This window comes from Pagrus pagrus, assembly GCF_965226575.1.
Source record: "Pagrus pagrus genome assembly, chromosome: 12".
In the NCBI taxonomy this organism is placed as follows: Eukaryota; Metazoa; Chordata; class Actinopteri; order Spariformes; family Sparidae; genus Pagrus; species Pagrus pagrus.
Window position 1 is genome coordinate 19106105 of NC_140196.1, and position 142529 is coordinate 19248633.

Genomic DNA, 142529 nt, shown 5'->3' on the forward strand with positions numbered 1-142529 from the left:
ACAAGCTGTTCTCAGAGGAAAATAAGGTCCCCGTTACAATTTGTGAAAAGGTGAGGATCCAAACGCAGAAACACACGGGAGGCAGGCAGGATAAGGAACTAAGAGTGAGCTTTATTAAACAAAAAGCTGACAATCCCAAAATGAAGAATCCAAAACCGAGAATAGCAAACACCAAAAAAACAGTTAGCAACATAAAAGCTAGAAACAAAGTACAACCAAAAGCAAAGTTCAGATCAGGAAAAACAGGAGGCAACGAAGCGAGAAAACACAAAACCAAAAACATCCCACGTGGAGACACTTGAAGACACTGGAGGGAACAGGCTCGAGGGAACAGGCTCAGGTGAAGCACACAGGTGGGTAACGTCAGGAACAAACCTGACAAAGACAAGAGGGAGCACAAAGACTATATACACACACAACTAACAAGGGGATGAGGTGCAGGTGGAGTGAGGTGGAGCAACACAGGTGAGGGAAATAAACAGAAAAACACTAGAAACAGGGAAGGGGGTGATGGACTGGAAAAGCTGAAGGCACAGGAAGGAGGGAATGAAAAGCAACACATGACACAAGAGTGGGCAAAACTTCAAAATAAAACAGGAAATCACAGAAACACAACCAGAATCATGACAGACCCCAGAACACTGTTTGAGGCTAGAAAGGTGGCAGGGTCCGCCACAAATAAACGAAGTAAAACAGTATGAATTGTGTTGTCCTTTAAGGTCAGTTTGTTTATTCAGTCATGAAAACAAAGAGAGTTTGTTTATTTAGTTTGTTTAGGCATAAAAAAAAATCAGTCAATGGAGATCTTTCTGTTCTGATATAATTCCCCCCCAAAACAACATGGTGCACCTTTAAGTAACAGAAGTACAAGTAAAAGTATATTATAAATACAGTACGTATATACTGTATACTGTGGGTCGACTGATCATTGGCCTGTCATATTGTTGACATATTGATGTTTTGATGATAAAACAAACTCATTTAAAAATATTCCACTGGCTCTGATGCAGCATGTAATCTACAAAGTAACTAGTAACTAAAGTTATTGAATAAATGTAGTGAAGTATAAAGTAAAATTGTTGCGTCCAAAATGTAGTGGAGTGAAGTATAAAGCAGCGGAAAATAGAAATACACAAATAAATACAAGTACCTCAAAACTAGTACTTGACTAAATGTACTCAAATACATTTGATCACTGGAAGCATCAATAAAACAACACAACAAAAATGTATTTACATCTTTATTTGAAGAGTTTTGTCACTAGCTGTTCAAACAAGATTTATTTTTGAGTTGAATGTATTTTAAATTTAAACATGTCATATAATTGAACGTTGACAAACTGATGATAAAAAATGATGCAGGCGTAGTGTACAGTAGGTGTAACAGAATATACAGACATTAACACGAGACACCAGACAGATGTTTTTAAAATGATACAGATGTTTTGTTTTCCTCAGTGGGAGTATTGTACTTGTTTGTGTGCATGCATTACAATGTGTTGTCTGAGTATCAATACGCACGCCTTCATAGATAAACAGCAGCTTGCTTCATATTCATGTGTAGATTTTTTTTGTACTCTGGGTTTTTAAAGATGTAGTCTAGACACCAAAAAGAGAAGTAAAATATGTTGTCACGTGTGAAGTTTGTGGCAACAACCAGCCTCTTGGAGAAGAATCTTCAGTTAATCAAGCCTTCATATTTTCTGTGCTCTTCACACAAACATCAATCTTTTTTTTCCTGCATTATTTCCATCTCTAACCAGTGTATCCAAATTAATCCAAATTACTTTATGTTGCAGATCACTATCAATGTGTATTCAGTGTGTTATCGCCCTTCTATCTTTTCTGATCAACAAACAAGATATAACTCAAGACTGGAGTTATAACCAGCCTCTTACAAGGAAGTGATTTTAAGTAAATCCAGATGACAAGGAAAGTGGTTCTACCTTACTGTTGCTGCTGTATTTATGATTCATTTGTTTAGTTTTAGATGAAGAAACTGAGAAAAACATATTTTGTCCTTCAGCGGGAGTCTGGAGCCACAAAAACAGAAATGTCTATGTGTCCTTTTGTCATTCTCTCCATGAGATCCAGTGCAGGTCGTCTTCATGTGGTCCCTGCTCATTAGTGGACGCAGTCAGGCATGAAAGTCAGCTCTTTCTCTTTCTACTGCTCTATTTTAACAGTCATCCGTGTACCTTCTTACTGCGTGTCTCTGATCCTGACCTCACTAACTTGTTTTATTTCATTACAAGGCTGAAAGGTAAAAGAAAGACATCTAACAGGCCAGAAACTTCAGATTTGGGGATGTTTTTAATTCTGTGAACTGAACATAAATGAAGCCAACTCTGGTGGAAAGATACTTCAAAATCACTGGTGTTTATCTTTGATTCATGACAGTTTGGCGAAGGCACTGTTTCTTATTTCATGGGTTAAATCACAAACATTGTCATAACTGCTTGAACAAGGTGGGAAGAAATTAAACAACCAACCAAAACGATCAAATAATATCACTGCCTTCTTATTCTCACTCTCAAACATATGGCCTTTCTGCAAAACAAAGCATTGGCTCTCATATACTGCTTGGAGACATCAATGTCGCTAAGTTATCCACTCCCTCTGACTTTAAATAAAGCTGCACTACGCTCATTAAAGTCTGTACTGAGGCTTCAGGGCCATCAGAGGGAGCCATGGAGCTATATGTCTGTGTTAACCCCATAGATGGCTGATTATCTTGTGCTCTGCCCAGTGCATTCTAGGAATGGTGCAGTCCCTTGCTGATTAATAATGAAGTGAAGAGAACTGCAAACAAATAAGTAGGTGAATAAATACATGAAAGAATTAATGATGGAAGGAAATGTCAAAGCAATATGTAAGTAACTCTACTAAACTGCTGGAGACAATATACCAACGTCTATGAGCTGTGAGCAACTGGTCTACAGTTCTTAGATTTTTACATTTAAATGAGGGCGGGAGATTTACAATGATAGAAGAAAAAGCAAAGTGAGGAACCTTTATAATCACCATCATTAACAAAATGGCAACGTTGTAGCCCTAACCCACTTTCATGAATACTTATTTCACAGTTAACAAACAATGTAATGCATTATAAACTATTTATTAAGCATTGTGACAACATCTGTTGCAAGGTTATAATAAACAATTGTTCAATAAATGGTTTATAAAGCATTTCATCTTTTCATCTTGAGCTGTTCTCGGAGGAAAATAAGATCCCCAGAAAACTGTTTGAAGCTAGAAAGGTGGCAGGGTCCGCCACATATAAACAAAGTAAAACAGTATAAAATTGTGTTGTCCTTTAAGGTCATTTTATTCATTCAGTTTATTCAGTCAAAGTTTGTTCATTTAGTTTGTTTAAGCATACAATCAATCAATGAAGATTTGCAATAGTGAATAGTGCAATGTGCTGTAATTTCCACCTTAAACTGACTTCACGAGAATCATGTCTGTCTGCTCTCCTGTATATGATGAAATTCACTCCTCTTATGCAGAAACTTCTGCTTGTCATGATGACAAGACAAGTTGGGGCTTTGTTGTTTTTCTCTCCCCGCTATCTCACGCAACTGCAAGAGATGAAACGCAAAGGGGAAATAACCAGAAGAGAAGAGAGTGAGATTCTTACATGACAGTTTAAAAACCAGTGTCAGTTTTCATGAGTCACTTTACACCTTTCACACACTTTCAACCTGCAAAGTAGGCTCACCTGGCAAAGCACATGATTGTTTCATCACCTCGGTGACTCACTGCTCAGAGATTCACACACTCCACACTGTCAAAGAAAGAAGCCACATCTCTGAAACTTTCTGGTCTTTGGACACTGTCTTCTTCACATGTTCAAAAATAGGACAATGTTCATGATGCTGTGATATCATGTTGCAACCTTTTTGACTGGTACTGGCTTCTTCCAACCCCACGTCACAGATTTTATAAGACTATGAGCTACAAGCTACCAATACATACTTCACAGTGGAAGAAGCCGAGGTACAGCACACCTACCCTTTGGGGTGAAATCTGGGTTGGTTAAATGAGCTAAAACAGCTCACTCGTTCCTTCATATGTGTTCTTAGCTTTATGTGTTTAATGAAGCCCAGTTGTTAGAATAAAATGTTGGCATCTAACTTTCCTTCAAATCACGGATACGTTCAAATTTGTACGTACATTCCTACAATACCCGTCATATGACATTCACATGATATGTGTATGAGCTGACTTTCATGGCGGCAGCGTTACAGCAAAGTTAGACAGCTCACAAGCAAGAGACCACTGTTCACGACTGTGTTTCAACTTCTACAAATGTGAAAAAATCCACCTGAATAACCTGCCACCCCCCTATCTGCATCCCCTAGTAAGAGAAAGAGTGCAGGGTTGAATATTTAGTCCAGTCTGCCTGACACATTGATCCGTCATCTGACTGAGGTTTGTGCAAGTTAGAATAGATCCGACCCTGGCTCTGAAACCAAAAGAACCAAAAGGGTCAGTACTCCAGTCACAAGTGCATCCTCCTGTTAAAAATGAACAAATATTCCACTGAGTAAGGCCACGGTGGTTCATGCACAGGCTGAGAGGAGGTTTATCCATAATGACGCCATCGCTGTGTGTGCACTGAGCAACACCCGCCCTTTTGAACATGCACTTCATAAAAGTCAAGTGTGTGGTGGCTGCCTGATGGAGGTATTGCCCGGGCATGTCTTCACAGCGGTCAGGATGAAAGAAAGTTGGGTTGGGCTGGTCAAAGGAGATAAGAACTTAAAAAATAATCCCTTTTTTTATATGGCCCCAAACTGTTTGTAGTGTCTGCAGTTAACTACAAACAATGGCAAATAAGTAATTAAACTACTTAAATCTCTATGCAAATATGAACATCGCTAAACTAGCAAGCTACGGCAAAATGTAGTTGAACTATTAGTTGAAACACATGTAGTTCATTCTTTCCATCACTGTCTCTGAGCTGAGAGAAAATCAACCAAAGAGTGATGTTCAGTTTGCTTGGTTTATTAGTTGTTAGCCCGAAAGAGGAAGTCAAACATACAGAGACACAATTTTAGACACGTCAGTTAAAATAACCATAATTTTGTACAGCAGAAATGTTTGTTTCCCTTTTCTTATTTTAGTTAGCCATCCGGCAAACCCTCACATTTATCCTGAAACCCCTCCCCCACAAATTATCAGCTTGGAATTTTATCTAACATGTCAGTCAAACTTAATTAGCAATCACATAGTTAGATTTATGGTTTTGTGAGGCTTGTTTTTATTGTTTTATTATTTTATCATATGATAATGTAAATGAGGCTTTAACATCATTTTATTAACCCTCTTATGACTCAACAGTTTTACTATCTGGTTGCTCAAAGGTAGTGGTTTACTGTCAAGCTCACAATTTGGCACAAATAGCCATAAATGCACTTTTATGGACATTTCCCATAATTGGAAATCCTTATCTGTCAGGTCAGGATTGCCCTCAGGTGGACTGAATGGGGTCAATGTCACAGACAGCCACGTCCACAGTGCAGACGCAGTAGTCGCCTGTCTGCTCGTCTGTCCCATAGATTCATGGTCTGTTCCAGCGCGTACCACTGAAGGAGAAGGGATGCTACTCTTTCATATATCCTAGGGGACGGATCAGATCAATTTTTATTTTAATCATCATAGAGAGAGATAGCACTTTCACAGAGCGCTCCGTCTGATCGTCTGATCTTTGTCGAGCCCCTTACATCAGCTGTGTGACAATGTGGTACGGTAAAAATAGACTGAGATAACTGGCAGAAGAGATAACTTCTTTGTTTGTTTATCTTTTTTTAACCTTGAGGAATTTCCCCTCTCAGGCTGCGGTAAAGAGGGGGGGGAGGGGGGGGATGGGTGGCACACAGATCATCAACTCTCTCCACCGTCTTCTGTCTTTGTTCATTGTATTTGTCACTAAAAGCTGTTTGAATATACACAATAAAGCTGAATTGTTCATATAGTGGTATGCAGCCTGTAACATTTGGAGACGGGGCTCTCCAGGCGTCAGCACCTTGTCTGCGAGTGAACGTGCCTCTTTGGTCTGTATCCGATCCTGACCTATGACCATCCTTGGCAGAGTTTCAAGGGAATAGAGAGGCACAGTCTTATTGGGATCAATACACTATCACATTATCATTATCAACCCTGGAGGAGCTAATGTAATTGCCCCTACCCCTCTCCTAAGCAGTGGACACTGTAAGACATATGGTCGTTATTTGAATGTGACATAATGATCCTGGTGACGTAGCATGCTGAGTCGTACACCATGTGCTCATGACGCAATCAACCAAATGTCATCCAGAAATCCTTTAATTTAACATCTCTCCTATCTCTGTTGTCACTGTGTTTGTTGTCTGCTAATAAAACTAAAAAAAAGCTGTAAATGTCTAAATTAATTTCACAGATTTTTTAATATCATTGGTCACGTGCTGTTAACACAATGCTGTTAAATGTTGCTACTGAGCTGAGCCCATCACAGGCTCACCTGACCAACCAGGGGTGTGGCAACACACAAGCTCTATAAATAAAAGCATGTGAAGAATTTCATTCATGACATGGACAAAGCTCATCCACTGAGCTCCAGCACTCTCAGAGCAAACCTACCTGGCAGGCTCACCATGCTCGGATCACTCTCACTCCACCGGCTCGTCTCGTGCACCCTGCTGCTTCTCGTCCTCAGCTCAGGGGACAGCCGGCCTCACAAAGACGCACCTGATGTGGACGGCCAGAGGGTCCTGCTCATGGAGGCGGTGAAGTCGGGGATCCTCAGCTCGTTGGGGATGGACAGGGAGCCCAGGCCGACCCAAAAAGCCTCGGAGGAAGAGCTGAGGAAGATGCATCAACTCTACAGGGAGAAACTGAGGGAGATGAGAGGAAACACCAGCCAGACGACAGAGGAAACCTGGCAATCCAACATGTCTACTGTGCTCTTTCCAGCTACAGGTGAGATGATTGTTAGACAGGAAGACACTTGGGCCTCAATTAGCTCTTTCCTAACTTGAATGACTGACATGAAAAGCCAATTTGGAAAGTTTGAGTGGGAGCAGAAAAGAACGCATATAACTAGTTCATAAAATCTTGCAGTGACAGGTTACGTCTGCAGACAAAAGCTATTGTGCCACTGCGGTTGCCCTATAAATAACTTCTCTCTCAACTTTATCTGTGCAGAGCTTTAAACATCTCCCCGTGGTTGTACATATAACCTGTAGCAAAACAAAGCAAACACATTCCTGCAAGCTTTTAGAAATCATGAGCGTGACAGGCACACCTTGTGTTTGATGTTATACTTTAAACACATGGTTCTAAAAATTGTCATCAACAAGAGAGGATTCACATTCAGAATAAGAGTTTATGAGTCATAAATGTAGCTTGTCAAATCATTACAGGATGTTGGTTCTGATGAATCTTTATCTCGTTTTGTCTTTTCAGTGGAGCCAGTGAAAACGCAGTCAGGTCATCGCTGGCAGTGGTACAGAGCTGTTTTCCATAAGAACCCCAATATCCAGGATGAGCTGACACTCACTCGGGCTGAGCTGAAGATTTCCAGGCAGGTTTTAGACAAACCCACTTCAGTTCAGCCTGAGGTGAGACGAGAGATTAAAGTTAAAGTCAATAGGATGAAGCCGATGAACTCACCAGTTCGTGCCAATGTGTCAGACGCTCAAGAAGCGATGCTGGACATCAGCCCTGAGGTGGAGAACTGGATGGGGACTGAAGGTGTCCAGGCACTGATTGTGGACGTTGGCGTAGTTGTGGTTGGAGAAGACGCCCTCAAGTCAAATCCAACTATCTTTCTGGAATTGGGCCTCATAAAGCCCGAACCAGCCCGCAGGTCGAAGCGCTCCAACAAGGAGGACATATGTGACGAAGAAGGATGGTGCTGCCGGAAGTCCATCATTGTGTCCTTCAAAGACATCGGCTGGATGGACTGGGTGGTGGCCCCGGCTGAGTACACCATGCATTTCTGCGATGGCACCTGCCCACACAACTACAAGCCTGCGAGCATGCACACGCAGGTGAAGTCTCGGCTGCACCAGATCACCAAAGGAGGCACGCCTCGGCCCTGCTGCGTGCCGGCTGCCTACGAGCCCATGGTCCTCATGCACTACGACAGCAGGGGAAAGTTGAAGCTGACGCCTTTCGATGACCTGATTGTCAGCAAATGTAACTGTGCCTGAGAGAAAAAAAGTCTGTACTTTAAACCCTGACCTTTGGGAGAACATTACCATGAGAACAATTAGTTACATGCTGAAAAAGAACTTGAAGTGTTCCTTAATTTATATTTTGGAACAACTGCAGTGTTTCTCACTGTCGAACCAAAGTTAAAATGATCCACTAGTACTTTATTTTGAAGTCGAAGAGACGTGTTACAGCTGCACAGAGCAACTGACTTGTTTGGCATTGTGGATCAGGCAGTAGATCTGTTTATTCACGTTATTTATTTTAAGTTATGGTCTTAAATGTATTACTCACTTGTGTTTTGTGTGTTGTTATATGTTACAGCATGTTTTAGTACAACTTACTATTTAATTTGACTGCCATTTGTTATTTAAAGTACTGTTTTGTTTTATGAGGCGTATGGTTTAGATATTCTGTTTGTTGTCTTATACATTTCATTAATAAATGTACTGATGTATTTGTTGCATTGAATGTATCAACTGGCACATTTCATAATAAACACATGAGCAAGATCTTTTCTCTCATATTTGTCATTTATACACAGAGATATTATCAGCCACTGGAGATTATGAGGGTCAGGGTGTACCAAAGATATGATAACATTTATCTCCCATTAATAACCTTGGTGCTGTGTTCACTGCATCCTTGACCGCCTCATTAAAGAACAAAACGAACCAGAACATTCGTTTGATTTGACAGGGAAAATGGGAATTTATAAAAAGCGGATAAAAGCTGTCTGCTGTGAACACTGTAAAGTCTGACAAAGTGACATTACTTTAAAAAAACTTAAAGAGTAAAGTAAAAGAGTAAAGTAGACTAATAATTTAAAATACAACCGTATTTTAATTTAAAGTACAACTTTGATTTAATTGGCTTCTTTACTTGATAATTCTGACTTTTTTAAGGTAAAGTCAACTTTTAAAGTTTACAGTGTAAACTCCAGACCGCTCAGATTACATATCTATAATGATAAATGCTTTTATTATTCCAGATTATCACAGTTTGTGTCTGTGATATTTGCCTAAAGTTATTAGAAAAAGAGCAAATAATAATGTGAGATATCCTAAGATAAGTACACTGTACATTTTAAAAGTTGACTTTACTTTAAAAAAGTCGGGAAAGCGACTACCTCAGAATTACCAAGTAAAGAAGCCAATTAAATTCAAGTTGTATGAGCTAAAAAGTTTTAACAACTTAAAATTATTAGTCTACTTTACTTGGTAATTTTGAGTAAAGTCACTTTGTCAGATCTTACAGTGTGTTATCAGATTTAAGACGAGAAAAACATAATGCAAAATGCAGCCCAGGGTTTTGGAGTTTAAAAGTACTGAACAGAGAATCATGATGAGCGTCATATAAGTGAGTGACTTGGACTGAAATCAGTAGCAAGCTCCTCTTAAGTGTTTAATTACTCCAAGACGTGTCACCACCACCCCTAATGTGTAATTAATTGTCTTTATCTTTATGGTTAAAGGTCACGTATATATGACCACGTGTTGTTTTGCAATTAATAAAGTTGTGTATTAAAAGGTGGGGCACGTTGAGTGACCCTGGTTGACTGAATAAATAGCCAGATTAATAAATAAGTGATTAATCAGACCTGCAGACACAAACGCTGACCGTAATTAAATTTTTCTAATGGTAACCTCAGCTCTGTGCCCAGAAACTGCTCCCTCACTTCTTTGTTTTTATCCTGTTCCCCTTTGTTTCAGGGATGACATCCTCTTCTTACACAACCGTGGGCGGATGTAAAGGTCTTCAATCTTAGATTCTGAAAGGTCCTGAGCTGCAGTACCACCCAAAGTATACAAGTACAAAGACTTAGGGACAGGATTCATCAAGCCCTTCTGTGTGTAATCTAAGATAGACAGTGTGAACTCATTAACCTCTTGCTATTTGGCCTGGTTTGAATCATCACATAGCCTTTCCTGGAAAATGATTTCTGAAATTAATTCTGGGATTACAGGAAACAAAATCCAAAATAAAAGCATCATCTCCTCCGTCCAGGGGAGCAGAAATTAAACATTTTATTCTGTAACTTTTGGGCAAAGCTGTGCCTTTTTCTGTCTCTCTGAGTAAGTCGTAAGTAAATCTGGACTTCATCTACGGTCAGAAAGATTTTCACATCCTCTTTGTGTGATTCTTCTCAAACACAGATGAACCACAAAGCACATAAAGTGGTGCTGACCTTTGCATGTTTTAGAAGTTGTTCTTTGTGCATAAAAAAAACATTTTGCAGTAGTTTTTGGCACAAAAAAGAAAAGTTGGATTTATGCAGTATTTTGTGGATAGTGTTTGTACTTGTTACTTCATATTTTACTGTTCTTTGGTCAGCTTAAACTGTATTTAAATGTGCTCTATAAAAAACTTGACTTGGCCTAACTTGAAGTAAATTAGTTGTTTCTATTCTCACATTTTTCTTAAACACTGTAAAATCTGACAAAGTGACTTTACTTAAAAAATTCAAGGAAAAGTATAGTAGACTGATAATTTTAAAACCTTTTAGCTCGTACAACTTGAATTTAATTGTCTACTTTACTTGGTAATTCTGAGATAATCGGTTTCCTGACTTCTTTAAAGTAAACTTTTAAATTTTACAGTGAATCAAATAAAATACACAGAAAAGGTGGTTAAATCTTTTTAAGGGAACATAATTGTTCAAATCAAAATGCAATCGCAAATTATTTTGTAGACACTTTATATTGTTCAAATCTTGCTTAATAATGTGTTCTTTCGGGTTTCATCTTCATAAACTTAATTCAATAAAATCATTGTAAATATTCAATGGCAAAAGTTTATTTTATTGTTTACCACATAAAAAGGAAGACAGCTTTAGAACGATTACTACTTCTATAAAACAGTAATCAGTACAAAGTAAAAAGTACACACATCCACCTACATTGGCATGTGCATAAACATGGAGCATATTTTGTCAGGCCTGGACTTACAAGGAGGACTCAGATGCAGAGTTAACGAACAACCAAGCTTTTATTTTGAAGGATCGTCTTCTTTGCTCTTTAGACAGCGTGACAAATCAATAGGCTATGAAAACCTTCAATGACTATACTAATACAAACAAGCAAAACACAGAAAATAAAAACAAACCAAGGCTACACAAAAACGTGATCGAAGTTACTTGACGAGGCTGTGGACGTGGGGCTTGAGGCGCAATGACAAACGACACTCTGGCACAAGACAAAGGGAGACGCAGACTATAAGACACATGAGGTTGATGGGGAACAGGTTTTTTTTTTGATGGGGAACAGGTGGAAACAATCAGGGATCAGGGGAGACGTCAGACCGGTGACACAAGAGGAAGGGCAAGTGACCTGAAACGAGAGGAGAGTTACTTTTCAAAATAAAACATGAAATTCACAAGACAAAAAACCCATGACAAGACATCCCTCACCGCGGTGTGACATATTTATATATTCACATACACCTTTTTGGTCTTTCAGTGTATTAAAAAAAGCATTGTAAAATGTTATTTGTGGATTTATTTGAAACCTGTTTGTGAACTATATGAAGAAATTAACAAAACTTAAAGGTTTCTTTTTTATGCTGCTGCTATGTTTCTGAATCTAACCGATGAGAAGCAATGCAATATGACTAATACTAAAAAGGGACATGCATGACCTGACCACACAAGAGTGAACATGTCACTTCTCTAAAGGTCAAAATGGAAAGTGATTCATCGGTCATAAACAGACGCATCAAGATAAAAAACATAAAACGATCAGATCTTATCAGCTAATTGAATACCTTGGATTGTTGTCATATATGTGGTCATTTGTACAGAGTGTCCAGTGTAATCTTAAATGACCTGTGGCAAAAACAGCAAGTCCTCATGTGTAAACACAGCAAGATATACCGTCATGCTGCATTTATTCTTCCCCAAAATCTCTAATTAATAGAACACATAATACAACTTTTACTCCCTAACTTTACAGATAATGTACACTGGTAAAGAATATAACTCTATGTATACACTCGTTTTGTTTACAGGTCAGCTGGTTCAAAAAGCAGCAGCTTTGCAAAAATTTACATTTATGACACGAGAGACAAAGCAAATGAAGTACGCATGAAAAGTTTTGTGTCCGATCATGTATCTGGCATAATATACACGTCTTCGTCCTGGGAGTCTGGGAGGATGGAGAGGTTGCACGCTGGAGTGTTGCTGTATATTGCGTCATCTGGTATATCACACTGCAAATACAAATCCTCTTCCGTTTCACTGGGCAACCTGCGGAGAAACAATAAGAGAAGCAGATCATTTTCCCATCACCTCTACTGATGAAAAAACCATTGTGAAACAAGACAAACATTACGTAAACTGTGTGGATTTCCTTTTCCCAGATTCTATTCCTGCTCAGAGAAATACTTCAGCACTGAGTCATCAGTTGGATTCATAGACTTTGAATTGTTTGAAACAAAAGAAGAAGAGGTCACCTTCAGACAACAGACATCTGCATATCATACACAAGAATTGTGCAAAATGGGGAAATTCACACCGCAGTGTTTCTTCATCTGCTTCCGTTCTGGTCTCTTCTTGGACCGCGTTGCACTTTCATAAATGCCTTTTTCTGTCTCCACATTTCCTCTAAACAAGACCTTCACTAAAAGACTGAAAATACTTAAAGAAGGACTTACCTGCACTGCTGTACTGTAGACGTGTTGTATCTAGTAGTGGACAGGTTTTCATAAATAGGAGCCTGTGCTGTTGACTGTTCTCTGTTCAGATCGGTGTACTCATGGGAATCAGCTTCAGGTGTCTCTGTGTAGTCCTCCTTCTTCTGGCTTCTTCTATGTCTGAATGGCAAAATGTTCATGATTCGCCTGTGGTATCTGTACACAAGTACACCAGATACGATCACAAGCAGCAGGAAGAAGAGGGTCAAGCCCACAGCCGGACCTGCATTAAAGTTGGGCTCGTTCATCTGACATGTGCCATTTTCCTGACAGGTGTTATTCATGATCTGCAACAAAAGTAATAGAATTAAACTGACTGTATGCCATTGCTCAGTTTGTGACAATTCGCATTTCTTGACTAGTTATTCAAAGGTTTAGAGATTACTCTTAGTCACTTATTGTTGCTTATTCTTCTTCAGAAGGCCTCAATAAAATATATTGTCCATTTCATGATAACAGTTATACATTTCTAATAAAGTCTTGCTACTTAAAAATAGATGAAAAAAAAGAGTAATTCAATAAAAAAATGTTTAAAATTTCAACACATTCCAGTAAATTCTGTAAAAAACAAACAAAACCTACTCTTGTGAGCCAAGTCAAACAGTTTACTGTCAAAGCGTAGGTCAATAAAAACAGTGATCTTACCAGACAAGCCTCCGACGCTGTGGGTCAAGGTCTGAGTCGTGAGTCAAGTCATGCAGTTTGTCTTTAACGCCGTGCACTCGCAACAGTGAAGTTCCCTTTTTGCTGAAATCATGGAACTGGGCAATGAAAGCGCAGAAACTAGTAGATTTCCTGTAAAAGTTACTCTCTGAAAATAGACAGCTGCTGACAGGAGCCGAATGAATGTTATATTAAACTTTATGATTCACTGGTCAACTTTCCAATCTGACCTCAGAAATTGTTTGCATGGGCTTGACTGGACATTGTTTGTAATTCAATAAATGATGGTAAAGCGTAGGAAAGAGAACAGGTTAAATTAGTAGCTTTTCTTTTCTCTCACATTCGAGCATCATATAAGTGTCTCTGCTCAGTAGATGACCATGAGGTACATTATTATTGTGTTAAGCCTCTATTACACACCGTCAAGAAGGATGTGCATGTTGTTGTTTTCTTTGCTTTGTTATATTGTACATAGGGAATGTATTGTAAATTTGCAATCAATGTTCAAAAAGTACTAAAAACGTTGAAAAAATATGATTGTGTAATTATACTTATCTTCATGTGTTTAAAAGTTTCTTACTGATAGAGTGAAAGTGTGTAGACGTGGGGATTGGAGGTTGATAACACATATAAACACACACTAGTTAAAGTTCATCCAAGTTAACCTAGTCTTATCTCTGATCTGCACTTCTTTCAGCCCACATTAATAAATGATATGAGATACTGTCATGACACTGTTAAAGCGAAACTGTGCTACCAACACACTCCCACACAGACATGAACTGGAGTTCAGCAGGACCTTTACCTCCCCCTGCTGTTACAGAATACACTGAGCTTAACTGTTGCGTTACCTTTGGACAATAACTCCCACCATTTCTGTTCTGCAGAACTGAAAGAAAAGGGGACCGATAAACTATAAACCAGCCATATCATGCTACTTCTGTATATACAGCATGTGGTGGCCAATCCCTAGGGAGAGATCCCTACTCTATTGCTACAGCTGTGGTTTAGCACATTTATTTATGTCTTACTGCCAGAAATGTAGACTCGAGTCACTGTTTGATGGCTTACAACCTGACCTGACAGAATATAAATGTCTTGAGACCTGGTCTTTGAAGTTGAGGACTCGTGACTTGGCTTGACTCGAATGATTTGTCTGTGTTCACCTCATGTTGTATGTTTTTAAAAGAAATTAAAGAAATAAATAAGCTTTTGTAAAGTTATTAGCTTCTTTGTTTCATTTAATGTATGTCATTGAATAGCAATGATTATAATACACATTTAATTTGCCTACAATATCATTATTAGACAGTTACTAATACCATGTCTTTTCTCTTTTCTCTATAAAGACCAGATACAGGTGAGACTGCAGTATCTTGGATGGGGGAAGTGACGTGACTTTCTTTAACTTAAGACTCGACTTGACACTTGGACCATACGACATGAATCACGTGTATGTTCACTGCTAACATTTTCTACTACTATTATTATTATTATTATTATTATTATTATGATTTTAATATTTTTCCTTAATGAAGTTTGTATGTATTCTGAGTCCACATATCAAAAGCTTTAACTGAGGACTTGCATTCTGCCTTTTTGTCGTGCACATGCATTCACATCCAACATGCATTTATTGTTGCAACAACCTCCTGTACACCTCAAAAAATACATGTGGAAATCAATAGTGATTGAAAATTGTGGTTTAGCGGTGCAAAAACAAAATACCAAAGGGGGCTTTTCCATACTTTCGGGTTAAACTGAAAACAGTGAAGTGAAACTTTCCTTCTCTAACGCTTTCTACCACAAGCTTCTGTGATGTTAGTGCAGCGTGTTTGCATGTAACATAAACATTAAAAATATCTGACTGAGGACAGCTGCACACAGGAATCCTCCACAACATGTGGTTTTTCTAATTTTTTACAAACAGGCTCACTTTCAAGGCTTTCCCTCCGCTTGGCTTATTCAGCAATAACAGAATAATCCTGCACACAGACTCCTTCCCTCCACCTGCCCTGGAGTCACTTCTTTTTCTACGTTACCATGGTTACTTCACAACCAAATTACACTCCCCTCAATGGCAGGTGAAACAGCTCAGCCTTCAGAGCCTGTAAAAACAAAACAAGAATTGTAGGTGTGGCATTTGGACTCAGAGCAAAACAAATGTTTGATACGATTTATGGTTCTGTGGTGTTTCTACCGAGCCTCATATATATCATCAAACATAAAGCTCTGAGGCCTCTTGGTGTTGTGCATGCAGCTGTTTTTGTAGCTGGCAGCCTGCTGCAGCTGCATTAGCTGTGAAAGTGAAACTCCCACTGCAGTCAAGAGACAAGAATGGACACGCAAAGGTCTTTCTTCTATTTCTTCTGACTGATGCATTCATCATATAAGTCATAGGGGAAAAGGCTTAACAAAAATGTCACAGAAATACCAGCCCTTTCTCTCCTGCCTGAGAGCTCATTTGTCTCCACATGAGTAAGTCTCTAACAGGCGTGTGCGGTCCATTCACCTTTTGAATCTGCTCAGCTGGAAAGCAGAGGGAGACACTGTTGTGACAGTATTTATCCTCAGTCAGCAGGGGTGCACATACAACTCCAGAGGAGGCCGACACTGCCACTTTCTGGCCTCATGTCAGAAACCTTGAGGTTATCCAGACAAGGAGGCTAAATTATTTTGCACAAATACAAAAATAAGCTAAAATCTAAGTTGTTTTTTGTCTCAAACACATCTTTGATTGCTTCATAACCCCCGGTGTATAAAAGGTTGACACAATCCACCATCTGGTGATTCTAACATGCTGTAACACTCACAGCAGGTGAGAGAATCACCTTTAGTGCCTAAAATGTCTTGTATTGAAATAAAACTGCTACTATTACTAATAAAATAATAACAATAACAACAACAATAATAATAATAATAATAATAATAATAATAATAATAATAATAATAATAATAATAACAATGACTATGTTCTGGCGTCATTGCTTATGTTAAAGAGACGACACTCGCGTTTTCCTTAAAAAAAGATTTCAATTTGCGGTAGCACCGCAGTCCAGATGTGCGGTGCGCCTCCACTACACGCCCGCGCAGCGACGTGAGCACGCAAAATCTCACAGAGCCAGCTGCGTCAAGTCAGCCACAAACAGCCGCGTGTATACCGGAAACCAAGCGATTTGGACTTCAAAATAAAAGTATACTTTGCCGCAACAAGCGCCAACTGTAGTTTTATTTAGTCTGAAAAACTGGCTGACTAAAAATAACAATCAACAGACATAGGATCAACTGCATTGTTGTTAGGCCAATATATTTCAATATTTATACACACCTCCATTTGCAGGATACAACTTCACACATGTCAAGGGTTGCTTTGCCCTTTTCATTTAATTGTGAATTGGTGACTTTTAATGTTTAATTAGGCATTTGTAAGACTTCAGTCATGTTTGTTAACTAACAACTTGTGAAAGGTGTGTCATAGTGAGTATGTGCAATGTGTAAGGCCTTTTGTACCTGATTCTAAATAGAATTAAGTATTATTTGATTGAGTAAAACATTAAATAGAAGTAAACTAAATTTTTTTTTCACTGTTTGCAAAAAATGAACTGCTTTAGAAAGGTTTATAAACATCAGCTGTAATGTTACAATTAGCAACTGCTTATTAAATGGTTTATAAAACATGTCATAGTTTGTTAGCAGTGAAATAACTATTAACTAAATTTGAATTAACAATATATTTACCATTTATTAGTTCTGGTTATTGTAAAATGTTACCAAAAATTTAATATCCACTTATTTTGGTCTACGGAGCCCCAAAAGTCATGTAAGGTGATATGTTTTGATCTCGTGTGCACAACTGAATATCCATCGCAACCAAACTATCTTGTTTACATACATTTAAAAAATGTTTTTGTTGTTTTGGACTTACATTAAATTGACAAATGCCGATACTGATCCACCACCGATATGTCTGTGGAAGGCCAGAATCAGCCAGTAATGTGGCCTGATAGATATATCGGTCAGGCCCTAACCTGTATAAAACTGATTCAGTCATTTTCAACAAACATGTTCAGGTGAATTAAGATAACTGTCTGTTTAAACATTAACCAAGCCATTTGTCAGGAGTCACAGAAGACCTAAACTGAGCTTAAAGGTTTTAATAAACACAAATCCAATATAGAGGAACTAGATAACAGAATCAAAGATGGCGCCCATTGAAACAAATGACAGCGGTCTGTCTGCTGAATGTAGGAGCAAAGCTAACTGTTAGCTAACAAGTCAGCCATAGCAACCTCATTATCTGCTGTTTTATCAACACAGTGATTCTTTGAGCCCCTTCTTGCCCCACACTAGTCTTCAACCATTAATTTAAAGTTACCACAACTTCAAACATCACTTACTGAGGTGTTTTACTCGTGTCGGCCCCTCTAACCGGAAGTCGTGTGTCCTCACTCGCCGCCGCTTGACTCTGGCCACTGAAGGAAAAACGGAGCAGAAGAGCGAAACATGGCGACTTCGAACAATCCGCGGAAATTCAGCGAGAAAATCGCTTTACATAACCAGAAGCAGGCAGAGGAGACGGCGGCGTTTGAAGAAGTGATGAAGGACCTGAGCATCACCCGGGCAGCGAGGGTAACTAACCCGCTTCTTCTTCGTTTATTTCCAACGAGCTGTCAGATATGCACGCAGCCAGGGCAGAATAGGTAAACAATAACAAACGACGCTTCCTGCCAGCTGGAGCCTTTTTCTCCCTCACGAATGACAACGAGCGGGAGCTGGCCGGAGGTAACAGCCCCTGTAATGTAGATATTAGTGGCGGGGACCCTCGTCCGAAAAAGTTATTACAATTTTTGTCCCACGCAAGTGAAAGCAGAGGGGCGTGCATGCGTATTTGACAGCGCGCGTCCAACTGCAGCGATGATCCTCTCGCTCGTCTCGTGTACTCAGAGGAGGCGATTAGGTAAAACGATGATATCCACCACGACAGAGACACACACACATGTTCACACACTGGATTATTGGTGGTGTGTGTGGTATGTATGGCGGGGATAGATGGCGAGGTGTGTTCGCACCGTGGCTTTGTAAACTTGTCTGACAGGTCCTCAGGCCTGTGTGCTCTGCAAACGTGAGTGACATTTTATACCAAAGATGAGTGCGAGCAGATTATGTGGAATTTAAGCCACATTCAATACAGGCCTCCAAAATAAATCCCACTGAGGCAGGGCTTCAGTGGTGACTGCTGATCTGTGGAGGCATGATGGGCAGATAGATGCAGGCTGGGACTGCACAGCCAACATGGAGCCACTGCAATGCTTGTTGGACTGTCAATGCACGTGTGGAAACACATCAGATGATGTCCTGTGACACTGAGCTGTTACAGGATATTTTCTTTTAAAAGTGTAGATTCAGTCTGAACAACAGGGACCAAAAACAAACTCTTCTTGTGTGTCTTTTCGTCAGAGGACATTTTGATTTGTCACCAAAGAAAAAGCACGGGGTTAAATGATAAAATCAACTAAGGCTGGATTCCATTTAGCTGCTTCAGTTTCAAGGTCCTGGTATAGAGAGGTGAATTCCTGCTCCTTCCAGTGGACCACCATCAGGCCTTCTATCAGAAAACATATGTATGGTAGTGAACGGCGAGAGACAAATACATTTTTCATCCAGTTTGTATTGTGCAATGAATGCACGTATGTTTTGGTTAATTTAAAAGATCATTTGACGAGTCAAGAAAGTGGCAGTTTGTAGTAGTAGTAACATTACAATACCGGCAAACTACACTGTCTCGCTCGATGCATCTCCGGCACCAACATGGCCGTCACCTCGGCAAAGAAAAAGTATTAGAAAAGGTAAAAATCACAACAAGTCTGGTCGTATTGACAGCTGCTGTTATTTGAAAGAAAAGATAGTCGGTTCTGTGAGTTAGCTAATATGCAGGACCGGCTCGACGAGGTTCTGGTGAGAAACAAGTTGATGTGACTTATGTGACTGTCGGGTGTGTAATTTCTCTAATTGAGAATGTTCACAGTCTTAAACTGAATTAGTTTCATGACAAACTGCGACTTTCTCGAGTTGAAAAATTATCTTTTATATTGACAAACATCATATGTATAACTCGTGGCACAATTGAAACAGGATCAAAAATGTATTTGTTAGCGTCCCCCTGGCTTCCTCAGCAAAAAGTAAACAGGATTTTTCAATTGTCTTTTTGATTATTGCAGAAAATAAACTTCGCAAATGAACAACATGATTATGATTATTGAAGCCTAAATGCGATCGCTAGAAGAATAAAAGCTAAAGTTAGGCTATAAACAGACTACATCATGGTCGCATGACTTCAACGTCACCACCACTAACCCTCCTACTACACTATGCAATACACACTTTACTGTAAACTGATCAATCTACACATTGGAAAGATTGAGTCAGAGTAGTTAGCAGCTATAGTTTGCCTGTAAAGACGGAGTAGTGAGCAGATGAGTCTCAATGTTCGGCGTGACGACGTCAAATGTCCCTTCTGTAGTCTCATTTAGACACTTGGTGGCAACTGCGTTTTTAAAGACATGTAAATGTTTTAAGACTCACCAGTTGGGTATTTAATGACATATTTTATGTCGTAGAACAAAACAAAAAAAATCTCTTAAGCTTGTGTCGACCACAGACCTTATTTCAGGCATCTAATCGAAAACCCACCGACCTTGAGACGAGGGAATAGGAAGTGCAAAACTTCAATCTGGGTGCTAGGACTCATTCCACTGTCACACTGTGTCAGGATTTACTGGGGCTGAACAGATTGTTAATGTCATTAGTAACATCTGTGCTCTACCTGCTGTGAAAAGGCCTGTTTATGAAGCCTCGGCAGATGTTTGTCATCGATAAAACGATTTTTCAAGAAAAGAAAACATGAATCAGTTGTGTCTGAACCGCTGTGTTATTATAAATGTGTATTTTAGGATGCGTGTCTAGACAGGTTAGTCAGAGAGCCCGTGTGTCATCTTGAACGGAGGCCCGTGGATTCATTTTTATGAAACTGGCCTTTATTTTCATTAACACATAGACGAATGGTAGGAGGCTCTCATCTGAGCCAAAGTTAGACCTGTGGGAAGTAGGCCTCAGGTTTAGGGTTTCATCCCTTTGACCCCGTCACCGTCCCTCCCCTCTTCAGGCTTCCTCTGCTGTCTCTCATCTCTGTGTACCTCTCTGTGGGTGAAAAGATTAGGATTGGCCTCGTCCTGATCCGAATATGTTGCCATATGTAATCCTTTGTCAACACAGTAGGTATGAATGTGGCTAAAGAAATAAACTCTGAGGTCAGAGGCTTATCAAAACACACCAGTGATATAGGCGTAGTAATTGTTATTATTAGATTCTCTGCTCTGCTGACAGTGGGCTTGCATGAGAAAATTTAATTGACCGGTTATGGGCTCTCTAATGGGAAATGGAACTGGAGGTCATTTTAGAATAAACACGGCTGTGAGGCGAGTTCACCCAAATTATCTCCCAAGTGCTTTACTTCCACCCTAAAGCCTCTTACCGTCTCTTCACATGTTAAAAAGTTATTAAATTCACATTGCTGGGATGACTGCAAATGTAGCAGCCGGCATCAAACATTGCCAAAAGACATCTAGGGTTCATCTCAGTTAAATTCATGTGGTCTCCTCATTTAGTTTTGCTAACGTCAGCAGATTTCTGTCTTCGTTCTGGCACTAGGGGAGGTGTGAAAACTTCAATGAGCATGTGGTCGGCCTGTCAAGATCAATACTCTGAGTTGGACGATATATGATTCCAGAAATAATTATGATAAAATATATTATTGTCATTTAAGAATATAGTGATAATACAATAGCATAATATGCCCGTACACACTCTCCAAGAACAATGAACTTTCTACTTCTTAATTTTTAGACATTAGAATTGGGATATAAAAGATGTTTAAATGTCCTACATAGATAAAATAAAACCACATACCCAAAACAATAAGTAAAATGTGAAGAAAAGCTTAGATGCTGCGCCTGCTTCTTATAATGGGAGGGAAAACCCTGTGCATCATTCTGATGTCATGTTAAGAACCAGACCGATATATTGTTCAGCTGATATTATCAGCCAATGTGACCTATCACAGATATATTTGTATCTGTGTAGCTACGACAAGACATGCAGGGTAAGATATGAAGATAAGTCAATAACATAATTATCATGACAGGCCTGTTCAGTGGGGCAGTCATTAGGACACACACACATGACTATCAGTGGGATGGGAATGGGATTAATGTTGGATTAGTATAAAGGTGTATAAATATCCCCTTTGTTCTATCTTGCTGAAGTGTTCCTGTAGCGAGTGAACATCGAGCTGTCGTTATTTAAAATATCATTGATGGCGGCCTGTGGTGTGCTTGTAGCCAGGTTATTGTTTTGCTGTCACTGCAGCATGAACTTGCTGTGACTAAGAAAAATCGATATCTGTTTCTTTTTGTCTCACCTGGTGCTGTTCTGCTTCCAGTTACAGTTGCAGAAAACCCAGTACTTGCAGCTGGGACCGAACCGCGGGCAGTACTACGGAGGATCTTTGCCAAACGTCAATCAGATTGGAAATGGCGCTGTCGATGTGACTTTTCAGGTGAGGGATTTTATTTTTTATTGTTTTGCATCTTTTCAGTAACATAAAAATACTGTATGGCTGAAGACTTGTGTTGAACGTTGGCGAATGAATTATTAATGACCCCTCTGATAAAAAGTTTACATTGGCTTTTTTAAACACTGTAAGATTCTTGTTTGCTGGGTTAAATGCTCTGCTACACATTAAGTGACATACGTACTGTTTGTGTGAGCAACAAGAGCACTTTGTTTAGAATTATTAGAGCAGACAGAGTAAATACACCAATGCAGAGTCGACATTAGGTGCCTTACTACAGTGTGGTGGACCTCACTCTCCTCTACAGAGCTCTTTGTCAGCTCTATCAGAGCTCCATCCCAAAACAACACTTTGCTTGAAGAAGAGAATTCAACAATAACTTTGAACTTGACACTTTGCTGGGACATCATGTAAACCATGTACGCAGATAAAGCAGTGATGTGTTGCACCTAAAGTACACAGGCTATATTTTCTGTGTCAGAACAAGACACACTAAATGAGCAAGCATGGCAGTGAATTAAGTGAAACAATGTTAACAACACAATGTTTTTGCCTCAAAGTATTTTCACCGGCTTCGAAGGAAGAAGAAACTGTTCATAAAACAATTTAAGTCAAAACAGCAAGTTCATTCGGCCATTTTCTAAATGTGAGGGGGAAAAAAATTGCTTTGTAATGACTGTTCTTGAAAATGAAAAGGAGAACGTTCTGAAGCCTGTGTTCTTTTGAAAATGACAACAATGGGTCCTCTTACCTTCGGAAAAAAAATATGCTTTCTCATAGTGGGCATGACAAAAATTTAAGCTTAACACCAAGCCTGGCAAGGCTTCACTTTGTGTTGAAAATAGGGCTCAGATGAAAAAAAGTATTTTAAACGGTCTACAAAATACGCAGTTTTAGGCCATGTGATGGGGACCGTGTGAGGTCAAAGTAGATATTTATGGTGGTAAAAAAATTGCAGAATGTTATGTAACATTTCCTGGTGCAAACTATTTAAGAACATATTTAGCACATTCTGCTTTTAAAAAGTGATGATGACAAAATTGGCCATTTCAAATAGTGTTGGGGACATGTCTCTAGCTTCTGCAGTGTAAAAGACTCAAGCAGGGGAAGGGCTTATTGAGATTTTCTTCACAGAAAGAGGATGGTGGGAGTTTCTACTATTGTTTCCTCGTGGACTCATTTCCCTTATGAATCAGCTGATGACTGATGGCCCAATGCAAATATTACTCAAGAAAATACTTTGAACAAATTTCACTGTAACTTTCCAGTTTTTCGTTGCAGTTTTTGCCCTGAGCTCTGTTGACATTCCTCTCTGCTCTTCAGGTTTAAGCTCTGTTGGATGAGGACAGTGTAACTGCAGCTAGGATACACAAGCTTGTGCAATACTGCCTTTAAATGAATGACTTGAGGAAAGGATTGTTTTTAATAAGTATATTCAGTGCAATACTGATGAGAGAAAACCTCACAAAATATGTTCACAATTTGATCAGTTGATTATATTTTTTTCTGTTCGTGTTTGCCAGACTTCAGGTCTTGACTCGAACAGATCGACACGACACCACGGGTTGGTGGACAGAGTCTACCGGGACCGGAACCGCATCACGTCCCCCCACCGAAAGCCCCTGTCTATTGACAAACATGGACGCCAGATATCCTTACAAACCATTAAGTCTTTTTATAATGCTGCTTATGTGGAAACTGAGGTTAGATACAGTTTTTTTAGAAGACTAGGTACTGTTTCTTTTTTCCTTCATTGCCAATCTCTATCTGAATCGCACAAAAAACAATAAAAAAACACGGCTTTGTTGAAAGTCTGTCGAGCAGAAAGCAGTCAGATTTATACCCACAGCATTTGTTTATATAGTGATAGTAATTAAACTTGTGTGTTCCTGTTCTTAAAGGCAAAGTTGTTGGAAGTGACACAGGTTTTTAACGCTTCCTGTGAACAAATAAATCCTCAATTTGCCTGAGTACTAATCATTTTCTGCCTCAAAACTATCCTTTCTGAAAGCACCACTGTAGCGTGTGGTGCCATTGTATTGTATCTGCTAATATTCAAATATTACCTTTCAATAACGCAGTTCAACAGAACCACAAATGCAGCTTCAAGAGAGACATATTTAACAGTGTCTCAACAACAACTACAAATCTTAAATCTTAAAAAACACATTTATTACATGGCAACTGATATATAAAGATTGGTGCATGGAGGCATACAGTCTAGGTCTGGCTTAATAATTCATACAGAAATCAAAACTTTAGAGGCTACATGTTGTTTTATAGGGTGTTTGTGATCGTTGTGGTAACTCATGTGCCTAAATGTAGCTCATGGATGTCACAGATGTTTCTATGACATCAGCCTGTAATTAATTCAAGTCAAATTATGATGTTCAGTAGGAGCGTTTGTAATAAGCAGCATGTAAAATGAGCTAGCCAGTATTGATACAAACATCCGACCGTGATGTGGAGTTCATGGTTCATTCATTAGACCACCAGCACTGTTTTTAATTATATCTCCCCGTGTCGGAAGAATTCTCAGGAATTAATGCATTGAATCTGCCAAGGCTGTCAGTCTCCAGCTGTATTTTCTTAACCCTCACTCTCACATTGACAGCTGTCCATATGGCTCAGTGTATCTGTCACCACCACCTGATACCAGCTGGAGGAGGTAAGACAGCCTCGTCTCTGCACGACTGTATATCTCATCTCTGTGTTTACTCTTTTTATAATGATCATAATAAAGCTTTCACACGGCCCTCCCTTATCATTCTGACCGCAATGCTCTGCAATATTCATGAAGCTGCAGAGATCAATACAAGATACAACACATGGGAACATAACACAAGACTTAAAAATTCAAACTGAAGATGAAAACATGTTACATAATCACACGTTTAGTAGCTTTCACAGATTACCATCATGGAAACAACGCTGCATTTAGACTTCTATCTGAAGCCCTCACACAGACAGTATCACACCCAGGTTGTCATTTTTTCTTGTGAGAAAAATCCGACATATTTGATGTAGCTGTGACTGCTGTTGGCCTGTCACAATATATACATGACCTCAATCTGTCTTGCTGACCTCATTAATGCCGGTTTCAGAACATGTGTGTTTGTTTACATAAGAATGTCACCAACATTTTAGCCAACACGATGCCACCAGAACTGCAAATCGCAATCAAACCAACAACTTGCCTAAATCAGTGACTCTAAGAATCTTAATTACACGTGAAATGTAACGTCAAATTCTGTAACAGAGGTAACGTAAATAACTAAGTCTGATTAGATTAAGATTTTTTCACATTTAATTTATTGTTTTGTTTGTGTTCTGTTGTTTTATTTATTAAGGGTTAGATATTTTAATGTCTCATTATGAGGAATTAAAGGTTCATTGCTCTGGCAGGGTGTACGTGCATTATTATGCTATTATATTATCATTCTATCAGTGGCATAAAGAGGTTTATGACAATAATATAATTTATTGCTATCGTATCTAATACACTATATCATCCAATGAAAGGTAGCTATCCTCACAGGCCTAGACTGCTGCACATTACACATGATATGTCAAATGTGTGTTAGAGAAAGTGTCTTTTTGTAACTTATATTTCAATCAACATGTCTAAATTGTGTTGATAATTGTGGTTATGCCTGCCTTGAAATTCAATATGATACGACACGATACGATACAATACGATACGATACGATACGATACGATACGATACGACACGACACGACACGACACGAGACAATACGATACAATACAACACGAGACGATATGATACGATACGATACAATACAATACGATACGAGATGATACGATACAATACAACACGAGACGATATGATACGATGCGATACGATACAATACGATACGAGACGATACGATACGATACGATTTATTGTACCTGTAGAAAAATGCTGCACACTGCCTCCACAGTGGAGTTAATAGCACAAAAACATAAACAGAGCACCACATACCAACACAAATTACACCAATTATTACTGCACACATTGCACAATTTGTATAAAATGCTTTTGTTTTTAACGTGGTTTAACATTGTGGTTGAGTGATAGATATATTTCTGTGCTTTTCAACATGTATTTGTTTTTTTAGATTTTTCCATACAATGCACTGTGTGATTTGTTATTTTTTAATTGTGCTGCAGGACAAACTCTGACTCAGCACTGCACCAGAGCACATTAACTCCTGCCCAGCAGGCCTCTTTCACTGGAGGGTCACAGGAGCTGCAGCCAAAACGAGGTAAACATTATCAGAAAGTTTTCATCAGAAAGTTGTTGATTAAGCTTTTGTTTTTTTAATAAATCAGAGTACATTAGAGCATGCTCAGAAGCATATCTATTAAATATTAACCAGAAGGTTGAGTTATGAGTTAAAGTGTAAAACTAACTAACGAGTCAGTTCAGGTGTTTATTATCTGCAGTGGGTGATAGTGGAAGGATCTGTTCTGTTGTAAGTCTGTGTCTGTTTTGTGGTGTTGTGCTGATTTCTCTCTGTGGTTCATTCAACTGGCCTCCAGTGTCTGATGAAAAGGTTTTGAATGTGGCTTTGAAGGCAGAGGAGGAAAATGACTGCTGAGAGGACGGGGTGCATCCAAGTGCCCAATGAATTTTAACTGCTAATGGCCGTGTGAGGCACATTATTCTAATTTGAGGAGCCTTTTCATTTGAATTTGTATAAATCTCCTTGGAGACATTTTTAGTTTTTTGCCCATTACTGTCATTCAGTATTAAAGTGTTTAATCTTTCTTAATGTCACACTTTCTTTTTTCTTCTTCTTTCCTGTTTTTCTATTACCTCCCTTCATTTTTTGCATGTGTTCACTTGATTGTATTAAACGAGGACATGTGGGCTGTGATTATTATAAGCTCAAGAAGGCTGGACATCTGAAAACCCAAGAGACTGAGGACTTTTTGTTGTTGTTTTGGCTATTTCTCCATCTCTGTAGTTCTCCTGCTCACTGTACCAGGTGTTGAAGCACTCACACAAGAGGGTGATGAAGATGGACAAGAACAGAACTGGGAGTGCAAAAAGGTGGAACATTTACAAACATGCAAATGTGTTTTTTTACATAATTTCTCAGTGGTCTTTTAGCTGTTAATTATGTTTTCATCCTTTAGGACATTTCAAGGTCCAAGCCCTGCAAAGTTCCAGGGATCCAGTGAGTATTTTTATGGGGTTTCCCATGTAGACCTGGTCTGAGGAGATGTTTTCTTTAAGGGAGCTTTTTAGTTTTTTTTCTTTTACTTCACTAAAAAGGTCAGTGTCCACACCAACAGAAGCTCCTCTCTCCCACAGAAAACACTGCTCCTCAAACGCCCCGTCAGTAGTCCCCCCTTTAATTCTGTGACTTCTTCGATCTTGTGACATCACACTATGTCACCATGTCCATTATTTGCGTAATTTATGCCTAGCAGCTAGTCTGGCAGCTAAGACTTGATTTAGCACAGCTGCTTGTTATTGTTAGCGGTGCTAGCTCAGGCATGAGTGAGATGACCAATCAGAGCAGGCTGGGTATTCAGGAGGAGGAGCCTTAAGGAGACAGGAGCTAAAACAGAGCATTTTAGACAGAGGGGGAATACAGTGCTGCAGCACTGGACAATATCAGAAAACTGATTAGTTTTTTGATCACTTAAACATGAAAACCTGTTTTAGTAAAAACCCAAAATAATATTATGAACCTGATGATTATCATAATATGTCTCCTGGCTTCACAGTTATAACGGATGGGGAGGTGAAACTGGTATTCAAGGGCATACAGGGAGCTGTAACAAGTATGAATTAAACATAGCTTTAAATTGAAGCCATCTGACTGTAATCAAACATCATTTGCATTTACATCTCTAGCGCCAAAGTAATAAGAGCGTGGAGCCAAAGCATTTGCAAAAGTACCACTGGCCAAATGCACCAAGTCCAAATATTTCCGGAGTTGTTTGTATTGGAAAACATTGTCAAGCCAGCTGATCTCATGAGTATGTTCGGCTCTTTAGTCACTGAGCACGTCTGTTTTCTGCAGCATATTTCCGTCTCCGGAGCAGCAGTTGACCACTTCACTAAAACCAGCAGCCCACAACACTGGCGGCTCTCTTCCTGACCTGACCAACATCCAGTTTCCTCCTCCGCTGCCCACCCCGCTCGACTCAGATGATGCAGCAGCCGCCTCGTTCAGCTCCTCCAACAGCACACAGACCCTGGCCAACACGCAAGGTAACAGCGGCACGCTCACATTGAACACTCTCCCGGAGTTATGTGCAGCATATTCATGACTTCTTCATGATATCTAGCACTCTCTGGTGCCAGTTTCTCTGCGTCTCTACAGTATGTGTGTGCTTTTATAAAACTCCTTCCTTATGCCGACTGTGTGCTGGGTAGGAGTGAACACATCTCAGCCCACAGTAACCATGGAAATGCAGCCTGGGCAGGACAACATGGTTCCTCTCATCCTGAATGCAGGAGACTCCCACCAGCTCTCCCCGACGTCTCCACCTCTCACTCTCTCTCAGGTACAGCCTCCGCTCTCTGCCCTGACCTCGGCTTTACCAAGAAAATCAATCATACTGGTTTAATTGATTTATTGAATGTTTGCATTTACATTATTTTCAGACAGTGATTCAGGTTGACCTTTTGTTATCTTAGTGTTATGAGGTCATGTTTGTAGTGTGGAGAATACCCAGAATGAAACATTTTCCAATAGGTAGATATAAAATAATAGATTTGAATATTATTATCTTTATCTTAGCACATTGCATATATTCTTTATACTGTAAAGATATTTTAATCATATCGTTTATTGTAATTACTTCTAATCTATGTGTATGACTCTTATCTTACTGTGTTTATTGTCATGCAGTGAAGTTACCAAGCCAAATTACTTGCATGTCAAAACCTCCTTTGCAATAAATCTGATTCTGATATCAGTAAACTGAGCAGGCTACAAATGTTGGAATAAATGCATTTCCCATAAAACATCAGAACCATGCGCCTTATCTTTTCCCGTGCTCCCCGCAGGCGGCCATCAACGCCATGAACCTCGAGCAGCAGCTGTCCCAGTATGCCTTCTTCAACCAGCAGCCGTCGTCCCAGAACCACCAGGGCCAGCAAGTGAGTTTCTCCTCCAGCATTTTATCCACAAAGGCTGACAGCTGACACATGGAAAAGATTTCACAGCTGGCTTGCGCTCACATATTTTTTCATTTTGGGGATGATTTGAGCTCAGTGGGAGGATAACAAAGTTAGTATGCAATAAGGAATTAAAACTTAAAGTAAGTTGTAGATTGTAAAATGTCAAGCACAGGCTAGTACGTTCAAACACACCAAAAACACTGAGGGTAGAAATAGGATTGGTTAGTCCTGTGAGTGAGGGTCGTGTCTTTTTCTTCACAGATGTGTCGTCTCATAGTCTAGTTAGATTTTCTGTTTTTGCCAATGTCTTTCCCATACACGTATGTCTATTAGTTCCTTAATTCTTGCCATCTTGTGATCGCGATTATTGATGAAACTATGTTCAGGCTTGTGCAGTTATTGCAGTTTTTATGCAATAACAAAATGGTCCCATTGGAAGAAAGCGTTATTTTACCAATCACTGCTGTTTAATGCAAAAAATAGTCCAATTAGAAACTACTGTTCATTTCTAAAAGATATCATTAACTCCAATGTAGACTTCGTAAGCAGCAACAATGATTCGGAGACTGTGCTCTGTAATTGGTCAGTAAAGCTGAGTCAAATATAAACGACTGCAGCCAGCAAAACCTTTTCAAGAGTTACTGCAACAACATCCAGATGTGGGCAGACTGTAAATACAAGAGTAAAATAATGGACACTAAAAATAAAAATCAGACTCCCTATTGTTCATAAAGACTATTTCCTGACCTTCAAGTACTTTTTCTGTTGACTAAGAGGATCGTGAAAAGTCTTGTACTCAAACAAATTGACTCAACAAGGCCCAACTTTGTGTCACAGTTTCTAATTCACAGATTGGCCTACGTGCAGGATCCCTCAACAGAAAATGGGAAATTCTTAAGTAGAAAGCAAAAGCAAAAATAAATCTGCTCATTAACATGTAGCGCTACAATCTATCACTTTGCCTCAGCACTGTGGAGACTCCTCTCTTCCCTTGGATCAACACTTCACATCCTGCAGAGATGTACAGTAGCAGCAGCCTCAGAGATGTCTTATTCTGAGTAATGTTGCGTTTTCTTCGTACCGTTATCAATATTTGAACATGAGAACCATCTATTAATGATTTTTTTATGTTTATGTCGACATAATCAGATAATGTGAACCAGCCAGGATTCTTTAAATCTATTGTGACAAATATATTTAAACATTACAAGCAACAAAAACATTAGTGTTAACCACAGTAAGAAAATAAAAAGATAAAAGTAAAGTTTGTATTGTAAACCACCAACCAATTTACATTACTATGAATTGTAAACAACACAAACATGTTTTTAATTAATTTACATACCTTTGCAGCGCCGCTCATAATCTCTACATATCTGCCAACATACTATAAAAGCAGATACTGATAAACTGTATCTGCGATGAGTTAATATTAAAACTATTAAGTGCTACTTGATGAGTGCATGAGGTCTGTATCTTTTTATGACTCAGCTCTTTATCTTGCAGCAGACTGGTCTGGTCCAGCTGTCGTCCTCTGTGAACTCCTGCTCCACGTCAGACAACCAGCAGACGTCCTCGCCAACCAACATGACCATAGACATGAACACGGTGAGCACATCTGTCTGCATCACATCAGTGTGCAGCACAGTGATGACTGCCACTGACTGGCTGATTCTCATGCGATTAAATAGAAAAGTCCGAGTTGTATATCAGAAAAGAAAAGAAAAGAAAAGAAAACTACCTTTCTCTTTTTGTCAACATTCATACTTAAACACAAATCTTCACAGTCGTAGAATTTATTGTTTTACTTTGCAGCTTTTGCACAGAACTTTAGACAAAAGCTCCCAAATTAACACATGAAATAAAAGCACAACAAAAGGTGCAAAATGCTTTTGCGAGGCTCTGCACGTCCTTCAGTTCTTGGCTCTCGCTGCTCTACTTCTGTTGCAGTGGGAATGTGTAACTGCGGAGATGAAGTGGCCTACATTCTCCTGGTCTCAGCTATAGACTTTGCAGTGCGGGGTCAGGTGAAACATTGTTAGGAAACACAGCTTAGACTTAACTTTCTGTTAATTCAAGCCTATTTTATGAACTTCTCTTCTTTTAAGAAATAGAAAATCAGTTCCTGGAGAGTTGGAACAGGTTCACTCCAGGAATTATCACTGTACTAGTTTATATCTGTATCTAGAGACCTTGAACTGCTTTATCACGTCTCTATCTCATGCTACCAATATTTTGATTGCTACCAATCATTCTGGTAGCTTATCTATAAATAGATTAGGAATGTGGAGGTTTGAACTCCTGTTGGCTTTTGAGTGATAAGAGATTATCAGTCCTTTTTGATACACCTCCAAATCTGAATTATTTGATAGTTTATCTGTTATTTATTATGATATTAGTAACTTTGATGTTTTTCTTTCCACAGTAATGGTTGTGCATTGCTTAAGCCGAACTTGATTTGGTGATTTGTTAGGCGAGTAGATATAATGGAACATAAGAAAAGAGTCGCTTCTCCCTGATCCTCCAGTTTACAGTGTTCGCTCGCTTAGCTTGGATTGCTGGCAACATTTTTCCTCTCCTAATTAATCCCCTGTAGTTTTCTCTGTTTCTCCCAGCTCTTCTTCCAGTATTATTAATGCATTGATGGGACACGTAGCACATGGTGTTCGCTGCTGTAATTATTTTATTATTATTTCGGCACTAGAGGCTAGTTCTGTGGGTGACCATTGAGGATTGACACTGCCAAAAACAAAAATAAACAAATAAATGGCTCAATAAAGTAATTAATGTGCCACTAATGTAACAAATGTTCTGTACCAAATCATAAAACGTGACATTGATTGATATTTCTGCTTTAAATTTGCTTCTCTATTTATTTACCTTTCTTTTATTATCTTTATTTCTTTATTTATATTTGATTTTGGCAGTTTCAGTCCTCCATCAGTAAAAATCTATCAGTGAAAATTTTAGTGATTCCTCTGTCAGGGGAACCTACTGAACTAATGCCAGCAAAACTGGTTACCCGACAGCACCAGAGACACATGTAAGACACAGACCGCCAATAAAGGACATCCTCCAGTGTGAATAACTCAAACGTGTCCTCTTGTATCAGGCCTCCTCCCTCCAACAGTACCGCAGTAGGGTCGGATCCTCTGCCAATCAGTCTCCGACCTCCCCCGTCTCCAATCAAGGCTTCTCACCTGGAGGCTCGCCTCAAGTAAGGGCGTGTGAACCGGCGGGCCGCTGGCTCGCTCTGTATAAACGTCACCGTCCCCTGCATCGTAGTTCTGTGGTTATCGTTGCCGAGTAGGACTCTGTGGCTGCCTCCCTACAGCTGCTTGTATTGTGTTGACATTAGCAGATCTGGGCAAAAAAACCAAACAAAATCATTTTCAAGCACTTGAGCATGACAGCTATTTTGTTTTCCATCTTAAAGTGCGTAAATGAGTGAGTTATTGATTTACCTATTTAGTTAGTGTATTGCTTCAGTAAATATATAAAGTGGGAAAAGGACAAAAATGATGGTAATAAGTGTCGTAGCAGAAAATTCACAGGTGTTTTTCTTTCAGTGGAAGTTTCCCAACATGCACAACACCATAATAAATGTTAGTGTTGTTCCAATAACAATACCAGAATAGAAAAATGCCTCCGTTACTGATAAAAATGCTGAAATCAGTGCATGCCTCTGACAGGACCCTGCTACTCCCCTGTTTGCAAATTGACAGATTTTTTTTGCACAAGTAGCAAATATCCATATTTGGCAAACAACTTGTGTAACTTCAGTCATGTCAGCAACTTGACTTTCTGTCAAACTACACAGAAAGAGCCCACATGGTCGACCTTTTTTTCACTTTGCCTCGGCCCACCTGCAGCACTGAGTTATGGTCCAGAGTTGGTTCAGATCTTGTAGCCAGATTTGGTAGTCATAATCTTTTATAACCAATCATTTTCATTTTCATTTTTTAATGATAGTGAGACATAGCCTGTTTAATAGCCTTTTAATTGTATAACGTCTGCAGGTGGTGATTGACAGTGTTGAGTTTGAGTGACCAAAGTTAGTGTCGATCGCCCTCAGAGTCTCAATCCGTCAAAATGACAGACAGCCTTCAGAGTTTCCGTCATCGTCAAAAAAAGATTCAGTCAATGACAGTTTTTCGGTTGACGTCTCTGCTACCTGAGGCCCGTAATTCATTCAAGTGGGAAAGAAAGCTCTCTTCATTTCCTGAACCTATTTGTTAAGGCTCTACAAAGGCTGGTCAGGCCATACAAAGATCATATTACATCCACACAACTTCAGGAAGGAAAAAATAGTATCGGAAATCTCTATTTAATGTTCTTAATTACACCTGTGGTTTTCATGCTGTGATCAAACTAACATTGTCGAGTATTCCTGGAAGCATTCGGGGAGACAAACAACTTTATTAACATGCTAACTCCCACAGGAAAACTGTAAGTCTCAATGTGCAGTTTTAAAAACGTGTCATATTATGATGAAAGTAAAAGTACTGATTGGTTGTGAAGCGTACAGAGTCCCTGTTTTGCCCAGATCTGACCACCAGTCTCTTTGAACACTCAGTGTCATTGGTGTGTTGTTATGTAGCTGTGTCCCTGACTGACCTCCCTTCTCTGCTGCTTTTGTGGTATTTGCGTTGCACCTCCACTGTTTCCTCCCCAGTCTTGCTATATAAGACTCTGTGCTGGAGTTTGTTTTTCTTTTGTATGTTCACCAGATCTTTGTGTTCACTGTGGTTTTTGCACCAGCATGGGGATTTGAGGTGGCATGAAAGGGGAGATGGTAATCCCCTCTTGAAGCCTTTTTTTTTTTTTTTTTCTTGGAAGAGAAGCTGTTAATCACTCCCATGGTTGAATCTCAACAAACTGAACCTTGCTTGCAGGGAGGTGCTTTAAGATAAACTAAACACACCAAAGGTAAACATGGATCAGGGTTGTTAATCTGTGTCAGACTCAGTATAAGCATTTTGAAACCCGGGCGAGGAAGTGCGACTGTAAATTATTTACCGCTTTAACCTCCCAAAAAGCATTCCAACATAAAATATATAAATTGAGGTCAGATTTATTTAAAAAAGATTTGCTTCTGCTGAACTGTAAGTGTGACTCTGTGTGATTGAGATGCTGAGGAAGAGACAGTGATGATATACGTTGTGTGAATGCGTTCTCCCCGTGTTCGTCCTGCTGTCTGCTTCCCCGGCTCGACTCTCTCTGGAGCTGAAGTGGCTCACTCGTAGTCCTGAGGTTATCCACAGGCTAAACCACAACCGACAAGCTGTGCGCTCTATTATCCTGCTCTGCCCTGTGGGGACATCTGCAGCACACACAGATAATTTGGTTTTGAACTAGGAGGAGCACGGGCTGAGAATATGATCCAATTACTTATACATTAAGAGGCCACGATGAAACAGGAGAACTTCTGCTGCTGGTTCAGCGAGGACATTCAGATGAGGAGCTTGAAGAGAATTAGCTCGCGCTGGATGAGTCAGTGGAGGGAGAATCAAGTCACAAAGGGGATTATATTTTCAATGATTCCCTTTATTTCATGTGAATTTCTTTCCATTTGGTTGGTGTTAATTAAAACACTCAGGCCGGAGCGCAGCAGAGGACGCTCGTGCTCCCGTCCTTCTCGTTAGCTGACCGATTTATGACATTTGATGAGTTTCCATCTGTCAGTATTTAGTGTATGTTGACCTTTGCGGTGCGAGCCTTTGTGATGGTATGTGGGATCTCATGTTTCTTATTCCGGCAGTTAATCAAGTCTCTTATTTATTTATTCCTTTCACTAATTTGTTAATATAACCAGTCATTAAATTAACTTCCTGATTATGCACCATAATTAAAAGTAAACATAAAGTTTACATAATTTCTAAGTGTTTCAGAGATAAAAAAATGCTGCCAAAGTGGGTGAAAACATTTAAGTAACACTCCATGAAATATTCAAGCATAATTCCTTGTGATTGTGGATGTTCAGTATGTCGGCTACATCTGTATATCAAAGCAAGCACTGTAAATAATGCAAGATTCAGTAAATGTTGCAGGCTTTCGTTGCTTCTGAATCATGTGTTTACTACATGACTGTTTACATATTTTACATATTAGAGTCACAGGGTCGGAGACACTGCTGTTGAGTTCTTGAAATGTTCTGGCATTTTGAGCACCACAACCCGATTTATTTCCGTTATATTTAAGAGAAGGCAGACATCTCTACAGCCGATATCTCCAAAGCTCGTCAACTCAATCCTAAACAATCTAGATGGATAAATAGCATTACGGGTAAGGGGAAAAATATGTATATTTGATTTTAGGGTGAACATAGCAACCTTTCTCTTTTCTGCAGTGTATACACAAATATTATGTTATACACAGTAGGGCATTCACGACCACATTTTAGTAGTAATCAACTGATGCCATAAAGTATTGAAATAGCCGGTTAAACGCAGGAGATTTATCATATTTTTTTCACCCAGTAACAGTGATAAAGGATTAACTAATGTAGGCAGGACCAACCTGAAGTGAGGTTACTTGCACGGGTAGCAGGAAGTCTTTCCTTCTCTAAACAACTTAAATTATGTTTATTCAATGGGGGCATGATGTATATGATCATCAACAAATGAAGTTATGTTCACCGTCTTGTTGTCAAAAGCTCTGAATATCCTACTACGATGCATTATGTCACTTATTTCTTCCTGGTGCTCAAACCTCTGATGAAAAAAAATGTTCGGCACTTTGTTGTTCAAGTCTCGTTGCTGCTTTCACTGTGTCCTTTTTATCCTCCACATTTTATGTTAAATGTACGACCTCTGCAGCCTGGATGAAGAATATTCATAGTTGATGGTCCGCACTAGGTTTGTTCTTTTTTGTACCCAGAGTCTGATTAAACAGATTCGGCCTGTTTGTTGTTGCAGCATAACTCCATACTGGGCAGCGTGTTCGCAGACTTCTACGACCAGCAGCTGCCGTCCATTCAGGCCAGCGCTCTCTCACAACAGGTCAGACGAAAGCCTCCGTGTCCATATTTAGTTCTGCTCCTGCTTCACAGTGACTACACATTCGAAACAGCAGCAACCGTCTTGATGTTTCTCTCTGTTGTGATCGCCAGTTGGAGCAGTTCAACATGATCGAAACCCCCATCAGCTCCGACAGCCTGTACAACCAGACCTCCACCCTCAACTACTCCCAGGCACTTATGATGGGCTTGACTGCCGGCCATTGCAACCTGCAGGACTCGCAGCAGCTGGGCTACAGTAACCATGGCAACATCCCCAACATCATCCTCACAGGTGCTAAGACATATCATATGGCTCGCTTAAGTCTTACAGCTGGAGGCTTGTAGAAAGCTGCACCACACTGCTGCTGCTGCTGCTGCTGCTGCTGCTGCGCGTGTTAAAAACCTTTTGTAGAGATTTCCAAAATCCCAAACCAGAATGAAGCTCGTGCTTTATATTGGCTCGAATGTCTTGATGTAGTGACAGTTTCTCTGAAACTGCGTCAACAAAAGCAAAGTGTTATAAGCTTCACAAAGATATGACTCATTGCCAGGCTGCTATAATGCATTAATAGACCGGCTTTAAATGGCCTGGCATTGTTGTTAATCTGCCACTCATCGATGGGAGAATAACATATTTGAAAGGCAATCTTGTAGTGAGTGATTGGGTCAGCTCTGAATTGGTGTAAATGCGACATATCCCACACTTGGCTGCAAAAGCACCGCATTTATATCGATAAGAAGAAGAAGGAAAAGAAACATTAGAAGCTTTTTTTGCAAAACGCCTTTTCTTACAAGAAAACAGCTCAAAGTGCCTTAAAACAAAGTAATTACATGCACCAAGTGCTTGAAAAAGACGCACGTGAAGACACTGGAAAATAAAAACCCACTCAATGATAATTGAAATGAAAATAAATGAAAAACAAAATAAAAACATTAATGAAAAATTAAGAATAGCATAAACAGAATGCATAACATCAAGTAAAATACAACTAGTGCGAAGTAAAGTCCCAGAGAGAGTTTCAGACCTGTATCTCTAAAATCTGAGCTAGTTAAAGGCCAAAGCGAAGAGATACGTTTTACAGCTTCCTTTTAAAAAAAATATTTATCAAGATGGCTTTCCTGATACCTTGTGTCAGTGTGTTTCAAAGCATTGGGGCGTAATTGACAAAGGTTGCATCCCCGATTTTCTTTTGGGTGTTGTGGGAACCTCTGAGAAACGAGCAGCAGATGATGGAAAATATCAGGAAAATAGTGAACAGAAGAGTTTTTCTCTCTAAAGACGCACAGGCACCATCCTGATTTGGCTTTCAATCAGTCCACAAGTTAGAGTAACTTCCCAAGAAGACTGAAAAGAAGAGACGATGTAAAAATCATTTTGGTGGGCAAAATCTAAGTTAGAGTGACGGATAAAGCAACAAAAAATGCTGCTCAAAATCATAATTTAAACTCTTGCATTTCTACTGATAAACCTATTAAAATCATCTCCACACATGTATTACATCATACATAACACTTCTCTAATGTGTGTCTGACAGGGTTTGTCCAGGAAAAGAGGATAATTACCACATTGAATTCTTTGATACACACTTCTTCACCCTTCTTCCACAATATGAATATACAATCAAATGTTTCACAAGTTTACCTGCTGGACACGAGATGTCTCCTACATCACTGTAAAGTCAGTGTCTGTGCACTGGAGGCTTCAAGTTTCCGCATCACACTTGTTGAATGCTGAATAATGGACTAGTGTCGGCTTGCAAACTATTGTGTCACAATTCATGCTCGTAGCCGCGCCTCTTAAAATCTGAATTTCAGTACATCATTGTACTCAGTGAGGCTCAAGCATTCAACTGCAGGATCAAGAAGAAAAACACATTTGACTGGAGGGGAACTTAAAAATCTAATAAATTGTATTTAACAGGATTTTTCAGCCCGCTGAGTTTTCCCTTCAGTTGTTTTTGAGTCGCCAAGTCTGTTGTTAACTGTCTCTCTGCTGAAATGTGTAATTAAGATGTCAAGATGTCAAGCTTCTCACAGCCAGTTATTATCACATCATAACCCAGACTTGTCAGACTTGTCTGTCCCTTCTTGCTGACGTTGATTTTTGTCTTTGATTTTAACCAGCGAGTCTTCACCTCACAGAGACAAACATCTGCCTCCTGATGCCTTTAACGACTAATCATTCCTGTAACTTGCTGTCTTGCTTTCTTCTCAGTGAGTGGAGAGTCTCCCCCCAGCCTGCCCAAGGACCTGACCGGCTCGCTGTCCACAGACGTCAGCTTCGACATCGACTCCCAGTTCCCGCTGGACGATCTTAAAATCGACCCGCTGACGCTCGACGGCCTGCACATGCTCAACGACCCGGACATGGTCCTTGCCGACCCCGCCACAGAGGACGCGTTTCGCCTCGACCGGCTCTAACCGCAGCTCGTGCACAGGTGTGTGGACGCTGCCGGGGAGAAGTTTGCATCTGGGAGGGGGGATTTGTAGACCTCTTCAGCGTCGATTACACACCAACCCGACCACAATCAAAACCCACAAGAGAGCTTTTAAAAGAACTGATCAGAAATGAGTGAAGACTGCTGCCGGCCTCGCTCCTCTTCAGGAGGTGGTCTGCGACTGACGACAGTGGAGGAGTTACGGTATGAACGATGTTCACGGTTCTGTCACTACTATTTCTTTTATGACACATCCAATTATGATTTATTTTCCATTGTTTTCATTTCGAGGGAGCTTGATCACGTGGGCAGAAGGAGCCTGGTCTCTTATTTTTCATCAATGACTGAAGAATCTACAGTACACTTATCACTCACCCGTTAACGTAGAGTAGCTTGATCAAGTTTAACCTCCCTCCGTGCCAAGTGGCTTGTTCTCTGCATCCAGTCTGGAGATTACTTTAGTGCTACTCCCCGTGTGGTTTGTCATGGAAGCCAAAGTCAGGCCCGGTTTGATTTTATCCCAGATTTTAACTTAAGTTTGAGTGATGGCGGGTCATTATTTTGCTGCCTGAGTTCCTGTTAGGAGACGCTGAGTTTTGATTTCCCCACAGTAAATAGCCGTCATCAGTTATGCATGAAATCACAAATCACTGTGCATACTTGTTTTGCCTTAATAGCTTGACATTTTGGTTTTCATGCAAAGATGACTATTATGTAAATGAGAGAAAAAAAACACATTTTAACTGTCAAGTAACTTGTACTGTTTTACAGGTGGTTTGGCCTACGTCGTTCACAGTTGCATTACTGTATTTTTGAGGTGTGCTGATCTTTATCCATCACTTCATCCATCGTCACTACCGCATCGCATTTCACTCACCAGTCAAATCTTAATGGATAAATGAGTTTCTTTGTCATGAGATAGATGTTTACAGGCTTGTTTTGTTTTATATTTTACATGTACAGAATGTGATTAGATTTTGCGTAATGGTATCTATGCAAAACTACAGCGATCGATTTAGGACTGTCAAACGAAACAGCTCACAAATGAAAACCCTTACAAAAGGAAGCCAATGTGCACGGTTCTTACAGAGCGCGCAGCGACGGTGCCATGTTGTGTTTCTTTTATACGTTTGAAACATGTTTCTTTCAGACTAGTAACGGTGTCGAGTAAAATAAAAAGGCTCGGTGAGTGTGGCACACAGTAGAAACTCTCCTGGATTACTCCCAAAGATGTGACCTCAGTGTAGTTGAAATATATATATTTTTCCAGACAATTGAACTGCCTCTATACTAGAACAGCATTGTTGATGCAATGAGAATGTATTTAGGTCACATCTGTACAGTTGTGTTGTTGCCATCTTGTCATCCTCATTGCCTCTCTCATATCTAGCCTTTATGTACTGTAGGACCAAATATATTTCACCTGTTTGTCTCCCTGCGAAGGAGATATGGAGTACTGTTTTAAGTTTTACATGTTATGTTTTGTTTCCTTGGCACTACAGTGACACTGAATATACGTTTCCTCGACATGCTCGTGTTGTCCGCGCCCTTTATCGATTCGTTCCACGTCCCTCCGCTCTTCGGTTCGGCTTCGTGCATCTTGCTCTTCAAAAAAATGGTCAAAAATGTCCTCTGTGAAGTCTCTCAGTGAGTGGATTCATTCATAACCACGTCCCGTATCTCATGTTGCACTTTATGCATTTATTTAAAACACTGATTAATGAGAGTTTATATACCAAACCCCCTCCCTGTGACTGTTATGTGCACTGGACCTGTTTTGCCCTGTCTTTGATTAAACTTGCCTTCTTGTACAAAAAAAAAAAAAAAGAACTATGAAAAAAAGCTAAATTATAGTTATTTTTGAAAAGTCATATATGAATAGTCTATTTAAAAGAGCTGTTTTTACCTAATCAGTTAGTACTGTGTTAGCTGTCTACTGTTACACGGTTTTTCCTAAATTTAGGGAAAACGTTTGTATTTGAGGACAGTGGTGATCAGCGGCGTGTCGGTCGTGTTCCTCTAAACCAGAAAAATGCGTATAATTAATCACTGATCAGCAAACTAAAGGAGCACTGTGGAGTTTTGGAGAAGAAATTCAAACTCAGAATTTTAATATTTACTATATTAATGAGGTCATAATACAAACTGAATAAACAAGCTGTTCTCAGAGGAGAATAAAGTCCCCAGAACACTGTTTGAAGCTAGAAAGATGGCAGGGTCCGCCAAATGAAAACAAAGTAAAACAGTATAAAACAGTTGTCCGTTAAGATCAGTTTGTTTATTCAGTTTGTTTAGGCATAAAGAAGATCTTTCTCTTCTGATTAAATTTTCTTCCCCATAACTACACCATGCACCTTTAAAAGTGCAGATACAGGTGCAGTAAAGTGTGACCTCACATCTGCAGGGCATGTTATCACGATGCTGTGCAGGATGGGATCAACCAATCCCTGAGAAGTATTTTATGGATTTATATTGTAGTTCAGTCCAGGTGTAATTCTTATCAAATTGACCATAAAATGACTACAGGTTCATTTCTAGGACACTATAGAGCCATTTCCCATCAATATCCCACACAGTGAAAAAAAGGCTACGCTGTAGCTGCAACATTACGTGTGTCAGTGTGTGTGAAGGTCCTCCTGTGCCGACATACGTCACCTTTACTCTCACACAATGTAAATCAAAACTGTTCTGACAAACGTTATCAAATCAGTTGACTTTAAGATGTTGAGCTTGAATATTTTTTTTCCTTTTTGTTTTTGGAAATGCTCTAATGTTTTGGATGCATCATGTTTCTGGATTTTGATGCAGTTTTTTTTTTTTCTCCTATTTTAACAATGTTGTGACTGCATGAATCTCCGGACTTGTTTTTCCCCTTTTATGCCTTTGGGTTTTATTTCCTTGGAAGGGTGGAGTCAGATTTGTTTGTCTAAGTGTTTTTTCTCGTTTGGTGATATCGTCCTTTGTCTCTTTTTAATTCAAGCGTCATGTGTTAGGCTTTGTATCTGCTAAATGAAGCCTGAAAGCATCAGAAATATGGTAATCAGCCTTTTATGCACATGTAGAAGCTGTCGTTTGGTACTACGTTTTACACTGCAATATACGGTTTGTGCTTATTTTTCTGTGCAGCCCCCACAGAGTTTTATTATGTCATGGTAAATCTAGACTAGCTTTGTACATGGCTGTATGGTAGGAACAATGTTTTTTGTGCTTTATGTGATATGATGTCAAAAAGTGAGAAAATGCACTGAGAAATACTGTGCTGCAATTTGTCATTGTGGCTCTATATTCTCTGCTCGACCTCAGACTTTATCATGAGCCTGACATCTATTTTTTCTTTGTGCTCATGTAGATAGCTCTTGGCTGGTGTGTCGCCTGTTACTGCCACCTTTTTATGCATCAACGTTCAGGTATCCATTGGTAATATTATACCAGTGTTTACAAGAGTTTACAAAAGAGCAGTGTTTGTTTTTTCTCTCCTTAAATATGTTTCAGCTTCGTTAAATACTGTACTGGAAACACAGACTACATATGAACCACTTGCAGTGTAGAATGGCAAATATATTTTGCAGCTGAAATTTAACAGTGAATCAGTAATGTCATTTTAATTGTATGACAACAATTTAAATATAATGACCATAATTATCCATTTTGTCAGGTTTCAAGTTTTATGAATTAATTACATTTCCTTTGGACTTCATCCGTTCGCATTTCGAGGCCCTAAAAGCACTTTTTGATTTATTTACAGACTTTTACTCTGCAGAAATTCCCTTTTCCTATTTGCCTGCTATGAGCAGTTACACACCATCAGAAGTTTTCTTTAATTCATATGTAGGAATTTTCATTGAAAAGAAGTTAACTAAAAGTATAAACAGAATGGGGAGAAATAGCCCGGCCCATCCCAGTATAAACATTGAGACGGCTGAAGGGACGTCTACGGTGTTCAGGAAAACAGAACAAAAAGCTACACAATGTGCGATTCACTGAAGTAGCCGCTGATACCTGTTTTCCATCACCACGGCAACCGGTTGGAATGTTAGGTCGACGCCGAGGCCGTCCCTCGACCGTCCCTCGACCGTCACTGCTTAAAGTCCTTAAACATTAACACTCCCCTGGTCCTCGAGCTTCCAGTCTGAACCGCTAGCTGCACGGCTAACTGAGCTAACTAGCTAACAGCAGCTACAGTTAGCAGCAGTTTGCGGTCACACTGATGATATGTTGCCCCCTATTTGTTTTGAGTATGAATTTGGCAGGTGTCCAATTTTCCTCCATATTGCACCTTTAACAGATTAGTATTTATAGTTTTAATTTAACAGTTTATCTTCTTTTTCTTTTAGTATTAAATCAGCAGTTGAACCAAAATGCCAAAGTTCAAAACAGCCATTAATAAGAGACTACGTAAACATTTTATCCTTCTGGCTGTTGAAACACATCCTCCTCTCCGTTTCGTTTTTCCAAAAATATTTCATCGGGGTACAAAATACTTCATATATGAACACTGAACTTACCAATGCATTGTTTACAGCGAACACAGTTACTGAAGTTCGTGCAGCGTAACTTAAAGAGACTCATTTCTCTCTCTTATCTGCATGATGCTGAATTTCAAAATATCTCAGAAAATACCTTGACATAACTTATTTTGCTTTAAAGTAAGTATTTAGTTTTGCCTATGTTTTTTAAAATCTGCTGTTAAACACTATTTTGTAGTGAATATTACTCTATACATCTATAACATAAGAAATAGCAGATACAAATACTGTACAGTCAGGTTATATATATATATACATATATATATATATATATTGACTTTGTGATCAATCACATGTTAAAACACAAACTGAATAAGGAAGATGAAGCAGAGTCATAGTCGTGTACAGTCACTCAGTGGGTCACCCACATCTTTGAATCCTTCGTGTGCATTTTGAGGACAGCCCACTGCTGGTTCAAGCCTCATACAATGGCAGCTAAATTGTTATATAATGTATTTTGTTTCTGAGTACAGTGATACAAAAACACTGCACATGCATTTTACTGCCGTGAAGGGGTGAACTACGCTCCTGCGTACAGTACACTCGCAGCAACAGGAAACATTATGCTCATAGAATATGCAAAGTCTAGCATTCTGCAGCACAGCTTGGCAAGTTGGTACTTTTTTGAGCTAACCCTTTAAAAATTACTGGTTCAAACCTTGTTCTTCAAATTGTGTGTTTTCTATTTTAAATGTCGAATCGGACCAAAAGAATCCAAGTTGGCTGTAAATGTGTGCTATATTCAAGATGAACTACGCTTCTGTTTGAACTGTACCTGATGTATTTTTCTCGTGTGAAGGCTTCTGTCTTTGTATCTTTGCATTATTATTTGTAAATGAAATTAAAAAATAAATATATCTGAATAAGCAGAGAGGCTTCTTTCATTGTTTTTCTTTGGTCTACAAAAAGCAGTAGAGAAGAAAAAAGAGCTGAAACAGGAGTCACATGAAGACTGCAGCCCCCATAACTGGCATAACTCAGACGCTCTCACCCACTCCACAGCTTCACGCCCAGCGTTCGCCCGGCCTCTCCCACTCTGTCCACACTAACAGTTTTAATGAGTTGACACTGGACATTTTGCACGTGGGATGGGTACGACAAAAGTAAAAACCACAATGATGGGAAGATTTCTGAATCTCCTCCACTGGGTAAGAGTTGTGATCGTAATGGCTACAATGTAATGAATATGTTGGGTAAACGCCCCTGTTTCTGCTTTCCAAAGAGCAACACTACCACAGACGCTGACTTAAGTTAGAAAAACACTTTTAAAGGTCGGTTCCTGAGCGTCACCATCACGTCTTACATCCAGCCCGGTCCAGTGGTGCACCTCCTGCTCACTGACAGACTGCTCCTTTAGTCACACATTGTTTCAGAGACTGCAGGACTCCATCTGCTGGTGGACTGCTGCAAGTTAAAGTGATCGTTCATGATAGAGTACAGTGTGGAAAACATCCATATCAGCCATTTAGTTGAATATCTGCCTCAAAAAAGTGATTTTAAATTTAAACTTAATAACGTTGCTGAGAGATTTCAAGCTGTGTCCTGAAATCCTGAAAGAAAAGAAGCTTAAATCTGACAAAAACTCAACAGATTTTGATGTGATTATTCATCTCAGGGGCCCCAAACTTCATTTCAAGGGCCAGAAGTGAAACTGAAACTGACTGAACTGTACTTCATTATGTTTCATTTTTATCCGGCATGTTTCATATTTCTCCTGAACATTCATTGACAAACATTATCCAGCTCCAGCCTCTGAAGAGGAGCCGGTGGGGTATACCCAGGAGTGTAGGTGGGCGGCGGGGATGTTTACTTGACTACGTGCAGACGTCAAAGCGCATACATCGTATCCCGGCATGCAGCAGGAGGCCGTTTAGGGATCCAGCAGCTGGTAGTGAGTTGCTAGAGCGCCGAGCAGGCAGCAGCCATCGGTCAACACAGCACACACATTTCCTCTCCATGTGAGAAAAACTGAGCCGTCTACCATCCAGGCGACAGAAAAATATGCTGTTCGGACGCCTGACGAGTCACCGCACCGGCTTTTGAGTCACCATTGTCATCCGGTTTTCATTTTGGAGGATTCCTCCCTCCATCCTCCGGATCGCACCGAACAGGCAATGACAACGGTCTCAGCAACCCCGCAGCAGATGAGGGACCGGCTGCTGCAGGCCATCGACAGTCACAGCAATGTGAGTACAGCTAGCTAGGCTAGGTGGCTAACGTTAGCTTGTTTACCTGCACTCCGGCAAACTCGACAAGGCAGTTCACCCGACAGCTGTCAATTAAGTGTTTCATTGTGTTTTAAAATGCGTGAGGTACGAGTTAGGTTGGCACCGACGTGTCAAATGACTGCGAAAGATGAAGAGACGCTTGGCTTCATCTGACAGCTTGCAAGCTAGCTTAGCAGAGCGCTGCCCCGGTTTGACATCAATCTGGCGTTAGCTCGTTTATGTAGCATGCTAGCTGCTAGCCTAGCCGTAACACCAAAGCGGGTTTGTAGTATTTATCGGCTTGAAGGTATATAATGCATACGCTCGCCCTGGAAATACTCCTTATATCATGAAGTTATCTATGTGCTCTCCTAATCGATCAGCGCTTCGTTGTAGACCATTTCACGTTAGTAAATCCTTGTTACCGAAGTGTGGGAGGTAGCTAGCTAACTCTTAGCTTGAATAGCTACGTTTTAGGAAATAGTCGGACCCTTCCTCCTCAACTTAGTTTAATGCTAGCGGTAGCCAAATCAGCTAACGCAGGTAAGTGCCGACACTCAAACGCTAGTTGACTTTCTCGACAGGATAAGAAACTCGCTCAAATTAAAGTTTAGCACTCTTTGCCTCTAGTTTGTGCCTTAATGCCACACTCATAGTTAACCGTTTGCAGTGGTGAAGGTTTTTTGAGTTGACACTTGGCCATCTTTACTTTTCAACGTCGCTCTGTCGATATGAAGCAGACAAGCTAATGTTTCCTAAGCTAACTCGTTAGCTAACTTGTCCCCACTCACACACGTTGTTGACACGATTCAATCGTTTTTCCACAACCTGGACTGATTGTAGCCACCACGTTGATATGTGAGAATTGAGTAATAGTGATACTATCACGATTACTACAGTCATTTGTATAAAATGCTCATTTAGCACTGACTTTCACTCTGTTAATGGTGATTCAGGCTAATACTAAATGTTTCCCTCTTTAGCAGCAGTGCAGGTGAAACAACATAAAATGTTTGCTTGTCCTCTTTGCAGATATGCAACATGGTGGCTGTACTGGAAGTAATTACATTTCTTGAAAAGTATCCTATCACCAAAGAAGCACTTGAGGTAAGACTGTTGAACTGATTGACTTGAGCTACTTCTGCATGTCGACATTGTGTTGCTTAACTTTGTTTTCTAACTGTCAAACACATTCATGTAGGAAACCCGACTTGGAAAACTGATCAATGATGTGAGGAAGAAGACCAAGGATGAAGACCTCGCCAAGCGTGCTAAGAAACTCTTACGGAACTGGCAGAAGCTCATTGAACCTGGGCCTGCTGTGGCTGCGAGCGCCCCTGGGTCTACCAACGGCAGCTCTCATCCCTGCAGAACTGAGGCCTCTCCTCCTGATATTTCTGTGTCAGGGAAGGGCGTCCCTGAAGTCAAAATCAGAAACGATGTTCACAACACATACTCCCCAAAAGCCGAGAAGTCAAGCAGCCGCAAACGGCGAGCGGAGCTCAGAGACAGTGGAGTGCACTTACCAGAAAAAATCTCCAAAGTGTCGTATGACAACTCTGTTTCACCTCCACCCACCAACGGGATTGCAGGCAGTCCTGATCCCCCGCCTGACCCGCAAGTCGTCCCTTCTCCCGACAGATCTCGGATAGAGCACCTTGATAACGATAAAATCAACAGAATTCCGGTGAATGCTGTCAAGCCTCGCCCCAGCTCACCTGGAGTGGCCAAACTACCTAGCACTTCTTCTATGATCAAGGTTGCTGTAATGCAGCAACAAGCCAGACTGGATGAAGGAGGAGGGGCGTATTATCAAGCCAAAAGTCCCCGCGGCCTCACGACCAGTCCAAGAAGCGCGAAGCATGACACACTGACCAAGCGCTCTTCAGCATACGCACCGAAAGGAACGCCTATCCCAAGCCCTTCCTCGAGGGACTCCCCCTTGTCTTTGCCCCAGCCTGTGTCCTCTCCAGCCCAAGCATCTTACGCTGACAAGCTGCCACATTCTTCTCACAGGTCTTCAACGCACTGGGCCAGTGTGTCAGAAGTCCCGTCTCATTGCCCACCACAAGACGTATCTGCAACACTGGAATCTCCATCAGTCTCCCTTTCGCCCTCTCACGCCCAACACAACTCAGAACTACACAGACCAACATCTGAGGGAGCCATGTCCGTGTCTGATGACACAGACGGGACGACGGTCCCCAACTCAGACCATAAAAGGAGGAAGTACAGATCGAGAGACTATTCTGTCAACTTAGATGGTCAGAAAATAGAGGATACGACGAAGCCTGTTCGGTTAAAAGAACGTAGACTAACATTTGACCCAGTCACAGGTCAGATCAAACCTCTGGTACATAAAGAACCTTCTCAAACAGAGGAAGCCCCCACTCCCGACCCTGTTGAGTCTAGGCAGAGAACTGAAAGCACTGTACACCCGCCAGTTGCCCCGGCCCCGGCACCGGCCCCAGCCCCGCCCCCCGCTCCAGCTCCAGCTCCACCTCCAGCTCTAGCTCTAGCTGCAGCTCCAGGTCCAGCTCCAGCTCCAGGTCCCAGCCCGAACCCCTTCCATCAGACGAACTGGAAGGAGCTGTCCAGAAACGAAATCATCCAGTCCTACTTGAACCTTCAGAGCAATGTGCTCACCTCCTCGGGGGTCCAGGCCCCTGGCGCACACTTTTTCATGTCAGAGTATCTGAAAAGGGAAGAACAGGAGATCAAGGACTCGCGGAAGATACACGTTCTGCAGACGGACAGCTCGGTAGGTGAATTACCGGGCGTGAGCCGGGAGGTGACGGACGAGGATCTGGACAGGATACACACACAGCACTGGCCGGGGGTGAACGGTTGTTATGACACCAAGGGCACCTGGTTTGATTGGACAGAGTGCATATCATTAGACCCTCACGGGGATGAAAGCAAATTGAACATCCTGCCATATGTTTGCCTAGACTGAGGGGTTTGGGGAGGTTGCTGTCCTTTTCCACTCCTTTTCTTTGTCTCCCCACAGAGACGAGATACTTTGTGATTTTGTTTGTCCACTGTGAGTTCGGCAAGAAGCCAGGCCTGCTAAACTCCTGCCCCACGCCTCTTCCTCTTTCTGTGATAATCTGTTCAGATTTTGGTATAAAAAGAGTAAAGATTAAAAGAATAGTTGAGTTTGTAATACCAAGGGCTGTTTCTGTTTTATTTTTCAAACTGAAAGCCACAGGAATGACGAGGCCCTCACGGCAGAGCGCTGCTACTAACACCCTAGGCAAGAAACGGAGACGACACAATCATCCCAGAGAAACGGAAATGGTGTTGTGATGTGAATTTTTGATGTTCTGAATCGTACCTCTATTTCAGGCTCGCTGGGATGATACTGTTGTCTTTCTTTTAGCCTTCTAGTTTCTAACGAGGAATTACAATCTAGGGTTACATTTGAGGGAAGGCTGGGGTTTAGCTGTCCTGTCCAGACCGCCATGTCGGTGCCCAGAAAGGTGTTGATAGAGTTCATCTAGCACAGGTAGAGCTGAACATGTCCAGAGTATGAAATACTGGTGCATATTCGGCAGTTACAAGAAGCTTTACGTGAGATATAAAGAGTAAATTATAAATTTCTTATCATGTATACATCTATTTATTTTTGACCAGTTCATTTTATGGGACGTTCATCCAAACAGGTGTTCATAAACCTATAGATCTGTTTTGTTTCTGTTTGCATCACCATGTTGTCCAGCCTATCTTCAATGTTCGACGGGCATACAGATGTTTTTTGCAGGGTCTTTCTTAAAGATTGCATTTGGTCATAAACATTCCACACGCCACCTTTCACCCACTTTCTGTTTCATCACAGCTCCTACGTGTCCACGCTAACTCTCAAGAAGAAACTCGTTCACTTGGCTTCAGATGGTTTTCTCCCAATAGTGCGGAGCTAGTTCAAAACTTAATTCAGCTTCTCACCACACGCCATTTCTCTCCTGATACTGAGATGTTAAAGAATGTGAAAATAGACTGTGCCGATCAATAATTGCATTTTAGAGACAAAAACAAGGAAATGTTTGATGCTGAGACTTTGTTTCTGTTCTTTTTAGATATCGTTTTGCCTTCTGAAATTCCTTCACAATCTTCTTCTGAGTTAAAACAGCCTTAGTGAATGTACAGGAGTGAGACCTCTCATGCAGTCGACAGCTCGTCGGTCATTTGATCACTGACGTAATTCGAGCGTGAATAGTGACTGATGCTCCCGCAAGTTTATGTGCCGATTGTTTCCTTCAGTTTCAGACACGTGAAAAGTTTTAGCAGCTGCTGTTCGAGGTCGCGTTTCTTTTGCTTCCAGTTTTCTTAACGGAAACCGGAGAGAGAAAGCTGTGTGCATCAGATACTCTTGGCATTTTCCACGCAACAACTAATACTTCATTTTGATTTCCCTTTACGCTCATCCCGTCACTACCACTTTTTTCCTCACATGATTTAAACGATGATTGGCTTCTGTGCAGCCTCTCTGTCCATACCTTCTTTCAGTCATTCATCCTCTACCAATGTGCCTTGGTAAATGGTAAATCTGGATTTGCTCCCGCATAAAACGCACCTGTTGGTGGAGTCCGGTTTATGTGCAAGATTTCCAAATCCCGTGATCAATACGACGCTGTTATATGCACCGTTTCTGTTACTTTTTGTACACACTGATCTAGCGAGGGTGAAGCTGCAGACAATGAGAAACTGCACAACAACAACAACACAGCTGGCAATAAAGGAAAAGTGCTACAACTGGTTGAGAAGAATCTGTTTTCTGGAGTTTTGACTGGGGGCATCTTTCTTTGTTCAGTGTTTAACATCTCTCAATTGTTTGAAAAATAAAATGATCTAAATCTTCAGCTCGGCCGACTGACTCTTTTACAGTGCCACTGTGTTTGACAACTGCCATCATCCTTGAATAATATGACCTGAAAGAAAAAAAACCTAAATGGTCAGTTTTCTATTTCTGAGGTTGATTTATGCTCTGTTGTGTTGCACTTACCCAGATCATCCATGTGGGGGCGCACAGTGTCCATTTCTTTTCTTTGTCTGCATCAGCATGTGATGTAAAGGTGGCTCGGTGTGAGTAGTTTCAGTGTAGTGGGCGTTAATTGATCAAACTCGTCCCTTTTCTCACCCTTAAAAGAATATTTCGCCTACTTTGAAAGAAAGAATCTAGATTTTGTTATTTCATCAGTGAAAGTCTGTAATTATTAATGCCTGGTGAAGAAATGTGCACAAAAGTGACATTTTATCAGCGCTGTCAGCCTCAGTAGAGACTGCGTATGGGTCCCTACGTGTTTAATAGACTCATACATACGTCTCTGCCCGCAGTGATGTAATCTCATCACAGATGTCAGAATGAGTAACCGTCCCTCGTCCCCCGGCTGTGTTTACTCTGACTCTGAATCAGCCCTCTGCACACCTGTATGACGTGATCACCTGCCACGAGCGCCCTCAAATCCAGTTGTGTTTGTGTCCAGACACACTGAGGTGAGACACCTGGCCTTACGTCATTATTAGTGTGCTGGTTTTTACATCTGGTCTGGTTAAAGTCTGTTGAGGACGGGCCGGTGTATCATGAAGGGTTATAACTCAGTCAGAAGATGAGGTCTGGATGATTTTCTTGTTAAATCCATTCGTTGAGTCGTCTCTAAGATGTCTTCTATGTAACCAACAACAAAAAAAACACAGATTTCCTTGTATATGGCAAAGAAACAGCAAAATCGCACAGTTTAGAAGCCAGTAGATGACTGAAAAGATTGATTATCACCATAGCTGACTTAAAGACTGACAAGAAATTGATTCATTAATTAGAAAATAAGTTTACAGCTATTTTAATAATCGATTAATTGTTTCAGTCATTTTTCAAGTGAAAATGTCAAACATTTGCTGGTTCCAGCTTGTTAAAAATAAGGATTTGCTGCTTTTCTTTATCATGTATGATAATAAATGACTTGGGTTTGGGTTTGGGACTGTTGGTTGGACAAAAGAAGCTATTTGAAGATTTCCCTTTGGCCTCTGGAAAAATGTGTTGAGCATTTTTTCCCCCTTTATCTTCTTTTTTCTATTTTTTTAATTTATTTATTTATTTATTTTTACAGTTTTTGGACATTAATAACCGACTAAAGTACCAATTATTCTCACGATTCATCTGTAATGAAAACCATTGTTAATTGCAGCTGATCAATGAATTGGCTCTCATTGCAGTCATGTAAAAAAAGCTGTTAGATAGATACAGCAGGCCTACATCTATTCGTGCTTTGATAAAGGACAGTTTTAGTGCTTATTTCTAGTTTTATTTTCACTATGAAACCTCTCGAGCTCTATTTAATTTTCCACACAAATGACTTTAATTCAGGGGCGCGACAAGCTGAAACAAAATGTCATTTTTGTTTGGCCTATTTCATTTCCCTGTAAACCCTGTCTCCATTGTCTCTAACTAGATAATGGCTGGTCTGGAGCAACAGCCTGGTATGTGTTGTGAGTAGACTTCATGTGAAGATGTTCATGTGAGGAGTCGAGTTCTTCATGTGCAGCGTTGTACTTCAGTTTATAATCTGTCACCAACACTTTCTTTTCACAGAAAGGGGATGCTTGGGAGCCCCCATAAGTCTGGAAGTAGAAGTGAAACACATTTACAAGAGCTGCCCCATTTTTAAAGTCCCTGCTTTTCATAGACTTGTTGTTTCTGTGAGGAACTGAATTGACCGCAAGCAGCCGAAGAGTCTGGTTCATCTGACAGTGTGTCGTTAATATGTGCAGGAGGAAGAGCTCCTGTCTAGTTATCTGTTGTAGACAGTGGAGCAGCTTTACAAACCCTGCCATGTGAAGTTGTATCTGTTATCTAAAACCCCCATAGCACTTACATTACGTCACCTCAGTAGCTCATTGTACTTAGTTTAGTTCCTCTGAACTTTTTTTTTTTTCCTACTGCAGTGAGTCAAAGAAGTGCGACAATTTGTCTGGTCCAGTTCACGTCTGGTATGCAGGGTGGGACCTGCTGAGCACTCCCACTTTCAGGAATTTGGGAAGTTTCCTTCCATATAAGGAGTTTTTGATTTCTATCAGGACCTGAGGAAGAGAGGGGGAAAGGTGGAGCCTGGGATCGATTAACGAAGCGGAGGACCGAAGAGTATACTGGAGAAGCAAGAGGACTCACGTGTGTGGACTTCCGTTATTGCTGAAACGTAGCTAGCCTACAATTTTATACTGAATGAAATAGAAAAGAGTTGTCAATACACAACAAAATCAAATATACAGCTTCCATTCGATGCCGTAAAAACAATAAATGCGTAAGAGTGGAGCAACAGAACAAAAAATAGGACAAATTAGCGTTTAAACAGCACTAGATTACCAACATTATGAAGTGTCAGGCAGAACTGAACTATTTAACATGATATATTAAATATAGCAGCTGGTTAATAAACATTATAAACAGTATCTGGCGGTGTTAATAGTACACCAGCTCAGATGTGTACTGGAAAAGAGAAGGTTAATTTAATTAAGTTGTTGTGAGCTTGTAAAACCTGTAGCCTAACTATGTAATAACATCTCTTGAGGCTGCATAGATGGTGTGTTAGGTTATTTGACTTCCTTTTTGGATAACTTGACATATGTATACAGTCGATTCAAATCTCTATGTGTTTTATTTCCCAACATTACGGTTTACACTCCAGGGAATAAGATTATTATTATTATTATTATTTATTATTTTGTGGACAAAAATAATCCAATCTAAAGAGCGTCTAAAACATGAAAATAGCTATCATGTGTAAAGTTTGAATCGTACAAGGTCACCTCCCCCGGGTTGTTAATGCCCACAAAATAACCACACAAAGTATCAGGAGCACCTCTTACAATGATCTTTGTTTTACGCAGACTTGTTGAGTCATGTAATCCAATTTGATGCAAACATGAGCTCGCAAATTGAAGTATTGTGTTAAATATTTTCCCCCTGGTCCCACACAAAGACCTGCTGTTGCCTTTAAGCTGCATTTCCAGGCTTTCTGCAGCGCTGTCGCTGGCCCTGCTGCTGTGGTGGCCGTCAGCAGCAGTGAACCATCTTGACTGTGACTCGTTACTCTTTGGGAGAAACCGTGGGAGCGCTGTAATTGGCGGCTGTAAAAGAGAAAGGAAGTATTTAGCTCGCTCCGTTTTCATTGGAAGAGAAAGTCGAAGATAATTTAGCGCAGATTTTATCCTCAAGCCAGTGTCTGTTTTTTTTCCCACGAAAATAACAAAGTCACCACTCTTTCATGATGTCCTTTAACAGGGGTCCTGCCTTCGGGCTGACAGCGGAGGTGAAAAACAAGGTAGGTGTGAATTTATTTTTAAAAAACAAAAACATTAAAGTAACTTGTGCTGAACTTTTTCCCCCTCGCCATCCACTTCATTGTGCTTTTCTCTGAGCGTCACCTGGCCTCCATTTTGATATGCGTGCCCAGGTTTAAAGGTAGTCGGAGGTGGATGGAGAAACGGTGATTTAAAAGTGCTTTTTAAAGATTAAACAGACTTCATAATCATCAGAAAACCTCCCCTTGTGTGTGCATACGTTGCAAACTATATATCCACCTTTAGTAATGGTGTTCACCGGAGTATACCGACTCCTCCGGGCGGGAGACAAACTTAAAATCAGAGGTTGGGCGTTGTCCCTCTTGGCAAAGTATCATGTCGTTGTGGCAGAAAACTGTTATCCCCGTTTTTCCACAGTTTTCTCCGGCCTGTGCAGCGTGTTGCCCGGCGTTGTGCCCCCCATTAGCCGATAATGTAATTCACCTATTAGTGTCGGGGTTGGACGCCATCCAGCCACATTATGTCTCGTCCCTGAGTGTTTTTATTGCTTCTTGTGAAGTGCAAGAAAAGTTTCCTACGTCCTCCCCCTGCGCCTCAGTCTCATGTTGGTCCCCTTGATTCAGCGTCTCTCAGCTGAAATCATGTCCAATCTGTGCGGGGAGAGCTTCAGGTATCACCCTGCACAATGAGCCTTTGTGGACAGTGAAGTTTACACAAACTGAGCTGACCCCAGATCAGTAATGTGTAACCTCTATGAGGAGAGCACCTTGTTTATTTGGGCTGGTCTGTGTGCACACGGATCCACTTAAAATGCCATGACTGATGCTGGAGATTACTGTCCTGACCTCTTTATTTACCTGCATAACCTTGACAACTTTTGAAGGATATAAATGTGTTGTTAACTGTGTAATATCACAGGATGTTGTCCACCATTTTCTTGTCTGCTTTTCTCACAAAAAACAAGTTCAAGTTGCCAATAATCTGCCGCAGACATCTAAAGGTTTTGTCTCTTGAACACAGCTTCAGGTGATGTCCTTCTTTTAACTGCATTCCTCAGCAGAGGAGACAAAGGGTCACATCCCTCCCCCAAATCACTGCAGAACAACATGTGCCGGACGCAAAGAAACCACGTAGATTTCCTCTGTCTGTCGCCAGTGAAGTCCTTGAATAGAGGGACTAGAGGAGGGTTGGGGGGGGGCTGAAGTGATGCTGATTTCAGTGGTATTTCCTGCCATCAGTGACGCAGCCTTTACCATGAAATCTGAGGCATTTAAAGATTTACACTCCTCCACACCCTCCCCCTCCCTTTTATTTTCCTGTAGAAAGTCTGCACCAGCAAGCATCTCAGAAGTTCAGACGGTGAACTCATAGTTAAATGAGCTGCAATGGTCATTTTTTTTTAGCCTAACCAAGGTCCGTATTCATTCATTGGATCAACAGGCACAGTTGTGCGCTCTCGCTGCTTTCATTCAGCTCTTTAATCCAACCACTGTAAGGCCAAATTCCTTGCGTTCAGCTTGTCTCAGTAAATTACATCTGTAGGATTCTTTGCGGGCAATTAAAATAGCCAGTGTTGTTTTTAATATGGGGATAACCGAATGAAGGAAATGTAATTAGAAGACAGACATTCCTTCGAGTACAACCAGCTGTGAGGCAACTGCAGCCAACTTCTATGTATATTGTAGGTTGAACTCTGCGGTTCAGTCTCTCATTGCCCTCGGGACAGAGAGGGATTGTTAGCGGCTTCTGAGTTTGCACGCAGCTCACTCAGTCGACACCTTATCCTTCAGCGGACCAGAAGAAATCTATACCTGTTTCTGTTTGAGCCACTGACTTTGTTTGCTTTTCATTTCTGCTCTCTAGCTTGTCCCACAACAGACTTGGCTTTTTGTTTACGTGACCATAATGGCCTCATTCAGAGCCAGAGAAACGTGTCTCTCACACTTGTGTCACCAGTCCAATTAGAGAACCAAAACCCTTGTTACTCCAAGAACCACCTCGACACTCACCATAAAGTCAATCTTTGTGCCATGTTAAGCTCTTAAAACTCTCCCTCCCCCTTTTCAGCAATGGCCTTCCTGTGTTTCCGGGCAGAATTTAGCAGTTTACCAAACAGGATATCCGTGTGTGTGTGTGTGTGTGTGTGTGTGTGTGTGTGTGTGTGTGTGTGAGGTCATGTCATGTCAGTGTCACATTTTTTTATTTATAAACGTTAAAAGACAAAACCCCCTCTGTAGACACAGCATACTGCACTCAGGCATTGTGAAATTCAGGGGTGACCATGAAGTATGATAACATGCAGTCATAATATTAAGACATTATCTGTTATTACTCACATTGTTACAAACGCACCTCAGTTATCGGTTTAAGTGGGATGTGTTTGTGTGAGTGAGAGGTCATCGGGAGAAGTAGGATAGGAGTGGGATTTGTCATCTGGTGACCAAAAACAAAAGAATTCTGACAAACTATGAAACAATGAAATGAGGTTGTTAAAAGTGTGGATGCTTTCACGATACCACGTTTAAACCGATACGTTATTGGCATTCTGTAGTATTCAAAGTACTAAAGCTATATAAAAAAATGGGTTAGATTGCTTATAATAAAACGAATAATGATCATATTATGTGCTCCTCAGATGTTTTTCTTCTTTAACCATGGTATCAAAAGATTTGTTTTTTGTATCCAAGTTTAAAATTCTGGTATCGTGACATTTCTATGAATGCATCGACCGGTTTTAACTAGAAGCCCGACTGTTACTTATAATTGGGATGGGAGTCAAATATTTCAGTAAAGCCAATATAAACACATTTTGGCAATGATTCCTTAGAAGTGGTTATCAAAACACTTGTGACAGGGGCCGGATATTTTACAGTTTAAAGCAACATTAAGTAGAAATTGGCATTTTGTGTGATTTAGTGCCCCTCACAGTTTGAGTGCAACACCACTGTCATAAATACAAATCCCAGCTGTGTCACAATTATTCAGAGGTAATGTTTAAGTAAACATGTATGTAACGCTGTGATCCTGCCCTCTCACTGAGGTTACATAGTGCAAAAACACCATTCACCCTTTTACAAGACACCGTACCATCAAAAATGATTTCAAATTTGGTATTATAAGGTAAAAAAGTTACATAATACTTCTTCAATAATAGACTTTATTGTCTAAAATGACACCAGTGCACTTAAACGATATATTTAACCGAGAATTTCATAATTATAAATTACCCGAGGCATCTTTTTTCTGAGTTATAATCTGACCTTTGACCTCTCCACCTGACCAGATTGCACAGAAGTACGACCCCCAAAAAGAAGAGGAGCTGAGGATCTGGATCGAAGACATCACTGGCAAGAGCATCGGCCCCGACTTCCAGAAAGGCTTGAAGGATGGAGTCATTCTGTGCGAGTAAGCAGCGCTTCAGTACGCCGTACCGTGACGGCCTCAATCATCCATTGTCATTATGTACTACGGTTTAGAAAACCTAAAAATCTTCTTTTGTTTCCTCTCAGACTTATCAACACACTTGCACCAAACTCCGTGGGAAAGGTCAACCGCTCAGCGCTGAACTGGCATCAGGTGAGCTGGATGATGACACGTGTTTTTAATCAATGGAGGGTGTGGCGAAATTAGCGTCTAAGTTTTGCACATAGTTTGAGACTTGCATTGTACACAGCTAACAAATAGCAGCGGACAAGATATTCCTGTTGCATTGTGGTTTTCTACAAGTTAGGATGTCAGCACACTGAATCATGTTAGCTCAAGGTTTATACTCACATGGTGGAAGTGTCGCATACTTCTTTTGCTTTTACAGAAACTGCTTTAGGGCTTGTTTCTAAAACTGGTTTCTTTCCCGAGGTGGAACCTGTCACAGTAAAAAAAAAAAGACTCCCTCATTTGAAGATGGCTGAATGTTGCAGACACACACTGTTATTACAGCCACAGGACTGCTTATTCTTAATAAGCACATTTAAGATCAGAGAGATAATCACATAGATCCTGCGTACACACACTGTTGTTGATCTTGTTTGAAATTGGTGTGGTCACAGCTGGAGAACCTGACGAACTTCATCAAAGCCACCACAGTGTATGGCCTGAAGCCTCATGACATCTTCGAAGCCAACGACCTGTTTGAGAACGGCAACATGACGCAGGTCCAAACAGCGCTGCTCGCACTCGCTAACATGGTGAGTCTTGTACAGGAATCTGACACTTGTACAGGGAGTAATGTTTTCCAATCAAGAAAGTAAAATTCTTTGTTATGACAACCTTCTATACCCTTTTCTCTCAGGCCAAGACCAAGGGCATCCAGTCTCGGGTGGACATCGGGGTCAAGTACGCAGACAAGCAGGAGAGGGTGTTTGATGAGGAGAAGATGAAGGCTGGACAGTGTGTTATTGGCCTACAGGTATACATTGTTTTATGTTTGTTTGCTGTTTCGATGAGCGGTAGGGTTCAAAATGTAAAGAGTCAGCAGCTGTTCAGTTTTGGTTCTGAAACTTGCTGAAAACTGAATGCCAAGTATACTTCAGCACAAAAATATGTGTCTGTACAGGTCTGAAACTAATAAAATGTGAAGACAGTTGTTATTGAACAAAACAAGTTTCAGCTTATCAACTTGCTGTTTTTGGCTGTATCCGGGGCATGTTGCATGCTTGAGGAGCTGATCTCGATACTGCATGTATGAAACTATTGCGAAACTAGACTGTTATGACCTCATGTCAAGCATGGCATACTTGGGTGGAAGAGCTGCTCATTGTTCCCAGCCTCTGTTGTGTTGTTGTTGTTTCGGTCGCTGAGGAAGGTGCCAGGTTAGATATGAGGGCTACCTAAACAGTGAGGACAACTCACCGTACGACTTATTGTTTGTAGTGTAGACATAGCTGACGGCTGATGGACACTTTAAAGCATGTTTGCCTACTGCCATGAATGGTGATGTTCTTGTTTGAAAATATGAGCATTGCAGTAATATTATGCAACAGTTTGTTGCAGTGTGTGGGGTTTAAAGCAACTTTTGTATTTCAGCTCATTAATTTATTGTGGTGTTCTGTCTTCAGATGGGGACCAACAAGTGTGCCAGCCAGGCAGGTATGAACGCTTACGGCACCAGGAGGCACTTATATGACCCCAAAAATCAAGTCCAGTCCCCCTTGGACAACACAACCATCAGCCTGCAAATGGGAACCAACAAGGGAGCGAGCCAGGTACTGAACACATTCTCAACTTCTCATAAATCCAACATTATAGGACTGCAGTTGGAAATAAGCCTCAGGGCATCACTTATTCCCGAGCTTCCTGTCATGTTTAGTCTTGTAGCAAGCTGTAAACTCTACAAACCGGGTTTTAGTTTGTTCACCCTGAGCTGAGGGAAACTTGAGGTTTTCAGTTCAAGAAAGATAGGTCCCTCTTACAGAACCAGACATGCCGGTTTATTTCCTTATTTATTCCGTCCATATCAAAGTGAAAATCAGTATGAAGCTATAAACATGTAGGTTCAATGAGTCATAATGTGATAGGTTATCTACAAATCTACATGTATTCATCTGTGATACCTTTTCAAGTTCATATCACCAACCACATTATGACTGCATCAGATTTTGAACTTACAATCATATCTCTGTCTTTGATCTGTTTATTTCTTTAAATAGTTGACTCTATCTTTCATCTTGCATTGCTGGCCCAGTTTGTGTTTTGTTCTTGTCAGATTAAGGCTGAACAACACTGAATATAACTTGATGATATTAACTTATTGACACTTCTCGGCTCTAGCTCAGGCTTTTTTTTAGGATATAGCACTTAACACACAACACAGCTGATCCAAAGTGCTTTACAGCACAGAGAGGAAAAACAAAACTAAATAAATAATAGAAGGAAACAAACGCAAGAGAAGAAATTATATGAGAGTGATGACAAAATAATAATAATAAAAGCAATAATTAGATATCACTATATCTGCTATATATTATTATAGCAGCAATAACGACAACAATAGAAATTATAGACGTTTCCCGATATTGTAACACCAGGAACAATAATCTAATAATAATTTCTTGCTTTAGTAATATGTAGTATTGGAGCTCGGGTCGATGCTCCATGCAGCTTAACAAACTTTAATCAGCTTTTCTGGAACCAAACACTCGATACTGTGCTGCAAATTGCATGTTTTTACTTTTAGTATGGGTTGGAGGCTGTATGCATACAATTGTGATGTATTACTGTGTTATAACATTGCACCTTGAACGTTGACCCTCTGCTTTGTGCAGCAGTAGTGTTTTAATGTATACATTATACAAAGGGGTTACACAAAATATGTTGTACTAAAACTTCAATGTGCAAGATCGTCAGCAGCAGAGGATTGTGGGTCAGAATAGCCATAAAAAGCATGCTGGCTTGCATACTGCAAAAGTTAACTGGATGCATTTATACATCATTCAACATTCTAGTTATTTGGACGTACTAAACCTTTTTCTGGCTAACTAAATAGTATGGTAGTGTGAGTATTTGAGCACAGGCAGAGTTTTCCATCTTTGACTCAGTGATTTCTTATTTTCTTTTTTCTTTGTCTCTCCTACAGGCTGGGATGACTGCTCCAGGGACACGGCGTGCCATTTACGACCAGAAGCTGTGCACAGACAAGTGTGACAACAGCACCATGTCCCTGCAGATGGGCTACAGCCGCGGCGCCAACCAGAGCGGGCAGAACTTCGGCCTGGGACGGCAGATATTTGACGCCAAGTACTGTCCTCAGCCTGGAGAGGTTGCAGATGATCAAAATGGGGAAGGCGTTGCCTGCAACTACATCCCAGATTACCAAGACGAGGGTTACCAAGGTTACCAGGAAGAAGAGCAGGTGTACCAAGAGGATGGGACAGATTACTAGGAGGAGAGAAGGAGGGAGATGAGGAAGGGAAAGAGGGATCCTCCAGGCAGGCGGTATATTTTTATATCCATAGGATGTTGCACCGTTTCCTGGGTCATATCCTTTTGAGTATTGTATGAAATTGTTTTCTTACCCCTATTTGTGCAAAACCAACGTTACACATATCATAATGAACTGTAGTTCTGTGATTTTTATATTTAAAGTGACCACAAAAGCCAGTCTTTTTGGCTTGGTTAGTTTTTAATCCAGGGATGTTTTTATTAATGTGCCAAAGCCCCTCTATTCTCTTTTTGCCTTTTCTTTTTTTTTTGGTTTCATTTTTGCTGACTTGTAAGTTACATTTAAGGGAGATCCCTAGATTATTGTAAGGGCAACATGAAATGAAACTAGAAGTGAAACATTAGGGATTTTTTTGTTAAAGAAGTGCATCTTATTGCATTTTCGCATCGTTTTGAATACAACACCCCTGCTTGTGTTGGTGTGTAATAGCTGTATCATCTGTGTCAATGACATTATTCCTGTGAATGCATTTCTTTGTGTTATTTCTTCAGTATCATCTTCATTCCTTCAGTATTGGTCATTCACATAGAGTTCGCTTGTTCGGGCAGATGAGGAAACGAAATTGATTTTATTTTTTTAGAACAAACCTTTTTTACATTCCGTCTTTTCTCTCACTCATTTCAGTTTTCTTCTCTTTTTTTGTCTTAACGGATGAAATATGTCCTTTGTTTGCATAACCAGTCCAACTGGAGTTAGCTTGTTTTCTTTGGATTAAAGTCGGTGGGGGAGGATAAAATAATACTCAAGTGAAGTTTTGAACATTCCAAGCAAGAATACTTGATTCTTTTTGTCAGTGAATATGTTAAAGTCAATCTTAAGTATCAGCTGAAATGCGAAACCAATCCTACAATTACATTTGATCATTTTTATTTATGCACATTTGTGATTTTTAAATGGGGGTTGTTTTGTACTTTGAATAACATTTGTATTGGACTATACTTCTTTTTCCTCTGGAATATTCTCTCTGCCATTTGGAAAAAGCAATGTTTGAATTGAGAAGTATGTTTTTGTGAATACGGTGTAATAAAAATGTGTATTCATGATGTATTCATGTGTTGATTTGGTTTGTAAAAGACTGATGTTTGGCACAGAAGGCTGCCATGTGAGAGGTCTACGTAATCTGCAGTGTAGCATTGTTTAAGTGTCGACACAGATCAGTTAGTAAGTGCATGAAACATATTTATAAGCTCAAAGACAAACTAGTTGACCAGAGATGATAAAATAAACAGGAAGTGTTATGAAACACCACATCTCAGTGAAGCTCACAAGCTGCATTATTACAACATTGCTGTACACTACTGTATAATTACTGAAATAACTCAGACACATGGTGTGTTTGTAAAGGGTTGCTTTAAAAGAGAGAACGTTCTCATTTAAATGCAGATAGTTTGGGTTTTTATTGCCCAGTTTTTTAAGATGCGTATATCTGAGATTTTTTTCTCCCCTCTAAAATAAAATTGTATTTGTGGTACTAAACATTTACACTCAAAACATTTAACAGTATCATGTGTTTTAAGAAACAAAGAATAGATTAAAATCACATTATTGAGTTTTGCAAACAACTATAACTACATCAAATTACAGTTGTAGTATAGGCTGGGTTTTGTAATGGATTATATACACTTTTAAACAATACTGCAGTCCAAAATTAAAAACTTTAAATAACCTGAATCAATTTCAGAGATCACTGTCACAGCAACATTTTAAGAACACACACATTACTAGAGGAATAAGAATGAATACTTAAAATAAAATGTCTAAAGTCTTGTATTAGGAGGCAGGTTGGATATCTCAAAACCTGAGTAAGTAAAACCAAAACTAACTATATGGCTAAGTACCAATAGAGGAAGTGAGAACATATACAGTGTTTCTGCAACTGGGTGAACTGACCTTTAAGTTCCTAACAAGGAGCTGACATGTGGAAAAGATGTTCTGCTTCATTCTTGTGCAGGCGATCAGTCCTTCAAAGCACGGTGTCAAATAATGAAAAACTTGACATGACAAATCGCAGCAGTAATGGAAAAATATTCCATAACACATGCTCCATAAACTACACGGGTATCTCAAAATATAAACTAGGATAAAACTGAGGTCTGAGTATGTTTGACCTTTGACCTCTAACAATTACACACCACAAAATCTTTTTAAAAAAAAATATTATTGTTATTATTTTTAGATTTTAATTTTTTAAAATAGAAATATGTTTGTAATTGTGTTAGAACAATGTTAATCTGAAATGTATCTCTTAGAATGGAAATACTCAAGTAAACCTTTGGTGAGTAAATGTATACTTAGTTACAGTGTTTACATAATTGAAGTACAAGTACCAATATAACAATGTAAAAGTACTCCATTACAGGTCATAGTACTGCATTCAACATTTTACTAAGGTATCAAAACTAAAAGTGCAAAGTGTGTAAGCCGAGTGGAGCTGCTTTAATTTACCTTCAGGTTTAGAGGAGACATTTCTAACTGGTGCAACACGTTAAACTCACACTGTGTTACATTAAAATGTACTGAGAGGATAATAAAAAGGGACACGTTGGTAAGAAACTTGACACTGCACAAAAACTGGAGTTACTAGTACAACAACACCTCCATCTGCTGTTCACACTGGGGCCTGACACCGGAAGACACCACTACCGGATGTTTCGCTGAAATCGCGCGATATCAGGCCCGACGAGAATTCTGTCCGTTCTTTTCCCCCGGAACTCCAGGCAAGATGGTAGGTGCACTACCAACCGAGAGGCTTGTCAAAATATAATCTATATGCATCTGAGCTCTACATGAACTGAATTAGATAGCTGTCGATATCATCCGACAGTAACACACATTCTCTGAGCATTCAGTAGAAAATCGTTGCTTAAAATGTCAGATAAGTGTCTGGTTATAAAGGCTCTGTATTAGCCTGAGCTGTGGCTAAGCTAACCCGGTGGCTCTACTTAGTCTGCTCCATTAACCAAATATGACCCGTCTTGTTAATGTCAATTGTGGCCCGAGCAGGGATTAATAGGCTGTTCTTCAAGATAAAACTTCACCAGTGACATTGAATTTAGTTTTAGTTGAAGCATTTGTGCGACAAAGCACTGTGTGCTAACTGTACTAGCTACATTCTGACCTGGGATGATGTCCCCCTCTTTCAGGCGGATACCGAGATCAAGAAGAAGCGTACCTTCAGGAAGTTCACCTACAGAGGTGTGGACCTGGACCAGCTTCTGGACATGTCCTAGTAAGTGAAATACAGCTGATGTTGCATGGTTGTCAGCTGGTGCTTGTGTACTGTATTTTCTTAATATAATTGGCTTGAAATCTGACATCCTGTTTACAAAATGAAGTGTAAAGGCTACTTTATCCACCAACCTATTCACTTCATACTCATCCTGCAAAAGGACGTTATGTTGTGGCTATAAAATGGGTCAGTCCATCACATTAGATATGTAGATTTTGAGGTGAAAGGTTAACAAATGATTAGTAAGATGGTCTGAATTGACAATAAGAGCTATTGTGCTGTACTGCTAGACTGCATTTTACAGAAAACTCATTGCAAAGATAATCGGGGCCTTCATTGACACTACTGTCCTCTCTACCTGTGTAGTGAGCAGCTGATGCAGCTGTACTGCGCCCGCCAGAGGAGGAGGCTGAACCGTGGCCTTCGCCGCAAGCAGCAGTCCCTCCTGAAGCGCCTGCGTAAGGCAAAGAAAGAGGCTCCCCCCATGGAGAAACCAGAGGTGGTGAAGACCCACCTGAGGGACATGGTCATCCTGCCTGAGATGGTCGGGTCCATGGTTGGAGTGTACAACGGGAAGACTTTCAACCAGGTTGAAATCAAGGTGAGGTGCTATTGGTTAGGTGGGAGGGAGGGTGTATGAGTACATTGAAACCTCACCCATTGCCAGTCACATTCCTGTGAAGGAGTGAATTGGAGCCCCAACAATAGTTGACAATGGCGGCTAATGTAGAGCTGTGAGCATGAGTTTTATGTACAGAGACCAGATGGTCAGAGGTCATAATACCAATGCCTGCAGGAAATAAAGAAACTTCAACTGCAAAGTTGTTGCATGTTTTACAACACAAACACATTTAGCAAAAATTTATGAGGTAATTTTGCTGTGTTTAGTGGGTGTCCTCACGTCAGGTGTTTGTTGGTGAACTTGGGCAGATGATCTTTTTCTGACTTGGAATTGTGACTCGACTGACTGATCGCTCCATCGCACCTTTCTGTATCAGTTGGGTTTTTTGAGTACAGTTGATTGAAGCAAGTATAGGTTGTGAAAATGAATCTACATATTGGAAAATTGATACATCACGTACAACATTGATGGTCATCTATGGAGCTGACAGAGTTGATACTCAAGTTGATATGGCGCCAAATTACATTGTGCAAATTCTGAGTTATTCCTTTTTTGTGGTCCTTTGCTTGGAGCTTGCCCGTGTGCGAGTCAATCTGCAGGGTTTTTTTTCCAACCATACCGTTGTCCGCTTTGGGGCGTAAAAAACGTGAAAGACAATCAGATTTGTTATGTAGGTAGTTTGCTTAAGAATGATGGTGCTGACAAAGACATTACTGACGTCACTACACAATTTAATGGCCAAGGTAGTGTAGCCAACTGACCCTTAGCTCATCCAGTCAAAAGCACTAATTAAAGCCTCCAACTGTTGATACTCACAATTTCAGAGCTGCCTAAAGTGTAGAGTTTGCAGTGACTGTCGTCAGACCTGCGGTTATGATTAGCAGCTACATAACTGTTCATGCAGCTCTGAGTGTATGTGGGGCATTTATCTTGTTCACTAACTTGTCTCTTCTCTCCACAGCCTGAGATGTGCGGACACTACCTGGGCGAGTTCTCCATCACCTACAAGCCAGTCAAGCACGGTCGCCCTGGTATTGGAGCCACACATTCTTCTCGTTTCATCCCTCTGAAGTAGAATGGCTGTATTTGTATAAATAAAAAAATGGTTGCTCCACAAAACGATGTCTGCTTTGCTTTCTTCAACATAATGTATGAACATGAATTGCTTGTGTATGGGAATAATTATTAAGCTTGTTAAAGGATCATGATTACAAGTATGGGTAGCTTTGAGATAACTGAGTAGGTTTGTGTAATGATGTGAAAGTAGTGATGGGTGCTAGGAAGCCTGACTGTTCAGCAATGATTGTTTCAGCTCAAAACACAGCAGAGATGCAAAAAATTAATAAAATTATTTATAAATAAAATGTAATAACTGAAGTGTGGCACGGATTCACGGTATTAGATTGAACACATTGGTTTGATAAGAAAACAGTTAACCTAGTAATTATGAATAATGCTTCTGACCTTTTTTTTGACCATCTCAGTATTTAATGTAGATGAGATGAATTTTCATGTCAAACCTGTTTATCAGAAGACTCCACAATTTGATGTGAAGTGCATGAGAAAGGGTTTAATATAAATGCATAAAGAACAGGAGTCTGGATAATAAACGGTCCTGCCACACGTCGCGCCGCACTGACGCCTCCTCAGAGCGGCAGTGCGGCCCTGAAAAAGCACCGGTGTGTACTCCACCAGGGCTAAGGTTCCTCCTCTTTCCGAGCTGAGAGCCAGCTACATTTTGTGTGTGGCCACTCTGGGCCATGGATACAACCTCTAGCAGTTACACAATCTGTTTATTGACACCAAGCTAATTAAGTCTAGAACTTGGTTAAAGAAACAGTGGCCAGATTGGTAAGTATTCCCCTTAATTCCAGCTTGTTTCGTCGGGACGGTCGACAAAGCGTCTGTTTTTACAGAAATATCAGAAACCGCTAGCTAGCGGCTAGCTTGTTCGTAGCTAGGTAGCTAGCTAACGGTAGTTAGCTTCAGAGCGAAAATGACAGAGGGGAGCTGTCATGTCAAAATGTAGCTAAGCAAGGTTTTTAAACATAGCCACGGCTTGATAACGGTCATTTTCTAACAGCTTGGGGATTCATCATTCACTGTCAAATGTAAGTAACCTTACTGCGGTTTAAATTTTTAACACAAATGAATTTGCCGGTGTTTTTCCCGGTGTGACTGTGTAGTTGAAATCCGAGAACAAAGATCTATTGTAGGCTAGCTAACTGTTAACATTAACGGTACCGGCGTATTTAAAACATCCTCCGACTTGTTCCCAACTCTTAAAATGAGCTTGCTACAGCCTGAAGTAAGTCGGTGAGCCGAATAGGGCCTTTTCCTTATATCTGTAAAGGTGGCAGTGTAATTCCTCCCATTTTAACACATTTTACACAATAACACCGAGGCCACCGTAAGTTTTTAACACAACACAGCCAGTGTGAAAGATTTTAAAGGCACATTAACAGTCAGATGTACATTAAGGCTCACACCCATTCATAAATACACTTCTCAGTCCACTACCAGAAGGTACAAGGTGACAGCTTAACCTGTGATGCTGATTATTGTTGATTTGACTCTTTAAGGCACTGATGACTCAAGCTGAGGTATTATGCTGGTTAGTGTATTTGCTGTATTTATATTTGCTCAGTGTTACTTATTTACAGATTTAAGTTGCCTCCCCACAGTATCAGCCCAGCCTGACACAACTTCACAACAGTAACAGAAGAAAGGCACTTCACTTATTTATGATATTTTTCCTGCTGCTGTTTGCGTCATACTAATCCCTTACCCAACACTGAGGGATAAAGGAGGGAATGTGGGGTATTCCCTATACCCTGCACTTCACCTTTAGCAGAGCTGAAGACTTATCAGCTGTGTTTGTGCTTGCCAAAGATTAACACATGAGAGATTTGAAAGGAAGTGTGATCCTTCACGTTCAGTCTGGTCTGTAGTTTTAGTATATATGGCTCCATGTTTCTGAGGGGGTGTCAGGGTATATCATGGTCTGCAAATTGACAGGTATCGTGCCATGTACATTTGCTTGTCTAGGCTGTTGAATTCTACTATATTAGAGCAATTAAATAGTATATATTTCAAGTGTTATGTCTGTAAGGACATAATATTTTGTGAAATTATAATAAAGGGTATGTTCAACCAAAAAACCCCTCCTTTTAGGGTCACTGTTGTTGATAATGACAACAGCAATAATGATAATTATAACAAGTATAATAACTAGAATGGCACAGAGTAGAGTATATACCTCTGCCATGGCCCAACAATTACCTTTTAATTGAAACAAGCCTTGTCCAATGTCAGACTCGATAGCCCTGTATCACTCTCAATTGAAACCACCCAAGCCTGCTCAACCATAATATAGGCTCACAAGATCTCGGATCAGCATCTTATTTTGCCCAGTTGTAGATACCAGACACCTAAATACTTATTTTTCATCAAGATCCATGCGTTATCTATTCTGGGCCGAGACTCATCTTCCATCCAAGTTTTGAGGAAATCCCTTGAGTAGTTTTTGTGTAATCCTGCTGACAAACCAACCAACCAAACGGACATGGGTGAACACATTACCTCCTAGGCCTAGGTAACAACAACAACAACAACAACAATAATGATAATAATTATGATAATAATTGTGTGATACCGTTATCTGTAAGTGATGTGTGATAACAATGATTTCCTTTCCGATTGGTGTTGCCGACACCAATACAATACCAATACTTTATAAAAAACCTTAATAATAACAGCGTTCGTTGTTTTAAGAACGCAGGGAACTCCCGTTGTTTGAACACCAACAAGTTGAAGCCTAGATGGACATGAATCACTTTCCCACATATAAGGACAGTAATAAACATCACCAATAGCTACACTTTTTCTCTATAAACAGTATATGAACTTAATGGTAAATATATAACTGAGTAACGCCTGCCAGTACCAAAGGACTCAGTGATTGACGTCTGTCTTGCTCTAGCAACATCTTTGTTTTTCTCTTATTTAGACCAACATTGCATCATCACATTCTGTATTGTGATTACATTTCAGATGCTTAACAAGGTTTGTGGTGTTTCCACAGTACTTCATAGTCCTCACACACTCATCACATCATCAAAGTTGATCCTCTGTCTGTGGCGCCTTACGCATTTATACAGCCTTAGTTCAAATCTGACTGACAGGTGTAAGGGAAAGTAGTTCATATCAAGCGGGTAATATTTACATTAGATTCTGATCATAGTGTAGTTGCTTTCTGCTGTGTCCCTGTTGATGATAACATACACATTTGAGTTTAGATATCGATCTTTTGATATGAAAATCAACCTTAGAACAGAGATATTTTGGATCAGAAATATAGGTATAATTGTATCAATCTGCACATCACTGTTATCCATGAAATTGATATTTTCTGAGGAGGTTTTTGTACTATGAAAATCCCGTACTATGGCAGCCCTAGTTCCTGAGTCAATTTTCTTTAGCTGGCATGAATTAGTTAGGGTTTTCAGCTTCTCCTCGAGGCACATTTAGATTATTTGTGTCATAGTGTAAGCGCCAATATAACAGAGAAACGGTCCCTGAGTCATGAATGTCTCATCAGTCGAGAAAGGAAACAATATGTCAGTATGAGTTGCACGAGAGTGACCGTGGTTGACTCTGACTGTTATTTTGTATTTAGGAATATTTGCTGATCTCACTGCTGTACTTTGTTCATAGGTTACAGAATTGGGAGTGAGGCGTGTTGACCGGTGAATGCATAGAGTCAAGAAGGTCAAACTTTGTGACAATAAAGAAGGTATCTGGAAAAGGTACAGTACAAGCGTCATGTCACATCTCTGAATAAACTTTCAGCCAGTCCCATTAAGTACTTATCAGCTCTTTCTAATGTCAACATCCAGCTGTGTGACAGTGAGCATGACGGCTGTGGACGGCCTTTCGGACAGCACGGAGGTGGTGGAGATGGAGGATGTCCCGTCTCAGTTCTTTGTGGAGAAACACTCGTGGGAGGGCCTTCGTGACATCATTCACTGTAGCAGGAAGTACTCGGGAATGATTGCCAACAAGGCTCCCCATGACTTCCAGTTCGTGCAGAAGAAGGATGAGAATGGACCCCACTCCCACCGGTTGTACTACCTCGGTAAGCCATAGATGCTTGATGATGGTGCACATAATCCCCTGCATCAGCGTATGATTTGTATACCACACCTTTGTTCTCCTTTTACAAGACATCAGTTATGTTTTCCAGCTCAAGGCAGAATAAGACGATTGCCTCATAATATTAAAACAGTCTCCATGTTGAATTTCTCCTTTTCCAGTTAGCACAATCTTTTATATTTGGTGTTGGTGACGTCGACTTTGTGTCTTTGCTCTGTGCTGACCAGGTATGCCTTATGGAAGCAGAGAGAACTCGTTACTCTACTCAGAAATCCCCAAGAAGATCCGGAAAGAGGCCCTCTTAGTGTTGTCATGGAAACAGATGCTGGATCACTTCCAGGTGAATTCCCCCTCGCTTCCTGTTTGTGCAGTACCAATACCAAACAGTACAGGGTGATGGTGTCTCCCAGTGGGTTGTTCCGGAGCGGTCCCATTTAAAAACTGATTGCAGCATTTTTCTTAGTTTTAGTTTCACTTCTAGATAAACAGTCCCTGAAGGGGTGCCACTGTAGCCGTCTTTAGCAACGTGAGATATGATCTCAAACTCGAAAGATATGAGAGGAATGCTTGTACCGTGCACCCACTATACAGTTATGGATGGGTCACTTCAGTGTGGTTCTGTTAGATACAACCTGAGTCACCAAAAAACTGGGATGCTGTGGTTCTTTTCACTTTGCGTGCTGTAGGCATCACATTTCGAGCAAGTGTATATTTACAAAAAAAAAAACCCAAAATGTTTATCAGTTGAACATTAAATATGTTGACTTCCTACTATATTCAAATGAATAAAGGACGAACATGATTTGCAAATCATTGCCTATTTCTTTTATATATGTTTTACACAGCATCCCTTTTTTTGAATCTGTTTTTTTACACATGAATATGCTGTATATGTTAGCACACTTAAACTTATATATCCTAGCAAACTTGTCAAAAAGTCTCTTACGCTCGTGCTGATGTTGTACACTTGATTTCCTGATGTTTCTCTTCAGGCGACACCGCACCAGGGGGCCTACTCTCGAGAGGAGGAGTTACTGAGAGAGCGTAAACGTCTCGGAGCATTTGGTATCACCTCCTATGACTACCATGCCCAGACGGGCCTGTTCCTCTTCCAGGCCAGCAATAGCCTCTTCTACTGTCAGGATGGAGGCAACAATGGCTTCATCGTGAGTACACTTAGGAATCCTTAGATACTCGGGGCAGATTTTATTTAGAGCAACGTGAAAGTATGCAGTGTGTGGTGTGTACTGAATACTGATATGTGTCCTAACTTAAAAGAAAGGATGTTATTAAGCATCTACAAGGCAGGGCTGTGCTGTTGCTGTGAATCAGTTAATGAAGTCTTATACCTCATTAACATGAAACCATCAATACTTGTTCCTGGCTACGAATTGTTTCCTAGTCTGTGTATTGCTATATGATCACATTATAATTAATGCACTTTTTATAATAATATAATTCTGTTGTCTAGAGTTAACCTGAATGTTCTGGTATTTAATATCTTTAAATCTTGATAGCATTCATGTGCATGGCATGCATTTATGCACAAGATAGGTTGGAGAAAAAAGATTGCATGTCTTGATAAATATTCTTTTGTAAAGGACGTTGTTCACCTTGTTGATTCTTTGAAGAGTGAAAATGTCTGTATGTCCACAGAACTGTCATTTCCGTGCTTGTATCATAAACACAAGGAGACGGTTGTTTGTCACCACATTTAATTTCACAGAGGGATGCCTCCTGATAGAACAAGATGCAGCTCATTGTACCTATTCATGTGTGTGAAACTTTCTCCATTTAGGACAAACTGGTCTCCTCTCCTGTATCTTGACATTCAGAAGTCACTCTTCAGTTGCCTTTGACTAAGATTGTGTATGTTGGTTTTAGCAGTCTGCTCCTGTAAAGCCAGTGGAGATCAAGACCCAGTGCTCAGGGACCCGCATGGACCCCAAGATCTCCCCCGGAGACCCGGACTTCATAGCCTTCATCAACAATAACGACCTGTGGATAGCCCACATTAAGACGGGCGAGGAAAGGAGACTCACTTACTGCCACAAAGGTCTGAAAGTTCTCCGTTTCATTTGAGTTGTTTGAGTAGGCAATAAAATGTAATGTGATGAGTAGCTTCACATGCGTTAATATCCTCTTTAACCCACCATAAAGCTGAAACTGAGCTCTCCCATTTCACACTACATCATAGAAACGAAAACCCATTGGGATGCCATATTCTTAGGGACTGGGAACAGTAAAGGAGTGCCATATTCATGTTTTTTTTATTACTTATTTATTCCTTTATTAATTCCTCTTTATTTCTACATTTATTTTCTTATTCCTTTATGGATTTTATCTTTTTTATGGCACTCCTATGATTCCATTTATTCTATCCTATGTTTCAAGATTAAAGTGTAAGATTGTTGATAATTTGTATTAGCATGTTTAGCATTATACCAGTAGCATTAAATGGATGTAAGCTTTTCCCCTTTTCATTTATTTATTTTTCCAGGTGTGGATAGTGTTAAGGAGGACCCCAAGTCTGCTGGTGTAGCAACGTTTGTCATCCAAGAAGAGTTTGACCGCTTCACTGGCTACTGGTGGAGCCCCTCAGCAGTGGAAGGTCAGCACTTTGTATCCTGAGTGGTGTTAAATCATACTTTTTCTTGTAGTAGGTTAGAAATTTCCAAGTTACAAGTAAACACAGTTCCAAGGAACGCAGTGTGGGCGAAACTATCAAAAAGTTTCCCTAGTCCGAAAACGCATAATGTTACTCAGCATTTGTTCGGCCTTCTGGATTACAAAGTAATAATAATAGTAATAGTAACTAAATGACATCCAAGGTATAATTTTACCTCAACCTGTAAGTTTAGTTTTTTTTACGTACATTATTTCCTGTTTATATTCAACTCAAATTTGAATATTTTTTCTCCCTTATCAGACCCTAATGGAGGTAAAACACTGTACCTGCTGTATGAAGAGGTGGATGAGACGGAAGTAGAGATTATTCATGTTCCATCTCCGGCACTGGAAGAGCGGAAAGCAGATGCATACAGATATCCACGTACAGGTGAGTGTAGCTCTATACATTCTACACACACATACACAGCCTTGGAGCGTGTATATAAAATCAATTTCTTATTTCTGTATTTTCAGGTAGCAAAAATCCCCAGGCCACCCTGAAACTGGCAGAGATCAAGACAGATCATCAAGGAAGGGTGAGTCTTTCACTATTTCTACATGATTTTTCTTTCTTCTCCAGAATAATAGTTCGCCGTTCCTAATGTGTTCGGTTGTACTTACAGATTGTGAGCACGCAAGATAAAGAACTGGCCGTCCCCTTCACCACCTTGTTTCCGGGGACAGAATACATCGCCAGGGTAGGATGGACAAGCGATGGCAAATAGTGAGTGTGAATCTCCTGTTAATAGGAAGGTGCTTATGTTTGTGATTCCTATTGATTCTAATGGAGCAGTTGCTTTCATGAATCACTGGACATATAAAGCAACCCTTCATGTTTTGTCTGCTCTGTGTCCCCCTAGTGGCTGGGCAGTGCTTCTGGACCGCAGTCAGAGAAAACTACAGCTGGTCCTGCTGCCTCCAGCCCTCTTCATCCCTGTCACAGATGACCCAGTTCAGAGGCAGGAGAGTCTGGCAGCCGTGCCCAGTAACACACAGCCGTACATAATCTACGAAGAGACCACCGACGTCTGGATTAATGTGGGTGTTCTAACATGGTGCACTCTTCAGTCACCTTAAAACTTATTGTTCTTGTGATAAAGCTTCTTCTGCTGTAAAAAGTCAGCAACTGGCTGTTCTTCTCTTTCCGCAGGTTCACGATATATTCTATCCATTTATTCAAACGACAGAAGATGAGTTTACTTTCATTTGGATAAACGAGTCTAAAACTGGTTTTAGCCATCTGTATAAAATCACATCCCTGTTACAACCAGGCTGCTACCATTGGACAGAGGACTACCACCACATAGAAGGTAAGAAACTAAGCGATGCCTCTGCATTAACTTGAAATTATCATATCAAATAATCATGTAATCGCAGTGTATGTCAGAGTGTGCAGCGAGTCAAGGAGCATGTTGATTCTGTTATCTGCTTTCTGCAGGAGACTTCAAATGTGCAATCAAGGAGGAGGTTACACTGACCAGCGGAGAATGGGAAGTGCTGGCACGACATGGTTCCAAGGTTAGACAAAGTCCGACATTTTTTAAGTGCAGGGCCATCCAAGTTTTCTTACTGGTTTTTAAAATGGACACTCCCACTCAGACGTTAGCAAAGACACTGACATAGGTTACAGCATTTTTGCCCTCCACTCTCCACACACACACACACACACACACACACACACACACACACACACACACACACACACACTCTGAGGTAATCAGAGAAACAGAGCAGCAGTGGTCAAATGATCTACACAGAGTGAATGAAGAGGGCGAGCTGCTGCAGAAGAAAGAAGGAACAGTGTGATGGTGCATTGTCCTAAAATTGAGGGACTATGTGTAAAAAGTCCTCTCAAATCAAACATTGCTCAACTGGTGTGGATATGAACAGCACCAAACACTCAAAACACCAAGTTAACCTCTTTTAACCTTAACCTAATATGCCAGATAACGGAGCCAAAATGTCAGCCGTTTGATATTTACAATCTGAACTGTTTATAAACATTACACAGAATTTAAGAGGTCAGTCGATACCTCACACGTCATGCCTTCAATGCTATTGTCTTATCATTTTCCTCTCGTGTTTCTCTCTTCTCTCTTGCTAGATTTGGGTGAATGAGTCATCAAAGCTGGTGTACTTCCAGGGCACCAGAGACACTCCTCTGGAGCATCATCTCTACGTGGTCAGCTGTGACTCACCTGGAGATGTGGTCAGACTAACCAAGCCTGGCTTCTCTCATAGCTGCTCTGTTAGTCAGGTAAAAACATTTCTCTTTTTACCTTCTTGTCCAAATACATAAATACACACTTCATCAGTCCATTCATTTATTCTCTCATCCAGCTGTTTATCCTCCTGTATCTGTAATGGATAATCCATTAAATAGTGTTGCCAACTAAGTGTTTCACAAATTGATTAGTTAATCAATCAACATGAGCTTTCAGTTTTGATAATAGAAATCAAGAGAAGGAATTCTCCCAGTATGTCTTTTTTTTCTCCACTTGAACTTACAAGTCACCAGGATAATGTCAAGCTTTTGTTGGAAAAAAAACCCTTATCTTTTTAAAGGAGAAACTGAAAATATAAATGACCGCTGTCAGGGGAAAACCAACGATCTATTGATGTTTTAAAAATCCTGATGCAATAGCCTAACAATGGCATAGCTGTCAGTGCTGAAAAATCTCAAATCAAATCGTGAATTTGGAAAATCGTGACATCCCTATTGCTTATAGATATTCCTTTCCTGATGAGCATTTTTGGCAGCTAATGACTAATATTTGAAAAAGCAAAGGCTTTAGTAAAGGTAATGGTCAGAATATTATCCTGTAACATGATTCAAAATGTGAATTTGAAGGCAATATGAATCAGTGACTTAGATTTGACAGACTACTGTGACTCAACACAGACGGTGCAGGTTGTGTGTTTAGTGTGAGTGCAGCATATCAAGGTTTGAAATAGTTTTATCAGAGAAACCAACTTTAACTGCTTACGAACAATAAAAGTAAGACCCTCGAAAACCTAAACAAAGCTGCTAAAGCCAGGGATTGGTTGGATAGTGTGCAGTATATGGGATAAATGTTCTCTGGTTGTCAGCAGTGTTTTACACCAACAGCACCTCATGTTGAGCTTTGTCATGCAGATCCTTGTAGCATTCCCTCAGCCTTTCTGTTCCCTCCTTGTCTTTGTGTGTTTATTATATAGTTTCCCTGTTTATTTTGTAAAGCAGTCTGTATATTTCTGATAGTTGTCCTCTCTCTCCCTCTGCAGAACTTTGACTTTTTTGTCAGCCACTACAGCAACGTGAGTACACCTCCGTGTGTTCACGTCTACAAACTGACCAGCTCAGAAGGTGACCCACTGCACATGGTACCTGAGTTCTGGGCCAGCATGATGGAATCACCAGGTAAACAGGATGTGACTTAACCAACCAACAAAAACAAGTTTTGATTGAGTTTGTCTTTACATAATTGGACTTCTCTGAGAGAGCAGTCTTGCCAAGTGTGAAGGTTGTCCAACTATCTGTGGTTTTATTTTTGGAACAATCAATAGAGACGAGTCTGTCGGGAAGGTTGAGGTCTGGCTTTGATTAAATGAAGGACGGTCAGTTCGATCTACAATGGCGTCCTCCAGACAATCCTGATGACAATCAGATTATGTGGTGATAAAACATTCAGGGCATCATGAGTGGTTGGCGCCAGTGTTGATTGCCGTTTATTATTCATTAAAAGTACGAGGGATGAGGAAGCTGTCTTCTTGTGTGTTTGTATGTTTTGCAGATGTGTTAGGATGACAGCTGCTGACTCTTACAGAACAGTTCCTGAATTAAAGTGCACCTGTACCCTAATTTACAACCTACTGTACATTTTTTGTGCTGTAATACGTGGTTTTTGCATTTTTATCTTGGGTCGAGTGCCTCTAGGAGTTGAGGCAATCTCTGATCGTTTTAGAAAATACCAACCTAATGACCACATGTGTTAATGTGTCTTCCAGGTTGCCCGGGAGATTACAATCCGCCTGAGATTTTTGACTTTCCAGGGAAGTCGGGCTTCCAGCTTTATGGGATGGTGTACAAACCTCACAACCTGCAGCCTGGCAGGAAACATCCGACTGTTCTCTTCGTGTACGGAGGCCCACAGGTTCGTGGATGTGATGTTGCTTGTTTTTGTGTTCGCTAAATGTTGCTCTGACCTTGCCAACAACACACGTGTGTGTGTGTGTGTGTGTGTGTATTCAGGTGCAGCTGGTGAACAACTCCTTCAAAGGGATGAAGTACCTCCGTCTGAACACGCTAGCCTCTCTGGGCTACGCTGTAGTTGTCATTGACGGGAGGGGTTCCTGTCAGAGGGGCCTTGAATTTGAAGGAGCACTAAAAAACAAAATGGTAAAGAGTCAGATAACAAAATTAATTCAATAGGAGCATTTAAAAAATAAATGCTGTAAAAAGATGCACAACTAATCTGCTTTTTCCCTCTTCAGGGCCAGGTGGAGATTGAAGACCAGGTGGAGGGGCTGCAGTACGTAGCGGAGAAGTTCAACTTTGTGGACCTGAGCCGTGTTGCCATTCACGGCTGGTCCTACGGCGGTTTCCTCTCTCTCATGGGTCTCATCCAGCGACCCAACATCTTCAAGGTTAGGAGGCATCTTCGTCCTTCAGAACTTCTGTTATCCTGAAACCATACGCTCGCTTTCTCAGTGAGCGTTCTCTGCTGTCTCCTTGAGCAAGAAAGAAGACCATAGTTTGTAAATCACTATGTGATACACGTTCAATAGAATTAATTGCTTAATTCCTTCAGTATGAAGTTTCCAAACTGAACTTTTGATGTAGTTGCCACTTGCATCCACATGGTGTCTGTGTTGTACAATGAGTTGACTGATAGCTTTCATTCAGTAGGATATCTGTAGATACATCCTTCCTCCTTTGCCATATTCTTTGAGTTGCTCTCTTTCAACACACTGCAAGATACTATGTTATTTTGTTTTATTTTACATTCTTTCCCACCTGACTATGTTGTGCTTCCCTGCCAGTTGGCTATTGCAGGCGCCCCGGTGACTGTGTGGATGGCCTACGACACAGGCTACACAGAGCGTTACATGGACGTGCCTGAGAACAACCAGCAGGGCTACGAGGAAGGCTCAGTGGCACTGCATGTGGACAAGCTGCCCAGCGAGTACGTACACATGCTAAAGCAAGCAGGCCCGTTAGTGTGGAATTACCCTTTTTAAGGCTAGTGTTTGAAAGTTGTAAATATTTCAGGTATTATTGCAACTGGCAGTCAAGTCGAGCCTCAGAGTTAATGCACCGAGGAAACCCTGAGGGCCTGATAAACGGCATGTTGGAGCACTGCTCTTGGATGCTAAAGTCAAACTAGAAAATGACTTTGGATCCATGAAGGCTTTTTCACTGTTGTTTCATTTCATTTAAGGCTTTGCACTGTAGTCTCACTATTGTATGGAACCCTATCATATCGTAACAAATCGCATTAACCATGTAATCCTCTTCTTTCCAGGCCCAACCGTTTGCTGATTCTCCATGGATTTCTAGACGAGAATGTGCACTTTTTCCACACCAATTTCCTAGTGTCACAGATAATCCGGGCTGGGAAGCCCTACCAGCTTCAGGTAAGCATCACAAGCCTTATTACACCCATTTACAAATTTTTCTGAAGTTGTGTTAAATTTTTCAGACTAGGTTGACATGATTAACATAACAGCATAAATGTCTTATGTTATCTTTGTACTTCATATGCACAGTGTCATGTTCAATGGTTGTAAAATACATTAGATTGATCATATTTAGGATTAAGAACGTCAGGATTTCACAGTACACAGACATGTTGTACAAATCGGTGTGTAATTTGGTTTCAATTTTCCAGGTATATCCCAACGAGCGACACAGTATTCGCTGCCCTGAGTCTGGAGAGCACTACGAGATAATGCTGCTGCACTTTCTACAACAATACCTCTGAAATGAGACAACAGGGGAGAAGTGAAGTCTAGTTTCCCCTCTGTCCTCCTTTACCCCTCCAGCTCACCGCCCATCTTTACTCTCCCTGACCTCCCCCATCCTGACCCCGACGTCTCCAAGTGTTCACCGTGTCACCGAGAGTCTATCAGACACTCTGCAGCCACTCTCTCCTATGAACTAGTCATGTAACTTCTCCACTATACTTCCCTCTTTTGCGCTCTCTGTCTGTTGTTCTGTTACTCAATGGCTCGCTTGCTTGCTCGGTCTCTCCCCCTCTTCCACCCTCCTCGTGTACAGTCTGGGGTATGGTTTACGAGCACAGAGATTTGGTGTTTCACCCTGAAAGCTGAACAAAGACAAGGACATATGGAGAAATGTTTGCAGGCTGTGTCACATTGACTCATCGCTCACCCACGTCCTCATCTCCGCAACCATAATGGTTTTTGCCAAATGTTATCGTGTTGTTTTCCCCCTTGCTCCACCTGTTTTAGTCACTGGAGTCAGCGGTAGAAATGGGGTTACAGTTCACAGATATGAAGCTAAATCTATACAGATACTTGCAGACATTAGCTGCCACACTATAATACATTTGAAAAACACAGTTTATCTCACACAGACACTCAGAAACACACTAACACAAAATTGCAATATCCAAACATAGCACGAGTCTGTAACTTGCAGTGTGAAGAAAGGAAGAAAAGCGCTACTCTTCCCCTGTCCACTTGTTTTAAGTGTGTGTTGTTTAAAATAAAACATTTTATGGATTTTTATTCTTTTATAATGAGCGCCGACAGACGCGGCTCATTGATGTTCTTGCGCCGTTTTCTCCCCTCACATCACATTGCTCGAGATGTCTGCTTGCCTTCTTAACACATAATTTATATTTGCCAAAGTACCTCTTGACTCTTGATCATGCTGGTATTTCCTTTTTTTACTGCAATAAAGACAACAGGAGGGTGAGCACTGGAGTCTTACAACAGCTTTGTACCACCGGAATACAATTTGTACATGATGATGAATAAATGTATGAATCAATCACATGCGCTCTTTGACTGCAGTCTTCATTTCAAGCTGTTGCAAGTTATATATGCATGGTACATATTAGTTACAGCATCTGCTGCATGTTTCTATCTTATTAGAGAGGGCACTGAACTGCAGTGTGTTTCCCCACTCTAATCCTTAATTATACACCTCCTATTCACATCAGAGCTGCACCTGACCAAACCACCGCTACAGGGGCTTTCAAGCACTCAACCATGCACAGCAGTCAAGCAACAGATGTTGATCCCTCTGCCCCCTTCCTTTGTGGACAGCACAGTTGCCATGATAACAAATTATTATGCTCCTCACAGGTGACTGATGCCTGACCTTGATCTGATAATGATGCAGTGGTTATATAACTGAATCTGCTTCCTTTTCCATCATTGGCGCCTGTTGCTCAGCCTCGGTATTAACCATTAACAAGTAGGCTGTTGCAGTGTTGGGTGTGGCATCTTAAAGCTTGCATGAATAGTTTGGGAAATAAGCTAACTTATATAACAACACTGAGCCACTCTCATTTCTACACGTTAACGCGAAGCTACGTAGCCGGAAGTCGGTTAGCTAGGTTTAGCATAAAGCTAATCTGACCATGATCCTGTCTCTGTCAGAAGGTAACACAATCTGCATACCAGCACCCTTGAAATTAACTTAATAGCCCGTTATATTGATATATTGTTCTAAAGCTGAACTTTAAACGACTATTTCGTTATGGGGGCTATGCACTTACGGGACTATTTTTTTGGGCCGGATGTAGTGCAGGCCTGTGACTTCCGGGTGTATAACCGCCATAAAACCACAGCTTCTTCTATATACACTTACATTTTTGTGATATAACCGTTGTGGCGTTGCTGGTAGGCAGGTTTTTATTTTTATTTTTTACTATGGTAAAGCTATTTCCCAGTTTTCACATTTTATACTAAGCTAAGATAAACTAAATGGCTGCTAGCTTTTCTTCCAAACACATGAGCGTTAGCCTATAAGTTAGCCCACTGGACTAACTGCATTTTGGAGGCATATATTGTACTTTTACTCCACTGTACTCCTACTCTACCATTTATCTGATAACTTTAGTTACTAGTTACTTTGCAGATTGAACGCTGCATCAGAGCCAAAGTAGGATATATTTGAAAAATTATTAATTTGATCTGTAATCTGATTTAGAAAAGAAAATACATTAATTCAGATAATTGGAAAAATGCTGAATACTGTACATATTATCGGTCAACCTAAAGTGTACTTGTGCTTTTGATACTTAAGTACATCAACTGTGAGGAAATTACTTCTGATACTTAAGTACATTTAATATCTATTACTTTAAGGCTTTTACTCCACTACTATTCATATGACTGTCTTTCACTCTTACCAAAATAATATTCAGTAGCCTATCTTTAGTCAGTATCTTTACTATCTTTTCTTTTACGCAAGTAGGCCTTTGACTCTTGGCTACTTTTTACAACACTGACAACAAATACTCCTTGAAGATAACTTGGTAAACTGTGGATCACATGGGATATTTGTTCTGGATTCATAAGATGGTGACCATATTTGTTCTGTTACAGCCACAGAGCAGTTTTTACAAGAGGTTTGTTAGTAAGTCAATTACTTTTTTCCTCTGCAGGTAACAAGTTCTGTCCCAATGACAGCCAGGCATTGACTTTCACCACCTAAACTGATACCCTGAAGAGACAGGTCAGTCCAGAACACACACTCACTTAATCAGCTGTTACAGAGGTTGATCCTAAACCAGTTGTCAGTGCTTGGAGGATCAGTATGGATGAAGCACATTACCGGTTAAGCCCAACAAGCAAGCAGAAAGTGGTTCCATGAGAAATTAAAGCTGACACCTTGAGGCTGAAGTTTGCTTCCAGGTAATGTGATTAAGCTGCTAAAATCTTTAGATACAAGAGATCTGCCATGTGTGGTTCAACACACAGCACGTTTGGGCCTGCTGGTGGTTTCCAAAGAAAATCTCTATCCAGATTGGTGTGGTTGGTTAGAAAACTAGATAAATGGTCTGGAGTCGGGATCATTTTTCAAAAATAAAAATCCAAAGGGAAAACCTAATTGTTTATGTATCTTTGGAAAATGAACAATTTGAAATGTCCTCTGTAAAAAAAAACAAATTTAACTTTTTTTCAAATGAAATTTGCATTTTTCCGCCATTAGTGGCAAACAAATTAGGCAGCTGCAACTTTTTCCATTTCAGGCTAATTCAGTTGCATTTGATACGACAAAATGTGTAATAATTATCTTCGCTCTAGTTGTGACCATATTTTCACAGTATTAGGCTGTATCTAATTTTATCAGATATTTGTCAATGGTTTGTTGTAGTTCGGTTTTAAGCTGATTGTTTTCACAGTTGTGTCTGTTGTAAACTTCTTATTGTATACTCTCTTAGTGGAACATAGTACACGTACAAAAGGCATATTAGGTTTAAATCAATTTTATTGGCTTATTATGGCCAAAAAATGGTTATTTTCTCATATAAAACAATTTTACATCTGGGAAACACAACATAGACAATATAAATTACAAACAGGCAGCACCAGAAATATATATATTGATTCTTTACAGCATTTAAATAAGGAAAGAGAACATCTACAATCACAAACTCTCAAGTCACAAGGACAATAGATAACGTCACAACAGACCAGTAACAGTTATATTTCTGACAAGACAGATGACATTCCTTCATACACTATGTACAAAAACATGTCTCTCATCATACAATAAGTCAATATGACTAAACAGTTTCAGAATCTCCACAGAAAAATGTATGTCAGTGAAGAACATGCTTAATTTGATTCAAAATTGCTGGCAGAAAATATATTGTACAAAAGGCTGAAATGGTCTTCAGTGCCCCACAAACTGCTTTCCAACATCAGTCTTAACACAGTTTCTGCATCGTCATCCTAGTTTACAGTGATTTATAACTTTACATAATGCCTTTGAACACTAATCTCATCATGTTCATGTGGAAAATGACTCTTTGTGTTAACTGAGTCACCATTTGGTCCGCACCATTGGGTTTAAAAGGCTTACTTAATCAGCCTGTATTTCAGTCCTACATGCATGCTTTACATCAAAAATGGAGCATTTTCAAGGTGTTCTTGACCTGACAGTGCTGTTTACTTGCTACAAAACCACATTCAATCTCAACAACAGCCCACTTGATACCACATGTCTGGTGATGAGTCTTGACTTGTTGGAAATCCTTTGTGGCTTACAGCACAGTGGACAGGCCGGGACTTGCCCCGTGACGCTCCTGTCGAAGGGCCCCTGCTTCATACCAACAGAATGAATTGTCTGCAATGGTGCAAGGTATACAAATTTTTCCATCTGTGGCTCTTCGTGCAGGGGAGGAATCTGCTCGTCTCTCAGAGAACAGGGCAGTGGAAACCTGGAACTCATTGATCATGACTTCGTTACGTTTCTATTTTGAGGGCCTTGGCTCTGGTATGAGGTCTTCCTTGCAGGGAGACAACCAGGAAAAATTGGAAACCTCTGCCTCATCAACTAAGCAGCAAGAAAAAGAAAGAATAGTCCAAAATCTACTTCTTTCCCCCTTTCTCTTTGTCTCAACTTTTTCTTTAAGTCTCTATTCTTTAAGACTTGCTTTGGATTGCAGCAGGGGCGATCATCATCATGCTGTACTTCAGAGGGTAGTAGCGGCCCCTCCAGGTCTTCCAGAAGATGCCCTGCTTCCTCTGGTGCCGTTGCTTGGGAGGAGGACTCTGGAAGTATCTACCGTTTAGGTTGGAGCGACCGCAGTTGCTGAACCACCAGCCACCTAGGAGGAGAAAGGACAATGTCAGGTTAGGTGCTGCCTTCGAGTTCTGTCCAACAAAGGAACAGTAACAAATAGAAGCATTTATCATTGTGATTGTCATGTACAACTTACCAGAGAGGTGCTTGGCGCAGTTGGTGTCGTCTTTCTGGTCGTTGTCTTGGTCGCGGGTGGAGAAAGGTAAGAAGGAGGTAGCGTCAGTCCCCAGGGAAGTCTCCAAAACGCTGAAAGCACCGGCCTTCTCAATCTGGAGCGAGTACTTGGTTTCCTTTCCACCCAGACGGAAGGGGAGACGGACGGTTGCTAAGTCACCAGTCCAGTCGCTGAGCTTGATGTTGAGGATGTAGCCACCGTGTTTAACAATAGAGTGGATCTTTTCTAGACCCAACCAGAACTCTCCTATAAAAGAAGACAAGGATGGGGAGAGAAATCGTGAGCAAACTTCTGACCGCCTTTAATCCCTTTCAAGCCTATCGGTGATAAGATGCTTTTGGAGGCCAGCTCCAGCTCTCTGATGCTATGGTTGTAAAAGACAGTAATGCTGTGTGAACTAATCTGACCCTGGCAAGGCCAGCTAGCACCTGTCCAGTCCAGTTTTGCCGTTAGCGAGAGTGAGACCAAGGTCAAAAAGAGTATTTACCATTCAAGCCGCCAAAGCCTTTCTCGTAGGCCTGCCATAGCTGGTCAAAGTCCACTGAGCCATCTTGGCGCCTTTGGATCACCGTCCACCCACCATCTGGACAGGAAGACAGCAAAAGCTTGATCAGAGAAAGTTGTATCGACCAAAACAGCAGCTTCTGTACAGTTTGGAGACTTTGAACTCTAATGTTTGAAGTCCGTTGCCCAATTAGTTAGTAATCGTTGGCCAACCTGCACTGTGCAGGACAGAAGGGGCCAAATTTGGAATTTTACTCCACTTACCATCCTTCATCTCACAGAAGACTTCAAATGGCTCTGCATTCATTGGCTGGATGGTGTAGACGCCACTTGTGGTCTCTCCTCTGAGGAACAGCTCATGACAGTCTGATGCCATTTCTAGAAGAAGAAGAAGAAGAAGAAAACATCAATGTTGAGACCAACAGCTCTGTACGGTATCACTGCAAAGCCCCACAATCCAAACTGGAAACTCTGCACTACCCTGCTGGTCATGCTATTTATACATGACATACTTGACATGCTAACACTTTGCACTGCTGGGCTGTTATAGACAGGCAAAAATAACGCTGTAAGTTTGCAAGAATAATCTCTTTCTTCATGTTTTGAAGGAGTTTTATACATATTACTCTGGCGTGTCCATCAATAGTTGCTTACTCTACCCTGGATTCATAATTAGGTCATTGGCAGTTGGGGAACCTCACAGCAACATGTTTCCCTGCACTGCAAGAGCCGAGTGTCTGCAAATACCTATATTATGAGTGCTCTTATCAGCAAGTCTGGAGATACAAGTGTTTACCTGATAGAGCATTTCATCTAGCCACAACAAGAGGGAGAGGGAGAACTCCTTTCTCGGATATAAATATGACCTTTCTCCCAGTTCCCAAGCAGACTCAACCAGGCTATTGAGTTACACACTACTACCCTTTACATTCCTCAACCCCCTTTCCCCCTCCGTCTCTGATCCCCCTCCTCTCTGGCCTGTCACACCTCCCTCACGTGCACAGCAGCAAGTCGGTGACGTAGCAGTGCATGGCTGCTGCATGCGTGGGGAGTGATCAGAGTGTGGTGAGGGGGGATAGAGGCTGCTGTAAATGGACATCAGAGTCGGCAGTAACACAAAGCAGGGGACCTCCGGAGTCAATTCAAAGCTGTCGCGTGGCCAGTGAGGCACGAGACTAATAGCACCCCCCTGGTGTCCTGCAATCCAATAAATTGTAATTTCTTTGTATTTATTTGATTGTTTTTGTTGGATATTATGCGGTGTAATGTTTCATTGTTAGCACAGGGCCACATTTGCATGTAATGACCTCTCCTCTAGAGGGCTGAACTCTCTATGGCCAGTCCTGGTTGTGGTCTGCCTCGGGGTCAGGGGTTCTCCTGAACTTTGGCACACTTCTTATTCATTACAATAGGAGATGGAGGTGGGGGGGTTTGTGTGTAGGGATGGGGGAGGAGAGGAGAGGATGACCGCAGAGGAGGGAGGAGGAGGGATGTCTGACTCCCTGACAGAACTAGGGGAAAGGTTGCTCATTCTTGAGGGATGTTCAGATGTTTGTTTTACACGAAAAGGTGGGACGGGGGAGGAGGCGAGTGTCTTCAAAACAGTGGTGGATATCTGTACAAAGTTCACAGATAAATATAGACTGCCTTTTCCCATTTCCACCCGGTTTTCCCTCCTTTTTTTTTTCTCGGCTCAGGCACAAGGACGGTAATCTGAGGAACATTGCACGATTTGAACAAAGCCAACAGAAATGATCAGTGTGAGTAATCCCGTTGAGCTGTGTGACCCTGACTGAACACTCTCAGAGACCAGCGAACTTTCCCCCAGTTGAAACCTTGCCAGAGAAACTTGTTTCTTTTTTTTTTCTCATTCCTCAAATCCTGCTGATGTCAGAGCTCCGAGGTCTTATTGTGATTTGTACTGGCTGACTGATCTCAACTGTTGCCTCAGCCACGTTCACCTTTCACCTACTTCTCATCTGTTGCCGTCGGAAACACAGATTTGACATTAAACCCACTCCAATTTATTCCAGTTTTATTCATCTATGACTAATAAAATCTGCTATTTCAATATGCATATTTTTTTGTTTTATTCAGCATTTTCTCCTGTCATCCCTCTCATCCTCTTTGAAAGACTAAACCTTATTCCTAGACTAGACCTTATTCGAGACCAACTTGTGGTGGGTGAGGAAGCTGAATGTGCGTCTCAACTCTTCCCCAGTTGGTGTGTATCCAGGCCAGTACAGTCTGGATGAAAGCACTCATTATGACTGCTGGTCCAGTCACAGTGAAGTTCAGAAGGGAGCAGCAGCTGCTTGGCGTGGCAGCACACTGAGGGCATCATTCACTGCCTTTCACAATTACAGTAGGGCACAGTGTGAGGGCCATTGACTAGACTGAGCCTCATTCTGAAACTTTTAACTTCCCCTTTTCTCTAAATCAGTACTTTCTCTCTTTGAAATATGGCTGTAAAAATAATGATATTTTATTTTAAAAGTGGGACCTTCTTAAACTTATTGAATCGTGTTAATGCTGCTTTCCTGAATAATGTCATTAGGATTGTACGCAGCTTCTACACAAAGTCCAGCAGTTGAAGTTTGCGGCGTCACGCTGAGCAGAGGAGCGTGTCCCAAATTGATTAGATTCCTTGATTTTAATTGCTCGTGATTTAAGCGTCTTTATGGCCTGAGCTAAACAGATGGTCTGCCACATTTGGCGTCAGATTTTGTACAGGCGACTTAAGATCGTGCCAAGAGGGGATTTTGGCTTTACTTACCGACTGGTGAGTCGCGCTGTTCTGCGACGCCACTTTGCATGGAGCCGTCTGTGTTGCTGCTGCCCAGGGATGCGCTTCTTTGTCGTGACTGTTGGACCTGAAAAAAAGTTGAGAAACAATGATGAGATTGTGGAAAGTACAAAGTCAAAAAAGATGCTTTACAACAATTACCGGTTCAGTTAGTTTGCACGCTGTATGCATAATCTTAACGCTTCCTCACCTGACTTTGCAGCGTCCTGATGCGCACATTCTGCTTGTCAAGCTTCTCCTGCTGGAGTCTGATCCGCTCCATCAGATCATCAATGCGTCTGTTTTGAGCCTCCAGCATCACCTGACAGAAAAATAACACAAAGGTACCACATTTTTAGCATTTTATAACCTTTATTCCACACCGCGCCTGTGCGTAAAATGTGCCCATTGCGCTTTAGAACTTTTTTAAGACATCATCAGCAAGCAAACAGGAGGATTAACACAAGAAGAAGAGCCACCTGCGGGGTTTCATTGAAAAGCCTGCGAAACAGACCTCAGACACATCTCCACCCCTCAGTGACCAGCATTTGTTCTTTCCAACCGACCGCGGTGAGGTTATGTAACTCCCTCATAGCGCGGGATTTTCCATCCCTCTATAAAGCCTTTCAGGCTCACGTACTGCTTCATAAGCCCCTTCCATTGTGTCACATGGCCGAGTAGTCTCCAGGTTGTAAAATCTCACAGCTGTGTAAATTTATTCACACATTCTTGCAGCTGTTGCCTGCAGAACCCTTTGTGTGGAAGTCTTTAGTGTTTCCCTGCACGTACTGCACGCTCTTCCTCCGTGCAGTGCCCCCCTCCACTCCGCTACACCCACCACCCACTGATTTAGTGTCTTTGAGCTTGGGGGAGAAGCCACCACCCCCACCATAAAAAGCCAACTGTCCATGCATACTGTACACGAAGAGTCCCTTTAACCATCTGCTACAGGATAACAGCATTTTGTAGTTTGTTTGGCTTCATGTTAATCTCTTTGAGTGATGAGTGTGTGATAATGTTTTGCACACGTTTTAAAGCCTGATTTGCTCAATTTTCCTCCCGAATTAACTTATTTCACTGCCCTTATCTTAACAGTCTTCTGCCCTCCCAAATTAATTATCATCATCAGAAACCAAAAACAGAAACTTGTGCCTTCTCACCTGGATGTTGCGAGCATCACTGTTGTTCTTGGCACCAGCGTCCGTGTCAGGCAGCCCAGCACCTCCCTGCAGCATGCTGTCCACCCTCTCCTCCAGCCGGCCCATCCTCTCGCTCATCGCCCTCCTCTCCTGCTGCATCTCCTCTGCCTTCTCCCTCAGCTCGGCTGTGACGTTCAGCAGCTGGCCCTCTCTGTCCTCCAGCCCGTGGGCCCGAGCCTTCAGGGCCTCTCCCTCCACTCGCAGCTTCTGGCTTTCCTTCCCCAGCTCGGTCACTGTGCGATTGAAGACCTTCAGCTTGCTGGAAATGTCCCTCATCTGGACTTTGGTTTTGTCCACATGCTCCTTCAGCCCCTGGCCCAGCTGCAGCAGGCCGTGGGCAATGACATTCACATCATCCCAGGCTGCATACTGTACACGCTTCTCCTTGGCAGCGCTGCCGGACTGTGAGCCCCCTTTCCTCTCGAAGGGGAAACCTGTGGCCATGAGCACCACCAGGCAGAGAGTCAGAGTTGCCAGTGTTGTCTTCATTGCTGCTGTTGTCCTAAGTAGTTGAAATCTTGCTCTTAATAGTGTGTTTTCCTGTTGCAGAAGTGTGCAGTGTCCGGTCTTGTCTTCTTGACTTGGATTTGCGAGCTCAGGCTCCTGGCTGAACAGTCACAGCACTACTGTTATATAGTTTCACAGCCCTCATGTCTAAGCTGTGAGCTGCCTGCCATTGGCCAGCCGAGGAGAGGGAGGGGTGCAGTTACTCTCAGGTTTCTGTCCCTCCTCCACCTCTCTGTTAACTATTCATGTCAGAGGCGGAGGAGGGACATGATATAACAAAAAGATTGTCTTTCATCTCAGCACTGTGGGAGACAGGGAATACATTATCCACTGGAGAAAGCGAAACATTTGATATCCCCCAGCTGTGAAACAAATGTATTCCTTTATCATGAAGCAATGCTGAATTAAAACAAAGTGTTAACATGTGGAGTATTCCTGAAAAAGCGAGCTAATCCATCCATCAGCACAGGAACACCCTGAAACTGGTGGATAATGATAACAGAAACCAGGATAAGCTCATAAATTACAGAGTGCTCCTATTTGGAGAGTTCAATCAGTATTCACAGCGAGTCCAAAACAAACAGAGATCTGCAGAAATCTTGCAAATCATTTACTGTAAACTGACCTGATTTGAGATGAAGCGATTTAGATTCTGAATTATGCAAGCGAAAGTGAAAATGTTTGGAGCTGCAGTGTGAGTGGACCACACACACTGACACCGATGAAAGATGAAGCCCAGATTTTGATTTCTTCTAAAGCTGATTGATTCACACAGTCATCTCCGTGTTTTCCACATCGATGAAATCTCTCTTTCAGTCTATGGATCGTGTTATAACTCTATTTCCTCTGTCCCACTCGGCTATGTATAGACTCCCTTTGCTTTTCAGGAACATGTGCTGTCTCGTGCAGCACATCTTCTTGAAATCATTTTGATAAATAACAAGGCAGAGAAGTGTGAGGTCATTTGTAAATGACTTCAGTGTGAGTCAAAGCTGTATTATTGAGGAAACTGTACATTAAATCTGAAGACTTTTCCTCACAAGACTGAAAAAGAAGTCTTGTGAGGAAAAAGAATGAATTAAAAATGCCATTTTAAGATTAGTAATAAAAACACCCTGGCTTCCTGTCATAGAAGTGGATAATATTCTTAATCATTCATTTCCTAATTAGCATGATTACAATCTCACTAACCTAAAAAATGTAAATTGTACATTTAATAAAGCACAACTGTTATCATGTGAACTGAGATCATAATGAAACATTTCTGACAGCTATCACAGGATTTCTTTATAATCTTTCTGGGGATAACATGAGGAATGAATGAAGTCAGTGACACCGTCGAGCACGTCAGAAGAGGAACATGCGTACAATTTGGCCCGAGGTGCTCTTCAGCACAGATCTGCTGCTGGGAGGCTGTGAGGACTGTGAGAATTAGGGGAAAGTTCACAGCACAGAGAATGGCCAAATTGAGGGCCATGGGGTTTTCTTTAACAACCTCCGCCGGGGAGCTCGCCTGCCGTACGTGATCCGGGGCCAGATCACAAAGAAGGAGCCAGTTTAACCCTCTCCTGTCTGCAGCCCAGACTAAGTAGGTGAAAGGTAACTGGGAGACTGCTGACGGTGCCGAGAGGGGAAACTGAGTGCAGGGGAATTACAGGGCCCGTGCTTATGTGTCTGGAATGTCACAAACATGCATTATTTTCCTCAAATCGTCAGCAGAGAGAGAGTTTCCACTGGTACAACCAAAGACTGCTGCATTCCAGTTTCAAATTGGTGTTTCTAATTCAACATTGAGTAATATTTTCCTTTGAATAGGAGCATTAAGGTCAACAGACAGATTTGATTTTGTTTGTTCAAACTGACAGACTTGTGTATCCACTGAGGCGGTGATTCACGTCCTCTCAGGTGCAGTACAGCAGGATTATAATTGATTGTAAGCGTGTTTTTTATTCGCCGAAGTGTTTTTTGAATGAAAGGCGAGGTGGTTAAAGGTATCTGTCTGCGGCAGGAACAAGCAGGAACACGGCATGTGGAAAAGACAATCACGCAACAAACACAGGAATATTTCAACTTGATGACAGTCTGGTACACGGTCGTCATGATTGTACATGTAAAGAACGTGCATTGTTGCATTCTCCTGGGACTTTACAGAACTGGGCAGCTACATGAGCAGGGTTTGGTAAGGGTGTGAAAGACAAACCGCAGGCCTCCATTCTTGGCTTTGTGTGCTGATATCTTCATCATATCAGGTCATTTTTCCCATTGCCAGAATGGTATAGATTCCTCGCATGTTCGTAGTTTGATAAAAATGTCCAAATGTAGCGCTTCAGATGAATTACAGCTGTGAAAGGAGGAGCGGGTTGTTCAGGAGCTTGATGAAGTGCAGTTTACTGTAAAGAGTTGTATTACAGTAAATGACACGCTGCAGTTGGCATGATTCAAACAGTCTGGGAGAAATCCTGTTTTGCTTGATATTTCAATCCTACCGTCACTGCAGGATGGCTCAGACTTGTTTTCATCATGACCTTAAAGACAGAATTACATAATCATTTAATAATATGCTGTCAGTGAGTGTTTCAAACCCCTATGAATTCAGCAGTATTCAGATCTTTTACTTTGGTAAAAAGAGTAACACCACAGTAAACATGCTCCATTTTGGTCTGGGTCCACAAAAACACTTCATAACTGCTATCACTATGCGACAACCTCAAATACCATGATATTTTAAACCAAATAGCTTGATAGCGATATTGCGACAAGACTATTGGTCCTCCCAACAATGTGATTTTGATAAATAATCATCAGTAATGTGGATATAATGACTAAGTGGGTGAAGGCAAGTATCACACTTGAGTACATATTGTCAGTACTCTTTCCGTCACTGCTGAGAACATACTAACATGAAGCTTAATCTGTAAAAGTGTAACATATTTTATAAGATTATATGTTTTGTATGTAAAATTTGAGGGTGTAATGTAACTAATAACTCATGTTAAAATTATAGTGGAGTAAAAGTACAACATTTCTATTCAAAATATGGTGGAGATGAAGTATGACATAGCATCAAATGGAAAATTAAAGCTGAACCACAAATTGGTGTTTTCTACAGCTGGATTTCATCCATAGAGGAATCAAACGAGATCAAACACAACAGACTGCTAGTCACATTGTCAGTAGACAGTATATTTACATGAGGAGAGACTAAACAAGGGAATTAAATAAACATCGCTCTTATTTGTATAATGTCCACATTAATGCAGGAATCTGTCTCTTCTGTATCCTCTCATTCCAGCTCACAGAGCCTCCTAGTCCTATGTTCCAGATCGTCACTGGATCCACGCCTCGCCACAGCTGCTAATTCAATTTCCCAAAATGGCCGCTCCCATCTGTAGCCGGCGTTGTGACCTTTTACCCAGATTCCAAACACAGAACATCTGTAAATCTCGGTGCAGCCCCCAGACTTAGTCATGTACGAGGGGATGGAAAGAGCGATAAAGAGAGAAAGAAAGCATGAAAAAAAAAAAACAGGTGCCGGAGCCTCTCAGAGCTGTAAACCACTGGTTCTCATGGACAGACCGTGATCTGTGATCTTTACCATTGGGGACCATTTTATTTTATGAGGTTTTGGGGTTTTATAATCTCAGAATTTTTTCCACTTGCGTTTGCCAGAAATATATTTCTGATTGTATTTCAATGAAGTCAGTAATCTCAAATAAAGATTTAGATCGTTCTTGAGAGGAAATGAGGAGAAGAAAACTGAAGGGAAAAAAAAAAAACCCAATATAAATTGTCATCTTGCCTGCTCCTGTTCAGCATATAAATATCCAAGCGAGATTTAATTTAACAACTCATCCATCATAAACCTCCATAAACCATGTCTTGGGGTGTCTCCTCACTTCTCAGGGGAAACCGAATGTTATATTACGTTCCTGATTTCTGATATCATGAGATATTCACGAGCAGCAGGGACCTTTTTCGCTGACTGCAGGGTCAGGTTTCGTGATGGGAGCTCATGACTGCCTTGTGATTGAGAAGGAACTGCAGAGGTGGATCTAGAGGGCTGATATGCTCTCATGATGGATGGATGCTGCTTTCTAAGCGGTCGTAATTATAACTGATGAAGAAACTAGAGGAGAGGGTGGTGCACAATTTATGTTTTTGTTTTTCAGAGCCTGATTTACTATTGTATATTATGACATTATGACATTATTATGATATTTATTTCTTTTCACAAGATTTTTTGTTTCACCTTTGTTTCTCCTGCTAATGTAAAAATGCCACAGATTAATCAATTTCACTTAGAAAGTAATGGATTCCTGGTTTTTGCTGCATGATTTATTTTATTTTATTTAAAGGGAATCCTGTTAAGAAGAAAAATGACCTTGTGACCTGTGATTTAAGCACCCCCCTTTATGGAGAAGTTTTTAATTGGGAGACATAAAAAGCTGCAATATCTCCTTTTTCTGCCATCAAGGAATCAAATCAATGAGGACAGACAAACTTGCTGACAGATACACGCCACGTCATGATTCACTCGCACTCATTCACCACACAGACGTGGACCGCAGAACGTTTGCCTCACATCAGCGTTGCAGTTCCCTTTCTACAGTGAGTCCGGAACAAGCAGACAGCCAGATAAAACACACTACTGCCTCCCGGTGGTGCAAAGTGAGAACATTATATCTATTCAGACTTGACCCCTGTGCATTCATCCAGTGGGGTGTCTCTGGTGCCTATTGTTGCCCCAGGTACTGCATACTGAATGTGACATGGCACTTGAGCAAATGAAAACCTGCGTTTTTTCTTAAAGCCTGCAGCGGTCCTGAGAGACGACAAGACAAACAGGCCCGGGCAGGGAGAGCAGGCTGAGAGGATATGAGAGATTTCCTGTGAGGACTCCGACATGCTGTCCTTGGACGAGGATGGTCCCCATTTTGCATCAGCATGTATCAAGAGACTCCCTCAGTTCCCATGCAACTGTTTGACTTTTGCCTCTTAATGACGCCAAAACTTTAAATATCTACATATGCTTTGCTTTTATAACATCCTGTAGAGTTTGGACGGCCTGAATTGTTCATATTAGCATTGAGGTTAGTGACACAGGTTATATAAGGTTTAAAAAAAACATGCTCCAGTGCCCTATTTGTGCAGCTGACCACGGGCTTTAATCAACACACTGTATATACACTTCATGTATCTTTCTCGCCTGCTCGGATGCACACATACACAGGCAGTCGTCTCCTTTTACATTCCTAACATCTCATGCTCGGCTTGCACATGCACAGACATGTGTGACACGATACAGCTGAATCTGTCTTTGTCATTTCTTCTGCTTGAAGCGTTCGGTATTTGTTTTGCCATGAGATACTTTTACTTCTCAGACTGGTCGTAAGGATCAAGCCCCACGCTGACTGACGACCCATATAGATCTTCACTTCACCAGACGCCTGATGCTTTTCCCTCAGTCCTTCACTGCTCACGCGCTAAATGAGCGTCCCAGCTGGCAGGAAGCAGAAAAGTACAGAATGTACATATATCCCAATTTGGAAAATGTAAACACGCACAGACTGTGGTTGACCTCAGCAGCTGTGTATGCTGTCAGTTCTTCTGGTACTGGAAATCTACACTAGACAAAAAAAATGCTGCTCGTGTGCGACTGCAAACAGTATTAGACGTGATCCTCAGGCTAAATGCAATCACTACATTTAGGAAAGAACATTTAAAATATTCCTTGAGGATATTTAATATCAGGGCAGTAAGGTGACAGATAGCACAGATAATTTCACTGATTTCTAGCCTCTCTTTACTTTCAGAAAAGACATGCAGAGTTGCACAACTGCTGTAAAACAAAGCACCAACTTGATCTGCGGAGACACTGTGGACGCAGATGACAGAATAGACTGTTCTGAAAGACTATGATGAAGTAATAGTTTGACATTTTGGCATAAACACTTTCTTCTCAGTATTCAAAACCTTCATCAGATTTAAAGGTGCAGTATTTAAGAATTGACCACCTGTCGAATTCATACTTGAAACAATCAGGGGGCAGCATATCACCAGAGTAACCGCTAACTGCTGCTAACTAGAGCTGCTGTTAGCTAGTTAGCCATGCAGCCAGTGATCGGGAGTATTGGTGTTTACACCACTAGCACAGGAGCTTTGACCTGGGACAGGCCTCGGCTAGCTGGTTAGCATGCTCACTTCAATGGAGAACTCGGCAACACAAGAAAATAGACCTCATGAAGTCAAAACAGCTTTTCTTATCATTCTGTTGATTTTTGAATCTTTTTAACTAAAATTCTTACATATTGCACCTTTAATGGACAGGTGGTGTTACTGAGTATACAGCTGGAGCTAGCAGCCAGTTAGCATGAAGTCTGGAAATAGGGAAACAGCTTGCCTGGCTCTGTACTATAAAATAAATAAAATCTACCTTTTCATTTTAAAACAGTAGTTTCATTTGTCAAATCTATACATGAACCAAAATGTACAATTGAAAGGCTGGCTGTTTCCCCTTGTTTCTAACCTTTATGCTAAGCTAACAGTCGCCTGGCTGTAGCTGCATATTTGACAGACTCAAGAGTCATATCAATCTTTTCATCTAACCCTTGAAAAGAAAATGATTCAGTATATTTCCAAGAATGTCTTACTGTTACTTCTTACTGAGAGTTTAGTGAAAAGCCCTGTTATAATATCTTTTAGTTAAATGTGAAGCAAGAGCCAAGAGATGTTTATCTGAGCTTAGCATGAAGACTGGAAATGGAGAAAAAACAGCAAGCCAGGCTCCGTTCAAAGGTAAAAACATTCAACTTCAAGCATCTCTAAAACTCATCAATTAACATATTATATCTTGTTTATATAATCTGTGCATAACTGATGAATAAATGACACGTGGTTTCACTGTTGCCTGCCAACCGCACGACAAACCTCTGTAAATCTGTCCATGAAGCCACAACACAGCTTACTTTAGTTTAGCACAATGATTGGAATTAGGGGGAATTAGCTAGCTGCCATAAATAAACTTTGTTTTAACAAAGATATTAAGTGTTTATTAGTGAGCTTGCTGGTTGGCAGTTATTGTTGCCTTTGTACAGCCAGTTTCTACAGACGTAGAAAGTGGATAAGCATAATTCTCAAAATGCAAAAATGTTCCTTTAATAGTGTGATAATAATTATACATACAGCAAACACTGAATTGTTTGTGGCATAATAACATCAAAAGCATAATGAGGAAACCTGCTGTAAAATACTGTTGGCTCAGAACAAAATCCCTCTGGAGACCAAAACAAGTTACCAAGGTCAAGGATGAATTCCCTGCTAAATGCTGCAGCTATAAATAACTCAAACACATATTTACATCGTCTGGGGATGCTTAACGACCTCTCCCTAACCCATTTTCTACGTTTCATAAACCCAAAGTCTCAGACGTGATAAGCACTAGACGTTTAGTCTCCCTGGAGTTTCAGGATGCATTTTTTTCCCCTGTTTGTCCCAGAAGACCAGCCCCTTGGTGGTGTACACCCCGGTTGTCAAGCCTAATTCCCATGAACTAATTGGCCTCCTGTGAAGCATTCAATCACGCATACAGAGTAAGGAGCACTCGAGGCCACAGGGTGTAGGTTACCGATCACAATGATTCTGATTCATCGCCCCATTAATTTTAATCAACAGGAGAGGAGGTGGAGGCCGGTGAGATGGAGGAGACACTGCAGCTGAAGAGTGAATGTGAATGGGTCCTGTTCTGGGAAAAATGTGGGTAACTGGCAGAGAACCTCTTACTGTCAAGTGCTAAGCAGCTGGTGGCTTGGAGAAGGAAAAGGAAAGAGGGCTTGAGTTACAAAGTGTTCCTCCAGAACAGCAGGGGTTCTGACCTGTTACTGTACCACAGCAGCTGTGCGCTATTCAGTATTGAAGTTCAACAGAAATTATACACTTATGTCTTTTTTCTGTTCAGGACAAAAAACTGTATGTTTGTTGGAAGCTGCCCACTCTCTGGACGTCCTGTTGTGAAACAGAGTGTAAAACAAAAAGCTTTTTATTGCAGAGATAGTTCTTAGTCCTGCCTCCATGTTAGTCCCCCTCCTGTCAAAAATCTGTCTTTCTTTTCCTACAGATGAATGTTTGAGCCTCACTGTGCAGAATGATGTATGTGCAGAGTTTGACACTAATGAAAGAAGTAATGAAATTGTAAACTTTCCCTGTGCTTTGAATCTCACATTTTAAGAAGCGGTGGTACGAGCATGATTTGTGACATCACAAGTAGCTTGGAGCCAATCCTGGTCCAATATTCAGCGTCCCCAAGCGTGAGGTGGAAACTTGACGCCTTTCGTGCACAGACACTGAGACTGGACTTTACATTGAAGTAGTAGTAAATTTGTGAAATAATTTTTTTTTTAATGTTCGCCTTAATACATATTTGGAGAGGATCTTTAAATGCACAGTAGGTCATGTCTGCCTCTAGTGGTTCTGACAGTAGCCTCATATTTAGCGTACACACTTGTGAGTGGTATTGATCTTCTCATTGGACGCTCTGCCACAGTGCAAATAAGCGTTGATCCCAGAATGTCAAACTGTTCTTTTAAGTTAGTGTCGTTTGGTGAAAGGTGTTATAGTACCTGTGGTTGCTGACTCAGATGAGACAAGAGCTAAACAGGGAGATAAAAGGAGTTTGATGGGGAGTTTTTTTTAAACGAAGACATTTAATGGGAAAGCCACTTATGTAGTTTCAGAATGATCAGTTGTCACATTTAGCTAATGACTTCTGACCATCTGTTGTTTGTTGAGTCTCTAATGATCCACGTTAATCTCAGATCTTAAATCCTAATTGAAGCGGAGTGGTCTCACGAAGTTTTGAGGGCACAGAAGGCCAGAAAGCTTCATCTTGTGAGACTTCATGGGATACACAGTAATTACCAGGAGCAGTCTTGTGATGCAGTTATTACTTTAACGTTTACATGTAACGCAGTGTCAGTCCAACTAAAAATAACCTGTTGTGTTTTTACGTGTCCTTAATTTCATTCTGGAGTCTTAAACTACAATGATGCATCTTTGTGCCTGGGTTGAAAATGCTAAATTTCCGATTAGAGACGAGTTGGTGGCGCCATCACATCTGAGCAGTCATGACAAAAATCATTAACTTCTGTCTGGTTAGATACTTAAAACACTGATACAAGCGAGCGGTCAAAGCAAACTTTCATCACTAGAAAGTTAGAGCAACCTGACATGGAGAGAAAAACGTGGATTTTAACTCGTCAAACTCCTGAAAAGTTTGTTCCTGTTAAATATTGACCCAGCTGAGTGTATCCTGCATGATCTCCCATTAGGTGCGTCAACAGCTCGAGGTTTTACTACGGTGTTTTGATTTTGTACTGCTGTAAAATTCTTCCCCTTCTGAAACTTAACCCTGCAGCACGTGTTATTGACTGCTGTCTCACACTGTCCCTTTCTTCAGCTGAGGGAACAAGTCTGAACACTCAGCAGACAAACAAAGCAGCAGAACATCGGCACAACCTTTAACCCAGATAATACCGATGACTAATGTGCTGTTTATTAGATTACACTATAAACAGAGTAGCTCTTATTCTGTATTTCATAAGTAGTCTTGAAGGGTGTGTTGAATATATAATTAGTGTTTCTCAACAACTATTCTCGTATCTACAGTTACGTCAACTGACTCACCGTCTTTACAACAAACTGTGACACATTTCTGTTGATGCATCATTATTATCAGAAGATAACAGGTGGCACAGATAGACGTGTTAACACCACATCTAAGGAATACTTCAACGTTTTGGGAAATGCAGTTATATTTCTCACCAAGAGTTTGATTATACTTCATATTTAGTCTGTCCGATAAATATGAAGCTATGGCTAGCAACCGGTTAGCTATAGCTTAGCATAATTAAGCAAATAGCTCGCCTGGCTTCAGGGACGCAGGAAGTCAGTCACAGTTGGGGGTGCTGAGTTGTCATTGTTAAGAGTGCACAACACTCATGTTTTTAGTGTTAATTTGAATGGCCAGCATAACTTATATTCAATAGTTATTAACAACTTAAAAACAATTGGGGATCACATCAACTACAGTCAACAACAGCAAGGAGATGAAGAGGGAGAAAAATTCCCCAGACTTCTTTATAAAATCGCTCAATTTTGTGAGCTGTTGAGTTAGAAGAAACGTTATTAACTTTGTGAAACACGTCTGTGACTAAATCGTAATTATTTGGGCCTTCTTGTAAATTCGGCAAATATTATACATTCATTTACTTATTTCTTTGTGTAAAAAACATTGTGCCCGTTTGTCCCAGAGATGTAGGTGTTTATTTGCATATAGAGCGGGGAAGTGAGATCCAATCACAAGTGGTCACTCAAGATGCATGTCGAGACGCCGAATGCCTGAACTGGTCTGAACTGACGAGCTGTCCCCTTGTGATCAGATCACCAAAAATAAATAAAGTTTGTAATAATGTGAGGAGACGAGCGTATATAACGCAGATCTGCCTGTTTGCCTGTTAACAGAGCTTCCAGTCTACAGTATAGTTCATTGACGTGACTGATAAACCACGAGATGAGAGATTGATGGTGTTTATAACGCCTTGTTTTAGAGGTAGCTACAGCCTCCAGCTAGTAGCGCCTCTGAACTGATTATCCAATTAACACATTATACGCTGTTTGTTTCCTCCGTACAAAAACCAAAGTGCATTAGTGGCCGGCGAGCTAATTCCCCTTAATTCCTGTCTTTTTGCTAAGCTAAGCTAACTGGCTGCTGGCTGTAAACAGTGTGTAATACAGCAAAGAACTTTTTCTTTTCGGTGAAATCTTATAAAACAAGCCTGATCACATCATGTTTGTCCTCAGTGCCACACAGACACCTCCACCTCTGCAACAATGCCCGCCTGTGTTATTGCAGCCAGTGCGCTGTGCCAATATTCATGTCAATCCAGGGGGACGGAGTCCACACAGCTTTGTTTTTACAGTGTTTTCTTTGGGACGTGTGATACAGAGCTGCAAAACAGATCTCTCTCTCTAACCCCGCCTCCACAACAGGCTTCATTATCATCAACAGCCAAGTACCTGACCCTGTGTGTCAGGTCGTCACTTTTTTCTGTCTGTCTGTCTGTCTGTGCACCTGCTGTTTGTGCTGTGACACTGCTGTGCAGGGCGCTGTGAGAAAACATATTTTACAAGTCGTGTGCATTGCGGGGTATTGGGCCTTCAAAAAATAAATGAATGTCTTGTTTTTCTGACCTTCGCACAATGAAGTCTCCCCCTTTTGCACTTTCACTTACATAAGAGTCAATCAAGAAAGTCCAAGCTGCGTTTGGCTCTTTGTTGTCATCCCTCAAGCTGTCTTCATTTCACTCTCTCTGGTGTCAAATGTATATTTTCTGTTTCTTGCTCCGAAGTTATTTGTTTCAAAATGTACCTCTCTCAAGGTCTTCTACGTTTTTGAGCATCCTGGGTCTTGATACGCTGTTGATTTACCGCACTGAATTAAAGCCCTGTGCTACTGAAAACAGGTCAACATTAGTAACATGTTTTGAGTGAGAGATTTGCCAACCGTGCCAAGATTTTAATCTTTAATCTCACATTCAGCTTTTTCTTCTTTCTAAAGCTCCCCTCATCGTGCGAGCTGTGAAAACTTGGCTTGTCCTCCTGGAGCCTAATTAGACCTCACCTTCTGCAATTAATGGCAGGAAACAGGGATAATCTGTAGAGAGTCAGGGTGCACTAAAGTTCAGTGTTCAGGGAGGTTTGGGGGGGGGTCAGAGAGGGCAGAAAAGTCTGAGGGGCCTGGGGTAAAGAGACTGTGAGAAAGAGAAGGACAGAAACCAACAGAGAGAAAGAGAGAGGCAGGGAATGTCTTCTAGTTACCTCTGGGGTGATTGTCTTCTCGGCATCCCCTCTGCGTCCTCTGGGCCCCATTTGTAAATTTGTGGGCCGTGACCCAGGTCGAAGCTGGGTTCAGAGTTAGTAAATCAGAGGCCTCTCTCTCCCCCTGGATGGTCCATGACCTCCCTGCTGCACATCCTGTTACCCAGCATGGGAGAAACACAGCCCACAGCCCCCCCCCCCCCCGGCAAGTTCCTCCCAGTCCACCGAGCCCCCTCACACCAACACGACGACACCATCTCCAGTTTCACTTGTGTCACTGTAAATCTGTCACACACACACTGAATTTTTGCAGAACTTAAAAAACAAGCCATGACCAAAGGCAAACACTGTCATACAGTGGTAGAAAGTTCATTAACTCAATTACTGTCATCAGTTTTGAGACACTGTCCTTTAATTAAGTATTTCTGTTTTATGACAGGTGCAAGGTGCAGTACGGGAGAATCGGCCACCTTGAATTTAGACTCTCGACAAATAGGGAGAGACATACAGACAGAATAACAGCCTCCTTGTTCCTTTTTATGGTCTGGCATGGATTCAGGATTATGCCTGCAGACAGACAGACGGACGGACAGACAGACAGACAGACAGACAGACAGACAGACAGGTCCACTGCTGGTGTTTTCTCCTGTCTGAGTTGGGCCTTGGTGGCATGCAGACAAACAGGAAGTGGCCTTGGATGGATTTGTTTCTAACCTGGTATTATTCTGCCTCTGAGAGAGCGAGAGCGAGAGAGAGACAGGGACGATGGTAAACACATGCCACCCGTATGTGTGGGTGAGGCACAGAGAGGTGTGGAATGATGATAACAGGGTAGGTAAGGTGACACCGAGTTGTTTTCAAGCACAGAGCTGTTGTTGACTGTGAAACATACTGAATAACATATTCGGGATTTCTTTTTTTCTATTGTCAGATAATGAAGCAGCTGCAGGGAAAATGTCTTGCTTTGTGAATAATAGTCAAATCATGGCTGTGGGATCTGTGAATCTGGTGTCTGATTTGCCTCTGGGTGTCAGTTTGTTCACTGGAGGTGCACTCTCACTCTGCTGTGGATGACTTCTAGTACGTGGGCTGTTTTCTGTCAGATAAATGCAGATTTATACCTTATTTTCCTGACTAGATTAGTAAAATAAAGATATCAGACAGTGTTGTTTTTCTCCTGCCTCTATAACCGTCTTCTTTATTCCTGGCTCTCTGATTCTGGCTGTCAAGTGGCAGCATGCTCTTCTTGGTTAGCGTGTCTTACTTTAACTTAATGAATAGCTGCCAAGAATTAATTTGTAGCTTGGTGTCAGTTTCCCACTTTGGGCTCACATTACTTGTTGACGCTCTCCTGGTAAAAGCCACAGTAACTCTTCAAAGCCTGGTGCGGCTGCAGTGCTGTATGCAGTGATACACATATATGTGATGCATACGCGTGTGTTGCTTTTGGCACTGATGTGCAGAAGTATGAAAGGGTCAGTTCAGCCCCAAAATTTAAAATATGTATTTTTTCTCTTACCTGTTCATCCATCTAGTTTGTTTTGGTGTGAGTTGCTGAGTTTTTGAGATATCGGCTGTAGAGATGTCTGCTTTCTGTCGAATACACCAGAACTGGATGACACTTGGCTTGTGGTGCCCAAAGAAGAAAATAGATAAATAAAATTTTAAATACATTGGACATCTCAACAACAATGTAAAGTCACATCATCGACAGAGTTTGAGGTAATAACAGTGTTGACGTTATGTTGAAGACGTCTGTGTGCTGTGTTGCAGAGATATCTATTGATGTTAGAATGCTAACCAGCCTGCCTGTAGCAGTGTGTCAATTGTGCACATATTTCCATGTTTTCACCCTAATTGGCCTCCCATACTGGAGGTGGAGGTGGAAAAGATGCAGGTTGCCACAGGGTTGTGATTTACTGTGTCTTTGAAGCTGTTTGCAAGCCAGAGCAAGTGAGTGTTTAATGAATTCAGCTGCACTGTGTGCACAAGACAAGTAACAATCAATGTATTTCTCAATGTGAGTTTTCAATGTGGTAAACCAAGTAACTGCAAAAACTTTAATCAAACAATTTATCGATTTCAAAAGGCTGCATGTAGGCAGTACAGCTGTGCCTGGCACTGATTTCACATCATACTGATTTTACAACTACAATAAATTCTCTCCTCTCCGACAGCAGGTCAATACATACCTCTGTTTAAAGTAGGTCAAAGTAGGTATGGAAAATATAGAGTCAATAAACCTACTGTATACATCCAGCAGCTAAAGAGTCTCATCACAACACACATCAGTCAAACTGACCTGCTTTCCTGTTCAAACAACCTCTGGGTTCCTTCACAGCCTCGAGCTGGCATTCAGCCAAATACCTTCATGGTGAAAAACAACACTTGACCCAGGCAGCTATAGGAATATTAGCTTGGCAGGCGTTGGAGGTAATGGTTATGCGCTTAGAGGATATTTTGCCCAATGTTATAGATCGGGTTGGATTCAAAGGTGAAAGGTCGTTCTCTGATGACCTCATAAAATGGCTGCACTTGATGTGGCTAAGTGAGGAGGACGCCCCGCTGGTAGCCTCTTCCTCGATGCTGGGAGGGGTTTTGATCGGGTGGAGTTTGGGATTTTTATTCTACATAGTCTGGAGTTTGAAATTGGATCATAGTGATGTATGCAGAACAACAGGCATCTTACAGTTTGGTTGATTTCACACTTCTTCTGCTGTCCGAGGGAGATCCACTGTCTCTGTCATTGTTTAATTCATATTTTTGGTCAAATTAAGCGCAGAATAATGCAAATTATTATGGTGACATTACCACAAAATATGACAGCAGTTTTAAACAGATGGAAACTTGTAGTTGCGCCTCAGTTGAATTGAAAGAGAATTCTGGGAAAGAGATTTCAGCTCAGACATAGTGGAGGATGTGTGTAGGTGGCTGCTGCCAGGTGTCAGAGATGCACTGGCCAATTCTTTAACATGGGTATTTTGATTCACTAGTTAAACTTCAAAGAATGGGATTTTTATTACTGGAGGAAAATATATATTTCATTTACTGTGGTTTTGTTTCTCCTTTTTGGACACAGGTTGTCAAAAGTTTTGGATAGTAGTTGAATAAAACGTTGCCAGAATGTTCCCAACTGTGTTTATTAGTCTCTCCCACCAGCGGCCAGGTCTTGGCCTCACCTTGGCAGGCTTTACTGGTGATTGGAGGATTGTTCTCCTCTGTTGGCAGAGACAGACAGCATCTGTTTTTGATAAATATTTAAAGTGAATGACGGACATTGTCTCTTCTGAGTCCCCTTTTTTTAATCACAAGAACTAATGGTTACAAAAGGAAGTTTGATGAAGTCTAGTCTCATTTTTAAATGTATATTAAAAAAAAAAGACATTTCAAGGAATTTAAACATTCCCGTGGTCTACTTATCTATCCGTGTATCTTTTTATTGGTAAAACTACTTTGTAAACTCATTTTTGTTAAGTTTGCATGTCATTTTTTCTTTATTGACTTGCTGTGTGTCGATTTGTGTTGCATTATGTTGTTATACAGTGGGAACTTGCTGAAATATGATAATATACTGTCCCCCAACCCCATCCCCAGCCCCCACCCAACGCTAAACAGGATAATAAGCAGCCATGAACAGATTGAGCTTCATATACTACGTTATATGAAGGAAAGGTAGACTTAGAAGACAGAGAAGAGAAAAACTGCGTAAGATATGGTGAGAAAGAATTAGTTCATAATTCAAAATAAACTGTCAAAATCTTACCTCATCTGTGCTGAAGTTTCATGACTTTTCTTAAAACACAGTAGATTTCTGCAAATTGACAACATGTGAGTCACATAAAACGTGTTGTGGAAGTTTAACTCTGCATGAGAACGTGTCTTGTTTCTTCAGCGTCACCATGGATCCAGTCACAGCTTTTGATACCAAAGCCATGAATTCATTGAGCCAACAGAAAAGTGGTTTCAGACCAGTCTTATTCTCTTACTGTGAGCAAGGGTGGGGAAATGTCTGAAGCCAAGAAATGTGGCCCAGTTTTGCACAGTTGTAATTTGACTTTGCAGTTAGTTGATTAGAAACTGATTACATATATTTAACGTGCATAAAATGTATTAAAGACTGTCAGAGTTATAAAAGTGTGTACTGAAACACCGTCAGAGTGAAAATATGTTTCACACTGGCTCACATAAACACAAACCCACATAGCTGTCTGTTTTTACAGGTTTTGTGTTTGAGAATAAAATAAACTTTTATTTTTTTAAGTAACAAGCTACAGTTAAGGCACAAGGGGCTGTGAAATGGTTCTCATCATCACCTAATGCTTCATGACAGGGCGAGACTGAAACTGTGATCTCTAAGAGCAAACAAGAGAGCTGCTGCCCTCTGGTGGACAGAATGTGAATAGTACAACCTGAACCTGATCATAAAATACACTTTTCATCAAGTGTGGATATATTGAACTTTATCAACTACATTTGTGGAAATTATTCTGCAATAATTATCTCAATGTTTTAAAACTGCAGCAAAAATACTTAAATCATTGGCTGCTTTGGACTGTCTTCTGACATCAGGTCAGTTAAAAATAAAGCTTCTCTAGTTACAGTGAGCAGAGAAGTTTGTTTATAAGAAGATGCTTGTGGGAAACTCCACTATATATAGTTTATGAAAAATGTTCATTCAATGTTATACTTTCAAGTTGACATTACAATTAATTCATCTTGCAGGTATTGTCAATGTTTCTATTAGTGTGGATCTCTTTTGTTACGTTCTAACCAAATATATATCACTTCATTATGGTAGCTTTAATTATGACTGTATACACTTTGAGTGACATATTTCCCACACGTGAAGTTCAGTTGTTTTTATCTTAGACCTACGGTGCCATGAAATTATCATATAGGTTTTTATTTTTCATTGAGTTGTTTTCCGTCAGTAGTCTCTACTGGTCCATGTGTGTTGATTCATTGCATTTTCAGTGATGTCAGTAGCATGACCTGATCTATGCAGGTCAACCAATTTAAATAACTTTTGTCTTGTATTATTACCTGATGGCTGTGTACCAAATACATTTTTTTTTCATGATTGCAAGTGGAGAGTAAAGTGTACAGTTTTATATTCAGTCACATTATAAATGGATTTTGTCATTGAAATTTAACCTCAAATCAGTAACTTCACCATTTGTATTACTAGCGATCAGGTACACAGTATATTTACACATCTGTGTTGAATCCTGTTGCCGCTACACCTCGACCACAACCGACTTCTCAAAAACAGTCAACATCTATGATACAATGAACACGAGACATCGACTCATCTCAATAACCAAATTTATTTCAAAACATCTGAAGTAGTGAGAAGTAGGCCATTCCAGATGAAGCTACAGCTGTCTTCTGCTCCACGGTGTTGGCTTCACACATCACAGCTTCAGTGGGCACTGTGAAGAGAAGAAATCAGTCAGTCACACACCAACCAACACAAAAATAAGCACATTAAACTCAACCAACACAAAACTAACTCTTAATGCCTCTGCATTAACAGCACACGAGCAAAGAAAAGAGAAAAGTCCGGGTTCATACTTCAGGTAATAAATGAACAGGCTGTGGGGTATTTAATATTCTGAATAAACAACAGTGATTCTATCCTGGTTACTGTGACAAAGTGCAGCCACCAGCATTCACCTGGTGGACTGGGAGAAAATGAGTGCATGATGGGAGGACTGAGTGACCTGGCCAGGGAACCAGCTAAAGCTAAGCTATGTGCTTAACAGCTCAAATGCACTTTAAACAACATAGAACTCAAAGTTCTCCACCATCACTGAATGTAGCATTTATTTTCAAACACATCCTGCCTCTTTTGAGGGTGCACTGTTGATGAATTGCATCACAGCAATTTTCCAGCCACAAAAAGCAACACCAATGGCGTTCTCCATTAACATCTGCAAGCGTAGTCTACGCTGTTTGACTGCAGAATTGCACTTCCACCACAACTGCGTCGATCCCTGCAGCACCATCGAAGAATCACAGCTAACAAAGTGGCTCCGATTATTTAGTAATTCAAACACTTGTTATGAAGCTGCATCACAGGAAAGGTTGCGTTTTAAAGAATTATCTTATTGCAGGGATCATACGCACTATGATACACTCTTGAAACACTATTGTCAGGTGAAATGCAATTTCTCTTTACTATCAATGAATCCATGTATTTCTATAGACTATCCTCTATTGAATGCTACAAGACAATTGCCTGGGCAACTTGATCAGCACCCAAACCTCTGCTGGGCCTCTCCACACCAACTATTAGTGATGGGGCTAACAGACATGGTTGGGTTTATGCCTCCTCACCCTATCGCAGCCTCCTGGCTTCTCTTTCAGACTCTAGAAGTGTCAGCACATCTCCTTCTCTGACGGGGCCCTTCACGTTCCTGATGATGGAACGGTTGCTGTCGTCCATGAACTCAACACGGACCTGCAAGAGAAGATAAAATGATTTTAGAAAAAAGCTCAAGTGAGCCCTGAATATAAAAAGGTATAGACTGAATAGTCAGCATTTCTCCAACAAGAATTATCTGCCTAATTTTGTTGGTCAGATTGCTGACTTCGTACCTCAGCATCCTCTGTAGTTACTATTCTGTACCCTCACAAATTATTCCACCCATTACAATAAACACTGAATAATATGTATCTGCAAAGTAACTAGTATGGTCATCAATTATATGCAGGTAAAAGGAAGAAGTAGCAGGAAATGGAAACACTCAAGTACCTCAAAATTGTACTCAAGTAAAGCACTTGAGTAAAGTGCACTCAGCTAATTAATCTAAATTTTGACAATTATTTTTTTAACCTACATATAAATCTGACTCAAATAAAAGTTAGACCTCCTTGATAAGTAACAGTGTGTATTACCCTGAAAAACACCAGTTCAGTTGGTCTCACATTAAGTGAGAGGTCACAGTGAAGATTAGAGGCACCGATTTAAAGTATAACCACTAATAATCTTACAAAATGTTAAAACAAACCACATCCAATATGGTTAAACTTAATGACTAGAGTGAGCTCTCACATACCATAGATACAACTTCAAACTTTATACATTGTGTAATAGAAACATTTGTCTAGGCGATGCGAACACATGCAAACATGAATAAAGGAAATGCAAAACCTCCCATTATCTAACATTTATCAGGATCTGCAGCATGTCTTTATTTTCTAGATTTTTCTAGAAACATTAGCTTAAGATTTGATCGAAGAGAAGTCCTCACGTTGCATTTCAGTGTAAAATGCCACCTCAGAGACATTCACGTCGCTTTTATTAGCATAACGTAAACGTACCTGTGTACATTGTCCCTGGGAACCAGTTCTTCCGAGCACCTTGGTGACCTGAGGAAAAAAACCAAAAACTAGTTAGATAACAATAGAGACTTTTCATACTGTTTAATTATGTTAACTAAAAAAATCCACGACAGGCTAACAGTGAACTAGCTAGCGGACTGTAGCATGGACGGGCCTCCGTGATGGACGCACGAGAGTCAACATGCCGGACGTTAACCGGGGCATTAAAGTACATTTAGCTTCAAGATTTTGAGACCGTATAAGACATTGGTCATTAATGTAGACATTTATCCGTCCGGTTGTGATTATTTTCACGATATTAGACGTTTTCTTACTCTTGCGAGCTTGATCGGCTGCACGCGGCTGGCGTCCATGTTGTCAGGTTAGACCGGAAAGGAAGTCACGTGGTGCACGGAAGAGCTATATGGCGACTGTAATTCTTAATATTTTTTATATTTCACAATATTATTTTATCTGCAGCTAAATTATAAACGTGTTCATCGACTAAATGAAGAAAAAATACCGAAACCGTTTTTTAGAAAATTAGAAATTTAATTTTAGATTCCCACTTCCTTTTCCGTTAAACGGCCACTACCATCAACGGGTGGAGACCTGGGCCGTACCATTAGTCCATGTGTTACACTTTTACTTATTTTTTAGCCATTTCACTCAATTTAACTTCACAATGTAAAATAATAGACCCAATTATGTACATTTTATGTTATTGTTTATTACTTTCAGTTCTATATTGAATTCTTATCGACTGATATTTTCGTCTTTGCTTTGGGTGTCTGCCACACACACACACACACACACACACACAATCTACCTGCAAGACACTTAAGACCATAAGGAAATCCAACAGGATGCATGCACATTAAGCTGCACTGTGTAAAAATCTGAGCATGTTAGCTTGTGCATCACAATGAATGCTGCAGTAAGATGCAGCATAAAAATACTTATTTATTTATTTAATGACCTGTTCTCACTATTACAGTGCATGTTTCGCTCTCATTTTGAAATTCCTAAACAGAATCATTATTTGGTCTCAACATTCAGTGTTATTATTATTATTATTATTATTATTATTATTATTATTATTATTCTATTCTGACTTATATAAGCAGTATTTGCCTTTATTTTGAATTCCCTTAAATATTTTGAAATTGAAAAACAAATTCTGCTCTTGATTTTTCATTAAAGGAATAATGACAAACAAGGATCTAATTATTAAGATTAAAACTTGTTCCTTTTTCTTTTTTACATGTATATTATAGAGAAAAGCAGAGAAACATTCGTACCATACATTAAACTCTGGGGATTTAACATAGAAATCTGACCTTTTTTCCTGTCTAGACCAAGATCAGAAGGCCTGTACCTGGAGCTAGCCAGTGTAATCTACCTGTAGCATTAGTATGAACTTCCTGTACAAAAGCTCTCCATAGCCCAGTTAGCAATGCAGTGCTGTCATCACATCACTCTCTCCGCCTTCCTCCTCTCTCAGAACTCAAAGCCTTAAATCACAACACTAATCCTTGTGAACAGTATTTTTAACTTGCGTTTGGACAGAAAGAACAGCAATAGGATTAGAGAATCAGTAAAGAGGCTGAATCCCCAACGCATGCAGCTGATCTTCTTGCACGCTGAGAGACCAACGCAGGAGCTCTTTCTTTATCTTTCTTTATCTTTATTTCAACCTGATACTGCTTTGCAGAGGACAACATTCAACATAAATGGAGATCTTGTGGAGTACTGTTGTTATTGCTTTTCACTGACTTGATCCGAACTCGGCACAATACTTTTTTCTGCTTGATTGTCTTCCAAGGAGCGGTCAAAATGGAGAACATGAAGCCCAAATTGAAAGTGCTGAAAAAGCGTCGCTCCAGTCTTTTTGCAACCATAAAACGGGAGTTGAGCGTTTCTCAAAGCATTGAAGAACAGGAGGATGAATTCCCTTTTTCACAAGCCAGCTCTGTGAAACCGTGGACATCTATGGAGACCCTTGACGCTCCTGATGACAAAAATGTTCCGAAAAAAGCTCAGAGCAAAGAGGCACCAAACCGGAGGCAATCGAATATCGTCAACCTCAACGTGGGTGGAAAGGTGTTTCACATCCCGAAGCATTTGGTCCTCCAATATCCAAAAACCAGGATTGGAGTGCTTGCCCTCTGTAACGATCCGGTCAAGCGCCTGACGCTCTGTGACGATTACAATGTCCAGAACAATGAGTTCTTTTTCGACAGAGACCCCATGTTTTTCCACTACATCTTCCACTTTTACTGCAGTAAGGTCCTGTGGGTGATGGATAGTCTCTGCCCTGTCAACTTTGAGGAGGAGATGTCATTCTGGGGGTTGAGACTGAAGGACACTCCAAGGTGTGCTGTACATGATTGTATGAAAGTGTAGCATGGCCTGTTGCTGTTTGTGTATTTGAAGCATGATTTTGAACAGTAGCTTTTGTAGAAATAGACAATAAATGAGCTTCTTCTCCTTCTTCTCAGGTGCTGCCGCATTCTGTTTGAGGAGAAACTGGATGACATCAGAGACCAACTGAAGGTCAACCAGGAGCTGATTGATGAGATCAAGCCCCACCAAGATGACGAGGGATACAAGACCATGTTTCTTGGAGGCTTGCGGAAGATCCTGTGGGACTTGATGGAGAATCCATACTCCTCACTGTCAGCCAAAGCCTTTGCTGTGTTTTCCAGTCTCTTTGTGCTTATCTCGATTGTTGCCATGACAATGAATACAGTAAATGAACTCAGGCAGTACAAAATTGGGAGCAGAACATACATGGAGTGGGTAGAGGTTGCTTCCATCCTTTTCTTCACCTTGGAGTACTTTTTGCGATTACTCACCACATCCAACATCAAACATTTTGTGAAGAGTGCCCTCAACTTCGTCGACGTCGTAGCTGTTATGCCCTATTTCATCCAGCTCGTTTTTGAGGCATTTGTTATGGATTCAGAAGACATCAGTGCAAAGGAAGACTTGAAGACCATGGCAAGGGTCAGCAAAGTCAGCAAGGTGCTCAAGGTCGTCAAGTTGATGCGCATCTTCCGTATCTTGAAGCTTGCCCGTCACTCCACGGGCATGAGGGCATTTGGTTTCACCATCCGACAGTGCTCCGAGCAGGTATGGAGGAATATTAAACAAGAGAAATCTAACAGAATAAAATGTTTGGATGTCTGAAGCAACACAATTTAACTTCCTGGAGAAAAATGTTTGTTGAGTCTCAACTGCAGGTCATCAAATACTGATGCTTTGGGTTGGCGTCCAACCCGAAATGCCAGTTTGAAGGCAGTATTTGACAACCTGGGGATGAGACTCAGCAGCCAACCAACTTTCTCCAAGAAGTTACATTTTGATGATTTAACTGAGGGGACATGTAAAAATAAAACAGAACAGCACACATGACTACCAAAGTTGGAGCAGCTATAAGTAAAAAAAAAAACAATGAATCAAATGACTGATTGTGTATGAAAGCGGTCACTCGTAGTGTTGAACCCACAGAGATCTAGCCCTCATTTTAGCTTTTGTCAGCAACTTATATTAGTTTACAGGCCTGAAGCTTTATTGTTTAATCTCTCTGCAGCGTTTAGCAGCATCTATTTTTCTCAGGAGTGGGTTGAGACCAAAACAGAGTTAAAAGCAAAGTAAATATTGGACCAACGTCTGTCAGTTGGCAAAAAACATGACCCCAAATGAATGCTAATGTTGTGCTGTAACCGCTGGGATTAAAGCAACATTTGCTAACAAACACATGCTAACAAGTTTATAAGCTTGTTTTCCCTTTTCCCTGAGTTGGCAAAAAAATCGATAACAGGTTAAAATACAGGTTTTTATGTCTACATTGGCAGTATGCTAGCTCAGGATCATGGACATTTTCTGAAATCTTTCGCTAATGTAGGAAGAAAAGCAGCATGAAAAGGTTATGAAAAGTTTCATCTAGCTACCAAGATGTCATTTTCTTGTCAGTAGTTGAACTGAGATAATAAACACTCATTTATTTAATTCATGATTTACGGAGCCTATGTAAGAATTCCATGGATTTAAACGTCAACACCACTAAGCGTCTTACTACAGACGTTTTCTATAGACTGATCAATCTACAAGTTGTAAAGTTAGAGTTAGAACAGTTTGTAACTGAAGTCGCCCTGTAAAGACAGATTAGTTAGTAGATGAGTCTCTGTGTTCGGTGTGATGACATTTAATGTTGCTGACAACTTCTGTCGTCTCATTTAGCCACTTGTTAGCAACCGCCATTTTTTAAGTCACCGAAGCAACTTTATAATTCAATCGTGGGACATTTAATGATCTGTCGTACAACAAAAGGTGTAAATATCTCTGGTAACCACAGACCTTATTTCAGCCATTTAACTGAAAACCAATTAATTATCATGTGACTTGATGGGTGGTGCTAGATGTATGAATACACTGATTTCTAAATATGAATGGACATGTTTACATGTCAATATTATTTCTGTCATTCTTTAGGTGTGCTGTCTGTTCCTATTCATCGCCATGGGCATCTTTACTTTCTCTGCTCTGATGCACTCTGTGGAGGTGGATCAGCCTGGGACACCATTCAGCAGCATACCAGATGCCTGGTGGTGGGCTGCGGTGAGAATAAACTACAAAATCCAGTTCAATAAAAATGTGTTTTCTAGTGTTATCACATTACTTTAGAAAGTCAAGCCACAGTGCGACTTTGTACCAGGCTACATAACCACGTGATACCAGGTTACACTTGAACTGCCATTATTATTAATAGAACAGGAGACGGTTCACAGCATTGAGAGGATTCAATCAGATCTTATAGCTGCTTCTTAGATTCTTCAGGATCAATTAACTCCGTTATAGCTTACTAAGTTGTTCCTCCTGACTGTGGCCCGGATATAAAGTCGCAGCTCAGTAGGGGGGTGTCAGCATGATCAAGCAGTGTGGTGCATTTCAGTTGTCAAGGATTAGGCAGACTAGGATTTTACTGCCTGCCAAGTCAGACCAAGACAGAAGTGCACGGTGCAAGGTCATGTTCTCTGCTGTATTTGTGGCTCTTAAAAGAAAAGCACCCACGACAAGATGGTAGAGTAAAATCTCTTGTTGTGAATGAATGGTTGGCAAAGACAACTTTCATATGGAGAAATAAAAACACCGCAGTTTTTATTGTGATGATGGACGTGTGAGGCGAACAATGCAGTGTTTTGTTTTTGCTGCCGTACCCACCTTGAACTCAGACAGAACCTCAGGGAATTTTTCCAACATCTGACCTTTCCTCAGCAAGTTGCAGCCATTTACTTTACATATTATCTGAGGCGTTTTTCAGTGCAGAACAGATGTAAGCCTATATTACTTTTACTGACCATGTGGAAAAACCAATATAGTTCAGAGAGTAAACAGAAAGGCTATTAAATCATAACAGAGGACAAAAAGCAAAAGTCAGTTTTTTCATAGAAATGTATTATCCATTGAACATGAACAACAACAACCGCTGCCTGTTGGCTCAGTGGAGAAAACTGTGTGGGTTTCCTTGACAAATCAGTGCAGCAGAAATCAAGTTCCCTACCCAACCCATGACTGCCCAAACAGGATGTGTGATACGACTGTTTCTTAAAGCATAGGGATCGGATTAGCGGTTTAAAAGTTATTAAGCTTTTTAGAACAGTATTTCAGGCTGCCGGCGGCGGCTATCTAGGTCTTTGAGGATGGTGCTCCACTCTGCTGACTTTCAATCATTTTGCACTGATGATGACAAAATGGCAGTGCACTTTAGAGGTGGTGGTCGGCAGATTTCTTAACATTTTGGATAGGGCCGCGCTAGCTGTTTTGCAAAGTCTTTATGCTAAGCTAAGCTAACTGACTGCTGGCTCTATCTTCATACAGTGATGTTTATCTTTTCATCTAACTGTCAGCAAGAAAACAGCAGCATTTATTTCCCAAAATGTCAAATTATCCCTAATTATTGGCAAAAGCGGCCAAAAGGTTTCTGTTTCTACTCAGAACTGATTTTAAATGGTAAATGACATCAGACATGAGATAGAAAGATCCATTTCCTCTGAAATGGGTTATGTCGTTCAGCATAATGTGGGATAAGAGTCTCAAATGTTACTTTGCCTTGTTTTTAATATAGTAGAGTACTTGTACATCATCAGTCTGCTTCTCTGTGTTGCCTTGCACTCTCATTTAGGGACATTTGGTTTTTTTTATCTGCGAGCAGCTGTTAACTTCTATGTGTCTAATCCTCTCTAATACAGTGTAATGCGTCTTGTTTGTGGACGGACACAGTGATTGCATTCGAGAGTTGGAAAGTGTTGCAGTGTACTCCTCGAGGTTTATTTGATCCTGTTCATTCTTAGTACAAAAAAACATTTTGATTTATCAGACTCCCGGGAAGCCATGTGCCAAGGGGCATTCAGGGGCAGGGTGAGGATGAACCATCCCTGTTTGGAACAAAATAGGGGAAATCCATATATTTCACTTTCTCGCTGTATGCTTTATGTTTATGTCTCTTCATGTTATTGTTAAAATTACCTAAAAAACAGCGCAGTTGATTTAGCAAGCTCCTATTTGAAAGATAGTTGATTTTTGAGTCTCATTCTCAACCCGTCAAATACTGCTGGTTTGGGTTTCTAGACTCCCCGACAGTATCAAGTTGGCCATTAAAGGTGCAGTATGACTTGTAAGAGTTGTAACCTGTAACCTGCTCACTTATTCTCTCCATCCTACAGGTGAGCATCTCTACTGTGGGCTATGGCGATGTCGTCCCTATCTCCTATCTCGGCCGCTGTGTGGCATTTGGCTGCATCTCCTTTGGCATTATCCTCAATGGCATGCCCATCTCCATCCTGTTCAACAAGTTTTCCGACTACTACGCCAAACTGAAGGAACAGGAATACAGCGTTACAAACACGGAGCGCACCTTCCAGCTCAGGAAACGTCTGAGGAACAAGTTCCACAGCTGCCACGACACCCAGCAGGAGGACTCCGACGATGAGCTACATTATAGGCCCAGCTTGAGGCAAACCATCCACGAGGGCGAGGAATGAGCCAAGCTGCCAACTTGCGACCTTGCTAACCCTAAATGGCCTTATCACCCATGGGCCTAGGAAGTGTAAGACCCCATCTGCCTCCAACTCTGAGCCCATGTGATTTAAGATAAACAATCTAAGGGGAGAAGATGGAGGCAGCAGCAAGTTGAGATAAGCTTTAAGCCTCAGCTTTACAGTAGGTGCTGTTTGCACGCTATGGCTGATGACTCCTCAGACATCCTCTCAATGGATGAGATGCTCCCACTAGACAGCTCGTTATCTGTTTTCTAAGAATAGCAGCTGCAGGCTGCGGCTAATTCTGATTAAACTGAAAAAGATGTTTGACATGAGGAGGTCAAGTATAACATTATTAATGGAACGGTGTTACTCTTTAATCACTTAAAGGGAGCTTGCGAGGAACTGTTTTCATTGGAAGTGCTATTAATGAACTCTTCTGGATAACGACATCGTGGTCTAGTTACTCATACTCCGCACAAAAGACAGTAAAACACAGTTTCAGTCATGTGTTGAACTTTTGACTTGTACTGGTCTAAAAATCAAGATGATCTGTTGTCGTCATATTCTAGTTTTTTAGAAATACAAGCAAAGTATTTCAACGTACAAGTGATGAAAACCTCTCAGAGAGAAACTCTTCCATGTGCCATGCTTCACGTGTCAGTAAAGTGGTTTTCTTGTCCGCGGCGCACTTAACGTGCTTTCAACTGCACCTAAGTGGGAGATGAGGCGCAGTGGGGGGTGTGTCAGAGGCGATCAAGAGCATGAGTGTAATTTTGTTGTCAAGGATTACCGGGATTTGCTCTTGCGCCGGCTGCTTGGTCAGACAAGGGCAGAAGTCAATCATGCTCTGTGCTATTTTGGTTGCAGAGAGGATCCGATCAGGTCCCATTTAAGTTCTTAGACAAGCTTATTTTTTCAAATACTGCACATCGCTCATGTAGGTAAATTGAGATACATTATTGTTCATGCTCACTTGTTACACATGGGCAGTGGGGCTTATAATAGTCATCCAACATCTCTTTGGCACGATCCCTGCAGGGAGTGAGAACTGACCTCTAGATGTCAAAATCAAGAATGAGTTCTGTCATCTGCTGTGCTGTGTTTAGCTTCTTACGATAAGTTCATTAAACCAATTCCTGTTCTGGGCAACAACTGGCCAAAAGCAGAAAGAGCTATCGTACGCAACTTAATCTCCTACCAAGCAAATTTAAAGGTACGAGTACCGGCTTCTCACTCAGGACTGTCCTGTTCAGTGAGCTGGTTTTTAACAAAAAGGAGCGTAAAATAAGATATAATTGCACTGATGATGATGTGTTGTGCCTCTGGTCATGAAAAACCTCTGATTTACAGGAACAGATCACTATGTTGTATTAGACCTCTACTTCACCTGTATGAAACATAACTAATTCCATAAGTATAAGTAATAAGTAAAGTCCACAATTACCTGCAGAAGAGTATTTCAGTAGTGACAAATATTTTCCATTTCTGTTTACATTTGTTAGATTTTAAAGGTTTTGATCAGTGCGATCCTTTGAGCAGTTTCACAGCTCTACTGCGTGAACGTGTGTAACTGTGCGAATGTGAAAAAAATTGCATTGTTGAAAAAATGCAAAGAAAAGGTGACAAAGAAGGACACTATGAGATGTATTTTATTTTACAGGCACCTAGAGTTAATTCATAAAACTGTCTATCCCTTAATGGTTGTAAAAAAAAAAGAGCTTTGCCATGTACAAATACTGTGAAATGTGTAAATACTTTTTCTTTCTTGTGCATAAAATCAAAACTATAAAACAAGCAGACTGGAAATAATGTAAAACATATGAAACATACACTGTTGACAAAACCCTTGAAGAGTGGGAAAAAAAATCTAATTTTTCATGATGTTCTCGTTTAATCATTCACATTTCCTTTAAATACGATCTTGATGTCTGTGTCTATTAACAGATAGGTTACTTTTCTCATTGGTCTGAGGGACAGTGCTGCCAGTCTAATAGCATTACAGGATAAGGTAATGGGAGAGGTGCCAGTGCTTAAATAGTGTCGTCAGCATCAATTAAAACTCAGGAGTCCTGAGAGTTTCTGGCTGACTCAGGTGACCTGGCCCGGACTGAATGGACCGGGCTAGACGCAGTCTGGAGGGACATCAGGGACAGATCAGTCAGACAGACGGACAGACGGGCTGACAGATGCAGATGTTTTATATGATCAATACAAAACATAATATTTAAAATAATATCTTTCCCTCAGACCTAAAGTAAAGTTGTGTTTTATCATAATGCACTTTTTGCTATTAGTCTGTCAGTTGACACATACATGTCAGAGAGAAAACAATGCTAGTTGTAACAAAGCCAACGTAGGGAGGATCAATCAAGATCAATGGGTCAAACAAACAGGACTTTCCCCCAGGAGACCAGTGTTCATGTCCAATGTGAAGCCAAAAGTCAACATCTTCTTTTAACCTACATTCGTAAGATAACTTATGTTTTCCTAACCCAAACAAGTCGTTTTAGAGCCTAAACCTCACTGAAACTTCAGCCGCTTCACATCTGCTCTCCACAGACGTTAAAGGACAAGTTCACCCCAAAATAACAATTCAGTCATTATCTATTCACTCCCACACCGATGGAAAGTTGGTTGAAGTTTTGTAGTCCACAAAACATTTCTGGAGCTTCACACAAAACAGCGTTCACCTAAACAACTGAAGTGGATAGTGACTGGAACAGCGACGTTTCCTTTTATTACAGAGAGGTATGACTACGTTTGGATCTTTAATTACTGCGGCCCTGAAGTGCAAAAATAAACAGAGTTAAAAGAAAAAACAAAATAAAGCAACAGCAAAAACACAATGACGTATCAGAGAACAAAACCAAACAGAAAACACTGAGGCAGATAGCTCACAGAACATTTCTCTCCAGTCCATCATGACGTCAGTGGTACAATGGCCCGTAGAAAAAGAATTGATTTGATTCCCTGCATCACAAAAAGAGATAAAGCAAGTTGTGTGCTTGTTGTCCTTGACTCAGTATGAAGAAGAGCCAAATAAACTCTGGTTAGTTTAACTTCTGTAATGTCTGGACTAACAGGATTGAAAATGGGTAATGAACAGCATCAATTTGAGCATCTTCTAGGAATAAAGAATCGGTACGACGAAAAGAATAAACAAATACAATCCATGTTTGTAATTTAATATCCTACTCTGAAATGAAAATTGCTGCCCATCAGCTGAAAGCAATAAACCGATATGAGGATATTTTCATTAGAGGTTAAAATGCCGAGCATAGCCAGGAGTACATCCAAGACGTTGAAGTGCCACCTTTCATTTTTTTCCTCCAGTGCAGGAAAATATGAACCAGACGTCCCTGGCGTGATGATGCAGCCACAGTTCGGCCTGCGGTGACCATGTGTGTGAATAGGTGCGTCAGTATCCTTGACACATTTTTGTCCGTCGCAGTCTGTTCCCATTAGCTCCCATCCCTCAAAATGTGTCAAGATAAGGTAGAAATGTAAACTCGTGTTCAAGGAAAACGGTTCAGTGTAATGAGACAAATTATGATGTTGTGACATTTTCCAAACAAACACTTATTTGTTGTGAGCAAATTGTGAGATCAGGGACTTAAATGATTAAAATAACTCTCAAATCTCATTAAAATCTGTGAGCATTTTAACTGCTTGACAGTTTTGTGACATCTGTGTATTTTGTTGCAGAGACATCAACTGCAGCTAGCTTGCTAACCAGTTAGCCCTGGTCCATCTCGGTCCAAAGCTCCTGTCTTAGTGGTGCAAACACCAACACCTCCCCGGTGCCCCAAGCTCCAAATCCAGACTGCTAGCTGCACTGCTAGCTGAGCTAGCTAATGGCAGCTACGGTTAGCAGCAGATAACGGTTACTCTAGTTACTCTAGCTTCTCCCTATTTGTTTTTATTATGACTTTGTCGGATGGCCAGTTCTAACATACTGAACATTTAATGGCCAAAACAGTTAAATTTCTCACAGATCGCTGTGAGACCAGATTTTTATCTTAATGAGAGTTTTAAGCCTTCACTCTCGTGACGAGCACTAGATCAGGACATGCCCGTCCTCCACCAAGGCTGAACACATCTTTTAAAAAAATCTGTGGCCTTAGCATTTTTTGGGAAACCACACGATGACTATATAAACCCCCTCGAGTTCCCCTCGTAAGTCACATCTCAAACCTCACCCTTCTTTCTCCACTGACCGACCCAGGAGCAGTAACACATCATACAATGTCTGCTGCCAAGTGCTTGCTGTCTCTGGCGGTGCTGCTGGTGGCTGCAGTATGTGCAGCTCATGGCCAGGAGAGGATAAAGATGTGCGGGAGAGAGCTGATACGCCTGGCCGTCTCGTCCTGTGGCAGCTCCCGGCTGAGGAGAAGCATCCCGGACTTAGAACTGAGGCAGGATCAGAACACTTTTTACTGTAAGTACATCATGTCATTAAAACATCAGCTGCAGTTAGCGAGAGCCATTGCTTGCCTCCTGTATTGTGGATAGATTTACATTTTAATCACTCAGAGACTGATTTCAGATACTGTTAAAATGTATTTCCCTGATATGGTGCATAAAATCCTTTATAATCACAATCTAGTTTCTAAACTCAGAGCATAAACTACTCTCTCTGAATCTCTGATGTCTTTCCACCTCATCTGCACAGGGGACCAGGACGCTCCCACAGAGGAGCACCAGGCTACAGAGGACGTCCACGCTGCTCCAGGATCTGAGGGGGAGAGGGTACTCTTCTCTTTGGCTTCTCACTGGCACCCCGTGTCCTCTCGGATTAGACGAGCGGCTGGAAAAATGTCTGATATCTGCTGCGAGAAAGGATGCAGCATGAAAGAGCTGATCCAGTTTTGCTAGATATTCGTAATATGATAAAACATTGTCTTAAAAAACTGTTTACCAAATTGCCTAATCATTGAGGAGAATGGCTATGTTTTATTTCCAATGACGTAGCATTCAGGCAAACACTGCACATCAGTAATTATAGACACACTCTAATGAATAATGTGATTTACAATGCCATACTGCAGGACAACAGATACAATCACAGTGTACACAAGTCCAATTTTGTATTTATATAATTCTCTCTGCATTATGTTTTAGTAAATGTCTGTATTCCTCTAACTGCGCTGTAATAAAGCTTTTGATGATTATTCATGAAGGTTTACTTGGCAGAAATTCATTGTGTGTTTACCGTAAAAATAAAAAATATCAATGCAAGGTCACAATATTGCAACATAAAATGAAAGAAGCAGATATCCTGATGTTTTAGTCTCCAGTCAATTCGATAACATGATGACATCATCAGGGTTATTCCACTGACCTTATCAATATGGACAGAGCTTCTGGGTCTGAACAGTGAAGCCATAAATCTGCCTTAAATCTGCATTATTTTTAATGGACAGCAGGGAGCAACTCCACTGGTTGCAAAAATAAGTCCAATTGTATGTAAGCTTATGAGAAAATGACTCTACTTCTCCCTTGATATTTCTGGTCTCAAGCACTAGTTTTAAGACTTCCTAAAAACAGCATGATGTTCATTTTTGTAAATGATGCAGTCAGAGTAAAATAGACAATAAAGCAGGGTGTGCTTTTAGGCGGGGTTACCTGCTGATCGACAAGCCGCTGCCACAGCGCAGCCTCAAGTTTTCAGTCAGACTTGAGCAGGATATCCTCCCTGGCCCCACCCTCTCGTCCAAATATGGTCAATTCTGGCTACAAAAAACAAGATGCCGTCGGCCTGTAATGACAAACTCAAGGCTTCAAAAGGTAGGTAGGCCACAAACCAGTCGGTGGGGTTAATACTTGGGTTATTCTCTCTTGAGCAGTGGAGCCCAAACTTCGTCCCCACGGGGGCCCACGGGTCAAAAACAAACCCATATCATATTGTTAAGATGCGAAATGGTACTAGCAACCCAAGTTACCATAACTGACTGATTTACTGCGCAAAGTCTGCTCACCATGCTCAGATGATGAAAGATAATTAATAAACATTAAACATTTAAAGAACAAAATGTGCCTGTATAAACTTCATAGTTGTTTTTGTGATTTTTATTTTTTTTCCAAGAAAAAATTGAATTGGCCAAATTGAAGCTTATAAACTTATGGCAGGACAACTTTTTCATGAGATGATCATACTGCACTTCCTGTCCCAAATCAGCAGTAATAACTCTGAATATAATATGCATGTGTTTGCTGTGACTCATCTGTCATTAGATCATTTGACAGTTTAGTTGCAGATGAGATCAGTCAACACTGGTAGTCGTGTTTTGAATAAACTGTGTTTTATATTGTTAATCAGAATTATTAAACCTGCAGAGAAATTAACCTTGAAACTGCAAATTAAACTAGATTACATTCTCAGATGTGGAGGCACATGCACACACACACACATCAGTAATAAGACCCGCTCCTGAGTGATGTGACAGTGTGAGTGCAGTTTACAACACTGGTGCTCTCTCTGATAGTGTTAAATCGGATTGAGGCCATCGGGCCCCGTTCAGCCCAGTAATAACAGAAATAATCTCTGTAACCCGGCCAGTTTCTCACACTGTGTGTATAATTGTCTCAATGGATAATCAAATGTGGTGCTGATTATCTGCCACTCTATACTGCAGCCTTCACTAAATGACTCTTAATGGCAAATGAAATCAGCCTACAGTGACTGATTGGTTAATTGGTTTTATTTGGGGAGGGATGGATTTGCGTTGTAAGTACAATTAGTTTTTGTGTAATTGGTTTTATTTGCTGCCTGATCAGAAAAAAAAACCTGAGGATGAATCTGAAGTTTGGATGAAGTGGTAATCAGATTAGTTTTAAGAGAAGAAAACAACGCGATGATGTTTAGCAAACTGATTCTAGTAATGGAGCTGATTTTACTTAAATACAGTTTTTAAACAATAAACCAGTTTTTAAGTGTCCTTGAGCCTGTTGTAACAATGCAGTCTGAGTCTGTGACAATTATTTTTTAAAATTTAATTTAATCTAATTTATTTATTTATTAAACAACAGCAACTAAAACCAAAATTGCTCTATTTTACAGGTCTGGAATTCCCCAGGAAATTTCCTGGAAGGGAGTCTCTGATTGTGTTGAATTTACAGGGAAAATGTGCAAAGTGTTTACTTCCAGTTGCTGTTTACCTGTTGTTTGATTAGCTGAGATCTAAACTTTGAGTTGGCTGAACATGAAAAAATGTAAAACTTTGTCTACTCACAAGCATATAGTTCAACACATGGAGAATAAAGTTATTAATAATGGCAAAATAATGAATAATTTTTGTGTTGCGTTTAAAATTGAGCAGTTCTTTCAAGGTAACACTTCATTTCACAGGTCTACAAATTTCATGTTAAGTATGTGGTAATTACCACGTAACATATTCAACATTTATTTTAAATTTACCCCCAAATTACCACAATAGTTACCTCAAAATTTAGCAAAAATGAGCCCAACATGATTTATCCGCTATTTTGCAATAATCAGCTCATAAATAGCTGATAATTTCTTTAATACATTTTAAGGAAACGTCCAGATGGTTTCTGTCTATCTTCTGCATGTCAGTGAGTTGAAGTACATTTTTTAACCTTTGATATTTTCACCAATTTCTATCACTTTGGCAGATCAGACCAAACTTTCCACACATTTTCCAAAATGTGATTTTGTTTAATAGTTTTTATTATAGCCACCATAAACTGCTAAATAACAACAAATACAACTTCATGAAGAATCAGGTGGCTAATTTCCAATTTTAAAAGTTTCACTCCTTAATTACCTGTTGAGGCCTGATAATGATGTCTTCACACCACTCAAGTTAAATGTCACTCTATTAATATTTTAAGAATAGAGTACATAAGCAAATAAATTAATGAAATGAATTAAAAAAGTTAATATTTACAATAAACTTTAAATTACTCACCGCAAAAGTTTGGAAGTTTGAAGTTTTCCTTGAAATATATTAAAGATTTTATTTAACTCCTTGATGAAAAGTAGCAGATTATTATTATCATTATTATTATTATTATTATTGGGGCAATTTCCACAAAAGTTTGAGATTAGTATTGTGGTAATTTGGGGGTAATTTCACAGAAATTTCAAAAATGTTGCTTAGTAATTACCACCTATTGATCAAGAAATCAAAAAACCTGTAAAGGTGTTAAAGGTGCGCTCCGTAGTTTAAACTTTAGTAGAAACTTTAATCAGAAGAGAAAAGATCTTCATTGACTGACTTTTTATTCCTAACTAAATAAACAAACTCTCTTTGTTTTCATGACTGAATAAACAAACTGACCCTTAAGGACAGCACAGTTTCATACTGATCTACTTTGTTTATAGTGGCGGACCCTGCCACCTTTCTAGCTTCAAACAGTGTTCTGGCCCAGAACAGGCCCATGAAAAGGTCGGCAAAACTTCTGGGGACCTTATTTTCCTCTGAGAACAGCTTGTTTATTCAGTTATGGAAGAATAAATATTTCTGAATTTGTATTATTACCTCATTCATATTGTAAACATTTAATTTCTGAGTTTGAGTTTCTCCAGAACTACGTACTGCCCCTTTAACAGAAATTCTTCTGGAAATCAACAACTTTGTATAAACCTAAAACATTTTCCCTATGATTAGACAACATTTAATAAGGTTATAACCTTTATGTAAAGTGAAACCTAAATATAAATCGAAAATATATACACATGCAACACATGCATGCACTTCTAAACAGGAGCTGCATGCAGCAGAGAGCAGGAAGTGATTTAACAGAGCGACTCGATGCAGTACCTCATCTCAACCAGCAGAGAGTGACAGATATCTGATTTCAAACGTACTTTCTTCACCGTCTGACAGGAGCACTCACATATCACAGACACTGGTGATGAACTGACTCATTCTGCAGACTCAGGGGTGTTACTGTTGAATTTCAGTGTTACTGTATCAGGTTCAATCATTGCTCCCCCTCCCTGATGATCAGTCTCTCAAAGCTCATTATTGTAAAATGCTCAATCACCTCAAGTGACGCTTTATCCCCTTATGACAAGAGGAAAATGTGATCAGAGGACACTTGTAGGCCTCAGCCCATCATTAGCCAGCACCAACATGAGATGACAAACACGCGGCTGCATGGGGCCTCTTTAATGGGCTCCACTTTGTGCCTGTTTTGTCGACTGAAAAGCTGCTGAACCCGATATGGAAAATAAAATCAGAGCCTCTCTTTCTGTGTCTTTGAGTCGAGTTTTAGCAAGCGGGAAAAACAGCAGGACAGGATAGCACCTTCACTAAGTGCCAGGAGAGCAGCCTCACTGCTCACATACGCACAAACACACGTGCACAGACACATGAACACACACACACACACACACACACACACACACACACACACACACACACACATGCCAGGCAGCAGAGTGTGTGTGGTGGACTGGTGGGTGTCAATTTGCATGTAAATGAAATGGCTCTCAGTGGTCTTGTTTCCGACAGTAAACGTGTCAGGGCTAAAGATGCTATATTTGTGTTTTATTTTAACCACCAGCACATGTGGGTGTGGGAGAAGAAGCGAAGACAATGACTGACGTTTCCCTTTTTGTGTTGTTCATTATTATTAGTGCTGCAGGCATCCCTCTACGCAGATGTTGTGTCAAACAAGTCCTCAGTAACAGCGTCTTTGTCTTGTCTTGTACACAGTTTCCAATCTTTACTGAGACTTCAAACTCAAAAACTGAGAGTTACACTGCAAGATTTTTTTATATGCAACCTATATCATATCATATCATATCATATCATATCATATCATATACCTATATGACAAACTTCTGATCTGATCTACTCAGGTTATGTGAGAATAAAATAAAGCAAAAACATGAAGTTATATAAAGTTTTTACTGGCATACATTTATTTGCATTTACATGAAGGCAAGAAAACCATTTGGCTAGGTTTAGGAAAACATTGTATTTTGGCTTTAAAATAACTACATTACTGTTGTAACTTCAGTTACAAACTACATTACTAGGTGGGTAAAGTCACTCATCGTTGACTTTTGCTTTCACACTGGACACGAACAGCGGCCTCTTGAGTCAAAGTCCCGTGCTTGTTTGACCAAACAATCCATCCCCAACATCCTCCTTATGTGGACTTTGTCACTCTACGAATGCTACTTCCTGACTTCCTCCTTTGCTAATGTAAAAATTACTGCGGCCACAAGAGGTCGCCACCAAACAAGAAACATAGGTTATCAGAAGATGGGGGATATTTTTTGTGGAAGCTCACTTAGTCTGATATTTATTAGCATCTCATATCATAGGACTCAAAATGTGTGTTTGTGGACTTGAGGGTCATTTGGGTCAACAATAATGTAAACTGACAATAGTATTCTATATCCATCAAACTCGGGTTTAATTACCTTGATTTTGGCTGATGTAGGTGTCGATGTGTGATTGGTTTTTAAGCACTATTACATTATTTGGAACAAGTTGGACTAACGAGCTTAAAGAAGAACCTAATTACATAATTATGACTTGCTGAATGCTGACTGCTGCTGCACTACTGAGTCTTGACAAACACGGTGTAACATGTGTTGCTTGGAGCGTGCTGGCTCTGTATTATACGCACCTTTTTGACACTGTCCACCAGGAAAGGAGTGACAAAATACAGAACACAAACCTGGAATAATTAAAAAAAAAAAAAAAACGTTAACAAAGTGCTCTTGAGCCCATGTGTCTTTGTACAGTTTTCAGTTAAGCGGATGCCAGTTAGGTTTAGCAAATTATCACATTCTGTTATATTTACATTTTGGGACTGGGGTTGTAGTTATATAATTAAAGATGATGACAACAGGCGTCTTGCTTCGTCTTTTTAGCAAGCTCTCAATCAGGACGACTCCTCAAATGGACCGTCTGCCTTCTGGAAAAGCAATCCCAACACACCCCTGACTTCATGTCTCGTAAACCGGCACTGAAAATCCTCCTACGTATCGTGCAGCTGGGTTATCTCCGCACCTGCACCATCCACCATCCACCATCCACCATCCACCATCTCCAACTGTGATGTGACGGGTCTGTCTTCTTCTCTGCTTGAGAACAGTTAGATGGCCTGACCGGCAGTGACAGCTTCAGGAGCATCGTGTGATTAGACGCCGCTCCCAGGGGATGAGGAGGAGGAAGACAGAGCCTCCAAAAGAGCCTTCTTGTTGTCTCTGGATGTGCTCTGATCTCCTCTCATAGTGTCTCACTATCTTTAGCATTGTTACTATTAGACACTGCAAATTAACATATTTTTTTTGCCAGGGACCACAGTAGTATAGTAGCACACCTACATGGTTTTATCACTTCATAAAATGCAGCTTCATATCTCAGCATCATACATCTCCATATTCAGCCTTGTTTTTGCAGATGATGCAGCCTTTTTAATAACCATGCTGTGATTGAAAATACTTTGAAGACATATTCATTATCATAAACACACAGTATATTATCTCATAAATTACAGGCTGCCAGGGAAACCTTCATTTTATGTAGACTCAGGAATATAATTAATGGGACAAAGCTCCATTAGAGCCGTGTCAGAAACTCTGCACTCAGTTTTTTGGAGTTCATAAAAACGACTTACAGTGTTCGACTCCCTGAGGAGGGATGCTTTGTTTCAGAGGAGAGACGATGATTGAAATAGAGGTCAGCTATATGACCAATAAAATACTTTTTTGGAGGTCTGCTTTAATATTATGTAAATGGCGCTCTAATAGGCCTCGAGTATATAGTGTCCGTTTTCTATAACTCAGAGTCGACAGATTTCCACAGCCAGCAGCCTCTGAACCAAAGCCAATTATTACCTCAACTCCCTTAATTACTTCCTCGCCATATACAGTCTTCCATATGCATGTCATTATATCCGCTTAATCTGTGAAGGGAAAGAATGGGAGCACATGCAGCAAACACACACACACACACACACACATGCAAAGACATTAACTACCACTTTGTCACAACCTTGGGGCCACTGAGAGGTGGTGAAGCTGAACTAATAGAGCTGAGCTGGTAGAGGGCAGTGTGGCAGCGGCAAGCGTGAAACCGACTGCAGGCGTGTTTTCTGCAGCTGCAGAGCTGAATGAATGCCACAGCGCAGCACAGATAATGTGATGCTCTGGCAACGCATGCTGAATAACTGACAATGTGTTGTTTGTTTTGCACTGAACCCAGAATCATAGCAATACATTTAAACTTCTTTTCTATAGTGTTTTAGTATCAAGTCATCTTATTTACGCTTTTTTATTTTCTTTGCTAATAAGAGATTAATGTATTATTTAATTTTCTTACTTACTGAGCAGAAGAAAGCATTGTTTCTCATTCTGCCTTTGAATACATGTGTGTATAAGTAAATGAAAATCAAAACCTTTACTTACTTAATATCCCAGGCTCAAGTGAGTCACCGTGTGGACAAATGGTCAAAATCTGATGCTGAACAGAGTAAGGCTGGATGTTTTTTTGGTAGTCGGGGGGGTTGGATGGCTCATACATGGGACTTTCCCTTCAGAGACCTGAGTTTTTCTGACAAGGAGTCAAGATTGATTTGTTTTTAAGTTGTGTTAACGTACTTAAATGACGTAACTTTCGTCACTTGATCAACGTACTCATGTCACTTATGAGTCCAAAAGTCATAATATGTCATAATATGTGAACTGCAAGCTTTATTTAAAGTCTCACTGTACGCTCATATAACGTATCATTGTTAACTTGACCAAGCTGCCGTATTTGACGAGATGGGAGTGAGAACGTGTTACGAGTGTTACGAGTTACTGCAAGTTGAGCCATGCAGATTGGCTCTTAGTCCGAAGCAGAAAGTCATGGATGTATTGTGAAGTTGAGGCTGATAGCAGTGTTTCAAATGTTGAAAGTCTAATTCTTGTGAGAGCATGTGATAAATGTGGACTTCACACATTGAGAAGCAAATTTGACTGCTGTGATTTTAAAGATGTACACATGAAAAACTAATTTTCACATGTGAAAAAAAGGAAAATTTCATATGTGACATCTCTGTAAGGTTGTGTGCAGCATGTGTGAGCTCTGACATGCAGGAAGAGGAACAACCTCCTTCAGTGTAGTGAAGAAAGGGGGAATTGATAAAGATGGAAAATGCATGTTTGTTGGTGTGTGTGTCAAAGTGTGTGAGTGACTGAGAGAGTAAGAAAAGAGAAGAAAAACGAGACAGGGAGAGGGAGACAGAGACGGAGACAGCGGTGGGCAGGCCCAGAAAAACGATTACTCCAGCTGCTCTTTCGCAGCTGCTCCCAATTGCTCCATTGCACCTTCTTTTTCTCCGTCCATCACTCCCTCCATCCCATCCCTCCATACGCTCATGCGTGACTGGGCTGTTTGTAGCTGATGTAATGTTGACAAAATACTCCCGAGTGGGAGTACTTGGGGAGCCAGTGTGGCACCCTGTTTCAATGATGTACAGCGTAAAGACGTTGTTGGAGAATGAGGACGGTGTTAGTGCATTAATATTGATTCACTGCTTTTATGTCTGTCTGTAACTTTTGATTTTATGTAATGCATTATTAAAATAGATATTCATTATACTGACATATTGACATTATGAGACGAGTATATCAGACAGATATTTTTAAATCCTCACTCTACAAGGAGAAAGAAAAGACAAAGACAAGTGTTTTAAGTTTAAACAAACACACACACACACACACACACACTGCATCGTTGCTGGCCTGCCTCCTTCGATATTCCTGTCACTGTTATCAGCCCGGTCCATCTCTGTGGGGAAACTGCTGTTAAAACATGGGCAGTCCACTCAATACACTTCAGCTAATCAAAGCTAAGCTGCTTGTGTAACTTCCAGTTCTCCACCCCACCAGAGTGTGTGATGAAGACAGAATGAGAGTGCCTGGTGTGTGTGTGTGTGTGTGTGTGTGTGTGTGTGCGTGTGTGTGTGTTTGAGTCTTTTTGTGCATGTTTTAGTGTGGCACACTTGCTTGCTTGCTTCTCTCCTTCTCTTTGTGTGTGTGTGTGAGTGTGTGTGTGTGTGTGCGTGAGGGTGTGTGTGTGTGTGACTCAGCGGGATACCTAAGCCCAGAGGAGCAGAGCGACAGCAGGTACAGTATCTTAGTACAGTGCAGCAGCTTTTTAAGAAATTGAAACACTGTCTCTCTGTTACTTCCAGTAAGTGGGCCCATTAACGAATACAGAGGCTTAATGGTTCAGGGTTCGGCCCCCTCTGTGGTAAATGTGCCATTACAGAAGGTTCACCTCAACCTGGCAGGAGTGTAGGAGACAGAAAGGGCGGAGACTGACCTGTCTACTCCACTAGAAAACATCCATTTTTAATAGTAGCTCTTTATTCTCATATAGGACAAAGCTGATATGCTACATGATGATGTTTGCTTAGCATTCAGCTTTGCTCTCCTTGTTTCAGCTCTTTGTGTTTACCCTTCTGTACAAGGTAAACTGAGAACAAGGTAACCTGCTAACCACAAGTAAGTCCATATGTGCGTGTCATAGGCTACGTAACATATTGATATTTGTCATATCACGTTCACATCACATGTTTATTACCTGACTTTAACTGGCGACAAGGCTGCCAGTGACCACAGAGTGTGAGAAACCAGTAGATGTTTTTGATGAGGGACCGCTGCATTTTAACATTTGTAAGCATGACAACACTGTTTTTTTTTTTTTAAAGGCAACCTTGGGTCAATTTTCAGCCGTGTTTACGTCAATCAAAACAAGTGTTTTAATCCAAACCTTTTACTTTGCTAACATTTGTTGTGGCGATTCGGTTGATGCTTTAACATACTGCGTCAATAAAGCAGATTCTGATTCTGAATCAACTTTACTGACTGCTGTTGTCTGTCAAGTGTGTTCTGACTCAGCCTTCAGGCAAATATCTGCACTGGTAAAACACTGCAGCTGATACCACATGATTATCAATATAAATTGATCTGTATTTGTGTTAGAAAAAAAACAATCCTACCTAAAGACTTGTGTCGGACTTTCTATTTATTCTAACTGCAATGACAGATCTTCATCCTAAGTTTTTGTTTTTGACCAAGTGATTTTTTGCAGTGTGAGGGTCTTTGCCAGGATTATTTGCCTCCACTGTACATGTTTGCGATACTTGTGTGACACAAGAAATAAATCTGTGCTTTTATGATTTATTATGAATTGCTGAGCGTTCATCTTCTTGATGTCTTGATAGGTAACACTGCATCAATGAGTCAGAAGAAATCCTGAATAATGTCTGTTGTTTATGTTTTTGTTTTTCTCATAATCTCCTTCCTTGATGAACCGTTAGCGCAGAATCACCTGCAGCTCAGTCAACACAATGACCTCTCCTGGGTTTCACCACCTACCACCACCCTCGAGCATGGCAGAGTCCCCCATCCACCCACCTCTTACTCATTTTTATCTCCTTTGCCCTTCCTACTTCCCCTCCTCTCCACCTGCCCCCCGTCCCTCAGCGTAGGTGGGTCTTCTCCTCTCCTCTTTCCCTCTCCATCCATCTCTCTTCCTCTCTTTTTGCTCCAGCTGCCCTGCCATGCATAATTAAGTTTCTAGTGGAAGTGCACCCTCCCTCCCTCTTTCTCTCCCATCTCCATTTCTCTCCACAGCGCTCTGTCTTCCTTCCTGGCTCTCTGGCGAATAAGAAAGGTAAGGCTGGCCTGGGAGCGCTGGACATCTCTCTTTTCCTCCCTCTCCTTCCCTCCTGCCAGGCCTGTCTTGTTAAGTGATAATGTTAAAATGCTAAATCACACCACCACAGCCACCACCTTTACCGCCCCCCCCCCTCCCCGCCTAATTCTGCGAAGGGTCTCTGGTTTCACTTTGCGCTGTCATCCTATCCAGTCGCACTCATCAATACGCAATGCAGGAGCTCCATCAGCCTGTGTATTTCTCTTCCAGCGTTGGACAAGGTGATGTTTGGGGCCTGACCAATGCCATGTTAATGTGCATGTTAATGAGCTTGAAGTATCAGACTTCTTTCTTTCTTTCTTTCTTTCTTTCTTTCTTTCTTTCAGTTTCATGTCTTTTTTTATTTATTCAGGGAGCAACAACATTTGGTCAAATTCAGGGTTTCTCAGTTTCACTCCCACAATCTTTGACCACCTTTCAGCAAACAACAGTAACATAAAATTTAAGAATCTGTAAGATTTTCTATTCATGTGGTATAAAGTCCGTTGTTGTGAATGTGAACCACTTTGACTCAAAGCAATAAGTCAACGATTTAAGACATGAACAAAGGATTTCATCAACATTTAAAATCTCGAGCTGCTGACAACTTACTGTAGGTAACTTCCACTTCATAGATAGAAACACCAATACATGTAAGAATATAAGCTGCTAGCTAACTGTTAGCTAGTGGCTTATACTGTTGTGCTTACTGTTAGCTAGTAGCCTGTGTTTCTAAAACTACAATAGCATGTCTCATCATTTCTGACATTGTCAGCCCCCTCACTGTTGACAAACTTGCACAGATGGTGCTAAATGTTGTATTATAACACAGCGTTCTACCACTTTCTCATTTTAGTGAAAAGCGTCTGATTGTATATATACAAACACTTCCTTATTGACATGTTGTGTGTTCTTAGCTTGCTTGCTAATGTTACGTTACTGCAGGCTGACTGCTTGTTAAACCACAATGCCTGTTTTCTATTTCTACACATTAAAGGAAAAGTTCATGAAAATTCAGTCATTATCTACTCACCCTCATGTCGATGGAAAGTCAAGTTTCGTTTTAAGTTTTTGTCCAAAAAACATTTCTGGAGCTTCACAGCAAAACAGTGTTGCAGCATTCTCCAAAGCAACTGAGGTAGATGGGGACTTGTTGTAAAATGTAATAAACAACCAAAAAAAGAAATGTAATCCAAGTCTCTGGAAGCCCTGAGATCCCAAATTCATCCGGGGCATGTGCTAACACTTTTAACTCAGCAGCTACAGTGATGGTTTCGGCTTTAAGGTTTTCCAATCAATTTCGGATCTTGGAGCTTCCAGCGACAGGGATTATGGCAGAAGAACTGCATGGAGCAGTTGTTTAGGAGAATGCTGCAACACTGTTTTGCTGTGAAGCTCCAGAAATGTTTTGTGGACGGCAGAACTTCACCCGACTTTCCATCATCATGGGGGTGCGATAAGGATTTCATTTTTGGATGAAATGTTCCTTTAAATACAGAAGTTGTAATAGTTGTTACACAGCTGTGTTGAGTTACAAAAGTAAAGTAACGAGTTACTAATTAACTTTGCTGCTGAGTAATTGGTAGCCTAAAGTAATGTGATTAGATTTTAATGAGACGTATGAATAATTGATTACATTCCTCTTGCCCAATACCAATTATAGACGCAGCACTTTAAACATAGACGTTCGAGGATATATGAATATTTGTTGTGTTCAGATTTTACTTAAACTTAATGGCTGTAAAATGCAGTCGTAAGTCAGTTACTTCAGCTTCTTTATCATTCTTCAGGAGTGAAGCTCTTTAAGTTGTGACTTCATCACATTTGCTCTCCGGGTCGGTCCCCATCTTCATGTAACCTTTCGAAAAAACAATGTGTGACTAGCCTGTTAGCCTGCGCTGTTTTAGTGCCCTTACACAGGTAGTCCATCTTATCAGCTAATGCATTTTCCAGAGGCTACTGTACCACTGACCCACTGGTGGCCCTGTCACCAGCTTTAAGCCTTTACAGGATTTAGACTGGTAACGTACCTGGCTGATTGCTCAGCCATAGCCGACATTAGGGTAGGATATCGGTGATTCATTACATAGGTATTAAGTAGCGTCATTCAAAATGTCAGGAATGTGTCAAAATATGTAGCATTTAAGGCAAACACTTGACCACAACCGACTCACTGCGGACAAAATGATCCAGTCTGAAATGATTCTTTGTAACATGAAACCTACTCAAAGTTGACTGTTAGCTTACCTCTACTGGAGTGTGTCCAAAGAAAACCTTTCCTGGAGATCAGGTAAGTGCTTATTCATGATTATAACATGTATCTAGTGGCCATGAGCACACAGAAAGGCAGTTCCTGTGTCAGACATTTCCATCACACTAACTTGAGCCAAGCCTTGAATATAATCCAAGGCCATCTGTTGGGTAGATCCTTCGATATGCTAATTAGGTTGTGCCAATCTTTTCTATTTACAATTGAGGCCCGACAGCGTCTTTGAATAGGGGAGATCTACTATGTCACAGATGGAGCTGATATGAATTTAGTCCAGGAAACCTGAAGTAAACTGCTTCATTAACAGGCGACATTACAGATGTGTGAACGTACCATTACCACTCAGTAGAGTGCATACCTTCGCCGAGGCCCAACAGTCCCCTTAAATTCAATCAAGTGTAATCCAATATCAAATAAAACATATTTAAATCCACTAGATCCAGATTTTTATTTGGATCTGCATCAAATCATACTCACTCAGATACCAGCAACCTAGATACACCTGATTTCCCATCAAGATCCTTGCATCATCCCCTGGAAATATACAAAAAAAGCCCCCTCTCCCAATGTCAAATAGCAGAGAAAAAAAAAATCCTGGATCCATCCTTTTATCTGGATCTGCACCAAAAGTTAATGAGATCTATTCTGGGTCGAGACCCATCCTCCATCCAAGTTTCATGGAAATCCATCTTGTAGTTTTTGTGTAATTCTGGTGACAAACCAACCAACCAACAAATGGACACGGGTGAAAACAACCTCCTTGGTGGAGGTAATTATAAAATCATTGATTGTTTTTTTCTTGAGATGTACAAAAAACATTTGTGCTGAGGGTCAACCACTTTGATAGAAATGCAAGATGTTTACCTGAGGGGAACATAGATTGTGTATTCTGTTACAGCTACGATGAATATGTACATTGAAGTAACAGAGCACCAGTATCAATAAACACATGTAGTAAGGGGAGAAGATATGAAGTGAGGGAATAAGAGGGTAGCAATCGTATACTAGGTATTCTTTAACTAACACAACATTTTCTGTTGGATGACAACTGGTGGTTGGATGGAAATTAAGGAGAATATATACTGTAAGTATGTATAACTACTGGGTAATGATACTAATGCCATTGAGAAGCTGCCATTAAACAGCTACCAATACAGTAAACCCACATTAACTAATCTTTGGCCACTTGGGGCCAGCAGGACTGACCTGTGAAAGCACTTTAGAAAGCAGCTGCTTATCAACCAACACATCAGCATTAGAGCAGATATGGAGCATCAATCATTTGGATTCCTGTTTCTCCTGTTTTCAAAGCTCTGTGAATGTGCTGAGTTGGGTGAAAAGGTGCAATAACGTCCTTCTACTAGCATGATGATGATAGTTTGGGTTGTTTGCTGCTTAGGTTCAGGCATTTACAATCACCATGTGATGTGAGTGTTTATGTGAGACTTCACTGAATTTATGTTGCTATCAATAGCTTTCACTCAGCCAATGTACCTAATATCAAAGTACCTGTGTACCAACAATATATAACTTTTTATGAAAGGAAATTAAAGATGTAGAGCAAAAACAATGGACCATAAAAGGCGCCTCATCAAACCAGAAAATCATCTAAGCCAATGAAAGAGGAACATTGTTGAATCTGATGCAAAAATGTGTTTTACTTTGAATATTGGAACAAAGTGAAGTCTCGCAGTTTTACCAAGTGTGCTACAGCTCCCAGCAGGCACAAAACAAGAGGAGTAAGCAGACACAGAGCACACTATGTAACCACCAGGGTCTTCCTCCGGCGGTGTGTGGAGCAGCTTGAATAAAGATCACTCGATGATGTCACACTTTACAGTCTTGCCTCTCACAGTAGGTAAAAAACCTTCTCCTGTAATTGTGACAATGCCAGCGTTGGCACTCTTATACAGTTCCACCTGCAGGAGTGTTTCCCGTACGATTAGTGGTATTAAATAATAGAGGACAGGATTAGTTTTAGTAGTTTACAACCAGCTTTGGTTTACATTAAAGGTTCAATTATTAAACTGAATTCACTTTGATGGCATGCAAACGCTAAAACTTCTTGGTTAGGTTTAGGAAAAGATTGTGATTTGGATTAAAATAATAAAATGAAGTACTTTATGATATTTAGTCAACGTTGATTTTTGGTTGACGCAAAATATGAACAGTGATGTCTTGGGTGAACGTCTGGGTGTCCTTGACCTGTCTGTCCTTCAACATCAACTGACGTCCTCCTTTGCTCCCGTCATAATTACTACGGCAACTAGAGGTTGGCGCCTAACAATAAGCATAACTATGGGTCATAATAAACTGCTTGCACAGACGACTAAAACAGACGTTTTCCTGGTGAGGACAGGCTGGAGTGTCATGTAACAAGCTCACTGAGGCTTGTTACTATAGTGAGAAAGAAATATATCAACAAATACTGTGTCCATATTTTAATGGTTTTATTTATTAACGAAGCATGGCAGCTAACCCCGGTGAATGAGGCTGAATTTCCTGTAGCTGCTTCGTATTTAAAACTAACCATCTTCTGCTAGTGATGAAGAAGCTGCAGGTGTCAGGTGATTATGTGTGACGTTGCGTGACTGCATGTTTATTTTCTGTTGCTCTGCTGTCATGGCTGACCGGGAGAAATGTTCCAAACTGTGGGCTCACTTTACTAAATTTAGTGACAAAAGCGTAATGCGAGATAGAGATAGAGCAGCAGAGTGTTTTAACAAAGTGGCTGCTTCAGCTAACGTTACGTCCTCATCTAAGCATCAGCAAGCGTATTTAAAATGATCATAGTGTTCCTTTCATATATCTTAACCTGATTACAGCTCTAATTGTAAATGAGCGTACTCAAGTGATGTTATTTATGTGAACTGCATTGGACCCACTATTCTCAGAGGTACGGGAAACACTATATCATGTGTACGCTCCTTCTTGCATTAAACCTGAATGAAGCTGGATAACATGGGGTTGAATCATACATTGCTATGCAGAGCATGTCCGTCATATACGATGAAACAGTCTTGTAATGTGTCGGCATCAATTACTCAAGTCCCGTTCTGTTTCTGATCTTGATGTAAATGAAGGCGATGGTGTAAACAAATCAAAGTTTAACCACACTGTGTTAAATAAGTGACACGGTTCATGTGGATTCTGTTTCAATCCGTGTTTTCTCTCAGTTTAACCACTCTGCTTATTCAAATCTCCAGCAAGAGCTTTAGTCAGTTTCTAAAAAAAGGACTGACTTGACGTAATGGGAACATTGTCAAAACAAGCTCAATCTTCAACTCTCCTCTTAAAGGCCCAATCAGTATTTTTTTTGACAACATACATGGATATCATGGAAGTGTTTAAGTAACAGATGAAAAGTCTTTTACAAACATTTATTTTAACCTGAATGCTTCTGCCTGAAAACATTTATAAATTAGATTCAGACGCTTTCTAAAGTTAGATCGTGTCTGGAAATACGTGTCAATCAATTTGAGCCTGATTAGAGGGTTTTTAATCTTGTCGTGATGTGACTGGTGCTGGTGTTAACCATTAGTTTACATTTGGATCGCAGATTGCAGCTTAAAGAAACGGGCGAACTGGAGGAAGATGCACTAAGCTGTCCTCTGATAAATATATGCTGAGTAATTTCATATTCAGTTATTCATCCTCATATGCACAACTGCATGTGTGCCCATACAGACAGCCCATCACATGCACGGACTGTATCCCAAAGCCACGCATACATATGTATATACAAAATCTGTGACGCACAGCTTTTCTCCTCTCCTTGTCATTCTCACACATAACCAAAAAAATTTAAGCCCTGAAATCCTCCTCTCACAGCCGCGGCTTTGGAATACAATCCATCGCAGTTCATGATGAAGAGGCAACTGCTGTAAAATCCAATTGGAGGTTTATGGAGATAGATGGAGATGAATACCTCTCTCAGTCATCCCTCTCTCTTACTCCCTGCCATACAAATGCACAAATATGGAGTGCGCACACACACACACACACACACATGGACACACTTCCTCTCACTCTCTGAGTTACATGAAATCCACCCACAGTTAGACAGCAGCCTGCTCACAACTGCAAGGGAATCTTTCAGCAGCCAGTTTGGTCTCAGTGGGCAGCGCTTCACTGCTGAGCGTGCAGCCTCTCTTGCCTTGGTGGGGGGAGGCCTCCTCTGTCGAGGTATTATCCGCTCCCATCTAATATTCATCAGCTACTGGGAGATTCGTGACGACAAGTCAGTTTGATAGGCTAACAATGCGCCGAGGTGGTCGGTGTTGTTGTGTGCACATTAACAAGGTATAATCAGCACACACATGGAAGGGCATGTGCACGGAGGCTGGAGTGTGTCACCACAATAGACTTTTTAATTAGTTTGTTATTATCAATTTATACATTTGTACAACATTTTGAAGAATCACTTGAATGAATACGTGAATTAAGAGAATAATTATCCAATACGAAGACACAATAACAGCATATAATTATCTGAATTATTTTATTTTAAGTTTATTCTAATTGGCTCTTTGAAATGCAAAAGTAGCTCACTGCTTTATAATTTAATATATTTATGAAACAATCACTTTCTAATAATTTACCACACTTTGAATAACTGTTGATTGTAGTTACAGACAGATTCGGATCTGTCAGGGCGTGTTTGTGCATGTGTGTGCATGTGTTCGGCAGAGTGTGACATGTGATGATGGGTCATGTAACACGTGTGCACTGTGTGTTTCAAGTGTTCTCAGACACTCGTACACAATGGGCTGTTAACGCAAAAAACACCACCACTAGACTATTTCTGAAGAGCATCGACCAGAGGCACATGCTAAAGAGATATATCTGTTTTGTTTCTTCTTGATCGTATAAATAGACATAGTTTGAAGTAACAAAAGGAAAACATCTGACAAAGATCCTGAGATGAAATTAAATATACCACACTAGAACATGGTGGCACCTAAACTTACTGAGTCATTGGAAAAACTGCAAATACATGCATACTGTATGCGATGCAGTAAATAATACAAACTGACTAAAATAACGGTATACACATCCCATGACACATACAAAAGGTATCAGTGGTTTGCAGAAATGGTAACCGTCAACATGTTATCCTGGCGGCTGCTTGGATGGGATGATTCCTGAGGAAGCACGCTGCTGCTGCACAACACAACACACTAGTCTCCATACATACTGTATGTTTTGTGTCGATGTACGTGGGCATAAATGCTAAAAATCAAAACAGCTGCAAACCATTCAATGCCGAGGACTTTCTCACTGATTCGCACACACACAAACACACAGCTGAACCACCTCCCTTCCCCTCCCCTCTCTCCTCTTCCCCTTTCCCGCTCTTTCTTTTTGGCATCCATCACTGTCCGCGGCAATGGACTGCGAAACAAATTTCTATCACTATACATTACAGGTTAAGAAAGGGAGCTGGGAATGTGTTATATATGCCGGGTTCGATTTTTATGTAGCGTCTACGGGCTCGTCCATCATTGCTCTGCTAGGCACCCTTGTGCACTGGGCCCCTGACGAGATGTTGTCTTGGCACCGCTATCAATCACCCCGCGCTTGCCCGAGCCCCGTGCCCGGTGTGCAGGAGGGGGCATGTGTTGTAGCTGCGGGACTCCCTCCCCTCCTGCTCCCTCCGCCTCTACGCATGCCACCGTGACGGTGACGCCAACAGTCACAGTCATCCGTCATTTGAATGGTGCGTTGAGAGCATGTGTTTTGTATCTGGGGCCTTCATCCCTGCGTGACCTCCGTGGGGCTTCTTTTTCTGAGGCCCCCGTGCTTTTAATAACAGGAGGCGACTGGGTAATAATTGCCCAGACGAGAGGGAAAATAAGGTTAGTTAAGGTCCCACCTGGCGCCACTCACCCGTGCAGTGATACCAGAGGCAGAGCCATTAAGAAAACATGAGGTCACGCCTTCGTATGAAATATATGTAAACCTCTAATGTATAGCCAACACGGGGAGCATCATTATAACCGGCAGCAGATACCATCATGCAGTACGTAAGGTGGAAGTGTTCGGATGGAGTCCACTGCTTTGATTTGTGGCCTCGTCGCCTGATATAATTTCAGTCCACCAAGACCATAAACAGAACGCCTTCACCGCTCTGATGCCTTAATGTGTGCGTTCACTCTCTCTGATGACATACAGGGTTAAACAGACACAGGATGCTGAAGCGTGTGCCTTTGCATGGCTGCTCAGGCTACCGCTAGACTAATCCTTTTTCTCCCAAAGTCAGGCGGATTATGATTTGAGGAGTACTCCTTCGCCCTTCACACTCCGCGGTGAAAGTCACCAACCTATCAGAGAGCACGAGGGGTAGAGGGGTGTCGGGGTAAACGGGCGAGTGAGAGCAGAGGTGGGGGGAGAGGGAGGGAGACGGGGAGAGGGCTTAATTAGGCCAGATCACCGCCGCTCTCCACCACCACCACCACCACCATCCCCAGTCCTTACACTATTCCCTTAGATCCCATCCACTTAATGTTCTGTGAAATCATATTCTGCTCCCCAGAGAAGGGAGAGGAATCAGAACAATAAAATGACACATTTTAAAGAGAGGCAGCACCACGGGGAAATAGACTGTTAGTGACACATGGAAGATGTTGTGGGCTGATGGATAGCAAGCACATCTGTCTGGCCCATTACCAACAAACAGCATCCAGCCCAGAGCACAGCAAGGAAAAGGCTCCTGCTCCAGTCACTAAAACAAGTCGCCTGTATTTTTGTTTTTTATGCCATCTTATGTTGCTGATATAATTATAGTTCCTGGAAATTTAAATTAATGAAGGACATTCTTAGAAAACGATGCGTCCACCTGCATTTATATTTAAATTTTGTTATGGTTATGATAAAAACAAATACTGCGATCTGCATTTGGAGAGTTTAAAAATGAATAATTTCACTTTTGCTGTCATTGGCTCCTCCGGATTTAAAAGTATTTACAGTATATTGAGATTAATATGATACATTTGGGAATGTTACAATTTAATACATTTAAATGTAATCGCTGATGGATGGAAGCTATGAAATCTGTAAGCTAGGCTAGTCACCATTAGCAGGTTTAGCTAGGTTTAGCGTTCTCCATTGTGATTGGATTGAGCTACGCTAATGCCTCACTTAGTCATGTGGGATAGCTGATTGAAATATGAAAAGGTCAGTTCACCAAAACTGATATTTTTTCGTTTACAGGTCGGGAAAATCTATAAATAAATAGTGGTAGTTTTAGCTTTAAGGCTAGCTGCCACAAGCTAACTTTTACTTGATGTAGCTAGTGTGCAGTTAGTTGGGGTGGTTCTCAGCTGTTTTGTCGGCCTAGCAACAATAATTTACAGAAATTTTACATTTCTATGGCGTAATAATTTTTTATTTACAGTAAAATAGACCCTTAACTCAACTTTGATCAAATACGTAGGTGAGTTAGGCTACTGTGTATGTTCAACACATATGAACATCATATATAACATCCTTCACACATCCTATATTGTGTTGAAACCTGTCTTATCTTTGCTGGATTGATATGGAGAAATGGAAAAAAAGACAAAATCCTGGTAGTGACAGTGAATCTCCGAGGCGTCGCTCTGCTAAAAATACTCCGTGGCCTCCTGGGCTTGTTGAAAGAAATAAAATTTGAAATGTCAGAATGTCCCTTGAAGGTTAAAACAATGCTGCTAATAGCTGATAGTTGTTCCACCATACTTATAGATTATGAAGATGACGTCCGCTGTGAATTAGAGCTGCATCCTTGCACCGGCCAATTCAAGGTAAGGAGTTCAATCCTCTGGTGAACGGACCTGGTTACATATTAAACCTGAGCTGCTTTAATTCCTTAATTAGGACTGTGTCTGTGTCATTGTTCTGTTTCCCTCAGCTCCATTTTAAATAAGCCACAGTTGCCTAAATTTACACCTACAGACTGTAAACATATAGTTATAAAGTAGCGTGGCTTTTTTTTTGGGTAGAGCTGAGCCTTTCCTCTCTACACTTTTTTATTTCTTTCATGAGGAGGCAAAGAGGCAGTGAAGCAGACAGGCGGCCCGGCATGCAGCAGCCAGCGAGCAGCGGAGACGTCCGGCAAAATGGAGGTAGTCAAACAGAGAGAGGCAGACAGACAGAGAGGGGGGAGAGAGGGGAGGCTGTCAGAGGAGGGGGAGACAGAGAGAAGCTGGACCAGCACACAGATACACATGGAATACAAATAATACACAGACTGGACAAACAGCTGGCCAGACGGAGACAGACAGGCGGGTTGACTGACGGATAAGAAGACATGCAGGCAGGCAGGGTGGGGGAAATGCAGAGTAGATGGAGGGCAACAGGCAGCGGGGACGGCCCTGCTGCCTCTCCACACCTCGAGGACACTTTGGCAGTAAAGAGAGTAAAGCTAATCCCCCCACTGTGTTTAGCCAGTTAGGGCCCTTCAGGAGCAGAGAAAGTGGCTTTACTCCCCACCAAGGAGAGGTAGGGAGGGAGGGAGGGAGGGAGAGGGAGGTTCGGCATTTTCCAGAAGCATGATAGCATCTGGGTTTTTTTTTTCATTAGGACAGAAGGCAGCATTATCACCCAGAACATCTGAATTTACCCCCATCCACTACACGCTCTTTCTATCGCTCCCCTCCAATCATTTCTAATGCACTCCCTCCAGTCTCCCTCCCTCCCGTCTCCCTCCCACGTCTCCCACTCAATCAGACAACCCTGTTTTTATCCCTTACTACCTCAGACTCCTCCATTGTTCTCAGTTTTTGTCTATTCACTTTATGCCTTTTGCTTTATTCCCTCTCCTGCTCTTGTTCCTTCTCTTTTATTCCCCTTATCGAGGAGGGAGAACAACACCATTACATGTATTTTTCAAGATCCTTTCAGCTTATGTGCTTCACACCAATGTCGACCTAAATCCTCTGCGGTGAGAATGTGAAAACTCCTGGATGTTCCTGTTTCCCGGCAGTTAGGGCTAAATATTACGGCAAGGTAAGAGATCATCTACCCTCGAAACTTTACATTTAAGCAATTGTGTAAATAATGCAGTGATGACCAAACTGCATATATTGTGCACTGTGTAGACTGAAAACAAGCCATTCATGCATTTATACTTAAAGGAACAGTTCACCCCAAAATGAAAATTCTGTCATCATCTACTCACCTTCATGCTGATGCAGAGTCAGGTGAACTAACAGCATCAGAGCGCACCCTGTCCAGAGCGGGTGCACAAGCTTGACCAAAGACCCCAAATTGATTTGAAAAGACAATATTTACACCACTGGCGTTTGGTCAGGCCTGTGCACCCACTTTAGATGGGGGGGCCACGCTAACGCTTTTAGCTTCGCAGCTACAGTGAAGATTTCATCTTAAAAAGGGTGTGAATAACATCGGTACTGAATCAATTTGGGATCTCTGGGCTTCTGGAGACGTGGCTCACACCAGACGAGCTGCATGGAGCCATTTTATGCTCCTTTTCTCCAGGATTTAAAACAAGTCCCCATCTTACTTCGGCTGTTTTTTCTGTGGCGCTTCAGAAATGTTTTGTGGGCCACGGAAATTTCACCTGACCTTCCATCTATTGCCACGAGCCTGAGTTAATGATGACTGAATTTTCATTTTTGGGTGAACTTATCCTTTAAGGTAGGACGACAACAACAGGGGAAGAGAAGAAGAAAACCAGCCTCCAGATGTTAAGTATCGCTCTGCCATGCTGCAGCTAAACATTACTTTATTGTTACTGAACATATTAATCAGACGACATTACCGATTATCTAAAATATCTAAAACATTAGGCTGCTTCACTGAAACGTAAATGTGTAGCCATTATCTTTGTTGGGCGCAGGGATCTCCTGTCCTGCGGTCACAGGTGTGTTCTTGCATTAAGCTGTAAACGCTCGGGACTATTTTCTTTATAATGTAGTTTTCTTCATCCCTCTGCGGCAGCTCGGCCGCTCCTGTCTCTCCCGGTAATTATCCCTCTGATTAAAAGCGTGAGTGAATAA

At 40.9% G+C, this 142529-nt stretch overlaps 10 protein-coding genes and 2 long non-coding RNA genes across 18 annotated transcripts; 8 read left to right on the forward strand and 4 right to left on the reverse strand.

Annotated features, from left to right (window-relative positions):
- Positions 1 to 1291: 1291 nt before the first annotated feature.
- LOC311266603 lies at positions 1292 to 6696 on the reverse strand. The gene is made up of 3 exons (XR_014623740.1): positions 6624 to 6696; positions 3721 to 3786; positions 1292 to 3580 (listed from the first exon to the last, which is right to left on the reverse strand). It is a non-coding gene; the product is annotated as an uncharacterized lncRNA (long non-coding RNA).
- On the forward strand, positions 6525 to 8678 carry gdf15 (Growth differentiation factor-15). The gene is made up of 2 exons (XM_084369029.1): positions 6525 to 6962; positions 7449 to 8678. The coding sequence occupies exons 1-2, from the start codon at positions 6575 to 6577 to the stop codon at positions 8195 to 8197; spliced, it is 1137 nt and encodes a 378-aa protein (XP_084225155.1). The 5' UTR covers positions 6525 to 6574; the 3' UTR covers positions 8198 to 8678.
- Positions 8679 to 12304: 3626 nt separating this feature from the next.
- On the reverse strand, positions 12305 to 14941 carry LOC311266297. Its single transcript, XR_014623695.1, has 3 exons — positions 13533 to 14941; positions 12849 to 13174; positions 12305 to 12441 (listed from the first exon to the last, which is right to left on the reverse strand). It is a non-coding gene; the product is annotated as an uncharacterized lncRNA (long non-coding RNA).
- A 3024-nt stretch (positions 14942 to 17965) lies between these two features.
- On the forward strand, positions 17966 to 44158 carry crtc1a (CREB regulated transcription coactivator 1a). 3 transcript variants are annotated; one of them, XM_084369026.1, is made up of 15 exons: positions 17966 to 18179; positions 22048 to 22164; positions 23703 to 23828; positions 24786 to 24847; positions 26350 to 26444; positions 27150 to 27235; positions 27322 to 27362; positions 28218 to 28408; positions 28574 to 28704; positions 29210 to 29302; positions 30830 to 30931; positions 32436 to 32540; positions 36241 to 36324; positions 36435 to 36615; positions 38539 to 44158. In XM_084369026.1, the coding sequence occupies exons 1-15, from the start codon at positions 18054 to 18056 to the stop codon at positions 38742 to 38744; spliced, it is 1746 nt and encodes a 581-aa protein (XP_084225152.1). In that variant the 5' UTR covers positions 17966 to 18053; the 3' UTR covers positions 38745 to 44158. The 3 variants fall into 3 exon arrangements, with proteins under 3 accessions (XP_084225152.1, XP_084225153.1, XP_084225154.1); XM_084369027.1 differs by having other exon boundaries at positions 30833 to 30931; XM_084369028.1 differs by lacking the exon at positions 32436 to 32540.
- A 975-nt stretch (positions 44159 to 45133) lies between these two features.
- On the forward strand, positions 45134 to 50353 carry crsp7 (cofactor required for Sp1 transcriptional activation, subunit 7). The gene is made up of 3 exons (XM_084368664.1): positions 45134 to 45473; positions 46527 to 46601; positions 46696 to 50353. The coding sequence occupies exons 1-3, from the start codon at positions 45402 to 45404 to the stop codon at positions 48448 to 48450; spliced, it is 1902 nt and encodes a 633-aa protein (XP_084224790.1). The 5' UTR covers positions 45134 to 45401; the 3' UTR covers positions 48451 to 50353.
- A 3288-nt stretch (positions 50354 to 53641) lies between these two features.
- cnn2 (calponin 2) lies at positions 53642 to 61773 on the forward strand. The gene is made up of 7 exons (XM_084370077.1): positions 53642 to 53809; positions 57073 to 57194; positions 57299 to 57365; positions 57836 to 57973; positions 58078 to 58194; positions 58844 to 58990; positions 60361 to 61773. The coding sequence occupies exons 1-7, from the start codon at positions 53753 to 53755 to the stop codon at positions 60664 to 60666; spliced, it is 954 nt and encodes a 317-aa protein (XP_084226203.1). The 5' UTR covers positions 53642 to 53752; the 3' UTR covers positions 60667 to 61773.
- A 1575-nt stretch (positions 61774 to 63348) lies between these two features.
- rps15 (ribosomal protein S15) lies at positions 63349 to 65699 on the forward strand. The gene is made up of 4 exons (XM_084368745.1): positions 63349 to 63451; positions 63870 to 63955; positions 64322 to 64556; positions 65539 to 65699. Exons 1-4 carry the CDS (start codon positions 63449 to 63451, stop codon positions 65650 to 65652), a joined length of 438 nt encoding a protein of 145 aa, XP_084224871.1. The 5' UTR covers positions 63349 to 63448; the 3' UTR covers positions 65653 to 65699.
- Positions 65700 to 66256: 557 nt separating this feature from the next.
- LOC311267165 (dipeptidyl peptidase 9) lies at positions 66257 to 79403 on the forward strand. Of its 3 annotated transcripts, none has more exons than XM_084370053.1 (21): positions 66257 to 66428; positions 69294 to 69385; positions 69476 to 69714; positions 69959 to 70071; positions 70724 to 70897; positions 71616 to 71787; positions 72232 to 72342; positions 72661 to 72789; positions 72876 to 72937; positions 73025 to 73125; positions 73262 to 73439; positions 73552 to 73711; positions 73840 to 73919; positions 74506 to 74658; positions 75666 to 75801; positions 76389 to 76534; positions 76633 to 76779; positions 76875 to 77027; positions 77424 to 77566; positions 77906 to 78017; positions 78272 to 79403. In XM_084370053.1, exons 2-21 carry the CDS (start codon positions 69330 to 69332, stop codon positions 78362 to 78364), a joined length of 2658 nt encoding a protein of 885 aa, XP_084226179.1. In that variant the 5' UTR covers positions 66257 to 66428; positions 69294 to 69329; the 3' UTR covers positions 78365 to 79403. The 3 variants fall into 3 exon arrangements, with proteins under 3 accessions (XP_084226179.1, XP_084226181.1, XP_084226180.1); XM_084370055.1 differs by having other exon boundaries at positions 71619 to 71787; XM_084370054.1 differs by lacking the exon at positions 66257 to 66428 and adding an exon at positions 66592 to 66688.
- A 360-nt stretch (positions 79404 to 79763) lies between these two features.
- On the forward strand, positions 79764 to 116320 carry LOC311267091 (potassium voltage-gated channel subfamily V member 2). Of its 3 annotated transcripts, none has more exons than XM_084369939.1 (6): positions 79764 to 79827; positions 81023 to 81093; positions 109362 to 109911; positions 110038 to 110671; positions 112034 to 112159; positions 114265 to 116320. In XM_084369939.1, exons 3-6 carry the CDS (start codon positions 109373 to 109375, stop codon positions 114580 to 114582), a joined length of 1617 nt encoding a protein of 538 aa, XP_084226065.1. In that variant the 5' UTR covers positions 79764 to 79827; positions 81023 to 81093; positions 109362 to 109372; the 3' UTR covers positions 114583 to 116320. The 3 variants fall into 3 exon arrangements, with proteins under 3 accessions (XP_084226065.1, XP_084226064.1, XP_084226063.1); XM_084369938.1 differs by lacking the exon at positions 79764 to 79827 and adding an exon at positions 79839 to 80015; XM_084369937.1 differs by lacking the exon at positions 79764 to 79827 and adding an exon at positions 80175 to 80255.
- Positions 81832 to 88440, reverse strand: angptl4 (angiopoietin-like 4). The gene is made up of 7 exons (XM_084368918.1): positions 87794 to 88440; positions 86845 to 86955; positions 86625 to 86721; positions 84113 to 84226; positions 83832 to 83927; positions 83306 to 83590; positions 81832 to 83194 (listed from the first exon to the last, which is right to left on the reverse strand). The coding sequence occupies exons 1-7, from the start codon at positions 88319 to 88321 to the stop codon at positions 83010 to 83012; spliced, it is 1416 nt and encodes a 471-aa protein (XP_084225044.1). The 5' UTR covers positions 88322 to 88440; the 3' UTR covers positions 81832 to 83009.
- On the reverse strand, positions 105519 to 107979 carry rps28 (ribosomal protein S28). Its single transcript, XM_084368998.1, has 4 exons — positions 107872 to 107979; positions 107537 to 107584; positions 106550 to 106673; positions 105519 to 105642 (listed from the first exon to the last, which is right to left on the reverse strand). Exons 1-3 carry the CDS (start codon positions 107908 to 107910, stop codon positions 106551 to 106553), a joined length of 210 nt encoding a protein of 69 aa, XP_084225124.1. The 5' UTR covers positions 107911 to 107979; the 3' UTR covers positions 105519 to 105642; position 106550.
- A 2461-nt stretch (positions 116321 to 118781) lies between the features above and the next one.
- On the forward strand, positions 118782 to 119757 carry insl3 (insulin-like 3 (Leydig cell)). Its single transcript, XM_084368194.1, has 2 exons — positions 118782 to 119020; positions 119255 to 119757. Exons 1-2 carry the CDS (start codon positions 118828 to 118830, stop codon positions 119455 to 119457), a joined length of 396 nt encoding a protein of 131 aa, XP_084224320.1. The 5' UTR covers positions 118782 to 118827; the 3' UTR covers positions 119458 to 119757.
- Positions 119758 to 142529: the final 22772 nt, after the last annotated feature.

Coding starts and splice junctions, on each gene's coding strand:
- gdf15 (XM_084369029.1), top strand. CDS start 6,575: ATGGACAAAGCTCATCCACTGAGCTCCAGCACTCTCAGAGCAAACCTA. Junction 6,963..7,448: donor TGTGCTCTTTCCAGCTACAG/GTGAGATGATTG, acceptor TTGTCTTTTCAG/TGGAGCCAGTGAAAACGCAG.
- crtc1a (XM_084369026.1), top strand. CDS start 18,054: ATGGCGACTTCGAACAATCCGCGGAAATTCAGCGAGAAAATCGCTTTA. Junction 18,180..22,047: donor GCATCACCCGGGCAGCGAGG/GTAACTAACCCG, acceptor TTCTGCTTCCAG/TTACAGTTGCAGAAAACCCA. Junction 36,616..38,538: donor CCCCAACATCATCCTCACAG/GTGCTAAGACAT, acceptor CTTTCTTCTCAG/TGAGTGGAGAGTCTCCCCCC.
- crsp7 (XM_084368664.1), top strand. CDS start 45,402: ATGACAACGGTCTCAGCAACCCCGCAGCAGATGAGGGACCGGCTGCTG. Junction 45,474..46,526: donor CCATCGACAGTCACAGCAAT/GTGAGTACAGCT, acceptor TCCTCTTTGCAG/ATATGCAACATGGTGGCTGT. Junction 46,602..46,695: donor TCACCAAAGAAGCACTTGAG/GTAAGACTGTTG, acceptor ACATTCATGTAG/GAAACCCGACTTGGAAAACT.
- cnn2 (XM_084370077.1), top strand. CDS start 53,753: ATGATGTCCTTTAACAGGGGTCCTGCCTTCGGGCTGACAGCGGAGGTG. Junction 57,974..58,077: donor TGCTCGCACTCGCTAACATG/GTGAGTCTTGTA, acceptor CTTTTCTCTCAG/GCCAAGACCAAGGGCATCCA. Junction 58,195..58,843: donor AGTGTGTTATTGGCCTACAG/GTATACATTGTT, acceptor TTCTGTCTTCAG/ATGGGGACCAACAAGTGTGC.
- rps15 (XM_084368745.1), top strand. Junction 63,956..64,321: donor CAGCTTCTGGACATGTCCTA/GTAAGTGAAATA, acceptor CTACCTGTGTAG/TGAGCAGCTGATGCAGCTGT. Junction 64,557..65,538: donor TCAACCAGGTTGAAATCAAG/GTGAGGTGCTAT, acceptor TTCTCTCCACAG/CCTGAGATGTGCGGACACTA.
- LOC311267165 (XM_084370053.1), top strand. CDS start 69,330: ATGCATAGAGTCAAGAAGGTCAAACTTTGTGACAATAAAGAAGGTATC. Junction 70,072..70,723: donor AGATGCTGGATCACTTCCAG/GTGAATTCCCCC, acceptor GTTTCTCTTCAG/GCGACACCGCACCAGGGGGC. Junction 72,790..72,875: donor ATACAGATATCCACGTACAG/GTGAGTGTAGCT, acceptor CTGTATTTTCAG/GTAGCAAAAATCCCCAGGCC.
- angptl4 (XM_084368918.1), bottom strand. CDS start 88,321: ATGAAGACAACACTGGCAACTCTGACTCTCTGCCTGGTGGTGCTCATG. Junction 86,722..86,844: donor TCAGGACGCTGCAAAGTCAG/GTGAGGAAGCGT, acceptor ACTTTTTTTCAG/GTCCAACAGTCACGACAAAG. Junction 83,195..83,305: donor CTGCGCCAAGCACCTCTCTG/GTAAGTTGTACA, acceptor TTCTCCTCCTAG/GTGGCTGGTGGTTCAGCAAC.
- rps28 (XM_084368998.1), bottom strand. CDS start 107,910: ATGGACGCCAGCCGCGTGCAGCCGATCAAGCTCGCAAGA. Junction 107,585..107,871: donor AGCCGATCAAGCTCGCAAGA/GTAAGAAAACGT, acceptor TTTTTTCCTCAG/GTCACCAAGGTGCTCGGAAG. Junction 106,674..107,536: donor CCCAGGGACAATGTACACAG/GTACGTTTACGT, acceptor CTTCTCTTGCAG/GTCCGTGTTGAGTTCATGGA.
- LOC311267091 (XM_084369939.1), top strand. CDS start 109,373: ATGGAGAACATGAAGCCCAAATTGAAAGTGCTGAAAAAGCGTCGCTCC. Junction 109,912..110,037: donor AGACTGAAGGACACTCCAAG/GTGTGCTGTACA, acceptor CCTTCTTCTCAG/GTGCTGCCGCATTCTGTTTG. Junction 112,160..114,264: donor ATGCCTGGTGGTGGGCTGCG/GTGAGAATAAAC, acceptor TCCATCCTACAG/GTGAGCATCTCTACTGTGGG.
- insl3 (XM_084368194.1), top strand. CDS start 118,828: ATGTCTGCTGCCAAGTGCTTGCTGTCTCTGGCGGTGCTGCTGGTGGCT. Junction 119,021..119,254: donor GGATCAGAACACTTTTTACT/GTAAGTACATCA, acceptor TCATCTGCACAG/GGGACCAGGACGCTCCCACA.